Source organism: Lepisosteus oculatus, chromosome 6, assembly GCF_040954835.1.
Source record: "Lepisosteus oculatus isolate fLepOcu1 chromosome 6, fLepOcu1.hap2, whole genome shotgun sequence".
NCBI lineage: Eukaryota > Metazoa > Chordata > Actinopteri > Semionotiformes > Lepisosteidae > Lepisosteus > Lepisosteus oculatus.
In genome coordinates this window covers 14,869,508-15,013,686 of record NC_090701.1, presented here as the reverse complement: position 1 = coordinate 15,013,686, position 144,179 = coordinate 14,869,508, and the positions used below count along the sequence as shown (strand labels likewise).

General features: G+C 34.0%; 1 protein-coding gene across 3 annotated transcripts; it reads left to right on the top strand.

Moving 5' to 3' along the window:
• Positions 1–56,674: 56,674 nt before the first annotated feature.
• LOC102696194 (cadherin-7-like) lies at positions 56,675–114,757 on the top strand. Of its 3 annotated transcripts, XM_069191009.1 has the most exons (14): positions 56,675–56,853; positions 71,679–71,749; positions 81,778–81,926; positions 83,175–83,541; positions 84,685–84,979; positions 85,855–85,974; positions 92,722–92,889; positions 93,957–94,144; positions 100,660–100,913; positions 105,902–106,038; positions 106,629–106,750; positions 107,942–108,059; positions 108,881–109,132; positions 114,174–114,757. In XM_069191009.1, exons 4-14 carry the CDS (start codon positions 83,335–83,337, stop codon positions 114,662–114,664), a joined length of 2,352 nt encoding a protein of 783 aa, XP_069047110.1. In that variant the 5' UTR covers positions 56,675–56,853; positions 71,679–71,749; positions 81,778–81,926; positions 83,175–83,334; the 3' UTR covers positions 114,665–114,757. The 3 variants fall into 3 exon arrangements, with proteins under 3 accessions (XP_069047110.1, XP_069047109.1, XP_069047111.1); XM_069191008.1 differs by lacking the exon at positions 81,778–81,926; XM_069191010.1 differs by lacking the exons at positions 71,679–71,749; positions 81,778–81,926.
• Positions 114,758–144,179: the final 29,422 nt, after the last annotated feature.

Sequence of the window (144,179 nt, the reverse complement as noted above, 5' to 3'; positions counted from 1 at the left end):
AAATTGTCTTTGAATTCAGCTTCTGAACAGTTTTAAATTTCAGCATGCAATTTTATAAATCTGAAACAGGTGAATGGGGGACCTCATAAGGAAGGAAAAGAAAAGGAGACTGTGGATTTCCTATTAATTGTGGTAAACGTGGCATGTATCTCTTACAATTGTGCCTACAGTATTTGTTTCCAGACTTATCTTGCAGGTTGCAGGGTCATCTTAGTTGATTTTAACACACAAAAGCAGATATATTTTATCTTCTATAGTTTAAATGATTAGGCTCTAGTTGAAATAGTTCCAGTTTTTTTCTATTGACAACATCTTTATCATAAATTAACCCATAACATTCAAGAAAGATGTGGTTAAGTAAAAAGACTTTGAAACATGTAGACAATAGTAATTACAATGCAAGAAATGAGGATAGGTTGTATGCATGGCAATCATCTCAGCTGTTTTGTACCTTTCAAACTTTTCTTTCTACTCTATCCCTACGTGGGCTTCAGACTATTTTTTTTCAAAGTCAATAGGATTAATGCATATTGTTTTTCACTCTACATTGCTGCATTTTATGATGTAAGGTGTGATTAATGCAATGCCTTTCCCCGTGAACCTGGATTGTTCATTCCTGGGTTTTTTGATGTATTGCTTTTGTGATATATTCCACTGGCATCTTTCAGAAGAGGCTGCAGTGAAGAGAAAAGCAACAATTTCTTTTTCTCAGTTGTCATTTGTTAAGACTCTTATTGTGTATCTGAGATCCTTTTTTGACAGTTCTTGCAGATTCAATTCAAGTAAGAAAAGAAAGGCAAATCATTTTCCATTTGAAAGGGAAAAATTGAGATTTGAAAACTATAGGATGGCAAGAAAAAATTAAATAAAAATAACTGAAATAAGTCTTGTTCAGTTTCCAATGGTGACTTCCTATGTCAACAATGAAAATTACAGTGGTCAATTCAGAGTTCCATATTTCCTTAAGTATGTCATTGCAATCGTTTGCTTCTGTGAGTATGTTCCGTATTACCTATAACATTTTTCTAGGAATACTCTCAATATTTCTGGATAATGTTTCTGCACATATATACTGTATAGAATAGAACATTGAAAAGGGTCTTCATCATGATAAAATACATCGCCTCATAAATCTAGTGAAATCATATTTGTCTAATAAGCTCAAGGTTGATTTACCACCAGATATTTTCATCATGTTGTAGTTTTTATACCGAGACCTACTTTTTCACCACTACTTCACGTCCTCCACTGTTATAAAGCTAAAGCAAATAATATACATATGTAAGCCTTAGATGTAGATGTAGGCCAGGGTTTTATACATTTCATTCTATAATGTGATGGTTCTCAAATGTTTCAGTCAGTGTATTATGTCAAAGGAAATAAAAAATAAGGGAAGCTTTACAATTATTTCCTTGTCTATTTTTCTATTAATTCTGAACTGCTGGACTACCTAATAAAATTTTAATTTTTCATTATCATCAAGTAATGTACAGTATGGCAGTTTAGTGTTGTAAAATGGTAAATAAGCCATATTTAAAACAATAAATGTATCAGACTACTGAACAACTTTAGAATAATAGCAAACATCTTTTAATAATGACAATAACACTAACCTTAGCCAAAATATGATAAAAGGAGACACCCCCTCACATTGTAATATGCAGAACTCATATCATATTAAAGAGACAATGAAAAATATGTCTGTGCTGTTACAATGCATGGCTATTTTTGTTTTAATGGATTGATTATCTATTTGGGAAATGTATGCAGGATTTTAAAGTCATATTTGATTGGTGTTTTCTGAATTATAAAAAGGAGTGTCTCTCCTTATACATTTTGAAGTTGTTAGATTTTTTTAAGTAATGTCTATGATTGTCAGTTTGAAATATCTATAATAATCTGCTTCCTTTCATGTAATGTCTTCTTATTAGTATGTTGTAGGAGATTTGATTGCTCTTTTTGTATATAGCTGATAGATTAAATTAAATTAACATGCTTAAGGAATATTAATTAGTGGTTAATTATCAACATGTTTGCTAGTGGGTAAAGGTAAATAGAATATGTGAAAATTGAATGTTCTGCTAAAGGCCCCTTAAATGAAACATCATCTTTGTAGAATGGGAGTTTTGCATTTTGCATTCTCTGTTTTCATGTTTTTGGTTGATGCCAGTTCCCATATATCTCTGTTTTCTTTGCCTTCAGCTCCCATGGACACAGCTCAAAATCAGACTTATTGAATAGATCCTTACTGAATAGTACCTGTATCTAAAAAATGTGCACTTGACTTTCATGCAGCAGTGATGGTGCCTCTTAAAACTGCTGCAGGGATGCAGAATGCATACGCTATCTGCATTTATTATGTTTGACGAATTGCTGATCTTCCAATCACTATTGCTGAGGAGCTCTTAAAGGGTATGTTTGTAGTCTTATGACTGGCCAAAAAATCACCTTCAAGGAAGACAGAGCTGGAAACAAATATATTAAAACTGCCAAGAGTGAGACAGAAAATATTAAAGCAGAGACAAGAAAATAATGTAAAGCATTTGTCATTACTACAAGAGTAAAAGAACTGTAAAAGCTAAAGTAAATAGTTTGTGAGATAACACGGGATGAGACTGGACTGTGTCCAGGGAATGGCTCTTCAGCCTGGCACAGGGACATATAATAATAAAAAAAGTTTTTTGCTTCATTTTGAGAAAAAAAAGTTCACATTTGTTATTTACGTTTCAGCACAAAAAGCACAGACTCCAGTAACAGGTTCAACTTCTCAATACCCAATACCACTCTCTTCTTTAATTCCCATAGTAAAAGTCTATTTTAAGGCCTCTTTCTCCACAGTGGCATAGTGGTACTCCCTAGGCAACAGGATGTATTTCAGAAATAAAATAGGGTGTTACTCACCATTCTTTCACTGTGAAATAGTTGCCCTTAAGCTCTGTTCCAAAGCATCCATCTACAAGAGGAATGGCTTGTTAAAATCAGTATTGATTAGAACAGGACCAGTACATATAGCTGGAAGGAGGATCCTTTCTCAGTTCAGTCTGTCTGATTTCTATTGTCCTGTCTGTCTATGTTGTATTGTTTTTCATAAGGTCAAAAAGAGGAAAATTCAATCAGTAGAATTTCTTATAAAGTGACAATAATAGTTCATCAACCCCCAAACAAAGCACAATGTGTTTTGTTAGCTGTACTTTGGGTTGCTTGTACAGCTACTCATTGGTTTAATAACACCATTGTCCACAGTAAAACCAAGGTAATTAATTTTCTAGTTAACATTTCTTAGGTTTGCTGTAAGAATCACACTCCTAATAGCATTTATTCCGTCTTGTAGATGGTACATACAGTATCTGGATTCCAAGTGGGATTGTAAACCAAACACACATAAGCTACAAAAAAGCATGAGGAAGCAGCTTATCTCTTAGTTCAAGTTCGAGTTCAAGTTTGTCAATCCAGCCATATACAAGTATAAGGAGGAGCAAGATATCGGCCTCCAGGTCTACGGTGCGAATACAGACAAGACACTGACAAGACAATACTATAGACAATGTAGACATAGACATTTCTGACAGGGTACAGGGTATATAAAGTGCAATGTGCATAGTGCAATTTACTTTACAGGATTGTGCAAAGAATTATGCATAGAATGCATCAGACAGTATGCCTGACATTATGCAAAAAAGAACTAGGTTTCCAGATTTGGAGTAGGTGCAGTAGGTACCAGGGTGTTAAGGAGCCTGACACTGTATTGACGATTTGTTGCAGGGTCTTGCGATCTGAGACCTTACAATTCCCAAACCAAACAATGATATAGTTTGTTAAGATGCTCTCGATGGTACAGTACCTCTACATAATATAGAATGTGGATAGTATGGGGGGGGGTTTGCCCTTCTCAATCTCCGTAGGAAGTGGTGATGTTGTTGTGGTTTTTAGCTAGGAGGTTGTGTTGATGGTCCAAGTGAGGTCATCTGTGATATGCACACCAAGAAACTTAGTACTTCTACAGTAGCTGTCTCCACAAGGGAGCCGTTGATGTGCATTGGGGAGTGATTGGCACTGGCCCTCCTGAAGTCAATTATCATCTCTTCTGTCTTATCGACATTCAGAGACAGATTGTTGTTTAAGCGCCAGTCCACTAGTTGCTCTACCTTCTCTCTGTATGGTGCCTCATCATTGTTACTGAGGAGGTCCACCATTGTCGTGTCATCAGCAAACTTGACGTAATTTGCACTGTGCTTAGCAGTGCAGTCATGAGTCATTTTAGGTAACCGAAGGCAGTCAGTGAGCTATTCAAACTAAAAAGCAAAACCTCTGATACTGGCAACCAAGAGATGAAAAATACTGTTTTTTGTAGCATAGAGTCAAGGGGAACCTGCACATGCCCCTTAATGAGATCTAATATTTAGAGGAACTAGGATTTTCTTAACGTCTGAATTTGATCTACATGAGGCATCCAAATTCACCAATGTTCTTGGAATTTGTAAGAATATTTTATTAAAATATTCCACTAGCCCATCAGTTTGGAGATGTGAATTGATAACTAAAAGTGATTTACTTTGAGAAACTGGTATACAGTATATTCATTATATTTCAGTAAGGGGGCTGTCTTGATCACATTTGCAACGCTAAGCAGAAGATAGACTTCTGCCAAGGTTTTTAATGCTTTTGGTTTTGCTGTCCCATAATGTGTTGTTTCAAAAATATTTCTTGTTGTACTTACTGCTTCAAATCCAGAGCCAAAAAGGTGCAATGTCTTTTGCCTTTGCATTTCCTATATCAGGGAAATAATAATAGTAACTGCTAAATAAATACACATAATACAAATATTAAAGTGCTATTTCATACAGGATTTTACAATAGATGTTTCACAATAAAATGCTGTATTTTGTGGTCCATTGCTCTTCCTAACTCATCAATCATTTAGTCTACCAAAGTCAATTAAATTTGCAGATGATAAAAATAGGGAGTGCAAGCTTAGAATAAGCAGCAAGGCATGCACTATATAAGTACATAAATAAAATTAAGTGATTCACACATAACAAAAGAACATGCAACGTACATTCCACAGGGGTGAAGTTGTGAATGAAAGAGATCTCAGTGTTCATGTATATTTGGTATGGCCTCATCAAGACAATACTTAAAAAAGTAAACTAAATGTTGAGACACATACAGTGCCTTGCGAAAGTATTCGGCCCCCTTGAACTTTTCAACCTTTTGCCACATTTCAGGCTTCAAACATAAAGATATAAATTTTTTATTTTATGTGAAGAATCACCAACAAGTGGGACACAATTGTGAAGTGGAACGAAATCTATTGGATTTTTGAAACTTTTTTAACTAATAAAAAAATGAAAAGTGGGGCGTGCAAAATTATTCGGCCCCCTTGCGTTAATACTTTGTAGAGCCACCTTTTGCTGCGATTACAGCTGCAAGTCGCTTGGGGTATGTCTCTATCAGTTTTGCACATCGAGAGACTGAAATTCTTGCCCATTCTTCCTTGCAAAACAGCTCGAGCTCAGTGAGGTTGGATGGAGAGCGTTTGTGAACAGCAGTTTTCAGCTCTTTCCACAGATTCTCGATTGGATTCAGGTCTGGACTTTGACTTGGCCATTCAAACACCTGGATACGTTTATTTGTGAACCATTCCTTTGTAGATTTTGCTGTATGTTTGGGATCATTGTCTTGTTGGAAGATAAATCTCCATCCCAGTTCCAGGTCTTTTGCAGACTCCAACAGGTTTTCATCCAGAATGGTCCTGTATTTGGCTGCATCCATCTTCCCCTCAATTTTAACCATCTTCCCTGTTTAGAGGGACGGCCAGGTCTTGGTAGATTTGCAGTGGTCTGATACTCCTTCCATTTCAAGATGATCGCTTGCACAGTGCTCCTTGGGATGTTTGAAGCTTGGGAAATCTTTTTGTATCCAAATCCGGCTTTAAACTTCTCCACATCAGTATTACGGACCTGCCTGGTGTGTTCCTTGGTCTTCATGATGCTCTCTGCGCTTTCAACAGAACCTTGAGACTATCACAGAGCAGGTGCATTTATACAGAGACTTGATTACACACAGGTGGATTCTATTTATCACCATCAGTCATTTAGGACAACATTGGATCATTCAGAGATCCTCGCTGAACTTCTGGAGTGAGTTTGCTGCACTGAAAGTAAAGGGGCCGAATAATTTTGCACGCCCCACTTTTCATTTTTTTATTAGTTAAAAAAGTTTCAAAAATCCAATAGATTTCGTTCCACTTCACAATTGTGTCCCACTTGTTGGTGATTCTTCACATAAAATAAAAAATTTATATCTTTATGTTTGAAGCCTGAAATGTGGCAAAAGGTTGAAAAGTTCAAGGGGGCCGAATACTTTCGCAAGGCACTGTAGCTAAAATGTGGAATTCAAATTAAAGAAAGTTTTGTTTAAGGTTTACAATGCACTAGTAAGACATCATATATTATTTAATTGAGCTTGAGTCATCCTATCAGAAAATGGATAGTTTAGCCTTAAAGAAAGTTAAAAGAAGAGTAATGAGAATGATCATTGGTTTCAGGTATCATGTACAGACAGATTCAAGGGGCTGTTTTTTTCTCTATCTCATTTGATTTGGACAAAAAAGACATGATCTTCTAAACAATCCTAAGGAGTTGTACAGTATTTAGGGCCAATCAAGGTGAATATTTCAGACTCAACAATAAAAAGCCATTACTAGAGAGTAGAAATTCATTTAGAATAGAAAACATTTATATACATAAAGTATGGTAGATGTTTGGAACAGCCTTCCCAGCCAATGGACAAGACCTAAATTATGGGCTCCTTGGAAATGGCTGGAAGAAATGATAGATTTCCAAATAACTAATAGAGCCAGATGGTATGATTGTCCTTCTCTAACATGCAATGTTTTGTGTTTATTCTAATTTTATAACTTTGATTTACCAGTTAATGGGAAATTTCAATCCTACAATGGAGTTCCATTAACTGATATTATAAGTTTCAAATCTAAGGAAAACATCACTATGCATCAAGTCTTTAAATATATATTCACCACATTGTTATCAAGTACCAATAATCATTTAGTCAAAATATCAATATACGTTTAAGCAGAACTTAAAGGAATAATCATTATATTGTATGTGCATGGATACCTCAGCTGTAAGGCGTTAAAGATTAAAACATATAAGAAACTGGAAATACCATTATCTATGTCTTTTACTAGATGTTAATTGAATGTGTACTTATGGAGCTAAAGCACAATCTACAATTTCTAAGGAAAACATCACTATGCATCAAGTCTTTAAATATATATTCACCACATTGTTATCAAGCACCAATAATCATTTAGTCAAAATATCAATATACGTTTAAGCAGAACATGAAATAACCAAAAATGAGTGTCTCGGTAAGATACAAAAAAAAACATTTTAAGAAAAGTATTCCTGTTATAGCTTATTTTATATATTTTGAGTGATAGTGTAGATAGTGTAGTGTAGATAGACCTCTAGATGTATTTTTGATAGACCTCTAGATGATTATTTATTTAAATAAATAATGATCATATGTATATACAGTATAGTATGAGAAGCTGAGTTCAGGGACATTTAAAGAGAGAATATCCTATTAGAAGCAATAGAAATGAGTACTAAATAAAACAAGTTTTGTGTGATTTCCCTCCCATTTTTTTCTGTTATGTGGAAATTACCAGCAAGAAATATTTCTTAAACTCAACTTTGCATATTTTTTCTTTTATATTTTTATGGTTGAATTGTCTGCTGATTATGTCAATTTTTAAATCACAAAAATCCCAGGTTAAGCAGCATTTTACTAGCTAGTACATAAATTAGACTGATAAACTTTCTAAAAATCATTTAATTTTCATTTCTTAACTTTCATTTGATATCATACTTAGTAAGATTTTAATTATTTTATAAATGGTATTTAATTTGTATCTCTTAATTAACAAAAAAACTCCTAATTCCAAATAGTCACAAGTAATTATAAAACTAATCTGACAGTACTGCTTTGCAGAACCAGGGCTTTATCTGAGAGGAAAGCAGTCATCAAGGGTTAAGTCTTTTAAAGTTTCAATTTAATCTTGACCTCAGTGAAGTTATTTATATTTTTTTAGTTTTGTGAAGATCAAACAATATTTACATTAGAAAAATAAACCTATTGTCAGTCTGTGTTGATTGTACGTGTTTAAGTTGTTTGTTTTTAGAGTAGGTTAAGCATCACATGTCCCCGTCTGCTGATGGATGAAGATTTTTTTAATTCTGGTGTACTTCAACCATTTCTTCAGGCGCTAACACCTTTTGACAAGTTTGGCACACAAAATAACTTCCTGCTGACTTTCAATACTTTCCAATCAGGCAGCTTCAGTCTATCAGAGCATGGCTCTGTGGTGAAGCAGACATCCTGTACTTGCTATTCTATTGTTAATGGACATTGATATTATGTTGAGTAGAGGAAGCAACTTTTGGCTGTGATGTTACCTGCTGAACAAAACACGGCAAAACATGGATCAGCTGTCCTAAAGATACCAGTCATGATGACATAATTAATAATAAATGTTTTTAGCAAGCTTCACTTGGCCTCTCACCTCTTAGTATTTGAAGTCTTGCCTTATTGATTAGCAAACTACTAATAGATGAAAGGGTTTTGCCTGTAGAAAGCAATATTGATCAAATTTGGCAAAATAACTGATATTCAATTAAAAGTGGCTTAGTGTTTAATCACCTTAAAATAAATTAACCTTGATCCAAGATGAAATATCAAAGTCTCTGCATTTAATCTGCCATAATACACAAATGATAACACTAAATCATTAAGAGGGACCTATTTAGTAAACAAAAGCACAACTAGTTATAATACTTGTAACCTATGCAAAAATGTAATCGGTTAAGAGCTACCCAAGTTATGAAATGAGTGAAGTCCAACTTCATTAAAAATGTCTTTGTGAATCTGTTTATTTTTCTGAAACAGAAAAAAGAAAAAGAGAATTGCCTGTAAGGCGTTAAAGATTAAAACATATAAGAAACTGGAAATACCATTATCTATGTCTTTTACTAGATGTTAATTGAATGTGTACTTATGGAGCTAAAGCACAATCTACAATTTCTAAGGACAACATCACTATGCATCAAGTCTTTAAATATATATTCACCACATTGTTATCAAGTAGATGTCAAACAAAGGAGTAAAAATAATATTTAATGATTGGCAGAGTAAGGCTACCTATACAATGGAAAAAATATGTTGTTGCATTCCTTTCTAGTAACTTAGAAACAGGGGAGAAGAAGAAATCATAAAAGTAAGAAAAAAATAAGACTTAATATAGAGAGGTATACTTAAAGACAATTTGGAAAATGTCTATCATTTCATGTAAATGTGTAGGTGTTTAAAAATGTTAGTAACAAATGTTTACTGTGATAGCATATCAAGGACAATTGATCTCAATACCAAGATATGTGTCAAGTGTTTGATCACGGTTTCTGAAGTAACCAGCACGATTGATTGTAGAATGGCTTTCTTCAATGTAAAATATAACATCAGCAATGCAGATTTGGACAAATTGATTTTATATTCAGATAAATTCACAGAAATCAGTTAGCAGATGAGACGGGAATTGGAAGACTGTCAAAATATATCATCCAAGAATGGGTATGTTGAGTATCATTTATGGAAATATTGATAAAAACAGTAGATGAGACAACTTTAGCTAGTTGTTCCAAAGACAAAGACATACAAAAGAAGTACAAGTACACACCTCTGATGAGTAACCCTAAAAACAGCAAAACTAAGAATAAAACCTGTTATAATCTAGAATGGACCATAGAAATTCCCACTCAAATTGTTAAAATGGTGAGAGAGAGAAAATGTTCCTCACTCTTAATATTATCAGGAAGCATACCAGCTTCTCAAAACGTACTTGATTCCTGGTCTCTCAGTCAGTCTCTTCCTCCAAATTTCTTTCCTGGGTGAGTTTGCACCACTTAGCGTCTGCCCTTTTTCTCCTAATTTTACACTTGAAACACATTAAATGTAGTAAAGTATTTATGCAACATGGTATTTCGGCATTCATTCAAAAAGGTGATAGCTTATCTTATACAGATTTCTGCTCTCTATTTCTACATATTGCATGATGCAGTGAAAGGTATATGCAAAAGGCCAGCAGAATGCATTAAAAGTTAAAACCTGCAATGCCATACAAAAACAACAGAAATGTATTACAGAATATAAACAAGGTTATTTAATCAGTAGAACATAGTGAAGCCGGAAAAGTTCTCAAAGCAGCTGAAAACAAGCAAGAATAAAAAAGATTGATGATCATTCAGCTCTGTGCACCCATTCCACACATGCATCAGAAGAATACCAAACAACTTAATTTTAAAATCTATAGTGAAAAGTGAAAAGATTCTTCAAAGCACATTCTTCAAGCCCTATCAAGTTTCTGATTCCCCAGTGTCTGCCTGAGGCATGTCTATATGCATGCTTCAGGGACAGCACAACAAATGTTCCTTTCTAACCTGGCCTTTGTTTGCAGGATGTCATTGAAAGTTTTTTTACATTCAGATGTAAAACATCTTACAGATGAACATTCCACTGGTATTGCATCTGACCTGAAAGGTGGTTTTCCATTCTGGACAAAACAAGTAAAAGTGTTCACCTAAAATGTAGTGCTGTCAGCAAGATCACAACAATTGATATGCACAATTTTATGAATTAATAAATGTATTTAATGTATTTGAACCATGTGTGTGTGCTGCTGATTGTTCTGATGATTGATTCCTAATAGCCATAAAGAACCACCTCATAATTTACTGTTACAATTAATAAATTGTCCCAGTAAATTCACAAAACTCCTACAACTGCTTAACTAAATTATTTCAAACATACTTGAACATTCTTGTCTTTAATTTAGAAGCAGTGTACATGTAAAATATGATACAAATAGTACAAATAGTACACTGTTAATCAATAATGTTTTAATAAAGACATTTCATCAGCATTACTTGCCAGTGCACACACTTATGATGAAAAGTGATCATTCAAAGTTCACAAACATTATAGAGTTAATACAAGAAATTTAACTAAACTTTTCAGGGTATAATATATAGATGTACAAAATAAATTCAAAACCAAGATTTAGTCAAACATTGAACAAGTATCATATTCACAGAAAATGTCACTCCAACTACAGATTAATGAATCATTATCATTTTCAGTATAAAAAGTGACATACAGTACTCTCTCATTTATAGTATTGCAATTTATCTGCAATTTCCCTCGCAGGATCAATAAAGTATATATCTATTGAGAATAAGCTCCATAAGGACTAACACACTCCTAGTAGCACTGCTTCACAGATAGTTAGACTGCTGAGGATGTTCCATCACTCATTGGTAGATTTTTTTCCAAAGGTGTTTTAGAAAATGTTCTTTTGTAATCATAGTACTGTGTAGTTTTTCATTGTCCTGCCAAAAAATCAAACAATTTAGCAGCATCAGACAAACTGTTGGTTCAAGGATGCTCTTACATATTGCCGAGCTGCCTTTTTGCCCTAATATGCACCAAAACATTTGGGTGTTAAAAGGGATTCCTCCCACATTGTTACACTTATGCTGTCCCATTTGTTGACTTTAACAGATAATGTTCACTACTACTGTTGGATTTGCAAGGGCAAAACAACATTCATCAGTGAAAAAGCACTCTATCACACACTCTGCTACAACCATCCCTGGCTCAGGAATGATGGCAATTGAATGTCTCAGCTGTCAATGTTACCCCATAATGGCTTCCAAGCATGCAGATGATTTTCATGCAGATGGTATGCTATCCTCATGATGCTGAGACTTGGGTTATTTCTCCCTAGAGTTTCTCAAGCTACAGACTTTGCACTTTGAAAATGATTAAGCAGATGGGTCAGATGGATGTGCTGGTACAGGACTGGTTTGGTAACCCTCTACCCTCCAGAATGTAGTCTGTCTCTCACAGAATCAGCTTTCTGACTTATTTAGACTTGTCATTGTTAAAAAAAACGTCTTCCAGTGGGCAACTTTTCTCAGTCAGACTGCTTTCAATCATGCAGACAGCAAGCAAGTGATCTTCATTAATCAAGCAGGGCATACTGTAGTTGCATATTTTGCTGCTCTTGGTTAATTCAAACTTCTCAATCAATTTGCCAATTTTAACTAAATTCAAATATAAAATGCTGAAAACCTGTAAATGTAGTTAAATCACTGGGTTGTGCTCATTTTCCCATTATTCTAAGGAACACTATCACTTAAACAATCATCAAAGCTATCTGATCACTCTTGCAAATAAAACAATCTTTAAAACCTAAAAATGAAAATAAATGAAAATTCCAAATCAGCTATTGATGTAAAACTGCTGCATTTTAATCTGTCTAAAGTTCTGAATTGTACTGTATATTGTATACCATTATAATTATTTTATATATACTATAATAGGGCCTTTCAGATGAAGCATGTAGTTTAAGGACCTGCTCATGAGATGCTGGAATGCCAGTCTTACTAACAACTGAGGCAGGATCTATCCTGTGTTTTCCCTTTCCTCCATTAGAGATCATAACCTGAAGTCATGATGCTACACCATGTAGCTTTGGTAGCAACCTGTGCTCAACCTTAAGAGTTAGACTCATATAATCTGTGATTTTAAAAGTAAATAAAAAGTTTGGAATTTAGCCACAGGTTGGTTGGGACCTTATAACAGTCTATAAGGATTTTCTTCAAAAATCACATACTCTAATCAAGGACTTTAGCTACTCAGTTTCCTATAACAAAATTATCAATGTCATCTTCCTAAGACTTGTATTGCAGTTGCAACATTACCAGTCTTCTACCTAAGGTCATTGACAAAGCTGGTCTGGTCTTCACATTGTTTACTGTACAGGTACGTGCAGTTATGGGAGATTTAGTTTTTCGCCAGAGTTAGTGATATTCCTGATTCCTCGTTTGAATGTTGACAAAGCTCCTTAATTGACTGTAATGATGCTGTTCACAGCTCTCTGTTCAAATAATTTTCATCCCCTAAGCTTCTTTTGCTACTGTATGTCACATTACTGAGAGACATTCAAAGTATATATCAAAGCATAAAAATTAACATTAGAATGAATTATCCATGCCAGTCCATTTTTTATACCAAACATCAGGTACTATCTAGTTGTTATTGACCCTAAAACACACAGAATTCTTGTTAATGCCTCTTGTTTACAGCTAGTTACAGCAGTTCCTTGAGAAGAGTATACTGTATTTAAATTCCAATAGGTTCATTTTCTGATCAGCTTTTGTTCAATATCAATTGCAATTCAGAAAGTTAAAATATAAAACATTTGGGAAACAATATGTAATATTTCATTTAAGGTATATACCAAATGCAGTATGTTCAATATTAAAATACATTTATGTAAACATATTAATAAAATTGGTAAAGATTTATTCCATGCTGAAAGGAAAAGAGACACAATGTTTCAGCTGTGGAGAAGAAAAAAAAGAAAAGAGACAATGTTTCGGCTGTGGAGCCTTCTATTGGTGTCATATTAATAAAATATGTACAAAACAACTTGAATGAAATATCAGTTGTTAAATGCTGTATTGTTCTCTATTATTTGATATTTAATTTTCAATGTGTATGTTAGTTCTAAACAAGACTGTGTAACAAGACGGACAAATGAGGACCCCCTGGGTTTGCTCACTACTATGGCAACCTGGACTCAGGCTTCACAATTTGTCCAGGTAGGATTATACGGCTGTGCAAGATCTCTTTTGAAAAGTACAATGACATCATCTTCAGTCAACTCTCGACCAATCAGAACTCAGCTTCTTCAGTATGTAACTTGGAGGTTTTCAGAATGAAGGGGCCTATCGTTTGACTTTGGTTCTGTTCGGCTCAGCTTCTCTTCGTTTCCATTCGTTTCGCTTCGTGTGTGTTTCCATATACAGTAGCTTCGGATTTGTTGGTTTGTGTTCGTCCCTTGTACTTTCATTTGTTTGTATTATCCTGTAATTCACCATTACCTTGCCCATACATGTTATATCAACCTCTGTGTTCTTTTGTACCCTATTCCTTGACTACTCTCATTTACCCTTGTGTTACGTCCCAGTGTGTGTTTTTTCTGTTATATCCACACTGCTGACCCTTGATTGTTCTCCCTTCCCCATTGGCCAACCATCACACCACTGTTTCAATATGATGTCATCATCAATCAGCCGTCAGCCAATCAGAACACATGTTATTCACTATATAACATGGAGGCTTTCAGAAAGAAGAGGCCTTTCGTTTGACTTCGGTCTTGTTCGGTTTTGGTTTTCGCTTCGCTTCGGTGACTATTCATTGTTATTAAAATGACTTAAATTCGATCATGTTGTGATATTTAGAAATATACATTTGTTTAGTGCGAGTGAAGTTTTATTTAATCTCTGGGCCATACTGATTCTTGAGCCAGTTTCTGCCAGGGAGTGAAAAAAAAAAAACACACTATGATATTCTCTCCGATGCAGTGCAGTTAAAAACATATTTCTGATGCTGTTCCTAAATTAATATCATTTATGACCATCAGACACTTTATGCTCCTTTTCTTTTTTCCAGTGGATTGAACAGGGAGAGGCATTTCATGATGTACTTTTCACTGATGAAACAACAGTGGCTCTGGAACAGTTTTCAACCATGTCGTTTTATAGGGAAGTTATGTGAACAAGCAAAACCCAAAACAAACATGTATGCCATACGGCGTACGCGTTACTGAAGCTAAAAGTTTAGACTTTGTCACTAATGTAACCACTAAATAAAGACATATAGAAATCCATATGTTACAGACTGTATATGGCTGGTATTGGTAGTTTAAAGAAAAAATACACACCAGTATTCCACTTTCTTCCTAAACATTTTAAGCATCAGAATCTTACATGTGGTTATTTCAGAAACCTTTGTACGTGCTCTTTCTGACTGTATTACTGTTTACTGTTACTGTTTCCTGTCCTTGGTGGGTGGACCGTCTTTCATTAGAAGGTTAGTCTGTTCTACTCTGAGAATGTAGAGGGGGTGGAAAGTGCCCGCGGTCATTTAATTAGTATTAAAATTCGCACTGATTCCCTTGCGAAGATACAGACATAGGAATATTCATGCGTGGTAAAAAAAATGGAATAAAAACGACAAAGTGAAGGCTGTGAAAACATTCACAATGTAGTTTATACACAAAGCAAGTGTTCTCACAACTCTAGGAGGTTTCGTGAAAATGCTACAGGCGTGCCAAAATCGATTTTTTTTAATTCTAGGCAACTTTACCACGGTTTTCATTTTCAGATTGTGAATCAAAAAAGGCATTTAATTAAACACGTGATTGCGATTTTAATCAATTACTGTATTGATTGAAACACACATTCTGTACAGATACAGTACAGTCACATTCTCCTGTCATCCAGTGGTGTAAAATGAATTAGCAGGTGATTGAGATAACAATGCACCGCCCACTGAGTGGAATGTTCTCATTTGTTCTCAAGTGTAAAAAGAGGTGATAATTCTTAATAATTCCGTGTCGCATTAACTAACCTCTTAAGTTTATTCCGCCAGACAGTACATTAATATAATTATATCGTTATTAATTTGTTTAGATACGCAATTTCATATTATATTCCCTGTTAATCAAATTCTAAAAGTATGCATTTGTTAGATAACAAGCGAATTCACAGAAAAGGTTAAAAGACTTTTTTTTTTCCACAAAGTATATAATCCTAATATGGTCAGAAGGAGCACGTAAAAATGTTTCCCAAATAGCAACATGTAAGACTTTGATGCTTCAAATGTTTAGGGAGAAATGGAATACTGGTGTGTATTTCTTCTTTAAACTACCAAAACCAGCAAAATGCAGTACAGTTTACATACAGTAATATGTTTATGTTCCTAAATTAATATTGTTTATGAGCATGTGAAAGGCATGGTTAATCGAAGATTCTCAAGAATTACTTTGTATGATTGGAAACGAATGCGTGATCGGATCAACTAAATGCTGTGTTGTTACTTTTTGTCAATGAAAAAATAAACTCTTTTCGTTTACAAAGACGGTTACAAAGAATGTGGACCAGGGTAATACTTTGAGCTTACAGCTTGTCCAAGGTCATTCATTATTAATACTATTAGTAATATCTTCGTTAAAGACTTTGATGCATAAAATATTCCTGCATAATTAAAATATTTATGATAAAGGTGGTAGGTTGTGTACTTTTGTCCAACAGAACAATCTTGCTTTTATAAAATATACCGCCTTTTTAATGTTTAATGATTAACATGCTGTAATACACTGTTTAAATTTAAAAGTCTAAAGAGTGTACAACTTAAATTCTTAATTGAATAAAGATTGTCCCTCAGCAGTGATCGGGATTCGAAACCGACGTTTTCTGGTGACAGCTCAAATGCTGTACAGGAGAGGTTAACCTTTATTAGCTCCACCTGGCTGTTTTACAAGGTGATTCCGGATACTATTAACATAATCTAATTTGCATACGGTATGATGCGGTATACTGCAACACACCCACCGTGTTATACTGCAGCATGCCCCGCTTGTTTTGAATGGCTGCATCTGTAGTGTTTCAGGTTTTGTTTTGGTAGTTAGGTCAGCTTTCCCTCACTTTATTAGCCAGATGCATTTTGTCAGTTTATTTTTTTTCCGTTGGCACCTCTCAGGTTCCCTTTCCCTGTGTGTTATTGTGTCCTGTATTTGTACCAGTCACTTTTAAAATAAATCACTTTTGCACCAAACATGTTGTTGCATCCAAAACCATCCTAAATGTTACCCCCCTTTACCCCTAGACACTTGAGGTCGCAACTGTCTTGTTTCTCGTACATGTATAGTGTAGAAATTAACAACACAGGACGATGATGTGACACTCGAACAAACTCTTTATTTCATCTGTAACTCCGAAACCCGTTAGCTCCTACATTCACTATAACCTGTGACCCTGAGTAACTGTTATTCCCGCTCAGCCCTCCACCAATCAACATGCAGTTTCACTGCTGACGCACACAAATATTACAGTAACAATGTTTTTAAAATCAAAATCAACACACAACACCACAGACTATAGATCATAAGACACAATGTTTCATAACCAGATACAAAAGCATAAAGCAAATAAATGTTTTCATAGGTATACAGTATTGATCTAGCATTTTAGTTTAAAGGTGTTCCAAAGTCCATCAGTAATTTAACTATTCTCAAGCAAGATAAATCACAAAAGTAAAAATTCACCAAAATACAAAAAAAATTGTCCACTAACTTGAAAAAAGTGAATTTCTATAGTACAACTAATTCCATGTGCTAAGGAAACCACCATTTCCACCCACACGAAGTCTGATGGTGCATGGATGTACTGCTGGAGGATTCTTGCCTGTATCACATACTGTATAGTGTGCTTTTAAATGTTGATGTTACTATCTTTGCTCTGCTTTGTTTCTTCACCCCTGTTAACTTGTGAAACACCCAGACAATGTAGTCAGGGGGATTTGTCAAGTGCTTTGTATTATGCCTTCAGCTTTTCCTATATGAAGGGTTTTATGCAAAGCAATGAAACACGATGGCTTCATCACTACATAATCCAACAGAGACTAAATGTTTATGGTGGAAAATGGTAAAGCACAGCAGTGCCACGAACATAAAATGTGCTGAAATAATAGTTTCTGAAAAAGTACTGTTGCAGCAAAGCCTAATCTGTTATTTTTGCTTTGCAGTTACAGTACTTTAGGTTTGTCGATGCAAATTGTATACAGATTATATATATACTGTATGCATATGATCATATAGGAGCAAAAACATACTTTGTGTTTGTCAGTGATTTTAAATGATCATATGTATTGGAACACATTCAGTTTAATCACATTTCAGAGTGTAAAAATCAATGTTTTGTTGCATATCCTTTTAGGCCATAGCTGCATGAAGTCTGTGACCCACTGTGCTAACCAAACTCAGTATAATCATTTGCGATTACTTGCTGCAGCCACTTTGAGTTCTTACCTTTTCTTAGGGTATTTGACCTCATTTGTTCTCTCTTAGTATTCAAAATGCATGTTCAATTGGATCTGTAAATTAACTGGGCCAGTATAAGACTTTCACTTATTTTCTGCTGATGACTACCTACTGTAGGTTGCATCGGCCTTATATTTTGGGTCATTGTCATGCTACATACTGTAGCATTGTCTCCTGACCAGAATAGCCTGACAGTAAAGACAATAATAACAGTAATAATAAATATTTATATATGATGTTATAAATACAAATTTTAATGCAGTAAAATTTCTGGAGCCCAACATCTAGCAATTATTCAAGGTACCATAAAATAAGAATAATGAAACAACTTGATTTTGGAACAGGATTTCTACTGCGATTTCGTATAGAGTTTTAAATATCTACACAGATTTTGTGTCTTGCAAAGAGGTTCTCTGAATCTCAATTCACACAATTTTTACTTGTGGAGACTCTTGAAAGATTTCTGGTATACCCACACCGTTTTGATGACTTAAAGCTAGTAATTGAACAAAATTATTCTGCCCTAACATTCTTTAGAATACATTGCAGAACCTGAATGTCTGATTGCAGAATGTTAATAAATATGTGTAAGATAAATGAGAGGAAAATTAGTAATGTTTGAAAATTGCATGCAATGTTTATTTTAAAAACATTAAAATGACCAGCAGAATAGAAATCAGCCAGGATTACTGTTTACCTTTCTTAAATTTATATTTTCAAAACAGAACACATTGATATCAAAACTTTTTTAAAAAAATCTTCAAATACATTATTATTTTTCTCATTTGAAAATTACCTTTTCTTTTAAATATGATTGACTTGTTTAATGTGTTCTGTACTTAGAGTGTTTGTAGTTCTTTGTAAAATGTACAGTATCTGGTTAAATGACAATTCACACATGTGTTACATTTAATTAACATTCTTTAAATCTTATTCTGATTTTAAGCACACTATATTGTAAAGGAACAAGTAAAGGTTTATTCCATGCTGAAAAGAGAAGAAAGGAAGCACAATGTTTTGGCTGTGGAGCCTTTAACTTTTATTAAATCAGATCACATTAGCATTTCTTTTGAGAGTTTACTTGTCTCTGCTTGCTTACATGCTTTTCTTACTAAATAATTCTCCAAGAAACAGTACAATCTGCATAGTTATACGTTCTATTTGGTCACAAAATAAGCTTACCTAACAACTTGGCCTTTAATGTTTTTTTTCTTCTGTTTGCTGTTGCCAGCTCTACTCACTATGGGAAAGCCTACTCAGAGGATAACTGCAGTATCATCTCTGACAGGCTGACATGGAATTGGTCTGTCAGTGTTTGGTTCTTAACTGTACTACTCCTGCTGAATTTGGGTTTGTTTAGATGAGAATGCTTGGTTATTTGTGCAGCTTTTCTAATTTTTGCAAATTTACTAAACTCAGATGCTGGTGTTGTAGACTGTATATGGTGTTGTTCTTTACCCCTGGAAGTGATCTTACTGTTTTTTTAGTTCTTTGTTTTTGGGGCAATTAATTAAAGTTTTGTATCATTGCTTAAAATATTTTCTGGTGGTAGAACTGTGTTATTTTTTATATATTATTGCTAAACAGTTCTAGCATATTTTTGAAGATGCTGTATCCTTATTGAAAAACACCCGCTGTACTTTGTAGAACAGTTATACTGTACCTGCAATTCTGTAACCGTGTTCTATGCATTCAAGCACCTATTGTCTCTATGAGTATTTCTGAAGTTCACTCTTTTAAACTGGTTTAGTTTAAATTATGGAATTGATTTAATATATGGAAAAACCTTAGTTTAGTTTGATGCTGCATTTAGTCTGCAAAACAAAAACATTCTTAGAAACTCAGAACTACAGTATCTTATATTATTTCTGTGAGTTCTCAATCACTTTTAATTTTAGAAGTGCATTTAATTCTTGATTTACAATACAGGCAAAATAATTTGAACAGGTAACAGTTAAGGATAGAAACAGAATTATTACAAATTACAGTTAAGGAACTTCCCAAATTGTGCTCTTATTTATTTGGAAACCTAACGTCAGATCAATGTTATTAACTTAAAATACTGTACATTTCTGTTAGAAATACAAAGTATTGGAAAAGTTGTAAAGCCGGTAATTGTGATTGGATTTACAATTAAAAACACTAAAACAACTAATCAATTGTAATTAACTGGGACATTTCAGTGTAGTTAGAAGACCACTATTTAATGTCTTTATCTTTTCATCTTAAAGGAATATCACATACAATACCTTACAAAATACCTTACACATACACTACCTCAAAATAGTGGAATCCTTCTAGGCTGTTCTGAAATAAACCCCTTATCCATCCTATAGAATTTTTTGTAGATGTCCCTCAGCCAATATATTTTTCTCCGTGATCGTCATAAGCTATTTTTATTTTGGTATCTCTTTTGGCACAACAGCAGACATTTGCATGCTTTCTGTGCCCTTCTTAACTTCAGCGGTCATCCAAAAATGTCAAGCTTATACAGCCTTTGACAGAATGTCTGGATGTTATCCTTAGCTATAGACTTGAATTTAATGCAGTGTGGCTGCTGAGCTTGCAACAACGTTAATTACACACTTCTCTAAGCATCTAATTTCCACCCGCACTGCCCTTTTAAAACCTGCCTCCTCTAACCTAACCATTGCTTCACCTATTCAAGATGGCTGCTAAATTTAGTCTTCCTCATCACTGCCACTTCAAGGGTATGTTGGTGTGTCTTTTCATGCTCATCTTCCACATTTAGTAGCTATTGATGAAAGCAAATCACAGCACTTTTATGTTATGCATGCTTGAGGACAAGAGTTTAAACATCCTTGTATCTTTTCATCACAGCATGCCTTGAAATGAAGGACCAGGCTAATGGCCTTGAAATTCTTGATTAGCTAAGCTTTATTCCCTACTATGTCAACAACAATACATTTTTGTCAGTAAACATTTCTGTTTAACCTATTTAAATGCATGACCAAACAACTACAGTACATTTGATTAACATTTTAGATAATAACCAAACATATACTAAAATATATAATTATGAAATTAAGATATGGAAGAAAAACAATGCTCTGGCTTTGAAAGCTTTGTGGAAAAGATGGATAATGGATAAAACATGGTATTTTTTTCTGTTGTTTCCAGTTATTCTTGGAGCTTTTGTGTGAAATTACTATATATGAATTTAACTAGAAAAAAAGGAAAAAATAAAATCTCTTTCCTCTTAGTTCATAGACTCATTTTTAATAAAGGGTTTATAATTCTGTAAAGAAATTAAGAAGACAATAGAGAATAATTTGTTCAAATACTTGTTAATATATACAGTATATATGACATTTCATTTTATCATTTTAATTGAAATGTTTAACACAATAATTATCTCGACTTAAAATGAAGTTTCATGAACTATAGCGCATATGTTCTCCAAAATGTAGTAGTACCAACACAAATTAAATTACTTTTGAAGCACTGTATTGTATGTGAACATGCTTATGATTGTTGATTAAGATTTAGAGCTTGAATTTAAATGATACTATACAAATGAAAAAGATGGACTTCACAACATGGTTTATGAGACAAGACTCAGCTATACCTTTAAAGTTTAATTAGTTCGATACACAGAAATGTTTTTTTTTAGCTTTTTTGTCTTTTTTTGCTGTACAGAAGCTATCAGGCCTTTATTAAATAGTGAGTCCATTTAAAGATCAGTTTAGCCATTTTTCAAGATAAAATGTGATAAAGGTTTATTATGTGAGCTAGTGTAACAGTACATCTTTATTTGTTAGTAAATTGCATTCAATTATTTATAATTTTCAATAGAATGAAAAGCCTAAGGACTGTGATTTAAACAAAACCATGAATCTAACATTTACATGTACCTGTCTGTCTGCTTGAGAGTATAACATAAACAACAAACTTTCAGGCTTTTAGTCACACTTTACGTTACATGGATAGAGACAAGCTCTCTATTCCCCCTCCATGGATTTCCAATGTGTGAATTACCTAACTTATCACCTAACTTACCTAAATCCCATTCATGCTCATGGGATCCTTGTTCCAGAATGCATAAATGTTTCTGCCAGTACAAAATCACCTTCTTCCTTGTGAATTTAAATAAAACCAAACCAGAAGTGAGAGTGCTGGGGCTAGGCACCACTCCAAAGTCTGGAGAGGACAAGAGAGTGACATAGGAAAGTGCCGTGAACCATCCTGGTAGACGTCCACAGACAAAAGCTACAGGAGATGAGCTTCAGGAGGGCTAGTCATACTCTGTGTAGCAAAGTACCTGTGATGCTGCTGAACATAAGACCAAGAATCTGTCAGGGGAGGAATGCACCCATCAAAAAACATTCCCGCATGTACAACAAGTTCATGCTGGTCCTGGACACACATAGCACAGAAAGCTTTTCCTATTCAGATGAGGGTCCAGAATAAGCACACAAAAGGCCCAATGGAAGTTAAAGAATATGTTTTCCAGTAAAAATAACACAATACACGTGTAGTTAATATGCTCCAAGTGTAAATACAGACTTCATGTCAACACCTTGTGAAATCTAAATAGTGTAAAACACTGCTGCAAAAAAAGACCAGTTTTTTTGGTGTGATGGACTTGTCCTCTAAGATGAGGAGCTGTTTATGCTCATATCCTCTGAGTAACTGGAATCAAAACCCAAAGAAGAAGAGCGCTGTACTTGTCCCAGTGGTGCCATGACTCAGATTTTTCAGACCAATGTTTATTAGTCATTGAGGTTGCTGCAGGAGAAGGGGGAATTTAGAAGGCAGAGTGTAACAGAGCACAGTACACGTCGTGCATTAGAGAGGTGACATCACCCCCTCTGAAATTTGGTGTAAAACTGTTCTGCAATAGAGAAGCTTTTTCATTTGTAATGATGGAGTTATTTACTGTCGAGGAAGTAATGCTGTACATGTTTATGCTCAGAGCCCACAAGAGACCAGAAACAAAATCCAGAAGGGACAGGGAGAACAGCACTTGTCACACACATACACAGAATTTCAAGCTTTCTTGAGGTAACATGGACCTTCTCCATGCTTTCTCTGGATTACAGGGAACACGGTAAAAATAGAAGAAAATTTAACTATTTTATTCTTCTTGTTAATTATGTCACTGTTGCTAAGTAACCCTTACGTGAATGCAGTTACAGAACGTTCTGTCTTCTCCAAAGAGCCAATAAAATATAATAGCAGGCTCATACCAACTTCAATGTCAAGCTATTTCTCAACCTTACATTCCTAAAATAATAGGCTTATGTTTTGTGAGCTGCAATATGCCTAGAGCATGTCTGTTCACATGAACATTACTTTTAAACACAATAATGTAAAACAACACTTTTAGTACCAATAGTAATGATTAATGCGACAGTGTCACATAGACAGTGTTGTATCCACCTTATTGAACTGCAGACCTAAGAACATTATAGTTCTTTATTCCCAGTTGATAACCAGGGCTGGATAGATTCCCTAACAGCTCCAGGAGAGAAGAGTCCTGACTGGAACTTGGGGCCTGAGAAGAAGGCAGTTATCCATGCATACACCTCAGAGGTTTCACATCCACACATTTTTAATAATCCATGGATATTATATACAGTTTGAAGGGAAGCTGAATTAAAAAACTGCCCATCAAGTGTGAAGTGTGAAGTGAACTCCATCTCAAAACTGATAGCCACAATCACATGGCAGATGGAAAGCTTGTAGAACATGAGGGCCATCAGATATACAGTAAGATCAGAAACCATATTGAATAGTAGTTCATTTTCCAGTTGTGGGGCAGCAGGAGTCAAGTAGGTCCTGTGAAAGTTGTTGAGGATGGCTGAGAGGAGGAGCCCTAGTCCATTTCTACCATCCTGCAGAATCCAGGCTCTGGCAAATAAATTGGAAAGCCATATGGGAGCAAGCTATGATGTGGTTATAGCAGAGCAAGCAGTTCTAAATGCTACCGTAAAAGTCCTTGCTCAAAGTCACAATTAGAACACACCTGACCCGATGGGGGAAATGGAGGGACAAAGAGTGGCTCATTTGCTCCTGTCCATCAGTTGCTTGTAAAGCAGACATCTAGTTACACAGAAGGAGAAATCAAAAAGGTAGCAAATATCTCTTGTTTATGCATGGGATACTCAGGGCGATACAGAACTTAGAAAACACTTACAAGTCAAGGTCATAATAAGGACTTTTTACATTGTGCTACTGAAGTGCAGCTTCAAGGCAAGGACCATGGTATGCTAATAACACTGGGAGTTTCTTTGAGCTGAGAGAGACAGCAGCAGAAATTGAATACCATTACAGAAGGAAAAGGTTGAAAAGATACTGGAAGAGAGAGATCCGTACAGGATCCATAACCAGAGGAATTTGCTATACTGACTTAAGTGTTGATACATTAGTTTTGGGTCACTTTAAATACCCTCAGAAATTTCAGGGAGATATCATGATGGTTGCTGAGTGAATTCTGTCCTCACAATAGAACAAACATTACTTTATTAAAATATGTAGAGTTATTTTTTATGTGATCAATTGTAATGTTGAATCTTTCTGTTGAAAAGGTAATGCAGATATTGTATTAATCACATAAAAAGAATTTAATCCACATGTAAATTTCATCTGAGTTTGCTAAACAAATATTCAGTAATTATTAAGCAGAGACAGGTGTGTCTCATTTTTATTTCATGGTGAAAACAAGATTTTTTTATTCTGTAAGCAAACGACTGCTTAGGCTAAACTGCCCTGTTTCTAGCCTTTAGATACGCACTCCTTATCTCAATTCTTTTTTATTCTAATGATTTATTAATTTGAAACCTTGCCTGTGGCAGGGCCAAAAAAATGTTTTATATATAGTGAAGGTGCATGTGTATCTAGTTTATAAAATAGCTACACTAATGTACATTATATTTACAAGAGACTGGTTAAAGAGAGAAAAATGAAAATGAAGAAGAGATAGAAAAGGTACCTTTGGGACTAAAGACTGTAGCTCACAAACAGCATTATGTGAGAATCATCTATCTCTTCCTAACCTCATGTAATTTGTACTATCATAATGGTAAATCTTGAATTTCTATACTTGTGGGAATTTACTGCACAGATAACAGGCTATTTTAAATATACATTAAAAAGTATTTGTTCTATTTATCCAAATTCTTCATTAGAGCAAGACAATTTAAATCTGAATTTTTCTATTTTAGCCTTTCCGTTGCACATTTTCTACTGCATCACTTTGATATTGACAAGTATACCATAACAAAATTCCAACACTGACTTTTCTTGTTGACTGATAAGAAACATAGCAACATAAGAAAGGTTATAAATAAAAAAGGCCTTTCGAGCAGTATACAGTAGCTTGTTTGGTAGTAACTAATTGATCCAGGGATCTCAACTTGCTGTTTGTTGAAAGAAGCCAAGGTATCAGCTTCAATAACATAGCTGGGAAGCTTGTTCCATACTCCCACAATCCTGACATGTGACATTTAAGCTAAGATATTTGTGAGGATAAAAGTTTTGCATTAAAAAATAATGTTCTCTGTTTTGCCTGTTTAAATAATTATGAATATGATCAAATTGTATTTAATTAAACACCTTCATTTTATTTTTGTGCTGAGTTATTCCAGCATTTTTCATTACTTTAAGCTCTCATAAATGTTATTTGATACACTTTAGACCTCTTGCTACATTACTGCTTTAGTTGAAACTGTACATTGTCACATGGGTTTACATTAAAAATATCATGACTACAGTCAATTTTTTGTCAGTTGGTTTTGTCTTAAGAGTAGTAGGTCCACTGATGTTTAAAAGAGCTACATATGTTGACCTATTTATGGTTTTGCTGTAACATAATTAATATTAATTTTAAACGTAAATAAAAGCTTCCTTAATTGAACAGTGATTCACCTTTACTGTACGTTTTAACTACTTTATGTTGTTGTGAATGCCAGTTGGATACTATGTTCAAACAAGGAGCAGGTATATATAAAAAACAAAAGGAGATGTTCCACACATTGAAATGAAAGTCATTTAGGTGTAAGTATCATGGTTACAAGAGAACAAGGATAATTTAATTCCATGCTGAAAAGATAAAACATAATGTTTCAGCTGTTGAGCCTTCTTATGCCACCCTTGAAGATCACACACAGAAATTGGCTCAAACGTTTGTTCTACTTCCTACATTAAATATGAATATTTTAGAGAAGATATGAATCCTTAGTAATCCTTTCATGGACACCAGAAGAAGCCGGATTTTTAATTAATTTATTAGCAGTTACTCTTTTGATAAGCAAACATTGATCCATTCATTTTCTAAACTCTATCCAATACAGGGTTGTGAGAAAGACAGAAGCAAAGTATGCAAGGAGGGATCCACCCTGGACAGATACTAACATGCACACACTCACACTGGGGGCCAATTTTCCTAGAAGCCAGTTAACCTATCAGTAGGTCTGATCAGTATATTTGAACTGTGGGAGGAAACTAGAGCACCCAGCGAAAACACACATGAACACAGGGAGAACATACAAACTCCACACAGATAGGACACAAGGTACAGAATTGAACCCAGGGCTCCAGTGCTTCGAGGCAGCAATCTTAACCACTGCACCACCATTCTGCCCAATAAGCAAACAAATAAAGAAAATATAATTTGTGTTAGAGGTATGTGAAAGTGGCATCCTTTACTTTCCTTGATGACACTGACACAAATTCAAAGTGATTGTGATTGTAAGGGCTGTATTCTTAAAACATATCTTATGTTTACCTGCTTTTAACAAAGAAAAACTGAAAATTAATCAATCATCAAAATATGTATAAACTACATAAAATAGAAAGTAATCCAGGATATCAGCTTCAGCAGTGTGTCTGAGTATCTTAATACAGACACTCACAGCCCTTTGTGTAAACAAGTGACTCTTAAATGCACTTTCCTTCATTTCCATTTGTGTCCTCTGGATTACAGTATGTTTCACAGTTCCTCTTGAAGGAGTTAATTAATTTATTTTCCATAATGAATTAATGCTGACTCTGTCAATACCTTTGAGGATTTTGAATATTTGAATCAGGTCTCCCTTGTGATCCTCTTGGTTCATGACTCAATTGAATCAGTTCATTCACCCTTTTCTTCAAATGTTTCTAAAATATTTGGAATCAAACCTGCCACTCTTTAGCAGCGTAAATGTCCTTTTTGAAATGTGATGACTGCTATTGTATGCAGTAATTTATGAGATAAGTATTAGGTCTTACCAATACATTATGTGATATTACCATACTGTAACTTTTCACGTAGTATCCTAGCATTTTGATGGCCTTTTAATAGTTTGACCACATTGCCTTGAAGAGGTCAATGCACATTTTATATAAGCGATGTATATTCTTGCTATATATATGCAATATTTTGCACTTGTCTACCTTGAATTTCATTTGCAAGGTATTTGCCCAGAAATAGATAGTATCTAATTATTCTTGTAATGTCTTTGCTGCTTCTCAAGTGTTTGATGCCAGCTTGTTCTGTGTCACCTACAAAGTTGGCAAGTTTGCTATCTATATTACACTATAAATAATGGCAACATTTGATCTTCAACTAGAAACTCTATTTAGAAACCAAGTAAAAAGAATATAAGAAATAGCCAAGTGAAAAAGAAAATACAGACTAGTGAAAATCAGTCAAATCAGTGGCTACATGTATTAAAGGTCGTTTTAAGTATATCCCTTCATTCTAGAGGGCATTGATAAACGAAAATACAGTAAAATAATAAGGGGTACATATGGTATCAATCTATGACTAATTTATACTTGGTTAGGAAAAAAATGATACAACATGAACTTTATTTAGGACAAAGAGCAGATAACAATTCTTTACACAAAGAGATCTGAGCATCTGGAAGACTATTCCCAGGTTGAAGCCAGTTGAGGATTACACCCTCCCCTTTACATTCACTTATCTACTAATCTACCTAAAAGCACGATTTAAGTAGCCCCACTCTTGTTTTTTATTTTATTATCTGCTAATTATTAGGAAAATGATTTTCTAGAGTAGCAGTATCTCCCTAGTGGTGGCCATCTGCAGTCTTCAAGTGCCATGGAGTTTTGTTTTCATTTATTTTCTTGAGGATAATTACATAAAAATATTTAGGACTATAAAAAGGATATTTATAGAATTTAAAATATTAGAATTATAAAATGATCTGAGGATTCATAACAGATATTAGTTCATACACTTTATTAGGAAAATGCCATTTCAGATTTTTTATGTTAATGTAGTGGCAAGGCTTATTAATACAGGATTAAGTTTGCTGCTCCTTTGCCAATCTCTCTCCCTCATCTCAGTGGTGCTGGACACACAGAGGCCATTCCATTTGGTTCAGATTTAAGGTGTTTTTCTATCGGATAGAATTTCCTGATAAGGAACAACTCCCAAGGCTGAGATTCTCCAGCCACCGTAATAAATGGTCATCTCTGGCGCCTTGCTGTCTGGGAGATTCCAAGGGAGAGTCTCATCCCAGGTTGTTTACGACCCAAATGTCAAAGAGCATTGTTACTCATCCTCCACCTCGATCAACTAATTCAGGAACTGGTAGGGCAGGGCAACCCCATGTGGGTCTCGAAGGCCCGCGAAACTTTCAACCAATGAATGACCGTAGTTCCACCAAATAAAAGAGGCAGTACAAGGCCCAGAAGGTGCCCCTCCAGGACATTTCTGAGACTCAGCTCGGACAATCATGTGACGGCCAGTGAGTCCGAGTGCCAGGACTTTACTTTGTTCTAAGAGTAGGGACCGGAGGTTGCCCGCGCTTAACCAAAGGATCGGCCCGAGGTTAGCCCAGCAGCAAGCCTCGTGAACCACCGGTTCCCCACCGCGAACGCTTGCCTGATCAACGAGTGAACTACGGTCAGAACTGTCGACAGCTGAATCTCAATATTCAGGACTAGCGTTACATCAGGAACGAACCGGTCTTCTTGTGACTTGCTCGGACTCGCAGTCACTATTCATTTGCACAAACTCTTGCTAGTTCACCCAAGACTAACTAGCCGGTCCTCAGAGAGCCCACTGTCAGTGCACCACAGCAGAAATCTCTCCCTCCTTCTCCCACACCTCCAGCAGCTCCGGGACAGGCTGGCACTGGGCCAGAGGATGCCGATTGCCTATCGCTGTTCCCTTGTGACCGCGGGAGATCTGAATCGACATAGATTGGATGAGTATTCAACATTCTGCATTATAGCTCGAGAATTCAATTGTTACCTCAACCCCAGTTGATATCAATTTAATTCCTACGAGTGATGTACTTGCTTTGGAGTATCTAGTGTAGAAGTTGTAATCAAAGCTCATTAATGAAACAGTATAAATGAATGGTATTCTGAATGTGTATCTCTCTTGGTTTGTAACTCTTCATGATTGAATATATACCTTTTGCATTCTACTACCCCTCACTGTAAGATCTGTTATGTTTATATGCAAATATTATGTATTAATAAATGTATTGTCTTGTATTAGTATCCGTGTGTGCGTTGCTGAGTTATTCTGCAAGGTCAGTTTTCTAATAGCCATCAAAGAATCTTTTTGTGACTTACTGCTACAATTAAAAATTGTCTGGTACGCTCTGTAATTTCTGGCAATTTCCGTCAGCGGATTTATTTTTTTTAATTTAACAAACATTTTCTACTGTTTACATTCATAAAATCAAATTTGTTTCAAAGAACAAACTGACTGCAATAAAAATGTCAATAACTTTGAAAGGGTGATAAAAAGTCATACTAAAGGTATTTCCCACATATCATTGGCTAGTATGTTTAGAAATACAGTATGACGTGATTTCGGAAATCACATGGAAATAAACGCAGCTGATTGGTTCAGAAATGCCTTGACTTTCATTGATACGGGCATTTCAAATGACCTTCTGAACATATGCTATTTTTTCTAGTTTTTCTGATTATACTGTAACTCTAGTCAGGAAGAAAGTCTAGTCTTGACCATGTTTTTAATTCGATTGAAATGCTATCATTAGAAATGCTTTTATTTTTTTATTTTTTGCAAGTAAGATTGTCTTAAGCTGTTTAAGTCAATATAGAATGTCTTGTCTCAACAATGTTATAAACAAGTATTGAGGATTTTTTGAAGTTTTAGATGAAATACTCAAGGGCAATTGACCATGCTAAACATGTTTAATAAGGTTATGAATGTCAATTTCACTCATTGTAAAGAAGAAATGTTACAATTTACAAGCACCTGTCATATTTTGAATTTTACATTGTTATCTTGCTAAGCAAAATTAACCTCCAATGAAACCTCCTTGTGAAAAAATATTGAATCATTGAATGATTGACAGAAATCTGCATTTTGTTAAATTGCTCTGTTACACAGTTCAGTGTTATTTCTAGTTATTTTCTATACAACTCAATATAAAATATGAGATTGCATATGTGTCATTGCAAACGTATGACAATATCCACAAGCACTTGAGGAAAATGACACTTTTTTCAGAAATGTAGAAATTCAGCAATAACAAATATGAAATCAAACTATGAGAGAGTCTCCATATATAAACATGCAAAACATGCCATCAATTTCCCTACAGGATTAATAAAGTATTATCTATCTATCTAAAACAGTTTGCGGTATACCAGGGTACATGCATGTGTACCGTGGTATGTTTTCCAGAGGTGGTACCCAACCCTAGGTACTATCCATATTTATTTTTTTATTCATTTTGTTTTATATTGGCTGTCTTCCATCCATGCAATATTTTAACCTGTAAGGATGCAATGCAGTGGGATGTATTAAATATCTTTCTCAATATACACTAACTATACTGTATATAGTTGTATTAAGAAAGGTGTTCATCAAAATAAAAATCTCCCATGTGTAGAGAAGTTGGCTATGATGCAATATAATCTCTCTACTGTGCATGTTTAAATCTGCTTAATATGGAATATTAATATGGAATTCTACAACTAAAGGGACATTTTGGTAGGTGAGCATAAATATAACAGTAGCATAACATCTCTGAATGTCATATAGTCATAAATTATATTAATTTAGGAATATAAATATATTATACATACTGTATGACTGGTAGTATTCCACTTTTTTTCATGAACATTTTATGCAAAGTCTTTAACTCAGTCACTTACTGTAGTTATTTTGGAAAGGTTTTCACCTGTTCATTCTGAATATATTGAGTTTATATATATTTTGTAAAAAGCTATAATGTTTTAACCTTTTTCTGTGAATACTTGCTGTCGTTATTTCAGTTAAAAAACATACTTTTTAGAATCTTAATAGGGAATATAATATGGAATTGCATAACTAAACACATTAATAATGATATTAATTTAAGGATCTAGATATATTTATATAGCCTGTAGTATAACTATAGTCCACTTTCTTTGTAAACATGTTTTATTTTTCTTTGACTCATTCACTTTTGAAACATTTTAAGCTGTTTGCTTCATCTGTATTTCCAAGCTGCACCTTACTGCAGTGGTTCATGGATGGGTCTCCATCTGAGTTCAATTCCCACTTAGGGCACAAGTTTATCTCCTAACAAACAAAGAATCCTTTTAAAAAAATAACATAGTAAATATTATGTACCCTATATTAACAATTATTTATTTGTTTTTTTATATCACAATGTATTCAATGTTACATTCTATTAATAATGAAATAAAAATGTGAATGAGCAATGTGAATACTATCAACATTGGGAGTAAAAACCAGTTCAACTGGTTTAATTCAATTCAATTCAATATACTTTATTCAGCGATTTGTGAAAATTTTCACAGGTTTTAGTTAAACTATATGTGGTACCTGGTTGCATTTGGGATCCCAGGTATAAGTAAGTTCATAAAACAAGAATGCATAATGCTATTATGCAAAATAATAGCTTCTCAAAAATGTTAAAAAATTACATATTTTATGGCACGACAGGCAACTGATTGCTTTCATTTTTATTGAAAATAAAAAATATGACAATAACGTGTCCCTGTCTAAATTAGACATTGCATGGCTTTTATGAACAAAAAACAGGTGATTTTTCTTCCTCGTGGTCAGCTTAGAATCTTTGTGTGAACTGTAAGTTTTTTGTTTTCTTTTAAATAAAAACTTTAACTTTGTAAATGCAACATGCGTTTGATACACAAAAAATCACATTCTCCCCTACCCCTGTGGTGTGAAACAGAGCAGCAGGTCTTTTGGTAATAACGGGAATTAATGAATCTATAGACCATCTCCAGGATACTCGGAAAGGGGGAAGTGTTTCATGCTAGCCAACCAGTGCATTATCACCTTGCAGTAGGGGGAAAGGAAGTGGGCTGTAATTTCACTCTCCATTAATTCACATTCCCAATAGTCACTGATGCAGCTTTAGCCAAGTAATTCCTGGTTTAAATTCCTGGCTTAAGAGAATAATGTGATTTTTTGTGTATATGTTTCATGTTGCATTTTAAATAATTAAAAATTATTTTAATAACGCGTTCACAAAGATTCTAAGATGATCATGAGGAAGAAAAATCACTCACTTTTCATGCATATTACAATATGTTGTGTTTATAACTATCTAAAGACGGTTTTTATAACTTTTGAAGTCATACAATGTATAAATTAGTCATTGTTTCTTATTTTTGATTTTCTATAAAAAAAATTTAATCGTGCAAACTCATCAAAGATTTATTTTTTATAATTTCAAAACTTGGACGATATGCCTCAGGGACTCATTCATAGTATAATGAACGTGTCTTCTCTATAACTCTTCAGTTTACAGCTTGTCCATGGTCATTCATATTAATATTATTCATATTATATTAGGTAGTAATACATTTAAACTGGAACATTTTTACAAATATAGAAAGAGGCAATACACAATGTGTCTCCTCTATAACGTCAGTTTACAGAATAAATCCCGCAGAGCCACAACATGGTAAACAACAGTCACTACAGTAGCTCACTTAAAGATGTAACATGTCTGTCTTCACTGTCATGGTACAGTATGTTTTCAACATTAATTAGCTGTTAATTAGCTCTGGCTACTGGCAATTGTAAAAATCACCCTTCTTCCCTCCTTTGTTTAACTTAAAAAATTCAATGAATAAATCCTTAATTACGAAACCATCACTTATAATTCATCCAGATACACACACTCAAGCCGGGGCTAACAACCTCCCAGTAAGACTTTGGACTGTGCAGTACTGTACTGTACTAGGGGTAGATTGTCGACTGTGACACCATTACTACTATAAGGACAATAAAAGTTAAAAAAAAATAAAAATGTTTTCAAAACATCCACTTGTGTTGTTTAGCTGCTTGGTTACACGATTCCAATGTTAATATTACTATCAAGTGGTGTTAAATCAGCACAACGTTTTTTTTTACAATAAACGTTACTGCGTATTTTTAGAAAAGGATAAAACATTATAACTTTTCATGAAGTACAGTATATAAACTTTATAATATTAGAACAAGCATGTTAAAACCATAACCCATGTAAGTCACCAAGTTAAAAACTTTCATACATGTAATATTTATGAAGAAGGTGGAATACTGTTGTGTACTTTTTTATATTTAGCTACCACTATCACCTACTGTGTAGATATTAGGTACGGTATGTATTACATTATAATACTGTTTTTATTATTTACCCTTGGATGGGTACATACCTATGTGGATGTAAACTTCACATTCACAAGCTACAGTATAATAATAAACTCTGATTTATATATCCAACTGAGCATTCTTGCTTTAATAAAATATACCTACTTTTTATTTAGTTCAATATTTAACGTGCTGCAATACACAGTTTAAAATGAATTAAAGTCTAACAGTATACAAATTAAATTCTATAACTGGAAAAGGATTGACCCTCAACATTGACCAGGATTCGAAACCAGGCATTTTCAGGCGACAACCAAAACTGCTCCACATGCCACGTTAAATTTTCACTACTCTACCTAGTGGTTTTACAAAGAAGTGCAACCCCACAACTGAGTATTTTAAAATACCTACGGCTACTGAAGCCGCTGAACTGCAAACTACTGAGGTATTCCCCGTGCATTCTGAATGGCTGGATCTGTATGTATTCACAGAATCTCAGATATAGTGCCCTCCAAATGGATTAGAAAACTGAAATCAAAACCTGGATTTTCACTATGAACTCTAACAATAACTATTTTTTAATTAAAAAAAACATGACAAATAAGTACAACTCTAAAACAGTTTTATTTAAATCATAAATAAAAAAAATATGTTATTTGTATTAAAGGCATATCAGGTTTATCCTCAGGGGTCAATTGAACAAACGGATAATCCTGATAATAATTCTTTCTGAAGTAGTTTCATTTTGTTGTTTGCTAAAATTAACAATGTCATCCATTAGCCAGCTACTCACGACTCCAGAGTTTGTTGCCTCAACACAATTTCATTAGGACAGTGTTGATGTTGTGAGATAAGAATATGGGCATCCGCATATAGATAATGAATCTAATAAACATTATATAACACATGTGGTAGCATTTAAAAACCATATAAAGTATCTACATTATAATAATAATAATAATAATAATAATAATAATAAACTTTCTTTTATATAGCGTCTTTAAAGCTGGCTCCTCAAAGCTCTTTACAGAATGAGAACAACAATAAATAAAAAGAAAACACAAGATACAACATAATTACAATATAGAGAGGAGACCATGGATGGTGGTACTAGGAAAAGCAGAGGGGTGAAGAATGGAACCAGTTAAGTAAAGGCTCTTCTAAATAAGAAGGTTTTGAGTCTGGATTTGAAGGAGTTTAAAGAAGGTGACTCTCTGATATCCTTGGGCAGAGAGTTCCAGAGCTTGGAGACATAACAAGAGAAGGCCCTGTCACCCATACAATGTAGACTTGCTTGGGGGACAGTAAGGAGACCAGAATTAGAAGAGCGAAGGTTGTGAGGTGGGGAGTAAGGCAATAATAGTTCAGGCAGGTACTGAGGTGCCAATCCATGCAGAGCCTTGAGCATAGGTGAGCATGAGGATTTTAAAGTCCACACGGAACTTGACAGAAAGCCAGTGCAAGGACTCCAGGACAGGAGTAATGTGATCATTTGCACTAGACCTGGTCAGGATCCTTGCTGCTGAATTTTGGACATTATGGCTTTATGAAGTTGAGAATGATCTGAGAAAAGTGGATAAGAAATGTGGTTATTCAGCTGGAAGAGTCCCTCAGCCTCTGTCTTGGTGGGATAGAGAACACTGTTTACCTGTATTGGCTCAATAGGCTCACAGATGTGTCTCAACATCTCACCACTGAGTACCTTTCCAAATTGATCACAAATTGATCCACTTGTGATGTACACTGGTCATCAGTAAAATTGAGTCAGAGATAACCCAGATCAAAGTGACGACATCACTCAATGAATGCACATGCAATTACTGAATCTCTTCAATTATTCTCCATAAAAGTTGTGGTTATATGTTTGCATTCATTCATCTGCTGCTTCTAGTCATCTCTGTTAATTGTTCACAACAAATATGATTTTAATTTTTCAGGTTATGTTGGGTTTCTAAGTGTTATATTGTAATGGGTGGTCTATGCATTCTTTCATAATGATCTGTACATTTTGATCACACATGTACATTTTGTTTAAATAAAATAATGTATCCTATAGTTTTTGATGTATTATTGAAACTGACATACTGCCTCCTGACATATAAGTCTTCTCAATGGATTATCTCACAGTAATATCAAGTATGATTATATTTGATTGTTGTTATTATCATATTACAGAGCTCATTAATTCAGAGTGATATTAATTCATGGTACCGACATCAAAACAGGTAAATTGTGAAATATTTACTACTATAATGCAGTCATATATGGCACCCCCTCTGACATGTCTACTGCTAGCAGCAGGTTTATTTTAGTTTAAGTTTATAATTGATGTATAATGTGAAGCATCATGTTTGAGAACTATTACTGTACTCATTTCATTCTACTGTCTCTTCTCCATATAACATTCAATATGTACAGGAATACTGTACAATGTACAAAATGCAAGAAATCTATTACATACTGTACCTTCAGAGAACTGTATTGTAGTGTCTCATCAGAGCAACCAACCCACCTGAAATACACTATCGACTTGCCAAATGCCAAATGACACTACAAACTGAGGTGATGGCTCTGTTATTCCTTTGTTCCGCAGAAGTAATGGAACGTGCTAGATTTTCAAACTACACCCTGCTTAGATTTGTCAGCCATGACTTTGCAAGGCTGAGCAAGTCATGAGTTTAATCAGGATAATTTTAATTATCCATGTGTGATAATCACAGATAGCTTGCACATTACACAACGGGCACCTCTATGGTTTATGTAGAGATGAATAATCTACATTAGTGATCATAACTGCATGTGTTTGTAATCAATAACTTCATTGCTGCTGTAGACAGTTCCAAAGACTGATGAAATACAGTATTATGGATGACTGTGCATGTTTCACAAATATAGCTGAATATATCAGGTAACCACAAACTGTCTGATACCTGCAGCATAACCTACAGTTTTTTGAAGAATCAACTGGCATAAAAGGTAAATCTGCTAGCATTAGCCACCAGAGGCTGACTAAAGTGTCTCGAACATTAGTTCATCTGTAGTAAATAACAGTTATATTATCTTTTGATTATGTAACCTTAGCTGCATCTGGCACTGTTTCTCTTTTGTCCTCAATTGCATCTGCAACAAACTACTTATATTTATTGACTGTAAATTTGTAAGTTTCTTACCCTTTGTATTTTGTTCCTTTTTTAGTTATTAGTCTTTTGCTTCTTTAAATTCCCAATATTTCAAATACTTGTTTTCCTAAACCCTGATTAGCACTAATCTTAGACTAATTTACTCTCCAATTAATGTAGTTTACGATTAGAGTTAATTAGGGTTTGTGAAACTGGCAAATGGTGTTTTCCATTATGTAACGTGTTATTTACTGAAGATCCCATTTGCACTACTAGATAAAACTGGTTTAAATAGGTCTAAGCAAAGGTCTCAAATTTATTTTCAGGATTCCATTGACGTGTGACCAAAATCACCCTTGAGAAGGTCAATAATTCTATTTCCTGAAAGCTATCCTGATCAGAGGCAATGCAAGACAAGTCTTTAAAATAACATTTATGACTGCAGTAGATTTATTAATGACTGCACGGTGGATAATCATGTTCATGCTCACACTCATATTTGGTCAAAACAGAGCCTTTAGATTTCTGAAATGAGTCAAGATTATTGCCTCTTTACATTTCAATTGTAATAGGCTGTCTAAAGAGAAGAAGCTGCTCTAACTAAAAATTCAAGACACCACTCTTGGAAAACCAGATAAAGCAGAAGTAATGTCCAATGCTAAAGACTGTTACTTACATTTTTTTATATTGACTGTTTAATAGTAGTACTTTAGATGGATATCATAGGATGACAACAAAATTACCCCTGAAGGCAAGGTAAATATTGTATTATTATTAGGGTACACAGAAGAGAGTAGGGGACCTTGAGTGGCTCAGTCAGTAGAGGCAGTTGCTTGGAAAGGAGGTTGAGCTTTGTGTTGCTAGCCTTGATCATTACACTAAGATGACTGTCATTTAGATTCCACAAGAGATGAAGCTCAATTAGCATTGTGAAGCTCAGAGTCAGCTGCCCCAGCAACTTGAGTGCTGTCAGGGTTGAGTTGGGATTAGTCGGCCAGAGATCTCTAGGCCTTCCCTCAAGCAGACTCCTGAGTCTTTGTGGGCATCTGCAGGCTGGCTCAGTCACATCACTGATCACTATTTCATTTTGTGGTGACTGTGGAGTTTTCAGCATGACACATAACAAATGGCTTAGAGGGTGGACGCATCACAGGAGCATGACTGTGTGTCTCACTCTTTCCCCAAAGGAAAATCAACTCTTAAAATAATTGGTTGTTTAAAAGAAAGTATATATATAATATTCCTTCAAACAGTTGTCAGTTCAATACTTCTTATAGTTTCAACATTAAACATAAACATTAAACTTGATTTATCGAGCTCTAAAATATGTACTTATAAATACAGTACATGGTATACTGTATGCATATAGAACACTTTCTTTGCAATATCAACATAAGTTCGGGGTTGAAGTCAACAAACAAAATGACAGTTTAATATTGACAGAATAATTGTGTAATTGATAAATACATTATATCCACTTTATATATTATCCTTGATCAAGTGTTCACTCTTATCAATATTATCCACAATTGTACAGTGTAATTTGTATTTGAGCACCCCAAACAACCAAAAAGACAAAAAAAAGCAAACACAGGTACAGTATGTTATCAACCAAGGTACACATAAAAATATATTTACAGTACATTATTAAAAAGAATCAGGTACTACAAGCTTGTATTGCTACAAAAAAATAATATACACATTTTTTAATGTACAGTAATTACTTTAAAGCAAATATTTTTATTTTAACCATCACAACTTGAATGTTGAACCTAACGTGTGCATTAAAAACATTGTGTCAGCAAAACTATAAATAGTCAAAACCTAAAACATATGATATCCCAAAAAAAGTTCGATTTCAGATATTTGAGTTTTGATTTCAAGTTCAATTTAAAAATGTGTTTTATTCCATTTGTAATTGAAACAAATAGGACATCACTGGACGAGGATGATTTTGGAAGACACTCTGTTTTTTTTCCATCCACGTACAGAGTGGAACCTATCCTGACAAGCAACAGGTGCAAGAAAGTATGCATCATGGATGAGACAGACACTAACGTATACTGTACACACTCAAAGCCAGGGCCTATTTTCTTAGAAACTAGTTAACCAGCCAGCATGTCTTTGCACTGTGGGAGAAAAACAAAGCACCTGTTGGAACCCCCCACAGACACAGGGAGAACACATAAATAGGTCCAGTGCTGTAAGAAAGTATGCCTAACCAATGCTCCACTATTCCATCACATGTATAGTTTTATATAGTGTAAAGTGTATATAATGCAGTCCATGTCAACTCGGATTTGTTACTTATGTGAAGAAACTTTACAAATAGAAAGACTCTGGCTTTTAAACCATACAGTACAGTTAATTTATAAATTAAATCTATTTTAAGCTCTGTTATAGCCTGTAAAGTGAAAAGGTTTTCATTGAAAAAGGAAGGTTGGTTAGCTTCAGAGAAATCTGCTGTTCTCCTGTTCGTGGATTTAAGTGTTTTCACTTTGCTCTTGTAATCACTGGCAGATGCTCGGGCGAACATGAAGTTTGACCCCCCAACAAACAAATCATTATTCTAACCTTCTATTGACTAAGCAAGTTCAGACCTTTTTTATTCATTGGCGCAAAAAGGCTTTCACACACAGACTGCTTGAAGCAGAAAAACACATTGTATTCCTGGAGGCAGGCTTTTGAAAAGAAACAGTGACAGAGGGAAACAGCAGCCTTTTTAAAAATGTTTCTGTCAAGTGACATCTGCTGTTTTTTTGCTGAAGACTGCTTTAATGTCACTAACCTTGTTTCTATTTCTATGAAGGTTTTTAATTTTGCAGAGAAAGGCTATATTGGAAGGCCTTTGGAATCCTTCATAAGAAAAAAATAATTTCTTATTATCTTCAGAGTTTATTGTGTCAGCAGCAAATCACTCCTGTCTTATGGTTTTAAAATAATATAGTGATTAAATATTGTATTTACTGTAGCTGTACATTTAAATGTATTAAAATGTATGATAATGTTGCAATTATTATCCATTATCTTGGCCTAAAACCCATCAAAGTCACATAATTATTGGAAAAGTGGAATGTTCAAACAAAAAGAAGTGGACTAATTGTTTATAGTAAGAAGAACAGGACCATAATTGTAAAAATAAATAACATCCTATTTATATGCATACAAACTACATTGCTGTGCAAAAGTGTTAACATAACATAACCTCACTTTATTAGTCCTATACAATTTCTTGCATTAGGAATTCATCTTTTTGCATACCCCAGCTTCCTCTTCATGAGACACACACATACACAGACAGAAAGAGAGCCTGGGATCTGAGTGCAGGATCAGCCATTGTACAGCAGCCCTGAAGCAGTTGGGGTTAAGGGCCTTGCTCAGAAGCCCAACAGAGTAGGATTCCTCTGCCAGCCACGGGATTTGAATTGGCAACCTTCCAGCCACAGCCACAGATCCTTAGCCACAGAGCCATCGCTTCGCTCCAAATGTTAGATCATTTATATGGTTGTACTATTGAACCATAGTACAATGATTGTGATGAGTGATTTTCTACTGAGCATTTATTAGTTCTGATTTATAATATAGACCTATATGCTATGGGTGATCCTGATAGATCAGAATTTTTTGGCATAAAAGTTGCTATTTCACCTCACAGATACGTCAAAAGAAAGGAATTACCTTAATAATGAGGAACATCTAACAATGAGAACATCAGATTCAAGTAGTTAATTTTTTGAAGAATTCAATCATTATGAATTAGAGAAAGCTAAATGACAAGCTTGTTTTCTTCTCTTTCAAGATGTATCAATTTACCATCCATTTTCAGTCTTCTTTTCCTGGCGATGGTCACGGCTAATAACAGTCAAACCTGAACAAGAGCAGAGACATTGAGCGAAATGTTGATGCTCACAACATACATTTATTGCAAATCATTTTGTGTATAAGGTTATCTAAATCTTTTACTTAACAGTATACATATCTAATCAATCTGCATTTTTGTTGCATAAAATTTAGATTAATCTGCTTATACTTTATTTGGGTGTGGAGTGGAAATATTTGTTAAATCTTGCATTAAAACTACTAAACTTTTGAGAAAGCATGGCTGCCTGCATTTCTGTATAAATCCTTAAATTAGATTTTGAAAGCATCCAGCCTTCCAAAGGACAGAGAGGGCAAATGGCACTATGCAGTCTGTCACAGATAACCTGAATTATAGGAGAGGGTGGAGACCTAAGAAGAAAGAAACTGAAAAGGTCATTCTCCTTGTTGGCATACTAATAAATGCTTAATGCAGTCTCCTGATACTAACCAATGGCAAACAAGTGCTCAAGCCTGTTCTGTAGAAGACTGGAAAAAGGAAATGAAGTGATGGGTTTATGACCTTGGGACAATTTATTGCCTGCATTTTTTTTCTAATGTCTGACATTAGAGAGATAGATCCATTTTAAGGTTCCTATTTATTCATTAATTTGGTAATGAGGACATCTTTCATTTGCTCATTTGCAGACTTGACTATTTGTTTAATTAAAATAATGTAATAAAACACTGCATGAAAGATTAAAAAAAAACATGTTGTGGTAAATACAGTATCTTGTATAATATGTAACCTCTATGAAAATCCTTATGATATACTGTATTATGTTTAATAATATAACAATAATATTTTAAACAGTAGTATCTACCATCTAAAACATATCTAAAATACTATTAGGCACAATAAATATATTTATTGCAAATAAAAGGATTATAAGAAGTTCTGGAATTTTTATTTTTTGGTTACCAAATTATTTAACTTTAACATTTCTTGAAGTTGAAATCATCTTTATATTAATATAATCTACCAACCTTAATTTGAATTTGGTTAAACCTGAAATGAGTTAATGGGCCAATGGTTTCCTTTCATTTTTACCTATCCTTACTTTCTTATGTAGAAGCGCATTTTAAATTGCACAGTTAAAGACAATACACTGATTTCCTTCAAGAAAGGTTTGGATGAGAAATTTCTGTTTGCTTACTTACTATCAATCATATTGGCTGAATGTCTTTCTCTAATTTTTAACCTTTCTTATGCTTACATGTATTTATACAGAAGAAAGACATTACAGGCTGTACACACCAACATAAACATACACATAAACAGCAACATAAAGATACACATGTAGGTTTCTTTTAGCAAAGTGTGACTGAATCACACTGAAACATTGACACAAGTCAGGGAACAAATGCTGGGATTAACAATGCAATGTAACTGTGACAATTCAATGATGCTTTGATCCAGATTTCTCAAGTAGAGTTGAGTTTATTTTCAACATAATGACAGGTGGATGCTCTCAGTTGAAATTAGCTTTCACAAGTGCTAATTGATTTATAGACTTTTAAGGTAAATTAGGAGGTACAGTACTTGCCATGTCTAACATGGTTAGAATAGAACAGTCATTCATCCATCCATTTTTAGTCAATTTATCCTGATATGAATTTGAGTCTTAGATGTGTTATTCCATTTTATTAAAAACCAGTTTGTATAAAAACTCTCAATAAACCAGCCAGAACAAGCTGATTCAAGAGTTATTTTGTTATAACATACAGTAACAGCATTTGAGAGAAAGTCATTCAGCCCATCTAGCTGGTTTGCTTGCTAGTTGCTCATAAATATCATCCAACCACTTCTCCTTAATTTCTATTTGCATCCTCTGGATTATGCTTCAATTCAATTAATTTATTGGATTGGACAGGACTTCTCTTCAAATTCATTGGATTGATGCTTTCAATGACTTTGAAATCTTGAATCAGGTCCTGTCATAATCTTACCAGTTCAAGGCTATAAAGATTCAGTTCTTTAAGTATCTCAATGTAAGGCAATTACTTTATTGAAACAATTAGAAACATTTGAAAAATAAAATGTGTGAGTGATTTGGCAACTGGTAGGAATTAAAAATGTTAATTAATAATAATCATGAGATAATCGTGAGCCATTGTTCTTAGGGTCTATAAGATTCCAAACAAAACAGATAGATTGGTAAACCCAGTATCTTCAACATACAGTACTTTGCACTAAGGTTTAATAAAGTGAAGAAATTTAACAGAAATTAAGTCAAAACATTATAATAGAACCAACTTTTACATTTTCTATTACCATAAAGAAAATGAAGCAAAAAGCATAAAAAACAAGACAGAGGCATACAACAAAAGAATTAGACCCAACACATAATTCCCCAATAGGTTTGACACTATGCTAATCAAAGGAGCACACATCAACACATGCTGTGCTCTAGTTCTTTAAAGTGCATTCCCAACTTCAGTTTGACTTCTCCAGAAAATTTTCACCTAATAGCTTCCCTTGTGACCTTAAGAAAAATCTCAAGTTTATGTCTTAACTGCTGAATTGTGTTTCATCTTTACTTTCTCCAGCAGATTCTTCCAGATCTGATTGTACTTCAGTTGTGGTGATCATACTCAATCCACAACATTTGATTAAAGGTAACTGGCATACTGCTATGGTTCTTGTACAAGAAAATGAGGGGTAATGACAATATGTACTAAAAAACTTTTATATAATGCAGGTTGTACAGTACTTACAAAGCCTATGTGGTACTTACTGATTATGCCGATTTGATTTTCACTTGGCAAGCTGAGGGTACCATAGGCAACAGAAACCCCAGCAATCCCATTAGTGCTTGACCAGTTGTGAGCCACTTAATTGGATATCACAATTACAGTAAGCAACAAATATGACAGTCTTGAATCTTTATACAACTGAGATTAACTTCTGCCCAGAAAAAAGTAAGTTCTTTCTTTTCAAACATGTTCAAAGAGCAGTGGTTCTCAAAACAGGATCAAGTTTTAAGAGACAGTTTGTTGGAATGAAATATTAAAATTACTGTGTGAACTTTTTATGCAGTTAATAACATTTTTCCTCAGACTAAGTTAAAGTTGTAATTTAATATTCTTTACTAATATTATACTTCTGGTCTTACTGGAGGCATATCAAATTTAAGTTAATAAAGTTGCATAGGTACAGTATATACAGTTAACTATAAAAAAATCGACCGTCTTATATTTTAAGAGAACATACTGTATACTCAAAAAATACTTGTAATAAAAATCACTTTTATTTCAGACTTAATCCAGGTCTTGCTTCTTGATGTTAAATTGAAATTGATATATACATATATTACAATTTTTACATGTACATACACTGTATATTGCTTGATATGAGATAAACAAATATTACAAACATTAGGAACACAATTTTAGGCATTGGTGATTCATACAGTCCTACATAATTTATAATTGGGGTTCAGTATTTAAAATAGGATCTAAAATACTCTCCAATTTGTCTCAATCATTTGAAAATGCTGATTTGTTTGAAACAATTTGACTGTACCCAATTTAATTTAAAGTAATATTAAACAATGTAAGAAACAATGAAGAAACCTACTAATATAATCCATATAGTTATAATGCCAGTCTACATTACTGAGTTGATAATCAGGTAGTAAAAATAATTTCCAAATTTAACCTTTAATTGCACTTTATTAGCATGAAGTAAATGATTATTGTATTGATTTCAATACGTTAAAACTTTAAAACTGGACATTTTTCAATAAAAGGTGGTACAGAAGATTTTTTAGAAAGAAATGTTTCTAAGTCATGTTATTTATTCTAAGAGGTACACTTCATTTGTTAAACAGGACTTACTGTATGCTCTCAAAAATCAAGCTTGTAATAATGACTTTGCAAGAAATTGTATAGACAGTCTCATTTCGTCCATGTGCTTGTCCATTTTCATTTCAAAATAATTGTGAAGTCTGCGTCTCTCTCAATTGAATATAATTATGCACAAAATTCTGCACCAAACAGCCCAGTCAGTTTGATGATAATTTCTGTTGATGCAGATAAACAGTCATCTGCATGTGGCTGTTTGATTACTGACTGATGGACCCATTTAGCTGTCTTCTCGACATTGTTCAGCTTTATTAAATATGATGTATACTGAGTCCTTCAGGGATGAGGATTTCAGAGGTAATCTTTTTATAGCACGAATCTTCAGAAGGTATTCGTCTGTTAAAATGGTAACTTTTGCTTTATAGAAAAGAGTCTTAATTTCTTCACACTAGAGGGGGTTAAAATGTATCTATATACTTTCCTTTTCTTCTCAGTAACATATTTAGGTTTATTGTATACCTGTATTTAGTCAATACATACTGTAATGTTAAAAATACAGGGAGTAAATAAATTAATTTTCTTTAAAATATTTCAAGAATTAATAATACAGAGCAGGATTACAAATAATTAAAATAAACAATCATAACTCCCAAATCTTAAAGATATATGAAGAATATATCCAAGTGGTTGGTATAGTTAGATGCATCTGAATGCACAGCTCTGGTGAAACAGTAATAAAGCAGAGGTAGACTGAGATAAACAAATATTTATTAACAATAACACAAAAAAAACAACACACTACACAACATACAACTTAAGGTATTTTAAAACAAGGCCTACATCCTAACCAACCAGAAAAACAGTATTGGGTTGTGAGACATCTAAATAGGTGGGTGTTACACTTCAGAGGAGGATGAATATTATGTTTTGTTTTATGTTTTTTTCCTGAACGTTAACACATTTTAGATCTTTCCTAATCTAAGACCAATGAAAACTGAAAATGTAATCATTAAGGTACATTGCAGACATTTTGACTACCAAATGATTAAAATGGCAAATCAATGATGCAAAATAGTTGAACATTTACCAGTCACATTGTTGTATCAATGTTATGCAAACAATGCATTGATATCTTTCAGCCTTACAAAATATCAAATCAATAGCAGCATGCAAAAATGATTAATATATTTAAATACCGTACTTAAAAATACAGCATATGTCAATAAAGTGTAAGTTTCAGTTTTACTTAATTCAATTAGTAATACAGTGTGATGATGTAAACACAAAAATATAGTTTAAAGATTATAAGGAGGTTTTATAATTTGTCTTTTGTGCAATTCTAAAAACATTTGCATTGTCTGTCTGATAGAAAGGATACAAATAATTGTTATACTGAACAAGACCAACACTCATCCCCTTCCAGTTTGTACACCTTATGTACCTTATGTACAAACTGTGTATACAGTATGTAGACACCTACTGTACCTACTGTATAGTTCTGTGTCTTAAAACACAGAAGTGACTTTGAGCCTTAAACTGTGCCTACAGAAGTTGAAAATAATTAATTTTAGAATTTGTTTTCTTGTATTTTGTCAATTTGATCATGCAGATACATTCACATTAGTTGAGAAACATTAGCACACTCGGTGAATAACTTATTAGTATGATTGTCTGTCTGAGACCAAAATGTCTATGTGAACACGGCCATTATTACTAATAGAAAATTATCAGTCAATATGAAATACAGAAAGTTGCACTAACAATGAGCTGTGAAATTGTGAAATTACTGTAAACTGTTTATAGATTTTTTTTTAATTCAGCAAAAATATCAAATATTTTTTCAGTGCCTTGTGGATGTGTTATTTCCTTTCAGTTAAGCTTATGTTTCAAGACCTTAAAGTCTCCTTAATATGACAACATATAGTTTTTTACTTTACTTTTTATTCTAAAGTAGTTTATGGTAATGGCCGTATATCAAAAAAAGACATTCCGGAGGCCATCCTGGTTTATTCAAGACCCCTATGTCACCAAATTGTAATTCCGCTGTCACTGAGACAGTGTCCACCATTGTTGGAGTTAAGCAGCATTTCACCAACAAGGTGATGATTTCACATGGTTCTATAAATTGTATTACTGCCACATTTGTGGTACAAATTTGAAGTAGATTTTAGTATGATCAAACATGCAAAGTGTCAGGTTAGTGCAGGGATTTCTAAGATGTCTGAGAATAAAATGGCAGTCAGACAGCCATTAAACAGGCTGTTTTAAAGTCTGGTGACCATCAAGAAAAACATATAAACCACTAAGCCCCCCACTTAGCAAGCATTTTGGGTTCAGCGACAAGTGAACAGGCATATACTGTACCTATTGAGGCTGTATGAGAAGAATGGGATAGAAACTCACAAGCATGTGTTGTAAGGTACCACAGTTTAAGATGGTGTAAAACAGTAATCCAAGCATCATAAATGAACCCAGGTGTAGGGCCAGACAGGCAAAACAGGGAAATAGCAGGCAGTGAGATGGGTGAGGAAGCAGGTAGTCAAACACGGTCCAGATCTGTGATCCTGGCAAGCAGGGTCTCAATTTATATGACACAAAGTAAAAGCTCAAAGGGAAATACACAGGCCCAGGTCGGCATGAAATAGAAAGGTTTATAACACAAGTAATGTATAAACCACAGCTCAAAGTGCCAAGGGAAAGTACAAAAGGCAAAGTCAAAACACAGCAAGGCCAAGAATCCAAACAGAGTGCAAGACAGGGAACTAGGAATACATAACTAAGGACTTTAGAGTCTCAGCATTAACTTTTATAACGGAAACATCAAATAGCTTGCTTCACCAGGAGACAGGAGAGGAGAGGTGCGTACCCACAAGTGAAGCAAGCTTTTTGTCTGACTGCTTTTCCTCAGCAACTGGGCTGACAGGCAGGACAGGTGTGGCTAGCAGCTGTGGTAGAACTAGCCTATTCCCCAGCACTTCCACAAGGATGGGCATGACATCTGCAACCTGCTTCAAAGCTTGTGTCGCTCACATACAGCTTGTGTTGCTTCACACAGTAGACTCACTGTACTGTATATCAACCCTGCTGGGGACAAATGTTACACACAATTATTAATTAACTTTACCATTCAGCTGAATAAAATGATTAAATAATAATTAACTGTTTTCCAGAAAATACAGTCACCCCACTATGTATCCTTTTATGTATTCCTTTATTTTTCTGTATCTAACAAAAACAAATCTACTGTTAACTCTGCTTTTTTAGAAATGCAATGAAAGCCTCCAAAGATTTCCTGTTTTCCTGGTGTTAAAAAGGATGTAATATACAGAAGATATTCTGCAGTAGCATGCATCATCATGGTTATTGTCAGAGAGCTCTTGAAAACTACAATAATATGGTCATTGACCTTCACAAGTTGAGGGAAATCTACAATATAAATCACAAATGTTACCACTATGAACTGAAGTTTCCACTATTAAGGAATGTAAAGTGGTAATCTCGTCCTGCCCCTAGGACTTCTTCATTTTATTAGTCTGGGGATTCCCAAAAGCACAGGGATTCAATTTGGATGAACTACATAGTCAATGACTGAAGAGAAACACTCAAACTCATACAATTCATTTTCAACAGAAAAGTGCATACTAAGAATTGTGTTTAAAAAAATAAAACCATTCAATGTCACCTGGATGGATGTAAAATTCATGTCTGGGTTGTAAGAAAGAATGCTCTTCAGAGGGTGATCCACATAAAGAGGCATCTTGAATTAACAACAATTGGAACCATTAAGTTTTTACTTGGTCATCGGTGTCCTGTCCTGTCCTGTCCTGTCCTGAAAAAGGTGAAGCTTATTTTGTGAAAACACTATTTTCCTCTATGAAAGGTCTGTGGTGTTTTAAGGGAATTTTGTATAGTTTCTGGAGTACTTTTTAAAATATGGTGAATTAGGAACTCCAATTTTCCAATCTGTAACTGTTTTTATATTTTGTAAGTTATGAATATGAATAAAACCTGAGGGCATGGTATATGAAATGATAATAATATCCAATTGATTTATTTCAGTAGCTGTTCTCTTTTAAAATTATTCAATTTTCTACAATGAAACCCCAAGAATGAATTAATGAATGTTTAACAATCCTAGTGACAATATACTGAAGCAGGATGTTACTGCTTATACTTTAATACTTTAATAAGAAAATAATTTCTTATTAAAACATCAAAATATTTTTCGAATTTTTGCTCCAAGTCAAATGAATTCAAACTAAATGTAGGAGAAATTACATTTTAAAAATTTAAGTTTTGAAGTATTATGTAGAATATACTGATTTGTATCACAGAATATACTATTCTTTTGATGCTGGTTTCTTATCTGTTCCAACCTTTGAAATGACAATGCTTTTCTGTACTAATTTATCCAGAATTTTACCTTCTGAAATCTATTAGAGATTCCAAGTATGTACATACTTTCAAATCTCATCTATAAACTTCACTTTCATTAAGCTTGCACTTATAATTAGTTTTCTCTTACAATTAAAATTAATTCTCATAATGAAATTTCTAGTTCATATTTTGTTTCCTTTATTTTGTTTTTAAACTCTTGAGATATTTAGTGACAATACTGTAGGTGCTTTATATGGATAGTGCAGTTGTATAGTTGTTAATATTCCTGCCTCACAGCACTGGGGACCTGGGTTTAATTCCTGGGGTACTATCAATGTGGAGTCAGTAGTTCTCCCGAGTGGTAGAGTGAAAATTTAAAAAAATCGGAATTCCCATATAGAATTTTCTCTTCTCTAACCACCCTTTGCAAAAAATATACTAGCAATCAAACATCACTGGTGTTTTCCTTATTATTCATAAATTTGGCCTTGACATCAGAACATCTGCTAAAGGTGTGGGGAAATGCACAATCGGTGATATTTATTTAATCTCCACTGTCTTCACCCAATGCATTCCAACAGAGAAATACAGTACACTTGCTCAGCAAGGTTTCTCATCAATCTTTTTAAATGTATAAATGTTAGTTCTTGCCTGGTGCTAACTCAAATTAACGTCTTTGCATTTTCTCAACATCTCAGGTCCTGCTCACTTTAACTGGAATTAAAATGTACTATGGCCTAGCACAATAAAAATACAATTCTTAGTACATCTTATTTTCTAAGAAATGAGCTCCTCTTATTTGGATCCCAGGAAGAAGCATGCTTAAAGTTTCTACATTCTCTTTGTAATCAAGAAAATGTAATAGGTTAGTGACTCATTTTAACAGGACCTCAAGAGGATATATTATAGACTTAAGCCTGTTTACCTGAGGCTCCACAGATATCAATACACATCACTTTTTCAGGGCCATAAACTAAGTTCTGTATTGTGCTGCTGTAATAACATTGACTACGTTGAATTTAACACATAGAGTCAGATCTCCATTTATGAAGACATCAAATAATAATTACAGTCTGGTTTAATGAAGATTTTAATCCATACATGATCTTAAAGTCATTTATTGCTTGTAAGGATTTTTTGTCTGCCCCATTTTTTCAATGTCCATTAAAAATCAATAGATTCTCATTGTTACTCTTGCATTGCATTTACAACTAAAGAAATATTAATATAGTTATGTATTGTATGGTTCTAATAGTAAAATAGGTTTCGTTAACTATTTTATACTGCATGACATCCTAATTTTCATCTGAAGGTCAGTTTTAATTAAACAAATTTCCTTTCTTATATTCATATGGCATTGTCTAATTGCTTATAAGTTAAAAAAGGTATAATTACAGGAGGACCTGTCACAGAAATATCCAGTGTTGTAAAATTATGGTCCCACTTTGAAAAGACCACCTGTGTTAATCAACAAGTTAATGAGAGCTCGTTAATATGCCTCTTAATATTGGTTGAACTGTAATTCTTATGATCTATTTCACTGTCATTTTAAAACATTTAGTATGTGAATGCCATTATCAAGTTCAATTGCAGCATTCAGACTAAAAATACTTGGAATGGCCAGTCTGTCCGAAAGAGTTTGCCCACACAATGAATGACAACTGCATATAATATGACCCAGTCCATGTCATGATTGTCTTTTTTTTAATGAAATTCAGCGCACTCCTGGAATTTTGATTGTTTCAGAATGTGCAAGGTGAATCAAATAAGCAAATAGACTAATAAATCCTATTACTTATGTCTAAGAATAGTTTTTTTTCTTTCATAATCTTTGTCAATTGGTTTACAGTTTGTAGAGTACAATTGTGAATAACAATTCAAATGTGTTTTCATCATATTACTTTGAGCAAACCTAGTGAAGAAGAGAAAAACATAGTATTCCATTCATACTGTATTTGTAGTATTACTTTCACCACTGGATGTCTTGTTAGTAGTTATGATGACTACTGTTAGTATAAGAGGGATATGGAAATGACAGAATACTAATACAAGAGCTTTAGAACACTCAGAATTAACTCAAACAGTTGGCTGAATTACAGAAACTAGTTCAGAACTACATTTTAACATTCTTTTCCCTGTTGTAGAGAGAAAGAAAATGATAAAGTAATTAAATGCCAAATATTACACAACAACAGAAACTGACTTATTATAGACTATTGCTGTTCATGTGCATAGGTATTGCTTACTTTTTTTAGTCTATATACAGTAAAATACTAAGTGCACTGTTTTGTTTATAATTTTGTTTTTAAAGTTTTTTTTTAATTATATTAATCAAATAATTATTATCTATAAATGTAGGCTACTACTTTATTTTTTTTAATACACAACCACACAATGAGCAAACTCATCTCATGTGTCTCACCTGGCTAAACTAGGAGCCTGAGGCAGGAGATTATTGTAGTGACTGAATGCTCCTTTCTCCAACCAGATGCAGGTAACTCCTTGCATCACTGTCAAATCCCTGCCTACCTATTTTTGGCACATTCTTATTAGATTGTATTGCCCTCTCTTTAAAGTTTGCACGTCCATGCTTTTTAGAATGCACATTGATGTTTTCTAGTTTACATGATCATGCTATTTAATATGTACGTCCTTATTTTGTAAGATAATACATCTTCACTTTTTATTTATTTTCTCTTCCATGCTTTTTTATTTGCAAAACAGTTTTTATTTGCTTGTCCTTTGCACTTCAGGGCCACCATACATTTTTTTAAAATTTAAAATCATCCTAATCTTGTCAAGAAATTCAGGGATTATTTTAATGTTTTTTTTGTAACATTCCACACAACAAATGTGATCAATTCCACACTAGGCAGTGAGATTATTAACAGAATAATTGTCCTGTAACAAATGTAGTTTTCACCAAATCAAACACATTTCTTTATTTACACAGAACTCAGAGAACCTTTTAGTATTCTTCCTGTATGAATGTGTTCTACATATTTAAAATTCGGAAGGTACAATCCTAGTCTGTCCCACATCAACTCTGCTAAATACAGTATACAGTATATGTTACCTTCCTGAACTTTCTCTTGTACATCTCTCTCATACTGTATGTCTCAGTCTGCATTATCAAAGAAGCCCTGTTGACCTTGAAGTCCTCTTTCTTGTTCTTTCCATTTATGGAAATATATTTTGGAGGACCCTGAAAACAAGTTCTTCCAGAAAATAGATTCCAATGCCCAACATGATGAAATCTCCATACAAGCTCCACAGACCCAGACATTTTCAATCATACCAGATTCTGCATTGGGCTTCTTTTCTCTCTTATAACATCTCTTATCATGCCAGGACTATGGATGTAAAGAAGTGCAGTTTAGGCCCTGTGCAGATGGTATAACCCGGAAGTGACTGGAAAAGGGCTACGGGGAAAACACAGTTAGGAAAGGGAGGAATGGCAAACAGGGGGCGGTGCCGACAGTGGTCAGGTGCAAGGGAAGAGCACAGGCAAACAAGTCCAGGTGAGTCCAATCGGAAAATCCGGGCACAGTCCAAAATCTAAACCTGGGTGATTCATCCAAGACAAGATGAACAACGTTAAAATCTGGAGCGGAATCCGGAACAGGACAGGAGGTTAAAACAGACTGATGAGTCCAGGCGCTCCAAGCCCCAGACTCAGCTCGGTCAGGATGCCGATCGGAAGCCTAAGCCCTCAAGCTGCGGATGTAGGGCGACTTGATGCTAGACGGGCCTCCAGACGCCCGTCTTCCAATTCTGAGCCCCGAGGTTCCGGAGCACCAGGTTTAAATAAAGAATGGAACAAGGGGGCAGGTGAACGTGATAATGAACTTAGCACAAAAGGGTCGGAGTCCCCTTTAGAGGAGGGATGATGATCATGACAATGGATTGCAGCAGATCAATATTTCACCAAATCCTTTAGATCATCACTCAAACCTGACCCTTCCTGTACTAGCTAGATTTCTCCATACATTGGGATAGCTTCACAAATTAAAGTCAAAGCAAATAAAATCACTGTCTCTGGCATCTACAGCATTGAGAAATTGTGTATCTTATCTGGGTGTGGTAAATACTGTAAATGATTTATGCTAAAATACTACCAACTGAATGCCACTATTAGATTACCATGGTAATTTCTACAGATTTTTACTAACTAATAAATCTTCATTTACTCCCTGCTGGCATGTAAGGTCAGGAATTTTGACAGTTTTTGCATTTGGAGCTCATGTTTGTAGTGTTATGAAAGTATTTTTTTCTTTCATTTTTGCAACATTGCTTGTATTTCCTCAATTTTGTACCAAGCTGATATGAAAAGGCTAAAGTGCACTTTTGTCTTTTCCAGGCTTTCTTCTTGTAGTGCAGTACTCTTTGGTGCATCTAAACATGTTATTTAACAACTTAAAGGCATGTTCAAAACTCAGCCAATCAGATTCTAAACGAAAGTGCATGGAAATATATTATGTTGTGCAGGTTCCTTCCACTTCCTTTGGATTTTCTTAAAATACTGCTGCCTAACCTGTAGTGATTATAAGGTTTGGCTCTTGACTCACCCAGTTAACTCTCTTGGCAACTGCATGCCATCTCTAGATTCTTTCAGTTTCTAACGTTTTTTTGCCTTTTTTTGTTGTGTTGCTCTGAGACAACAGAATGATCTCCCAGCCCATATCAAATCGTTCAAGTCTGTCAACACTTTTAAATACTGTCTCAAAACTCACCTTTTACTCTAGCTTTTAATTATTGTCAAAGTTGTTGTAATGAAAACATTTCTTGACCTAACCATGACTTTTTATCATACTAACTTTTTATATCAAAATCAAAATCTTCAATAAATTACAAAATCAACTGTTTTTGCTTTGTAACTGAATAAATCTTATTTTAGTAGAATTACTGGAGTGGAAACAAAATTGCCTTTTCTAGAGCATGTTCATCATTTGCATTGCATCTAAGCATGTCTTAAGGCCACCACACTGGAAATTCTAACCTTATATAAAACTAAATGTGCTGCTTAAACATCATATGAATGTATTATAAGCAGATCTAGTATATCTAGTCAAAAGTATTATTATAATGGTGGTTGACTCTTCATTGACTGCTATTAACTTTCTCATCAGTCCACCCATCCATTTTCTAACTGCTTTATCTAATACACGGTCACGAAGAGAGCCAGAGCCAATCAACCCTAGAAATGGGCACAGTGGATGATATGCCCTGACAGATTCCACTATGACATGACATGTTGTGGCTCAAGAAGAGACAAATTTGGCTTAACATAATGTTTAATATTGCTTTGTACATTTTTATTTGATAGTGTTTCAATTTTACCTAAAAGATTCCACTATGACATGACATGTTGTGATTCTCTAGCACACTGTTCTGCTAATTTAAAACCCCAAAAGTAGGATATTTTTCTCACTTTTGATCTTAGCATTGTAATATCTCTACTCAATCTCTTAGATGAGTAATTCACTCAATTAATCTATTATTAGCAGGCCAAGCTAATAATAATGGGAGCAAACATAGGTAGTAAATTACACATGAATTACAACAATCTTTATTTGTGTTTTGATGTCTTTATTTGCACTTGTTCAATTCAGCTGACCTTAATATGAAGTGAGTAAAATAATGGGGAATCAAACTGTTTTTAGAAATACACCCTGGTCCAACTTTCTTTTGTCTTAATCATGCAAGTATTTCCTTCAAAAATATGTAGATTAATTGTAAATGTTGATCGTGAAATGTATGAGATCTCAGTTCAGCGATGGTAGATTTCCTTTGGGATAAGAACTTGAATATGAATTAGCACCTCAACAATTGGCAAGTCATGGTACTTTTTCAGAGCAACACTTCTATTAATCAGATTTTGCAGTTGACAGGATTTTGTCATAGTGAGTATGCTCTCCTGAAACAGCAAGATTATATGTAATATACAGTAAATAAACGTATGTCTTTATTGCTATTAGTATTCAAACGTATACTATAAGTTATAGACACTAAATATTTTATAAAGAGTTTGGTTTATTTTCTTAATTTTTTTTTCTTATTATGTAATTGGCAATGACAGTAAACTCCCACCTTTTTAAAAAATACGTACACAATCATCTTGGACATCATCATCCATCTTGTATGTATTTATTAAAACGAACCCAACAAATGCCTTGTAAAACATTGATATCACCAACAGTACTATGCATACAATTTGTTGATTCAAATGGAGCTTTTCAAATCAATCCTCTCATGAAAAGATTTACATGCTAATACTCTTACTATACTGTGAGAAAACTGCAGTTTAAATAATTTTATGTTTCATGTTTTAGGAAGACTAAAGCAAGCTTCTAGCTCTAATTGTAGATATATTTAAATATCTCAAAGAGAAAATAGAGAATCAGAAACAGGAAAACAGGTGCTTGACCAGAGATGAACAGTTATGAGTCACACTAGCCATACTTCTGTTTCGACAATGAGGTGGGGCACCCTTTTATACACTCCTATGAGACAACAGCAAAAGGTGACAGGAGGGAGATGAATGCCAAAACTCTTGCCAGTTGAAACAAAGCTTTTAATTTAGCAAATACGTGTTCCTAGCAGCACCTTGTACACATTATCACACACACAACCCTCCCAATCGCAGATTCCCAAAAATCCTAACTGCTATTATGCTATCAGCTGTTCACATTCAAATTAAACAGTTGGCTTGAGTCAAGTTATCATAGCAACTGTACTGTATCAGAACAGAAACAGATGTTAAATATCATTTAATATTTAGTACTACATATTTCATTTTTTTCATTAAAATTATACTTTACTTTGTTTCTGGTCATTAAAAAAGAGCAGTACAATTTTGTTTAAATATTTTGGATACTCAAAATATCCAAAATATCTATATTTTATTCTCCAGAGAGTTTCCATAAATACTGTGGTAAACAGTAATAGTTGCTCAATAGATGTTTTAAATCATATAGAAAGTTTGAAAATTTCATGTAATATCGCAAAAATGTTTTAAAATATACTAATCACAAAACTAAAGCCAACAGAATACATTTTAAAGCTGCTGTTGAATGCATTTTTCTGAAAAACATTTTTATACTGAAACAGGTGTTTATTCATACTAAGATAAAATGGAAAGTTGATTTAATAACATTTCATAATGTACAGTAATATTATTTGAATGAACAGCTCATGAAGTACTATACCATCAACACCTTGGGGTACACTGCACTAATTTGTGGCTTTAGCATGCTATAGAGACTCTTTCTAGTCGTACTGTGCATTGTCATACTTAAAGTACATAGAGCTTCATGATGATGACACAGTGCTTCATTTGAACAAAACAGGTGTAATCACAAAATGTAATTTCTTTCATATTTCACTCATACATAGATTTTACATGTCATAAAAACAAGTCGCAATTATTATGAAAACAATTGTGTTAAAGGATAATAATTCTCCTACTAAAGTCATAAACATGCACATCTGTCATGGAGTTCTCTGTTGTTTGAATGTACAGTATTTCCTGTTAAAATTAATTTGATAAAGTCAAATCTGTAGGTCACGGAGGACACATAATTTTCATGTAACTTAAGAAGCAACTCGTTTGTCCCATATGACCAATGTCAAAACAGAAACTATGCCCTTTTACTTACAAAATACTTGCAAAAGACAGATTGCCATCTTTGCCACACCAGCTATATTCCTAATAAGTACTTTATTGTTCTTGAAGGAAAAAAAATCCATTTGTACTTCCATGCCTCGACTGTCTGCATTATAATGAAGGCTGTGAATGTCCAGCAGGATTGTGATGTGCTCCTGGACAAAAGTGCCTGTGTTTGATTTGCCTCCTTGGAGTTCAAGAAAAAAAAGAAAAGAGTTTGGGGTGGTTGGGGGAGAGCTATGCATTAGCATTGTGGAAGAAAATAGTCAGTTTTCTCACAGCACATTTCTAGCTTCATTGCCTAGCACTGGTGATTACCCCTCAGTCTGAGAACTTATATGAAGATTGCTGTACTGAAAATAAAGTATGCTTTTTGCAGTAGTGATAATGGGCCACTTGCCTTTTAACGAATTGCAAAAGCGCCAAGGTAAGTTGTTCATTTCAACTGAGGATTGAATATACTGTACTCATTTGCCTATTGTTTAAATGCAAGGATTAAAATACATGCTTTTAACAAACAAGGTTTAATGAAAGAAGATAAATGTGTGAGTAAATCTAAGCAGTACAGACGTGTGGGTATTAATATTTCTAGTAAAAACCTTGGAACAGGTTATTGTCTAATGAAGAAATAACAATCTAGATGGGCTATATTGCCTCCCCTTGTTTGTTCTTATGTGTGTGGTGAAATATTGTGTAGCAATTTGTTGTTTTGGCACCTGTTTCAAGCAGGCCTTTTCAAGAAATCATGTTAACAATCTTTAGGAGATGTCACTTAGCCTTAGTAATCTTAATTTAGGAAAGTTTTTTATTTTTTTACATTTTTAAGTTTTAAATTAAATATGAATTAAATATGAACTAAGCTTCTCCTTAGATCTTATTGTAGAAAATAATGCATTGGCTTTTGAAAAACAAGTCTCCATGAAAATGTCTGCTTGTCTGTAAAGGCCTGCTTAGCTTATTACTGAAGATGATTTTTAGTATAAATATAAAAATAACTTAACGGATTTCCTGCTTTTACTTATATATTTAGGGGTTTTATGTTCTTATTGTATCCTACAAAAGCACAATGTAAAATGCAGCTTCTTTACAAGGCTTCATCTCTTTGATTCTTGCCCAGTACAATCAAAATTAAAAGCTTAACAAGAATACTGTACATTGAAGATGTCTCAGTGAAAGCTGAACAGTTATACAGTATGACGGTGTAATTAAATATATATATTTGCCACAAGATACTAAAGCATAGCTCCTGTTGAAGTTCAGTCCCTGTAAGAATGAGCATGCCGAAACCTCTAGTTTAAAATTACAATGTACAGAAGTTCTTAATAAGTTCTTCATAAGGAAAGGTGGAAGGTTACAGAATGAGTTATTGTTTCTTGTCCTGATATTTATGTGTCAGAGATCAGAAGCTTATTGCACACATATGGTCGGATTCCTTGGTATGCTTGGTCAGTTGTCGATAAAATAATTTTCTGTTAGAAATGTTGCATCACTGTTGATTTCTCAGAATTAATATTGTGTTTTTTAAAATATAAAAGCATAATGACAATATGGTTTCTCTTAAACTGGAAATCACAGTGATAAGAGCCACATGGGGATAGACTTCAATTCTGGATTGGGAGTACTGTCTGCATGACGTTTGTACTGTATGTTTTGCCTGTGTTTTCATGGGTTTTCTCCCAAAAACTGCTAGGATAATTGACATTTTGGAAAATTTACCCTGGTGTGAGTGTGTGCATGCCTGTGTTTACTGTATGTGTGTGTGTCCTACGATGGACTGGCATCCCATCCAGGATTGCACCCCAATTTTTTGCTGCTTGGATAAGCTCTGGTTCTCCCACAACCATGAATGGGATGAAGCAGTTAAAAAATGGATGAATTTAAAGTCTTGCAATGACTGCTTCAAATTATGCTGAAAACATTTCAGTTTTTGAGCTTTCTTCAGGTATGAAGAAGGCTTCACAGCCAAAATATTTTTATAGGGTAGAATTAACATCTGATTTTTCCTTTGGTGTTTTACATCTGATACAGTTCTCCATTTGTACTTAAAACTATATGCATTTAATCTCCAATTTCTTTTTATAGAAAGTCCCACACCATCTCCAGTATGAGTGAAGTCATGTCTTCAGTTGTACTTATTAAATGCCCTAACCTTTCAGAGTCTTGACAGAATGCAATGAAGAGCCTTTAACATATGTACTATAAACTAATATTTCAGGTAGTTATATTAGCTTTACATAAAAAAAATAATATACATTCTCTACAAAATCTAAACCTAATTTCAAGAGGGACAACAATATGCAAGAATTAGATGCTTGTGAATGTTTGGGTTTTTTGCTGCAATGGATGTGGCTTAACCTGTTTGATTAATGCATAGCCTCCTAGCCATAGGATAAGGAGGCTTGAACCTCAGAGATGCGTTAACCAAGAGGTACAGTAGCAAGGTGGAGGAGGAGTGCTTGAGATGAATGCAAAGAGAGATGTCTGTGTTTGATATATTTAGCTAATTTCCTTACTGATTGTGATTAAGCACAGCTGTGTGAGATTAACGTGTTGTTGTTATCTCTCTTGAACTTCAATTAATAACTTTTATTTATTATCCATCCATTTTTAATAACCACAAAGTCTAACACATTGTCAGAGTAAACCAGACCTTAAACTGGTTTACTGTGACACTCTGGATGGGAAGACAGCCTGTAACAAGGCAAACATGCACTCACATTCACGTGTGGGGGACAGTTTAGAAATGTTCAAATGGGAAGCTGCAAAGGAACAAGCAGAGATTGATTACTGTACATGCTGAAAAGTAGAAAGAAAAGAAAAAAAGCTGCTGAGCTTTCTGTCAACTTGAAGAAGAGTTATTTGTTTCTTTCTACTTTTCAGTGAGAAATTAACCTCTATGCCTACAATTTAGAGATAGCAATTAACCTAAACGTCATGGGTTTGGACTGTGGGAGCATATGGAAAAAAACAACGTGCTGTCATGAAGACTCGCAAACTCCATGCAGAAACAAATTCTCAGACCAGAATCACACCTACAGTAGGAGCTGTGAGGCAGAAGTGCTAACTGCTATGCCTCTGTGCAACCCAAATGATTGATGTTATTTATTTAGGTTTTGTGAGCAATAAAATCTTAAGACTTCAATAATACAGATGAGTCTTAAGTGAACTAGTGAATTAATATTTATTATTTGTTTCTTATCTCATGTTTTCTTCCATTATAGTGTAGCTGAGGAGAATTTCTCCAGTATGAAATAGGTAAAGTTTAATTCTACTTATTTATTTTAAATTTGGACAGACCACATTTGTGTGGATATACAGTATTTGAATGAATCTGATTTTACTTGATCAAAAGCTTTCAAATAATTAAACATGGAACCTTCTCCTGTGTAAAGAAACCAAACCTGTCTATGTGACTTGAAGGTGATATGATGTTTAGTGAAGACAGGATAATGGTCTGACTCAGAGAAGTGGGTGTCACTGTTTCATGAAGCAGAACTGTAAAACCTGTTCCCTTCACAGCTTCCCCAACGACCAATTAAAATGGTCCTAATGTGTCCTAAACAATGGCTTGTCTGATTGTGTAGCAGAAAAAGCTTTAGGCTGTTTTCATTGTAACTGTTACTAACACTCTTAAATCTGCAGACCCCAGAGGGGTCTATTGAAGGCACATTTTTTCACTCAGTAAGGTAGACATTATTTTGCTGTAAGCACGTTAATCTTGTGCTTATAAATGACAGCCTTGGGGTCAAAAGCAAGTCTATTTGTCCTTGTTATCTAAACATTTGTGAAGAAAAAGTTAAATGGAGTAATTTTACTTCTAATTCTTGCAACCTTAACATATAACATAGCAATAAAACATTTTTCTGAAACATTTGTATGGAAGTCTAATCAATATATTGTGCTATCCTGTTTTAATTGGAAGAACTTAACTGCATGAAACTTGATCATTTTTGTAATGTAAAGTTCTCATATGTGTATAAAAGCATACTGTAAAGGATTTACAACCACTTTTTGAAAAAAAAAACATTATACATTTTCAATGGCATTTCAAGCATTTTATTTGATTTAACTGTCTGTACTTTGTATTTTTTGTTAATCTGAAATATTTGAAAAACAATTCAAAATTAATAAAATGAGCTTACTCTGTATGTTTTGGCTATAACTGAAATATTTTTAAATGTACCCCATAAAAGCACTCAAAAGTCATTACAGTGCTTACAAGTCAGGAACTGTACCTCTACATAGAGTATCTCTACCAGGTTTGTCTACCAGTACTTTAAAAAGCATAACAATATTGTTGTAAATCCTCCACTTTAAGGAAAACTTTCTTTTAACAATACAATTGAAACAGTACCATAAAAGGTACAGTAGGATTTCACAGAGAAAATTAATTTCCTCAATTTAATTTGTAAAGGAACGGATCAGAAAGAAGCTCTATTTTGTAGTGATTGTTTCGGATATATGCACCTACATCGCTCTTTTAAAAATGCAAATTTACAGGTGTATATTTCTTGCCACAACAGCTTATTGTGATGTTATGGTATAGTTATGGTAAGCTATACACTTACCATTACATAAGTAGCATGAGCAGAAGTGAAAGTACTGTTTCACTTTTAAATTCAATAAGTGTTATTAATTAACTGGAGGTAAATACTCTTTAAAACGTTTTTTAAAAATGTGAATATTTGATTTTTGGTACTTTCAGCTTGTTCTGAAAATGTAGTACTCATTAGATTTTATATTATCTTTTTCATTTAATTTAATAGTTGTATTCATAAACTATGGCTGAATATGCAGTATACAATATATAGTATAAATTTTGTATCACTTATTACAATTATGGCCTTAAGCAACTTGACCATAAGACAAAATTAATAAATATAACAATTTACAAATTTAACTAAAACCATTAATAATGATGCCATTAAAGCTGGTCCAGTTAAGCCACTCACACAGATTTATTTGTTTATTTAAATTTAAAATGTTTATTTAGTCTGTAGAGCTTTTCTGTTTTGGTGTTGCACAGTGACAGTTTTTTAATATTTTTCCCCATTGTTCAGATGAAAATACAGAAAAATCAAGGTAGCGTAACACTTTAACAAAGTGCAACTTTAGTTAGTCAGAGAATCCATGCTACTCATAATGATAACTCAAAGAGGTAATAATGGTTTGAGCTCTAATTTCCAAACTGAGACAGCGCTATTAAAAAAGAAGGATAGTTCTCAGAATACAGCACAAGCTTGCCAGGATGTAATGATCTCCATTGACATCAAGGAGTACAGGAATCAGCCATATGAGAGCTAATCTGGGCCCTGACAAGCAGCATGTGTTGTAAATGATGGGGTTGTCTTGCACCCAAAAAAACAAGCTTTTTCCCTTAAAGCAAACTGGTATAAGACTAGTTTTGTGAGTTTTAATGCACTATCTTTAGATTTCAATTGATGCAGCTGGCAGCTTCGTGACAGGCCTTCATTAGCACACGATTCATTGAGCACTAATTGAAATGTCAGTCCCCAAGGCAGACAGATATGAATATGTCCAGTTTACTAAAAAAAATGTTTTAAAAACTACACCAAAAAGAAACCACTGTGTACCATCAAGGGATTTGATGTTTAAAAACTTAGATGCATGACTTTAAAATATGCATACTCATACCCCAGGGAAATTAAAACAATGTTTTTCTTTGGAATTGAGATTATTAGAAACATTATTTACAGGGCATGAATAAATCTGGGAATTCAAAGAGGAGAACACTGAACTAAATTGAAATGCAGAGGGAGTGTGAAGTTGGTGATTACTACTGAATAAAGTTGCAGATTGTTTCACTGATTGAAGGGTGCCATTCTTGAGGCTCATTAACTTTTGAATTCTTACAATGTTTCTAACAGACATTTATGTATGCGTTTTTAAAGGTATGTGAAGCATTTTTATAAAATATGGGAGTGGACATTTCATACTTTTGGAGTCTCTGAATTGACTACAGCAAAAATAGCAAAAACAATTTTAGAAGGTTACAAGCTGATGGAATGATGACTGTCTCTGTGGTTCATCTGACCTTCCATCTTTTGTGCCATGCAGTGTGTAAACACTAACCTAATACTAAGCTGTGAAGGAGAATAAAACATTATTTAATATTAACACTCAATGCCCTCTGACTTTTAGGAGCGATGTCTTTATTATTTTCTGGTATAGCAAGTCAGTTTAACAAAATGTACCCATCAAAACTATATACAGTACAGCACTACTTGCTGTTCTCTATGAATGCTCCATTTCTATACATTATTTGCTACAATTAAGTATGTTTTAAATACTTACTGTATGTTTCACATACAACAAAAGTGTGTCTCTTGTGATCCTACCTTGTTAGTAAATGTTAGTATTTTTATCACTGAATATAAATCTTATTTATGACATAATGTCAGAAGATCATGTTAACAGTGCTTCAAGAGTTAAAAAAGCTAAGAAAAATAAGGAAAGTATTTCTAGTATTTTCTAAGACTTGAAGTGATAGAAAGGTGTAAAAAGGGTGAGAGAGGCATTTGCAATACCTTAATTGCACAGTTAAATGAGCTAATAATCACAATGAGGTATTTATGAGGTAGTAACAGTGAGTAATAGTAATTGTGTAATAGTATAAATGGATAGGCAGCATTCTAGACCTCAGGAACAAGTCTTTAGCTTTTATATGTAAAATAATAGGAATTTTATTTTTTGTCAAATTTTAAACAGTCAGAACATACAGTACTTTCGGAAATCAAGGGGTGGGTAAGAACTGGAAGAATTGAGATGCAAGTTATACAGGCTTCAGAATTAGTCATCAGCCTCACCTTTAAATGCCGTTTTATCATCTGAGGGATTGATTACACTAACACTCAGTGGCTGCAATGTGAAGTGAAAAGGATTTCTCCTAGTTGCATACATACTGTAGCAGAGTTTTGCCATTTTGATCTGGGAAAGAGAACAGGCAATATGCAAGGTTAAAGGGATGTTGTGTGACAAAGACACTGACTGTGTTGCTCTATCACATTTAGTCTAGTTCCTACCAATTAAAATGTTTGATTTATTGCACTTACATATTTCTATTTAGACCAATTTCCTGCAAAGCTTATAGCTTCAGATAAGAAAGATCTTATTTATTTTTGTGTGTTCTTTGATTAATCATTCATCACCCAATAGTTTCATTCTGGCATCTTGTAAACTACAGCAATTTCCCCTATCATAAAAAAAATATTTATATCCTAATAAAATTATAGCACATAAAGTGGAGACCAAGCTAGTGAACCACTTAAACACTTGTGATCACTTACAATAATTCTATTCAGGTTTCAGGCACAAACACAGTAAAGAGACTGCACTGTGGCCTTACATGATTCTGGTTTCTCTTTAGACTCAATACATCTTTGCAATTGCATTCAACACCAGTTTCAAGTAGGATCAAATCATTGGTCTTCTCAGGATTATTATCTACACTATATGCAAAGATGAACAAAACTAAATATTAACCTTCCTATACATGTCTTTGAGAACATGGTGTGCTGATGATTTCTTCAGCTTCCTTAGCCATTGGAAATCTCTCAGTGATAAAAGCTACACTACAGACATGATGCAGTTTGTCTGAATGAGAAGGGGATCAGCAAAGGTAAGCATCATAAACATAAACATGCATTAATTTATATTAAAAAAGAAGGGAGGTTTACAAAACAACTTGCATCATCCCATTATGAGGGAAAATGAGTGAAATGAAGAAAAAATATAAAGGTTAATTTTGAGATAACAAAAGAACTGTAAATGATGAAGTGAAGTGTTTTAGAGACTATGAAACATCATACATCCATGAATGAAAGATTTAGACGAGGTTTCTCTCTGAGGTTTCCACAGGAGTTCACCATTTTAGCTCTTATGTGGGCTAAAGGTAGTCACTGAGCCAAAATGGCTGCCAGCAGTGAAGTAATTGAGCCCAGGTGTGTACAGGTACAATCAAGGTTAAGCTGGGGTACTTAAACCCTGCAGTAAAGGATGGGAAATGTGAGGGAGAATGTGGGGAGTTCTGATGCCCAACAAAAAAAAACAACAATCTGCAGTTGAGCTCTGTGGTTTGTGGGTTTTAATTTAACTTACGCTGTAGCATACCAACCTAAAGTATAGGCAAGACTCTAAGCTAGATAGGATTTGTTTCAATACTGTAGCCTTATAGAAATAAAAGTAGATAAGATTCTGAGGATTTGTAATGTTGAGAAAGACAAAGACCCTCCCATATGATATCGATTTTAAAATGTTGTTACTTTAGTAATCACAAGGTCTTGTGTTATTTCTCAGTTTAGATTCCCAGACTAGACTTGTTGCTATTGACTACTCAAATTTAATTGCCTTGCTTCCATACAGTATGTGCTTGCTTTTGCCATAACAACCAGACCCTGTCACCTGAAGCTGCTTAACATTTAACTGTAAATACTTCAGCATGTAAGAGGATTCATTTAACATCATTAAAACAACACCACATAAAATGTTGTTTTACTTTCCCTCAGAATCTATGCAATGGCTTCTAAGCATCATTTGCGCTCTATTAATTACTCCCACAGTGTGACTGGAGCAACATGAACTTTTTTAGTCTGTAATGTGTGCCATCAGTCTTACCACAAAGAACTTTCATATTGCTTTGGGATTTACAAAACTGAAAGTGGGCCTCTTTGAACCACCTTCACCTTGCTGAGGGAAACAAAACATAAAAGGTCTTCAAGGAACACTCCTAACATATAAAAAAAGGGACAAGGGGAGGTTTCTGGAAAGAAACAGAGAAAAATAAGAGACAAAGTCAAGGTGAAATAATGCAAAAACAAAGTTTGGAAAGGCAACAGGATAAAACTGTGTAAGAGTGGCAGATGGAAAAAATAGATGACCACATTTTCTAGAGTGTTATTAAAGTTATAAGGACACACCAACAAGGTTAAAATGAGCAGTGCAAAGAAAATATTTGATAACAACATGACATTTCACCTAAGACATGATTGAGACATAAAGAATATTAATTGAAACTTCAAAAAATACATTATAAATAAAAATCTATTGAAACGTAGTCTGGTGTTATTCCTGATGTCAGTGGACAGTGAGTTCCAGATTTCAGAAGTGTATACAATTTAAGCAATTTCCCAAATAATTTATGTGTAGTTTGATGTGACAGCAAGTAAACACTAGCGGTCCTGAGAAAATGAGAAACAGCTTAAGGGACCAAAATCTCCACCCAATTAGAATGAGGTTATTTTTAAAGGTATTTATACATTATGGGTAAAGTTTTCAAATTGTATCTGAATGTAGATTGGATGTCAATAATAAGGAGAAAAAGAAGGGAAGTGATATGGTCCTGCCATTTAGAACAATGAGAAATTTAGCTGAAGCATTCTGAATTTGTTTTAGCTTTAAGAGTTGGCTAAGGGTAAGATGTTTTGCTTTTAACTGTCTGTGTTAATGAAAGATATTTATGCAGTGATATATTTTGGTAACAAGGTCACCAGAATTGTATACAATATTCTAAATTCAGTTTCACCAGTATATTGCACAATTTGAACATAACAGGAATGTTTACCCCTATTTTTGTGCAAACGTGTGTAAACAAATTGTGCCAAATTATGCATTTGGATTCTTATCAATTTAACAGATATTGGAAATCCACAATCAGTGAGTTTCAGAGGCCTACTTATTTTAGACTTATTTTTAGACCTAGACCTAGGCCTACTTTGATTTTTGCTAGGAAGTTATTAGGATTCCTTTTGATCTTATTGTGTCTTCCTCCATGTTTGCTTGCCTCTTAGCACAAGGACAGACAGCTACTGTATGTAAATATAGCAAAACAATATCCATTCGTCCAAAATTTCTGAGTAAGGCAATCAAGCTGAGCAGTGAAAATGTTAAATGAAACTCATTTGCCCCTCCCCAGTTGCAATGATGTTATTTAATTACATACAAAATGAGCAGAAGAGGTTTTATCCTTGTTTCTTTATTAATAATAAAGGCTGATGCCAGCATGCTAACATGCTAAGAAATTACTAACCTGAAATGAGCTGGTAGAAGAAATGCATTAGTTCTATAGCTTCACATATTCTAAACAGCATTATATAATGACTTAGTTTCTGTAATGTAATGATTTTTATAATTGATTAAAATTAATGCATTATAAAACCATCCCAATATGTTTTCCCCCTTCAGGTTTGAATAGTGTTACCAGAAACAATGAGATTGATTCTGTCTCTGTGGTAATGTAATACAGGATATTAATTCAGAGTTATAGTTTCCATGCCCTTCATGGGATGGTTCTTTGTCTATGTCATTGTTTTTTTTCCCCTTGCTTTCAAATTACAATGCTTAGTAATCTGGAAGTAATGTAAAGGAAATGCTAAATTACAAGGTGATCTACAAAAGGGGGAACAGTATATTAAAATGCATTAAAGATGAAAAGAAGCAGCTGTTCTCATTACATAAACATAGCTATTCAAACCTACCCAGAACTATAGTTTAATATTGGTATAAGGTAATAAAATTTAGTGAGCAGTAAATCGTAGATGACAACCTTTGCTGTTTTCCTTCCTTAATGCCTTGTTTTCCATATATCAAAGACATCCAGCTAAACATAATGCTTTCCGTTTGGTTTGTCCCTATAGTCACTGTATCATTTTCATGGACTTTATGTACATGCATGAAAGTGATGTCATACAACAGCACAATCCATCTATCTCTAGACTGTTATGGTTGTAGCTAAAATGCATTTCAGGCATATAAGGAAGATCAAAAATAACAAAGGCCTAAGAAAAAAAAATAGTACCGATCTCCTGAGTGTCTGATGTATTAAGGGTTTCTGTTTGGGTCCAAATGCAGATAGATTAAGCTCTGTAACCTAGAGACTGCTGGTATGAATCTGGTCCTTTGTGATCAGGAACCATGAAGAAATGTACAAAGCTTGAGTATCACCATACTGAGGAAGGGTTATGGTCCATCAGGGCTTCCTCAGCTTGAAACACAAAAGAGACCTTTGCTGATTGCCAGGCATCTGTGATTTTGCGGTGTTATCAATGTCAAATACATCTGCACTCCTTCCATTTGAGCTGTCTTGTTAACACCATTGGTTTGCAGTGAGAAAAGAAGTAAAAGACTTGATTCACTGTGTGGTGGTTTGTGGCACTTACAGTATGTTCTGCTACTGTACAAGCCAATATCCAATCATAAACAATAAAAGCTAAGCAAAAGCTATGTTAAAAAATCCACAGTCTATGGTGATAAAAATAATAGAAATCTGTTTCACAATAACACCATAACATAAAAAAAAACAATTGAACAAGCAATAACAGTAACTGGCAAGAAAACTAAACATGTTATATTAAGATATTGAGAAGGAGCTTCATGAATTCTCTACATACAGATGGCAGGTATTCAAGGTAATTAGTGTGTTTGGACATAGAACTAGTTAAAGGGTAAAATAGACAGAAAGCACATAATGGGTGAATATTACAATAGGTATGAAGAAATTAGCTAAGAATCACAAATATCTGTTTTAGGACCACTGCTTTTTGTGATCTTTATCAGTGATTTACTGCAGATTCTGATATAGTTAGTTAACTAGTCATGTTAACAAATGCCATTGCAAATGCAAATAAACTCTAAAAAATACACAATACTCACAATGAGGCAAACATCTAACAGGGGACTTTTAATGGAAACAAGTATAGAATGTTACACACAGGCTTCAAAAACATAACCTACAAATATATCATTAAGTTAAAAAAAACTTAAAGGCTTCCTGTGGAATTTTTTTGATGAAAAAGGGGTCTTTCCCTTATATGTCCAAGCTTTTGATAAAATGCAACCTTAGTCACAGTATTCCATCCTCAAATATTGATTTCTTCTTTGTTTTCTCAAGAACACTTATACTTATATTTCTTCAGTGAAACAATTTAAGAGTGTCAAATTAACAGATGTGCAGTGTATTGTCAATTGCATGCTCATGTATTTTGAATTTTAAATTCAAAGATCACCATTAGCACAATCTTAAGCTAACATGCTTAAAGATTGATCAATTCCAAATTGCCATTTTTGAAGCAATTCAATTGTAACATGAATGCATGTTGTGATTTCACAGCAATAAATGAATTCCAAAAATGACAGAATGGAAAATTTGGAATGATTTCTTTTTTTAGCATTTCAGTAGGACAGACTGCAATTGAATTAAATATCACATTGCTCACTCTGACTATTAGTGTAATGACAGAGGAATGCTGATTGCAACATATTTCCTTAGACACTACAATAAAGTGTTTTGTCAAAATGTCTTTGCTATATTTAAACATTGAGGACACAGACCTTGAGGGAAAAATACTAAATGACTTGGAGGCTAACAAATACAATTCCAATTAGTTTCAACTTATTGTGATGTTTCAGATTTAGTTTTCTGTTATGGTCATATTTATAGATTTAGTACTGAGTCGTTTTTTATAAAATAGAGACTTTTGTAATTGTGTGTTTCAGAGAATCTGTATTATTTGTTTATATAGAGTTCTTTTGAGTTTTTCAGTTTCTGGTGATTACGTGAAGTTAATGACAATACTTTGAGAACATGTCAGAGATATGCAAACAGAAGACCAGAACAATATTAAGGCTTCCAAACAAAGTTCACACTGTCTCTAACTGATGACCAGGTAACTGGTCAACTCTATATGTACAGTATCAAGTGCAATGGGACAGATGAGGCAAGTATGTAGCACAAAGCACAACTCAATCAAGATCTTGATCTATGTAGCAGGACACAGTGAAGCCAAGCCTATAAGGGTGAAATACACTTTCAAATTCCTGAGAAGGAATGTATAGCTTGATGTAGACTTCAGGGTTTATGATTCTATGAACAGCCAATGGTACAGTACCTGAGAGGTTGCTGTGAAAATATTGTTTGTCCACAATAGGCCATCATTGTCCATTATCATCGTGTTTATACAACCCATACTGTAAATTGCTGCTACTCAAAAATAGTTTGGTCAATTAACTATCAGCTTGGTTTATATCTTTCCTGTTATGATACAATTAAAACAGTTAAATGTGATACCTGCAAGAGCTAAGATAGCCAACTGACCATTATTTCATGATTCCCGGGAAGTACTGTAAAAAATAAATGAAGCTTGGCAGATTTCAAACCATTTTCATTTTTAGACCTCCCAGGTTAATGTGATTATTTTCCACCCACATTTTGTTCTCATTCAATAGAATTTCAATAGAAAGTTTTGAAAATAAAACTGGGAGATTACACCCAGATTTAGTAAATCCAATTCTAGTAGCATAGTAAATTCAAAGCCTCTGTCTTGGGAACTACTGTACCGATTCAATTTGAACTTAGTGCCGTACAGAAAATCAATATCAAAATCGGCTATCGATTTGCACACCAATTTGCTAAATCCATGTGGAGTCATTAACCTTGTGGCGAAATATACTGTATTGTACTGAAAACTGCCCCTCTTCAAAAACTGTTTAGCTTATTGTGTCAGTATTTTCCACTATATTGTAGTGACAAAGCAATTATAATATGGTAAAGTGAGCTTCCTGTGCATACAAGACAACTGTCTTCAGCCATTTTGTTTTGTTTTTTAATTTTGCTTCTATCTTGAGTATTGGTGCACCAGCTGAAACTTCAAGGCTGAAACCTGTTTCTGATCTGAGCTAAACCTCAAAAGCTATGACAATTCTTTTATACTCACACCATGTCATCACCTGCTCTGGCTCCTGTTACAACATGTTGTACATAAAGCCTGTTTTGCTGACTAGCTCAAACCTGTTATCATTCTAGTGTCAAATGCAATATGTTGATATGGAGGTTTTGGAGTAAATAAAGATGACCACTTGATTACCTCTTAGTTACCTTCTCAATCGGCAGCCTGTACCACAATCTGCTCACATTCAAAAACTGTTTGGTTAATTAACTTTAGATTCCTTAGATTGCACTATAGTGACAATATTATTGTATTATATGTATCAAGGAAATATTCAAAATGTCTTTGCTAAAAACAAAGCATCATTTTCATATTTCCTGTGCTTTTTCTTTCTTCCTATGAATTTTCATCCACAATTCTTCCAAAGAAAATCTATAGTAGTTCTGTTCATGTAAAAAATGTATTTTTTTCTGTTATTATTTACAGAATATAAAGGCTACTACATAATTTGAGAGCTGAGCACATTGAAAAAAATGAGTTAATCTGGTAATGTCACAGAGTTTATATTTTGCATCTGTTTTTTTACAAAAAGGCCTATTTGAACAAAATTACATTACAGATTAGTGGTCCAGATTGGGTAAATGATACCAAATGTATTTATTATGAATAGTATTTTAAAGAACACCGAGAAAGACATACAGTAAAGCAGTGTTCATTATTAGATACACAATTTCATGCTGTCTCTAAAATTGTAAGCCAATCTGATAGAATGTTGTAGCATTTCAATTACCTTGACTTTGCAAATTATTTCTTTAAAGAAAGGTTTACATACAGTAGTTACTAAAAACGTTTTGACAAAACATTTATTTTTTTGTTGCTGTTAATGTTATAAACAGGTCTGTTTTCACAAACAAGCTTTCAACTAATTTCAAAGCACACACCCTTTAAAGATATAACTCTTAAGCTATTTAGTACCTTCACACAGTGTACTTTTTTCAATTACATTTGGAAACTGAATATTCTGAGTAGTTGTACATCAGAGCATGAAAGAAGATGTGATATCTGATTTTAAAAATGAGTTACACCATGATAAAAAATGTAGACTGATGACTGGCTGTGTCTGAAAACCAATGTCCAGATGCACTTAGCTGACAGACATGAACACAATGAAGGACTTCAGAAAACAATTACTGCTCTGCTTAAACGTTTTGTGTGCCTTGAATAAGATGTCAAAATTAATGGAAAATATTGTCCCTTTCATTAAAATAAGAAAATAAATGCTAGAAGATAAAGAGTGCTGAAGTCACATACAAATGCACATGCAGACCTGAGTAGGCACACACACCCCCATGAGTGTACCCCTGCAGAGACAGACCCAATATGCACTGTGTCAGTCTGACAATCTGCTAATGTTAATAACACAGAAGACATTCACAACAAAAAGATAAGAGCATGTGAATTCAGTGAAAGCAGTGGCTCACAAAAGGATAATTTGTGCCATCAGTTAAATTGACAGTTTAAATCTGGGCCTTTCAGCCTATATTTTTCCTTGTCTTTTTCCATAAAAAATCAGAAGGCTAAGGACACAGTATCAGATGAGTCTGCTAAACCCTGTTGACTAGGAAACAGCACAAAGCAACTATTGTAAGTATTTATTTCCTTTACTGTTTTGTACCTGGCCTTTTACACCAGTTATTACCCAGCTGGAAAGGGGAGAAAGACACAAGAGAAAATGAATTAACTATTAAGTCGTAAAATCATTCACTGGGACCACTGATAATTCCCTTGTCCTTCAGTCATTTTATTTGTTCAGCCTGGAATAAAACAAACCAGACAAACTACAGGCTTTAATGTACTCAGACTGTTGTTGTCTCCTTATTGTGAACGGATTAATCTGATTTGCTTTTTTTCAACCCAGGATGGAAACAAAAGCAAAAAAACAATCATCAGTAATGGCAACATATGTTACAACCATTACTTTTTGTGTTTCTTTGTTCACTTTTTAGATGTTTTTAATGCATATAGAAAAAATGTTAACCAATTGACAAACATACAAAATGTGTTTGCCAATGGATAAATTTATTCTTAATTACTCAGGGAAATAAAGTTTGTCCATGTTAAAAAATGGTTTTCATTTGCTAAGTTTATTATTACTTTGATTAAAAGTGCAAAAGATTTAGTTCATCTTTCTATGCAGTTCAGTATTCAATGTAAAATACAGACTAAAAAAACACAGCCAGCAGCCATATCACCCTGCAACTCACAACTGGTAACCCACTGAAGCTAAGCAGGTGTGAGCCTGGTCAGTACCTGGATGGGAAAAACTAAGGTTGCTGCTGGAAAGAGGTGTTAGTGGGGCCAGCAGAGGGTGCTCATCCTGCGGTCCATGTGAGTCCTAATGCCCCAGTATAGTGACGGGGACACTATACTGTAAACACGCGCCGTCCTTCGGATGAGACGTAAAACTGAGGTCCTGACTCACTGTGGTCATTAAAAATCCCAGGGCGTTTCTCGAAAAGAGTAGGGGTGTAACCCCGGTGTCCTGGCCAAATTTCCCATTGGCCCTTACCAATCATGGCCTCCTAATAATCCCCATCTATGAATTGGCTCCATTACTCTGCTTTCCTCCCCACTGTGTGGTGAGCGTTCTGGCGCACTATGGCTGCCGTCGCATCATCCAGGTGGATGCTGCACATTGGTGGTGGTGGAGGGGAGTCCCCATTACCTGTAAAGTGCTTTGAGTGGAGTGTCCAGAAAAGCGCTATATAAGTGTAAGCAATTATTATTATTATTATTATTATTATTATTATTATTATTATTATCACCAATCTAAACTGAGAACATTTTAGTTCTTGTGGTTTTCAATGTTTTTTTTGTTACATCTATCTCTTACATTACAGTACATAAAATAAAAAGTGCAGAAGTAACTGATGAAATAATTCTGGGCTTTGGAGGGTTTTTTCACACAGTTAATTGTATAGTGAAATGTAAACAGCTCAAACCTTGGAGTATCTTACTGCATTTTATTTGTATAATGCACTTACATCAGGTTTTTTTCTAGCATCTTCACATCTTATTATTGAGCTAGATCCTATCATGTTATCTGAATTGTTGACTTTTATTGGATAATTTTCTTTACAAAGTGATTTTAATTATGTTTATGTATTTATATAATTTAGAAATAAATAATTGAAATGACATAAATACACAGTATATTAAGCAAGAAGTGAGAAGGTTTGTATAAACTCCTGGCAATTTGTGAACTTAAAACCTTTCTAGTTTTATCTGATTATCTGTATTCTCTGCAGTTTGTCCGCACCAACTCAGTTGTAAAGTTATTAGTAGCATTAGGGTTTTAGGTTTATTGTTAGGACATAAATGCAAGTGATTCTAAAAAAATATATTTTAGTTCCATTTTAAAATTCAGAATATTATACAATCTTAGTGTCAGGAGTATTAAGGTATGTTTCTCTTTGGCTGGTTATTATTTATTTTTTATTTGCACAATCACCTACTATATCCAGCAATATTTTGCAAGTTGTTTCTCTGAAGGTACAGTGTAACTTAACTACTGTATCTATGTTACAGCAAAACAGGGTTGTTGTATAACAAGGGTATAGATTTATAATAGTAACAGGATGACACTATTCACAGGCATTAAGTAACAGTAAACTGCTAATTTATACATTACAAGTTATAAAAAAACATATATTCTAAAAACTGAAAAGAAAAAAATCAATTAAATATTGGATTTGTAACACATTAAAGATCAATTTAGCCATTTAAACAAAAATATAACACTAGATGTTTAACAGTGAGAGATTGCTGGTGGACTGGCTATAAATACGTTTTAATTTAATAATTGAAATTATTAACCTTACACCTTTTTTACATATACAAAAAAATAATTATTCTTAATTACAAAAGAATGCACTTATCATAGTCAGATTCTAATACACTTTTTTAATGAAGGATATAGACACCGGCACCTGGATTATGGGGATTGTATTCCGTCATGTTCAGCAATATTTATTTAATAAAATGGCTAATATCACTGATTCATTTTGCATACAGTATATGTTTATATGTGTAAAGCCAATATTCAAACACTGATCATTTCTTTTTAAATGAACCCAATAATTCATTACATTCTATACAAAACTGGATTTTGAACTCACACATACATCCCGTTGGATATTTAAATGTTCTACCCTGCAAATGCTAATTTAGCATATTGCTGATAGCATATACTGTAGCTGCTAACATAAGATGCCATGTAGATATAGTAGCTGTTTCCAAAGTGATTTTATAATATGCATACTTGATTTTCAATTGGGAGAGACAGATTCCATCACTAAGTGACAGTATTTGCCAAAAGGCAAGTTTGAAAGCCAAAGAGACTACACTGCTTCATTTTGGCAGTGTTTCCTTATATCGATGTTTTGAAACAAGCAATTTGTGTAAAATGAATATGTTGTTAGTTTAAACATTGAGGCAGGCTACCATTGTTTCTCACTGGACTGTACATGATATAGAATTGGGTAGGATATTCCAGGAATGAAGCATATTGCTGAAGACATTAGTATGGGTAAAAAGAGAATCCGATTTTTTTTTAGTAATATTCATAATACAGTAAACTAAGAAATGATGCACAGCCCGAATATTTACAGACAAATTATTATTTTTTTCATTTTTTTCCAGTTGAATAGGGATGCAATGATTTACAGCTTTACGTCTGAGATGGAAAACAAATGTCAGTTTTGTGCACCAACTCAGTGTAAGTGTAAGTGAAAAGTGTAATGATTCTTGTTTAAAGATGAAGAAGTTTTTTCCCAGTTTGTAATTCACAAAATTCAATTTAGGCCACAGTCACCTTTTAAAAGAAATTCTGTGGGGGTTCACATTACATATTTTAAGAAAATAAACAAATGAACAATAAATTTTCCGAAAATACGAAGTGCAAGAAAAATATACACTGGACAATTTAAAAAACAAGTAATACAAAAACTATTTAATAATAATAATAATAATAATAATAATAATAATAATAATAATAATAATAATAATTGCTTACACTTATATAGCGCTTTTCTGGACACTCCACTCAAAGCGCTTTACAGGTAATCGGGACTCCCCTCCACCACCACCAATGTGCAGCATCCACCTGGATGATGCGACGGCAGCCATAGTGCGCCAGAACGTTCACCACACATCAGCTATCAGTAGGGAGGAGAGCAGAGTAATGTAGCGAATTTATAGATGATGAAAGGAGGGGGGTGACATATGTTTTCAGGTGTCACAATGCTTGTGCTAATAAAAATAAACATGTTCCAGAAATGTAGAGGGAAATGTGTAGAGGGTGTCAAGAAACTTAAATGATTCTTAAACCTGGCAAAGAATTATCAAGACTGACAGAGAAACTATGCATTAAGCATGGAAACATAATGATGGGTATTCTGTACCATATCATACTAATCTTGTTTCAGCTACATCCTGAACTAGTTTGTTTTCCTTTGACCTTAGCAGGAATGACTTGTCTAGTCCTTGAATGGTCATTTTGGTTCTCTCTCTACTCTTTCAGGTGCTTTTGTTGCACATTGTTAAATATATGCATTGTCTGTGGTGGCATTTGCAGCCTATACCTATTTCTCTTTCGATGTCACCTTCAAACAGCCTCTGCTCTTTTCATTTTGCACTTTGGAAGAAGGCTGATGCTTCTGAAAAAAGATTTCTGAAATCTGTATATGCCTCTTTAATCAGACTAAAAAAAAGATGTTTTATTTATCTTACAAGAATAAAAACTTGCTAATAACTTCTTAAATGCAAAAAAAATGGCTGCTTTTCATTTGGTTATGTTGCTTTCAATTCACACACTGTTTTCAATTATATAGTCAGTTTTAAAACTAAACTGGTTATAGCCAGAGTCAAATGATACTGTAGATCTGTTTGCCTACATATCTGTCTGCATAAACTCTATAGCTTGCTCTGTTAACAATGATCATGGGGTTGTTGTACTCCATGTAACTGTTTGGAGTTCTGTGAAGATGTAAGAGATCCAACAACACTAGAATCTAGCATTCCTACCTTGAACAAGGCAGAATATGCAAACTCTGTACAGATGGCTCTTTAGTACAATATCAAACTACTATAAAATCTATTTTATACTGCAGCAGAATAGTACCTAAAAATATGTGCAACTGCAAATCCAATCTACATTGAATCTTTACACATTTGCAAGTGGTTACAAACTGAAATGATTAGTTAAATCCCTGAATCCCTGGTTTGCTATAATAATTTAGCCTCATCTACTTCACCTTATGTATTCTAAATAAATGGCACCATAATCATTAATTAGCATCAGAGAAAGTGAAATACACAGAAATGTTCCATATTATAGATCACCAGAAGTTGCTCTTCCCATCATGAATGAGTAACAGAACACAAACCTTAGATTGCAAATGAAGTGGAAAACATTTGGAATGTCATTGTGCAATTAATGAGTTTTTTACAGGTTTTTTTTTAGTGTTAATTGATTCCCGGCTGCTGAAATGTGTTTTCAAAGTGACAAATAATCAAGACTCCTTTAAAATAACATTAGCCCCATTCCACAAGCTGCCACTGGCTCTTTTATCACATTGAAGCAAAATGATAAATTATTCTGAAAACAATTATTCATAATTTAAATGCAACAAATGAGTGTAGCATCCAATTGTGCTAAACATGAAGCATTAGATGTTTCTAAACAAAAACAAAATACAGATGGATTTATATCTTTGACAGAAAAAGTGGGGTTATTTAAAATTATTATATAATCAAAGGAGGATGAATGCCAACAAGGTCCCCTTTTTCAATAATTGAGTTCAATATCTCATTTGTCCTCTATTTGCTGATATCAATATTTGTACCTGATGTGGCACCTACAGTTTAAGATTTTTTTTTTCCCTGGGAAATCATATTCTTCTCAGCCAGGAGTACTCCATGCAGCTCAGCAAGTGTACATATCTATGGAGGAAAAACTAAAGGTCAAATCCTTACTGAAAATTTGAAACAAAGGAATATGAAACAAAGGGGCAGGTAAAGACAGAAAGGTCCTTGTAATCATGGCTGGGTGATGTAAAATGAGGAACTGTCAGTCTGGCGATAACTTTGATCTTCACTGCTCTGACGCGTCCCCTAAGTAGTTGTCTTTCTGTTTTGACAATGTACTGTAGATAGCAGGGCATTTTCTACAAGAAAGGCAATACAATAAATACGATTAAGGGACAAACATGATGCCCTCTGGGTGATCTTGAAATGGGCAGAGAGGTCATGTTAGCTACTTGATATGTATTTGCACGTGGTACATCATCTGGCATGGATGACTGCTGTGGACAGTCAAGGGTACTAGGGACAAGGAGCCTGCATAGATAAAGTTGTCAGCATTGTGTGGTTTGGAAAAAAAAAAGTTTCCAGTTGAGTGGTCATTCTGTGAATTCTGGATGATATAAAGCAGTTCTGGATACAGGATGTCTTTGTAGGATTGATATTCTGAGTGCAGATTTTGGCTTGCGTGAGGGCCCTGTCAATGCAATGTAAAGAATGTCCTCTATAAAACAGAGCACACTTTAAGTGTTTTGTCTGACCTGGTGGAAAGAAAGGTTACTGAAGGAAATTCTATTCAGGATGAGAACCACTCCAGCTTGTTGCATAAGGCTGTAGCTTGAGGAATCCAGCATTACATGCTTGTTAACTGTGTGTGAGCTGTGAATCTGTCATCATGAGAAATGACAGAGAAGTGTATAGGGATGTGATGCCCATGGTGAAGATGAAACATTCTGGATTTTGAAATGGAAGCTGTCAAACAGCAGGAAAACAAAGAATCCTTGATGTACAAAGGAATATCTTCACCAAGTAGTCTCATTAAGCTATTAAGGAAAGCTTTGATGTGAGTAGTAGGGCAGTTGATTTCCGATATAATCGGACATCCTCTGGTTTTTAGTTTGTGGATGTTAGAAAGAAGATAAAATTGAGAGGCCTGGAATAAATTGAACTCTGACTTGTCGAAGAAAAAAACATGGCACCACTTTGTGTTTGGAAAGTTAGAATGTCTCCCAACCACAACAAGTTGTTCTCTGTTGGTTTCTCAGAACCAAACTCGCATGTGTATAGTACTATCTAATGCCTTCAGCCTGGAACTTCTGTCTCACTATGTAGCAGCATACTGTATTTGTAGAGCACAATGTCTTTCTTAGAGATACCTCAATCAAATATACAAATCTTGTTAAGAGGAGGTAACGTGTAGTAGCCTTGCCCACTATCAGTCATGAGTTGAACATTTGAACCTGTCCAAATGTAATGAAACTGCAAATGTGATTGTCAAACGGTGCTTATCAGTGCCTAAAAAAATGGGCATTGACATTGACAGTCCTGCCCTCAGCTTCCCAGTGGCCACTTATCTCCTACGTTGTGACAGTCGTGGCATTTTGATAATTAGTGCATATTTGTCCCAACTTTCAATAATTATGGGTACAGGTTTAGTAACATGAATATCACAATCACATCCACAATTGTATTAAAATGACTAAATGAGCTTTTATGATTGGTACATTGATTGGTTGTTAATTAAGTACAGTAAGTGAAATTATTTTTACTGATCATTTGTGAACATTTATAGAGTAAAATGTTGAATGCTTAAAAGTATGAGAGATGCAAGACTTTTGAATTTAAGCAGAAACATCTCTTAGAAATAATGCATGATTTGATATTTTTTGTTTATCTTTGTAGTCAATAGTAAATTGCTTTTGTTAGTAAAGTATGTATATGTATGTATGTCAAACAAAAAGGATGCTCATATAGGTGTGAAGGGTCTGTAGAGGTTGATGTTATTAAGCATGATACAGATAGTGTATATCAGATAAGTAATGACTCCATGCTAGAATTAAAATATAAAGAAACCATATCCCACCAAGTGACACTTATAGTTACAGTCTTATGGGTACTCATGTTTTGTAATGAGAAGTCAAAAGCAGGTGTTAAGTAGATTGGAAACCAAAAATGCAGAACAATATGAAAGAAAGAAATTTAAAAATAATAAACAGAGTTGAATAATATTCAGTGAGAGTTAACCATATAATGAGAAAAGGATATCTGTGACTGCAAAAGATTTGTGAAAAACACTCAGGATGTCATACTTTTGAAGAATGCCCTGAGGTAAATATTAATGCAGTAATTGAGTGTTTGTAATGATAGGTTGAATGAACTGAAAAAGTGGTTAGAGATAGTTTAAAGTTTTTGATCAAAGAGGAGAGACAAACTTTGCCTGCATGTAGATTGATGCAATAGATTCATATCACTGTCAATGACAGTGCACAAGGCCATATAACATTCTAGTAAGCTAAGGTATGCTTTGTAGCAAGTGACTGATGAACAAATTGCCTCATGACTTAAGTCACAGTTTTCCATATTGCAAGTATCTGCATTTGACTCAAAGGTAGAAATTAATGTTCCAAGAATCCACCTTTATCTTTCCCTGTGTCTCCTTTAAGCCACAATGTTCTTGACAGTCAAAGACTGCAGTGGCTCATCAGGGCTTATCGGGGCTTATCAGGGCTCATCAGGCAACAGAACAGGCAATAGCTCATTAGGAAGCAGGAGTCCTGGCAATGGTTGTAACTCTGTGAAGGTAGGCTGGACCTGAATGAGAAATGGGGACAGCCTAAGAACAATTACTACTCCCCGTCGGAGACAAATGAGATGTGGTTTGCTGTAGGTCACCAAGGAAGTCAGGCAATGATTCCAAAGTCTGCACTTCTGTCTCCAAGTGCTTAGATGCTGAATGTAGTGCAGTATGACCATTATGCCACACTCCAACTGCTGTGGAAGTGTTACCCAGTAGTGCAGCACAAGGTAAAGCCTGCCCTGACGTTCCTGTACTATTTCTTCATTTTCCAGGAATCTTGACAGTTTGAACACCTTATTCTTTTCACTCATCTGCCAGCAGCAGAATTAGCAGACATTCAAATAGGGCTTATGGTCCTCAGTGGTTTCTATAACTCTCAGAGTATCATTAATACAAAGAACTTTTTGCTTTTGGCCAGCACCTCAGCTGCACACAAACAGTGTTCCCATTGAGCAGAGGCGAGTGGAGGTTGTGCATTGGAACCAACCCTCACTGTATGTCTTCAAAGTGAAAGGCACTGCACTGGGGAGCAAGACCAAAGTAACAGCCTATTCTTTTACAAAGTCCATAAAGAGAGCCTATGGAGAAATGTATTATTTATGGAGCTGGGATTGTACAATTTTTGGTTTGAACTCAGTGTAAGAGTATGAAAATAAAAGAAAACTAAAAACAACGTCAGTTTAAGATTTTCAGAATGAGTGTGGAATGTTCACAGCTGAAGTTTCTCATTTAACATCACAACAGAAAAGTATCTAATTATATTATACAACTCTGAACTTTTTAGAAGGTTTGGAAATTTGCTCTTATCACTAAATAACTGACTATCTGAATAACTATCACGGAATAATTTTATATTATGACTAGTGTTTTATTTGTAAAAGTATCCAGTTGTCTTATCTCAGATATTAAAAACCATCCAAGATAAATGTTTGATTCTTGGCATAGATTGTTAACCAACATATACATTTTGAAAAAAGACACTTCAAGGGTAATAATGGCAAGAAATCTGTAGTTTCATGGCCTATGAATGATACATTTGTTGAAGATATTTTCATAATTCAGTTAAAGCAAAAGCTGTTGAATTTTCTTTTGTTAAAATCTATCTAATTTAGGTCAGGTTAGGTATATATTGCATGTGTTTATAATTTATTTGGCTTTTGTCTTAAAAGGGGATGTTGCTATGGAACCAGTGATATTTAAATATTTTAAGGAAACAACCAAATGTTTTGACACACTTATTTCTGGAACTGGGAGCAAGCACAAGTGATCAGTACTTTATTTTGGAGGAGAGAAAAGAAAAAGAATAGAAAAGAAATGACAAAAGTTGGGGTTTTCTGCATCAAATGATACTTTCCATCTCTTGTACTCATTGATAAACAGAAACTCATTAAGTAATGTTGGGTATTTTCTTTTTGTAGAAGGTCTTAATTTCCATTCTAAATCCACCAAGATACTTTTGTATTAGAATTCATTTTTGCTTAGGGACCATAGATCATCTCATTTTATCATGAATTTAGAGTTTAAATGTTAGCTGTGAGAATATTTTTTTACCAGTTGGAAAGAGAGAAAATCCAAACATCACAAAATGCCTTTGAAGGCATGGTGATGTTTAGACAACATCACTTCTGGCAATGTCTATGCTTTTTGCATCTGGATAAGTTACAGGTTTTGACACAGACGGATAATAAAGGAGCATTTTGTGAAAAAAATGAAGAGTATAAAGGAAGCTGTGTTACAGGCACTGAAGGAGAAAAAAATGGAAATTTAAAGGAAACAAGAACTGTCAGTACAAAAGAGCAGCTTATAAATGAATCACATGTGGTGGTCTCTATGTAATGTCGAGGAAACGGATGAGCAGCTAAACAGTTTAGATGCAAATATTTAAAGTGTTGCAGCAACAGTTCAACACTAATTTTTGTAGAAATAAAAAACAACAGGATTTTTAATTTTTCTGAGATGAATGAATCTTCATTTGGCCTACCCTTTTTCTCCCTTTAATCTATCTGGTATGGAGGTAAAAGGGGAAATAAAGAAACATTGAATGCCTTGGAAAACACTGGGGAAATGGAAAAGATGAATGTTTATGAACAACTGAAAGACAACAGTATAAGTTAAAGGCTTTGGCATGAAAAAATTGGCTTCAGCAGGTGAAGAGTGCCACAGGTAAGAAGTCCTGAGCAATGCTAATCACTGTGCAACAGTGCCGCCCTAAGGCAAAACATTTAATATTAAATTGACAGGTGTACTGTATTGTGACATGCAGGTGGCATGGTGGAGCAGAGTTTAGCATTGCTTCCTCACAGCACTGGGGCCTTGGGGTAAGTTCCAGGGTGATTTCTGCATAGAATTTGTAATTTCTCCTCTTGTTCTTGCGAGTTTCCTCTGGGTGCTCCAGTTTTCTCCCACAGTCAAAAGACACATTGGTAGGTTAATCAGTTTCTGGGAAAATTTGTCCAGTGTGAGTGTGTGCATGTTTATATCTGTGTGTGCCCTCTGATGTATGGATGTATCCAGTTGTGGATGTATCCTGACTTGCACCCATTGCTTGCCAGGATAGGCTCCAGCTCCCCTGTAACCCTGTATTGTTCCATACTCCCACAACCCTTTTGGTAAATAAGAGCTTCCTGTTCTCAGCTTTAAATGCAGTTTCATGTATTTTCTACTTTTGACCTCTGGTTTATGTTTCATTCTGAAGAAGTCCCCTGGGTTGACTTTGCCATTGCCTTTGAGAATTATGAATACCCTTATCACGTCCCCTCATAATCTTCTCTGTTCAAGACTAAAAAGTTCTGTTCCTTCAGCCTGTAAATTTAATTTAGGGCATTCCCTTAAGCTGTGGAATGTATTTGGTTGCTTATCTCTGGACAGATTCCAGAGTAGAAATATATTTTTCTATAATGTGGTGACAAAATTCATTATAAATGAATGTCACATCCTTGAGTAATATGACAGACAAATGACTTCTGTTAAAGAGATATCGGCTTATGCATAATAGAGTGACGTATTGCTGGCTATGCACACAAAAAAATACAACTGCAGTAAACACAGAAACATCTTGTTTTGATTGCCTCCTCCCTGCAAACAAACATAGTTAATCTAAAAGTATCTTCATGTGTTAACACTACCAAAAAATATTTGAAAGTATCATTTAAAAACTGATGATAATGCTGTATACAATCTAATGAATGTGCTTTTGAAGGCTCTTCATACAAGCTCTAAACTTTATCTCTAATGATCACAAAAAAATTAAGAAATAATTGAGATGCACTCTTCGATATTACTGATTTTGTAATTTACCACTTTAACCATATTATTTTAATAGACAGATTTAGAGTATTTTCATGTTCATGCTTATGTTTTGAATTTAAAAAAAAAACTTTTCAGGTGATTTTTATATATTTATTTTCACAGGCATGCAGAAAGCTAGAGAAATGGAAAAGCCTGATTGCTAAAATCGGGGAAAGATTAATACATTATCAATTTACATTCTCCGAAACATAAAAACGTTTTAATAAAGCAGTGACATTTGTGTTGTTTGTACTATACTGGAACAAGATAATAAAAAAGAACAATGAACTGTTCTGCTTGGTTGCCCATGCTAATTGCATTTTCTATGATGGGCTGCTGTGTAACAAATGAAACAAGAACAAAGCTCTGCTTAAAAACCCCAAGTCTCAACAAAGAACAATATATTTCTCATCGTCGCCTACGTCGTGGCTGGATATGGAAACAATTCTTTGTTCCTGAAGAAGACCCAGCTCCACGTACTATTGGGCAGGTACTGTAACTGTAACTAAAACATTTACTGTTTTAGAACATTTTAATAAATACCCTGTAAACAGTCAGCTTTTTGAATATGTCAGCAGCTGGCTGTATATAAACATCAGGAAAGTTCTAGTTTTACCTATTATTTTGGTAAATAACAAATATTTGAACTTTACGTGCTAGAAAAACTTAAGATGTTAATGAATGATCATTTTATTTGAAGTCTCAATAGATTTATGAAAAACATAGCCAGAATATGTAAAATCTGCAGGATGATGTGGATCCAGCTACAAATGTAGTGATATGTTTGGAGAATATTAATGAATTTAGGAATCATCATTCAGACATTTTTTTTAATCAATTAGGACATACCTTCTTTGTCTGCTATAAGACAGACTATGAAAACCAAAAATAACAATGTTTTATTCTATATTTTTAGTTTAAAAAAAAAATTTAATGCCAGGCATAAATTACTCATTCCTGTTTACTGTCCAGAGAGGAAGGTGGGGATCTACCTTGGAAATTTTGCATGTACATGTAGATCATTTCAGAATTGCTTCAATGTTTTCTAGGTCATGATATATTTCTTGGAATGAGAAGCCCCCTTTCTCACTTTTACTTGGACACATGAGTTAAAAACAGAACTGTTGGATGTGTAATGGTACAGTACTACTGCAAAAGTAGTGATACCTCATAAGCAAATAGAGGGTACTTGGTAATTTAACATAAAGCCCTATATTCAGAACTCTTGGGGCCTGATTTTGATAAATCGAGTGCAAGAGCAACACATAATGTCATTGGTACAGCACTGGACATAGTGATTTTCCCAAAGAGAATTATTTTGACCAAATGTACAGTAGTACCCAAGGGTTCATCCGTGTTAGTGCTTCGTGCAGTGAAAAAATCTAACATGTTTATCTTTGAAACGCGCTTCGTAAATTGTGGAACAAAACTGTATAATTTTTAACTTTATGTTATATACACATACTATAGCTTAGGAAATATAATTTTGGCATGTATTTTTAGGGTAAAATAAAAGTTATTTAAAGAGCAAAACATCACAAAATAACAGAAAAAGGACTAAAAGAGAAACTGTATATCCTAGCAAATTTTGTAATATGTTACCTTCCTTTTCTTTTATTTTACTGTATTACAGCTAAAATCAGATTATGACAAAGTTAACTTTTCTATAAAGTACATTCTTTCTGGAGAAGGTGCTGGAGATGTCTTTAGAATTGATGAAGATACTGGTGAAATTTACACAATGAAGAAGCTAGACCGAGAGAAGAAATCCTCCTACATATTGCGAGCACAAGCCATTGATAGGTTATCAATGCAGCCTGTAGAACCAGAGTCTGAATTCATTATCAAAGTTCAAGACATCAATGACAATGTGCCAGAGTTCCAAAATGAACCCTATGTTGCTACAATTGCTGAAATGTGTCCAACTGGTAAGTTCTCTTTTTCTCAGATTTCATAGAACATCAAGCTGAATTAAAAAAAAAGTTCTTTAGCCTAGTCTAATACTGTACAAATTGATTTCCTAATTTGTATAACAAAGAAATTTGAAATACATTTGACTACACATTCTTTACTCAGCTAGTATAACAGAATTGATGAAAGAAACTAATTACAATTAAACTATCATATATATACCTATTACGTACTATTAAGAATGTGTTCTTAATTACAATAATGATTTAATTCAACAATATCTACACTCCATTTGTGTTATTAATAAGCAGTATATTCTTAAGCGTGAAATAAAATATTTTCATAAATAATAGTGCTAACATGAACAAAATATAAACAATATATTTTATAATATCTTTAAATTGGTATTTTTATGATGCAAACACATAACAATTAATTTGGTACTTGCTATATTGAACACATACTGTTTATTAAAAGATAAATCACAAAAAAGTGGAATCAAAACACGTCTTACATTTTACTAACAAAACAGTTATTTCTAATTTATAATTATAACCAGAACATTTCCACATAATGTATCCTTTGTATATTATGAATCATTTTTGCTTGTTAATTATGAAGTCATAGGTCCAGGTTTCATTGGTTATAAATTTCCATTAGCTCAGTGATCTGTGAGACATCAAGTAGTGTGAAGAGAGAGGACGGTCTCCGCAGGAATAATAACTGTCATGCACACCTGTACCTCCCAGATCTGTGTGCAGCAGTGTGCTGAAAGCACAGGCCGCAACCAGCCACTGCATAACACGCCCTTTGCATAATTATTCATTTAGTAAATGTTAACACATGATTAAGCTAATGTTGCTTTTGTTTCTCTCCTTTATTTTTCACCCAGGGACCACAGTCATACAAGTGACAGCCACAGATGCTGATGATCCTTCTTATGGGAACAATGCCAGATTAATCTATAGCATCCTGCAGGGACAGCCCTACTTCTCTGTGGAACCAACAACAGGTAGCTAAATAAACAGAAAAAACAGCTTCCAATTGGAATTTCCAGAAACCTTTCTTATCTTATTATTACATTTGATACCTGTTATTTCAATTGTATGCTCTTGTACTGTAGCATTACATAGTGCTACCGTGCATAGTGCTATAGTCCTGAAAATATAAATGATGGCAGACAGAATTATTGCACGTTCCTCATTTAATGTGTTAGATAGATCAACAATATGAGTTGAGTGGACTAGGGTTGATTAAGGCGCCCTAAAAAAGATCATAAGGAGTAAATTAAATTTGGTCACCAAAGATACAGTAGCATATTCGTAGATTCCCATCATCACCAACGTGTAAAGTTAAGAAATATACACTGTTAAGTTTGAGCCCAATATTGAGCTTCACTAATAATATCACTAATTAATCTGGTGAGTGTTTTTTTTTTTTAAGGGGAAATTTACATGACCTTCAACACTTCTTTGGTGAGGTTTTAACAGGATCTGTCCATGTTCAATTTTAAAGTGTGATTTCCAAGTTGGGTTGTAATGCCTGAGATTATGTGGTGATTCATTTTAGAACATGTGGCTCATTTTCACATACGCAGGAGAGGGAATGGAAAAATAAAGACATCAAGGAACATACAATATTTTAATTTTAGCGTATGATTGTGACCTAAGAATGATAGAACGTCAGAGAAAAAAAGCATCACCATAATAAGGCAAGTTAACAAAATGACTTATAGGTGTATAACCTATATAATCTAATAGTATGCATACTGTAATTTTTAGAGTAATACCAGTAATATAAGACAACCTTTTGCTTAAAACCCATAAGTGGTATCTACATGTTTAAAAAAATGTATTCTTGTTATTTATGATTATGTGTATAAAATGTCAGTGCAACATGTTAAAGTAATCATTTTAAATTAAAATTTAAAATCATTTTTAATTGATTATAATATGCTTTTCTTTTTTTTCCACATAATGTATTCAGAAAACATTTTATAGCAGAAAACAAATATATGGTTAATATATTTTCCTATATTTTAACAGTTTTGTTAAGAATGACCTGCAATTCTGCTGTGTTATTTTATGTGGGACATGGTCCTTGAAAACTATAATCATCTATAATTAAACATTATTATTTCTTAAAATACCACAATCTTTATTTTACAATATGACGCTACTTTTGATTCAGTTCTGTAACTCTTAATTAAGTGAATAGGACATTAGAAACTGAAAATAATAACACAATGTGATAAAGATTTACCAGGTACTGTAACAGAATATCCAAAATGTTAACATTTAGTCAATCTAATAAATCACCTCTGACCTTGTGGACCTCAAGAAGTAGGGTTAAACATTTTTTTCCTCAGGAAAGGTTTTTTTCTAAGGAAGGTTAGTTCATTATGTTTTTGTAATATAAAAGAAAACTCTTGGATGATAATTCTGGAACTGTTTAATGCCAGGTTAAAGAGACTTACCATTTTTACAGTCCTTCATACTGCTTTCAGAATATCATATAAAACTATACCCCACAGCCAATGGGTTCATAAAATGTCAAATTTTCAATTACCAGACATGTTTCTTTGCTCATGAAATACAATTATCTGCCAATTCCCTTTTAAACGTACTGTTTCATTTTATTTAAAAAAAAACATTAGGTTTCAAATAGTGAAAAAGAACACCTGGAAACAGTTACAGAGAGACAGGGAAGTTATGATTTATAGAAAGTCTCCATTTCAGGATGACACTTTTGTCTTCATAGTTTATATACACTAAAATGTTTCTGAAATAAATATTCTTAACACAAAAATTTGACATAGATACTGATTTAAACAAAGCATAACCATGCTGGACTTCAATTTTTGGAAACTGCTGTACTTCAAAGATCTTTTTTTTTCCAAATAATGATGTACAAAAGAATAGAAAAAATTAAGAAAAAATATGCAACAGTTTGGTGATTCTCTTAGAAATTGTTAGAAATGTGAGGATATGAAAATGGTGAAAATCAGGATTTGACTGAGCGGCTTTATCAATAATTGAAATAGTTATTCATTATTCACAAATTGTGAATGATTTCTTTAGGATATATTTGAGTGGCTGGTATAATTAGAGGCACATTAATTCTTTGTTCTTTGGCATAGCTATGGTAGGGGACCAATAATACAGGCACACTTGGTTAAACAATTATTTATTACAATGACAAGACACAGACTACACTACAAACAACACATATGACACAGAAGTGACTCTATGTATAGTATTAACAAACAAGGTGATTCAGAGGCCTAATATTCTGGTCACCCAGAAAATCTCAAAGTGCTACTAAGCATTGAACTCTTAATGTCTACAGAAGCCACATAAGAGATAATGTCATGCCCAGTACACCTAGAGGGTGCTCTACTTTCCTCCTGTTCCTAGTTCCCTGTGATTATTCTTGTCTTTCTGGTGTGTCTTGTTGTGTAGCCTGTTTATTTCCTGCTTCTGCTCTGCTACTCGCTCAGCATTGACATTTGGATGTCCTGAGACCCGCCTAGCACCAGGTCACCCCACGTCTGCTGCCTGAGGGCATAGGTTTCTATACGGCATTTCCTGAACAGCTGAGTCCGGGCTAACCCCCGTCTCACCCCTACCCATAGGGTCTTTTCGCTCTCCTGCCATTCCACGGTTTGTCCTTTCCGACATCAGTGACAGATAAGCTGCCTTCTAACTAAATACAATGCAACCTTCAGTTAAATCTCTCTCTCTGCACCCCAGATGCCACAAAATAAATGGGAGCCTATATCACTATCCATAACAATGCACCCTAAGCAGGAAAGATGTTTCTAACTGAGGTATCTTTTACCCAGGAAGCCCATGTTTCCTTAAAAACACAGAGTAACATGCTCTCTAGCAAGGTTCAAATACTTATCTCCAGCCAGGTATGGTTTGGATGATCATGAAGTAGGGGCTCTCGCCTGGCGCAAGCTTCACATCTCAACTCCTCTGGACTCCTCTCTCTTCTCCTTGTTCCCTGCTTCTTGTTTCTTCATTCTTCTCCCCTGTGCAATATCTTGTATTTTTCCTTGACAGTCATTAACCCACAACTTACCATACCTAGGTATACTTAGGTAAAGTTAAAGTAAAGTTAGAAGTGTTTACTCTTTCAGGTGTCACAAACATTATCTAAAATCTAAAAGACACTTTTCATCTCAGAGTTTTCTGTTCTCGGGCACAGCTTTGGTGAAAAGAATAATAAATCAGGCACACTGGGTTAAACAAAAAATATTAATAATTGCACAAGACAAACTAAACAACAATCAACATAAACATACAAGTTACACTATTTACAAACTAGGTGTCTTGAAAGGCCTAAGTATTGCCCAACCAGGAGACCCCAGACTGCTACCAAGTATTTGAATCCTATGCCTAACAGTCCCAAAAATATAGATAAACCCACCTTCTGCACCAAACAGAATACAACCTAGAGTCAAACCTCTCTCTTGATAAACTCAGATGCTACAAAAGGAATTGGAAGTGTAATTTCCTATTCCAAAAATGTATCCATTAACCAGGAGAGAGCATTTTTAACTTAGGGATTTCTATGCAAGAAATCTGAGTTAAATCTGAGTTACCTGAAATCAACCGAACAGCAAATTGTCTTAACAAGGTTCAAATACTTAATTTTAATCTGGTCTTAAAGGCCGTTTAGAAAAAGGACCTCCCTCTCCAATGTCTCTTCTCCTCTCTCATGAACTCTCTCTGTCTATCTTGCTCTCCTCCATCTCTTTCTCTCCTTTATCCTTCTTAATTATCATACCTGCCTGATTCTATTCTGTTTTTCAACTGTTGATGAGTCTTTTTACCCAGAACCTTAATTAATCAAGGTAAACCAGACTATTCCTTTGATCAGTGTCTGTCAGACCATCTTCCATTCAGTAAACGCCTCTGTTTTTTTATTGCTTTGAACCTCCTGAAAACTACAAATGTTGACATGAGCTAGATGTTTGACTTTTGTCCCTATATTCTTGAAACACCTCAATAGTCACTTCCAAATACCATAACATAAATATAAGTATATAAAATAACCATTATTTACAGATTTATTTTCTCCAAAATAAAAAAATATTGGACGATTTTCACTAGATGGCACAGGGCAGGAGTTTTGCAGTAGGTAGTATTGAGGAGAACTAACAGTCAGCTTGTGTGAGGACATCTCAAAGTGCTCAAAATAGATGTAACAAAATACAAAAGAAAACATTGGAAATTATACCATATCATAAATACAGACTTCAGTAATACTTTAAATATTTTTATGTGTTGACAAATAATTATTGTGTTTAAAAAATATAATATTTAATCTACTTATAAGTATACTACTTATACTTTAAGATACTTCCCTTTAAAATTGGAACCGGTTATCACATGAAATGGAAAGAACTTAATTAAGTTTGTAATTTAATAGAAATGTCTTTATGTTTCATAATTATGGAGAGCTGTAAGCAAAGACAAATTTTGATATTAAAAATAATATGCTATCACCAAGAAATAACACAAGCACATTTCATAAAGGCACGCAGTTTTCATCATTCGGTTTGAATGTTTATACTGATATATAATATGTAGCCCTGTCATATTTAAAAGCGGCCTTAATGTAACTTTTGTTGATTGTGAATTGATGGATGAATTTACCACCTCAATTAGAAATTGTTATGGTAAATTGTGAAAGCCCTTTAGGGCTATTAGGAATCAATTGGACAAAATAAAAAAAAGCAATATTTGAACATAGATTCAAACCTAATGTGTACAATTTAGAATAAAATTGAAAAAAAAAATACATTATAATAAATCACCAAGGGTAATAATATAAATGTAAATTGATCTGTTGTGATACAAATGGCTGGGAATACAAAGAAATGAATAAAATCTGAATTACATACATTGTCTGCTTCTCATAAAATTACTTCATTTCACCATACTGTCATAGTCTGTCATAGTCTCAGAGACAAGTAAAAGGAGTATACTTTTATCTCCAGATGGTCTGTCTTAGATTAATGAACTAAGAGATCTTGATGTTGGATATTTATCTCTATAGATACCAAAATGGACCTCCTTTTCAATGTCGTTGTCTGTGCCACAGACTCGGGATATGCTGCTTATCAGTGACCATTTCCATCTTCATTCCTAATGTTTTATACATAGACATGAGTTGCGAAGCTTATTGTCTGGTCACAGTAACGGAAAGATTATTAGAAGTCAATAACGACATAATTGTAGTATTATGCACTTAATGCTTAACAATATTATATTATATTATATTATATTATATTATATTATATTATATTATATTATATTATATTATATTATATTATATTATGGATACCACAAAACAGAAAGGGGAAAAAACACTACAATACCTGCTAGTAGGTGCACTGTGGGATAACATTTTAATATGTTGGGGTTCGTATTTTCACAAGATTACCCAGTGGATTGTGGACATTCTTGCAGAAAGTTAAAAACATAATTATGCTAAGTAAGTGAGCTGTTCTATTAAAGGTTTTAGCAATATGCTTAGGCTCTTTGTGGATCTTAAGAGCAGATCCTCCTTTGAAGAAGGGCTATCTACAAGCAAGTGGTTAATTTTGGATTTGCCAATGATTTCATTGAGACCATTAAGAGATACAACTAAGATAAATTAGTTCTAAGCTCCAGGTCTCTATCTACTTAACCAATACTAAATGTATTCTTCACATTAAACTGCTTGTGATGCAAGATGAAGAAGCCATTGATACTCCACTGTGTATTTTGTAAAAGGAGGTTTTTATGGTAAAGAAGTGCCTGACCGAAGAGAAGCATCACTGCTACACACTAAGCTGTGTATCCGATGTCAAGGTATATGTGATAACACCAGACAACCTTCTATCTATATTCCGATTGTCACAAGGAGACAACATTTCCAAGTAAAATATTTGGTCATAATAATATATCTTGGAGCCAAAAAAAAAAACTAGCCATTAAATAAAGTAGACCTCAGGTATAAGGGGATGATCAGAGCCAAGAATGTCAAGTAGATTTCTATTACAACTACAGTGTATTTATGTAATATATTGCTATATACCTGGTTTAGAAGTTCTAACATAGAAGTTCTAAAAGCAGAATTATCCATACTCTGTAAAGTGCTGTTTTTCTTCTGGGTATGCTAAGTAAACATATTTGTTGTTGTTGTTTTTTTTGTTGAGAGCTGTACTAGTGCTCTAGTAATAGTAAGAATGTACAAAAACATGGGTAAATACTGAATAAGTACTTTACATTTTGAGCATTTGCACACAATAAAAAAGCTAATTTAAAAGATTAATTGAACCCAAAAAGTGTTTAAATTAAATTGGGAAATATTTTTTTTTAAAAATAGTTATTCTAGTACCTAAACTAAAGTAACAAAGGTTTTAGTTAAATTAAGTTTTTGGTGAACAAAAGAAAGCAGGGGTTGCTCCATTTTTAACTAGTGGTGAGTTAAAGGGTGAGCACATGACAAATATAAAAGAGCTCTACCACCAACTTCAATTTTAGACAAAGGATTCACAGTACGGTGTTTTGTGTAAGCTGTCTTTTAGTTTGCATGAAAAATGTTAAAAGCCATGATAAATAAACTCACACCATCAGTGCTTTTCCGTGTAATTCACCCTTGTTAAAGAATAAGCATCATTGAAAATGTTAATTCTTTAATAATGCACTGCACATTATTCACATTCATTATTGCGTTATTGCCACTTGCATGTGTTTCATAGGTACAATTGTTACTTCTTGGCCTGATATGGACAGAGAAGCCAAAGAGCAGCATTTGGTGATTGTACAAGTGAAAGACATGATGGGCCTGAGAGGAGGATTTTCTGCAACAACCACAGTAACCATTAATTTGTCTGATGTAAATGACAATGGGCCTAAATTTCAGCACAGTAAGTATAAGTAAAACTATAGTTTTACTCCCCTATTTTTATTCTAATATTTCCATCTTTATACTCACATCCAGCATGATCACATCCTGTCCTATATGAGGACAATTTTGGACGTGTTATTTTGGCTTTATAGTATTATAATAGATTATTAATTCCGTCTTAAAAATATTTCCTTTCTGGAACAAAGTACTGCTTAGTCCATTGTGTATTGCTATCCAAGTTCTTTATAAAGCGAAGGAAATATTTAACCCTAAAATAAAGTAAACATTATTTTTCATGATCTTTAGAACAAATAGAAGAAAACAGAATCAATCCTGGTGAAATTAAAGCACTTTGTATCCTGTATACAGATGTCATCCCTTACATGTAACATGGGAGAACTGACCATTAAGAGTTGAGATTTAAGTCTATCTGTTTTTTTCTATAGATTTTTTTTTGTCCTGATTGTAACATTCTATGTGTAATTATACATAGCTGCAAGGCCTTAATTAACTTTATTTGTAAACTGATATTGTTGTCTTTAACATTATTTTTCTTTCTACAGATAAACACCTTCACGTGCAAATCACACTCATCTAATCACCTTAAATGGTGCAAAAAGGGTGTTCTGGACTACATTTGAATTTACTCCAAAAAAGATCACAGTACATAAAGCCTCTGTATACCTATGTATACTGCTCCAAGCTTTCTATTACACAGAAAACTCACATTAATCAGACTATATACCTAAACATTTAAATATTTAATTTTTTGTCTACATAACTTTTAGGAATATTGTCTAATACAGACAAACACAAATACTTTACCGTAACCAAAATAATGACCAGCTGCTATAAACATAGAAGTCTTGCTGAAGTCTGGTATTGCATTAAGTTTAGCTTTTTATATTTTTCTTTCACTTAGTTTTTTAAGAACTACTTGGTATTTAACATCATAAACAGAATCTACTAATTTAATAGGAAAATGTGTGTGTCCAATAATATCAAGAAAATAATTAAATGAATATATATATAAATCATACAAATATGCTATTTCTACATTGAATATCTCACCTCTAACCAATATAGAGTTCTACTCCTTTCCCATACCTGAGTCAGCACCAGTGGGAACCATAATTGGTAGAATCATGGCTGAAGACAGGGATGTGGGCCTAAATGGCATGATGAACTACACAATCGAGGAGACAGATAGCACAGGTGTGTTTGAGATTCTGACTGACCCCAACACTCAAGAGGGAGTGATTATACTTCAAAAGGTGAGTCACATCAAAACACCTGTATGCACAGATGCTAAAATCAATAAAGTCTAAGGGCCATAGTAGAAGAATTCACCATATTTATATTTAGTGTGAGGGGCCAGTAGATTTTAAAAGTGGTTCTTCTTAATTTATAAAAAGTCATTTTTTTAAAGTAATGTCTTAAAATTTCATTATTTTATACAGTCAGAAAATGCCTTAGTAATTCTGAAAGATATTTAACATGTTAGAATTATTACTCCCACTCAAAAGAGATATTAGTATTTCAGGTGTTTTGTGTAATTCAATGCAATTGTGAAACACCAGTGGGTAATCTCAGTGGTTTCATTGCAAATGAAAACCTCTCAAAAAACAATGTTTTACAGACATGTCAGATCCATTGAAATAATGTTTCAATAATTATTTGTACACTAAAAACCTAATGGTGGTTGTCTTCTTAGTTAGGAGATTATTTTTAAGAACTGCATTTGTCAGTACAGTACAAGAGCTTTAAATGAAAACAATCAGGAGAGTCAATATCAGATATTCAAATAACTGACGTCAGGAATTCTTCCACATCTTTTTACAAATCAACATAATAAAAATCCTGAAAATGTAATATTTGTGAAGAATGACTTATTTGTTTAGTATGTGTTCTAAATACAGAATATTATATTATTATACGTTGTTGGGCCTACTCCTTGTTCTTCAAGGTACCACTACCCTCTTAGCAACCCTTTGAAACTAAGATTCACTGACCTACAGCAATCACTGGGCACAGGGGCAGTGCTGTACACTCCTGGAAATGCTTGCCCTCGCATTTATTAGACAGAGACAAGAATGCAAGTGCAGGCTCGAGAGAATGGAGAAGAAAATGGAGTAAATTCAAATGTAGAGCAAGACTTATCGTTAGAGTCATCTTTGAAAATTTCTTCCTGGCTGTCCATTGGATGAGTTTATTAATGATGAAATGAATGTTAATTACTCACCTACTGTATATGTCAAAAAAGAAAGTGTTTTAGCATTTTTCAAACAATGGGAAATTTAAATCCTGAGTCATTATTTTAAAATTATGAAGTTAAAGACATCATTTAACTTGATTTTTAAGACATAATGTTGTGTTTTTGGTAGGGTGCAATGCTTTACATGGACCATTGTTTTCAGTTTTAGGTGCATGTGGGCATACAGTACATGCCACTGTACAGCCCTCTAGAATATATAAGGTGCAGTTGGTATACCAGGTTGGCATCCAGGTTTTCCAGACAGCAACACATCCTGAAATTTGCCTGCACAAATCTGATGCAGGCCTACACTTCTCTGTAAACCTTTCAGATGTAGAAGTGAATCCTTAAAGTATTGTAGCTGCATGTGGTTGTCATACAATTAATACTATGTTAAAATCTAACTAATCTTGTAACTATGTTACAAATCAGATATTGTGTTAAATCGAATGAAATTCTGGTGAATCGGATTCAATTATTCAGACCAATTAAACAATTTAATAGAAATGGTGATTTCATTCATTTATAAATGCAACATTTTTTAATTATATTAATATTAATTTAATATTTAACATACTGTAATATGTGGACTGCACAGACATCTTCATTAAAGCTCTTACAGAGCCAAATAAATCAGTTCACAACATCAATGTTTAAAAAAAAAAAATTAGCCTAAAAATATGAATATTGATTACACAAAGACAATAACAACTATCAATGATTTCCATCAAAAAAACGTAAACTTATTTTTAAACTGACTATTGTTTTTAATGTGAACTTTGCAAGTGGTCATGCGAAATGTAGTTAGATGAGCACATCGAAACTTAACAGAAATAACAATAATTGACCGAGTTAAAAATTTGAAATAAAATATATTATAAATTATTATTATTAAAAATGTTCAAAAACCTTTTCCATTTAATTACATGATTCCTCATTAATATTCTATATTAAGCGAATCTAAAAAAGTAGTACAAAAGATTAAATGAAGTCTAGATTTCCCTAACATTTAATACACCACAAATACAATCTATTTTTGGTAGCAAAATGCTAAATTTAGCATTCTGAAGCACACTGCACTATACTTCCCCACAGCTTACCGCCAATGCAAGTTTTGATGCACTTTATAGATGGCTGCACCTGTATGCAATCATCCTTGTACTATTGCCTTCACTTTTGTTAAAATGGCTTAACAATATGTTTGTGTATTTATCAGAGTAAAGATTAATGTTTAAGTTTCACTTGTTATAAGTGCAGTCATTACTGTTTATTACTGTTTATGGAAAAAGGAATCATTTTTTAAGAGGCTGATGTTTAAACATGTAGAAGAAGGAATATATAATTCTACAGTATTTCAGTATATGAAGTAAATAGTATGAACTAGAACTAGGACTGATATTCCTTGTCTTGGAATCTATTAAATGTGATTAAATGTGAATTCTACACATACCTGCATAAAGAACTAATCAACCATTCAATATTAATATTGTGAAATAATTTAAGCTAAGTTGAAACTCCAGATGCACTTACAGTATGTTAAGGTGGCGCAACAGTATTTCATTTAATTCCTCGTTCAATTTAATTTGGACACAGCATTAAATCAGATGCAGCTAAAATGTATGCATCTTGCCTCAGGAATCTGTAAATCTGGTAATTCTCTGATATTGTCTAACTCTTTTGAAAGCCAGTGAATATTACTAATGCTCACCATCTGAAGCAGATGAGAAATCATCATCACCATCTCTTTCCATTAAGAGGTAAATATGCTGAGTAAAGTCAAATTGACTACCAAATTAAGCTCTAAGGCTAGAGCTCAAAATAAGTCAAGTAATATATCACTAGAGCTTACTGTACATCTATACTTTACATATCAATAGACAAACCAAATGAGTCACTATGTGATTTGGCAAGCCTGTCTCAACACAAACAAATTCCCACCTTTCGCTCAATTCTGTCGACAAATGTTTCTACAGTACGCTTTACCAGATAACATTCCTTTCAAATAATTTAATGACAAAATATTAGCTGTCTTAATTGCAGTATAAATTGAAAAACAAACAGCAAGTGGAAACATCTGAAATAAATCAGAGTGTTATTTTATGAAAGAACAGCCAAAACATTATGTTTTTTTTTCTTCTCTTTTCAGCTAGGAATAAACCTACTACTACTTGTTACTTTGTTGTTGTTACTGCTGTTCTTTGTTTAGCTTTTGGTCTTTGTATCATTCGTTTGTGTATATCACAAATAAACTGAACTGAACTTTTAAGAAATTAAGTGCTTTAATTCAACTACTATAAAAACTGTAGTTTTCAATTAATTTACTCTGTCCAGTAAATTATACCCCTGAATTATATTCATGGGGAGAAACATAGCATAAATTACATCTAAGAAAACTTTAGAATGTTATTTGTCTAACTCAGATTAGGCAGACTGTGCTGAATTGGAAATCAGGAGATATAATGTACTATTCTAAATATTATGTAAACTATGACTAAACATTAAATTGGAACAATAAAAAAACACTGTCCCCTGTAAAATGAGGAGTCTCCTGTAATTTGATTACACATTTAAACAATTTATCAATTATGCAATAGAATCCAAACTAGAGTCAGTATGTAGAATATGTACAAATTGGCAACAGTATTCTAGAGTAGTGGCTAAGCATCTAGACTCAGTACTGAAAGGTTGGGTGTTAAAATCTCAGATAGCCAAAAATATGAAATGCTAAGATGTATAAGTAGTTACAAATAGACTTTTGTGCATTTGTATAGTCACAGTCTAATCACTGATTGAGAGAAACTACCTGTTGGTCCCTAAGATCATGATACCTGACAGCTGGAATCCTCCCTATTTAAATGTGTGCTGTCTCAGAGAGTGAAAGAGAATCAGAGTGGAATGGGCCACTGGAGAATTGTTGGCTTTTTTCCTTTCAACAAAAAAAAATAAAATTGAGCAGAAAGTTAGCAAGTTATCCAACAAAAAAGGCCATTTAATCACTTTTTTCAGATATGAATAGGCAGAGTTGTGTGAATGATGCCCTAATATAGAGACAGAATCACCAACCAAGAGATGAATGGCTGGATCAAGAAACAGTATATAAGAGCAGGTTCAGTAATCTATCTACCACAGTATAACCCAGATATAGTAGGGCACAGTATAGAGGCCCGCTGTGAGGGGGTGTCATCTTTCACAGGCTACACTGTGATTTCTTACAGGTCAGACTTCTTGAAGCACAGAAAGTATTTAGGATCTGAATAGACTGAATTTAAATTTAGAATGAGGTGCTTTATTTTGCATTCTTTATGTTTGTGGAAATATGTATTCCCATTTTTGTGGTATTCACTGGAGAAAGAGAACTTATTTCTGGTTACAGAGTATTTTACTTTGTAAGAATGGTTTTACTTTCCATTTACTGAACTGTGTCACATTAGGAACATGTTAGGATCTGTCTGCTCTCACTGAAACACCTGGGTGACTAAGGCTTGGTTCTGTAAACCAGCATACACAGGGCAGGTACTGTCATGTATTTACTGATAATAGTCAATGTATGTTTAGTAGTTTTGTAAATAGTAAGCAGAAACATCTACGCTATTGCCAGTTCATTTACTCTGAAACCATGCAGTCCCAGTATTAAAGAATACATAAACTATACTTGGCATTTCCTGACTATCAAGGAAAGATGTTTCTATATTGTATATACTTGCTGCAACACAAGCAGGCATCAGGAATAACCTCTTTGCCTAATTTTATTTAATTTATTCACAACCATCCCCCTGTGTATTACTGTATACATAGTGGGTTTCCTCTTCATTTTTTCTTCCACTGTGCAAAGATGTACTCGTAGGTTAATTGGCTTCTAAGAAAGTTGGCCATGGTGTGAGTGTGTGAATTTGTGTCTGGTTTGTGCCCTGCGATGGACTGGCATCTTGTTCAGGCTGTATCCTTGCCCCCTTTGCTTACTGGGTTAGACCCAGGCTCCCCCTGACCCTATACTGCATAAAGTGGTTTAGAAAATGGATGAACGGCTGGATATTAAATTTACTGACTGACACTTTTATCCAAGCTGACTTACTTTGATGAGAAATTCTTTAATTGTAGATGGCGTTTAAACAGGACAAAGTTATTGATCACACATGTAAAAAATAAAGGGAAGAAAATGAATATTTTCATAGATGTGAATGAATCCCCACTATCTCAACTAAGTAAATAAAAAAGTATTATTTATATTGTGTTAAAGTGAAATAGAAATGAAGAAAATAACACTGCTACTGTACAAGGGTGCAAAGGACACAGCTTAAAATGTTTCAATCACTAATGATCACAGATTTATTTCTCATCATTTGCCCTGAGATAAAAAAGTAAGCATACATTTAAAATTCTGCACTGTTATTGTTATCATATGAAATGTTGAGTTTTTAGTACAATCTATGACTATAATTGAATAAATACTAAAATAATAAGCTTTATGTCAAAAATAAAGACTTAAATTCGTCTAGACACTTTTTTTTCTAAAAATTAGATTAAAAAAACATTTGGAAAACAAGTTATTGTATTTGTGAGAGTGTGAAAATGTAAAATAATTACATTTTGGAACAAATATGTATATATATATATTGATGATGCTCAATCAAGACTTATTTAACAATTGTTTTAACAAGAAAGCAATCAATAATAATAACAATAACTTTGTTTACTTCGATGTTGGAGGTTAGTATGGTAGCACAAACAGTTGTGTAACTATAAAGATCTAAAAGCAGTTTCATTTCCTCTCCCAGGATTTTTCATCTGAATTCCTGGTGTACCCATGAATACTTTTAATGTATGAGTACACCATGAACATCAAAAAACTAATTTTGCTTGTGATTTTCTGCTATTAATTTGAAAAGTGTAAACTTAGAAATTTCGAGAAATCCAATAGAGATATTAAATATGATTTATTAAATATGATATTAAATATGGTTTATTTTCTGAAAAATACACTTTTAGAAATCATGGGGTTCAAATGCTTTTTAGAAAAACAAACATACTGTATCTCACACCACATTAATAAGTTCTAAGTACAACAGAGTGGACTATTCCAGAAAAAAACATGGAATCTATTAAATTAAATGTGGTGATTAAAGAACTAAAAAATAATTTCCAGTCCTTTTATTTTGTGCTCAAGAAGTCAAAATGTTGTACTGCCTCAAGGCTGTAATTCTTAACATCTCACAAAATAAAAATAAAATAAAATAAAATGTACTAAAAATGTTCTACAATTCATTTGTGGAGCATATTTTAGTGAACAGATAAGGAACTGCAGTCCTTGAGGTACAAATTAAAACCATAAAAAATGCTTTCCAACTGAAGTAATTAGTTCACTTATAACATCTAGAGCACCCAGGCCATATCCTGACACTGGAGGTGCCCATTTCTGCAACTATGGAATTAATGATTTATATGCTTTCTACTGTAAGTGTCCTTGTCTTTAATAAATAAACAAAATAGTCATAAAAGTATATATATATATGTTGTTGTTGTTTTTTTTTGTTTTAGGCCTTAGATTATGAAAATAGAAGACGGTTCACCATATCTGTGGAGGCAATCAATGCCTACATCGATATTCGGTTTCTCACCTTCAACCAATTCAGAGACAAAACCACTGTGAAGGTAACTGTTGAAAATGTGGATGAGCCTCCTCTATTTTTTCCTCATGAGTATTATTGGGAAATCCTGGAAAATACAGCTGTTGGAACAGCCATTGGCAGAGTGAATGCATACGACAGAGATGCAGCCAATAATCCTGTTAGGTAGGCTAACTTTAACTTGACTTTCAATAAACACAAAACCTTACCCTGGTGACATGTTTAGAAGTGTGTTCTCTATAAATAACATCATATCAGCACTCAGTATAAAATAATTCAGGTTATATTATGAAACAGTAACCACAGGGGAATGAAAATGATTTATTTTAAATTGTGTCAGCAGCTTTATGCATTCTGTTACCTTTCAACTTTCCCAGTGCCCAGTACTTCGTTACATTTATCTTATATTACTTCACCGTGAAATGAAACCTACTGAATAAAACATACATGATTTGTATTTATTGCTTTTTCCATCTAGTGTATGAGTCTTATCACAAAACACTGTTCATGGGGTAAAAAGTGCATAAATAAAATTAAATAACGAATGAAGATGGAAATAATGTGTGGGTCTGCCTGTATCCACCTTTGCATATTATTTTATTTTCTAGCAGGTGTATGTAGTACACAGTGCAAAGGGAAACATTTAACTAGGTGGTGACAAGAGCCATCTATTTTTTCTTCTCAATGCATATGAAGTATGAATCACGCTTGGTAATATTTTAATTTGCATTCCCTTACAAAATTGAAATGTCTCATAAAACTAAACCCCAACGTGTCTTAATAACAGCTTTTATAGTTGAACCGCAAGAACAGAAACAAATTGGCAATCTAGATGAGGCTATAAGGCCCATTTTGCTCTTTTGGTAGTTTAAATCTAAATAAATGTTAACTTTTATCCAGCTGTTTCTTAAAGGAGTGTGGGCTTCAACCACCTCGCTGGGAGCCTATTCGAGACACAAGTATTTGGGAAAAAATAATTTCCTATTTTAATGTCTGAATTATTTTTTCTCATTTGTGTCCCCATATTGTCAAGGCCCTTTTATTGCTACTTCAGTTTACTGAGTTGACCTACTGTAAACAGTATATACAATACACCACGTAGGATTTTATATTCCGTATTTAATCCAAATTGTTTCTCAGTCTACTTTGTTAATCATTAATATAAATCAGGAAGAGCAACAGGTCTTATCTGAACCCCTGTGGTCCGCCACTGCTTACATTTGTTTATTAAGAGGTTGTACTCTTTCAAATGAAAATGTTTTTGTTCCTTGTGCCTAAATTTTTTTGGAGTCCTATTGCTTTCAATTTCCTCATATGGGAGGAACACATGCCTGATGTTCCCCATTTTCCTTTCTGTTCCTTACATTTTGAGTATGATTGAGCTATAATAATTTAAGTCTGAATATGATTTATTTTTAAGTTTTTCTTTCTTAGTATTGACCTGTGCTCTTCCTATCCCTCTAGAACAGTCTTTTTCTGAGCTTTTGTATCCCCCCATGTGCTTGTATAGTGCTTTCTTTTGCTTCCTGAGTGGATCACAATGTTCATTATATTTGTCATGTATCTTGACCTTTTTTAAGTCCATAAAGAAGAGTAACAATAATGAATAATAATAATAATAATAATAATAATAATAATAATAATATTAAATAATTGCATACACTTACAGATGCAGCCATTCAAAATGCACGGGCGATACCGCATTATTTTCCGGTGCGCTGTACGCAGTCTACCACGAGTTACCGGTAAATACCGCTAGTTACTGTAAATTCTCCTATAATACCGCAGGCAAAATAATAGTATCTGGAATTTCCGCAAGGTGGAGCTAATAAAGCTCAACCTCTCATGTTTGAGCTGTCGCCATCAAAGTCTTTAACGAAGATATTACTATTAGTATTAATAATGAATGACCTTGGACAAGCTGTAAACTCAAAGTATTGCCCTGGTCCACATTCTATTTTTCATTGACTGTCTTTGTAAAAGTAACACCACAGCATTTCGCAATCACGCATTTGTTTCCAATCATGCAAAGTACAGTCATTTTTTAGAATCGATTCACCATGCCTTTCACATGCTCATAAAAGAGATTGATTTAGGACCATAAACATAATATCGTATGCAAACTGTACTGTATACAGTATGTATATGTATATTTAATGTCTTAACTGTGCCTGTTTAAGTATTGAATATTTAAATGGAATTTTACCACTGAAGGGAAATCTTAGTGCCTGAGCATAAAAAGAATAGGAGTATACTGTAACGCGTGTGAAGGCCATAAACAATATTAATTATGGAACTTAAACATACAGTACATGGCTGGTCTCGGTACTTTAAAGAAAACATACACACCAGAATTCCAATTCTCCCTAAACATTTTAAGCATCAAAGTCTTTAACTAACGTGATACCGGAGTCAACAAGCATACTTTTAGAATTTGATTAAAAGGGAATCTAAAGAAATGAATAACGATATAATTATATTCATGTTGCAAAAAAACTGTAACGGACATAAAAACTCCCTTGCTTTTAACGGAGCGTTTAATAATTTCCAACTAAGAAATTTATTCAAACTGCAACACTTATCATTCAATCAGAACTCGAAATATCACAAGGATCCTCTAGTGCACAGCAAAGACTGTATTAAAAGTATACTAGTGACAAACTAGTATACTTTAGATATTTTTTTCTGAACCGGGGAAAATCTGATCATGTTTCTCTATAACAATAATAAAAACATTATTTTACATATCACCTTTATGTGATATCACCTTAAGGACAGCACATACAAGGGTTAATTGCACAATGGACCGCGCAAAGAACTTTAATATAGTCTTCTTTAGGTGTGAGGGCAGGAGTGGATCGCAGAAGGCATAATCAGCAAATTAGGAAAACAAAGAACAGGACAGGTGAGACGTTTATCCAGAGAGCGAGTGATCAGAAAAAGGAACAGCTATAACGCCCAGGTTTTACGCTCTCTCTGCTGAATGAATAAAAGCATTTTATTAAAAATGCGTTTGCATTTGTCTGGGTATTTACTGTGTAATCTGTGGTTTACATCTACTGTATTGCTTTGAGATGCCACTTTTAAAGGTGATATGTAAAATAAAGTTTTTTATTATTGTTATAGAGAAACATGATCAGATTTTCCCTGGTTCAGAAAAAAGATGATTAAAATCTGTAATCTTTCCACTCGTATGTCATCGGAAAATACAAGAAGTTTCTGCTTTGTGTAAGGATGGTATCAAAAAGTAATCTAAGTGGTGAGAAAGCTGTGCTCCTCAAAGCGCTTTACAGGATAAAAACAACAGCAATAGTGTTAAGCTGGGCAAACTATTTTTTTATAGAAATACAAAATGAGATATAATGATGTGTTCCGGCTAAGACATTAACGAGTACAACCCCCTCTCTGCGGGAGTGCTGACTGTGACGAATTAAACCTGTTTCACAGGTATTTTCAAAGTAGAAATGGGTGAGATTTCCAGCGAAAGACACCTCCCCATCCAAAGGCAAGGAAGTTCAGTACTTACTAGTTAAGAAAGCTAGGCTCCTCAATGAAATCGCTTTAACATGCTAATGCATTGGTGTAACAGTCCAGGCGTGGCAAGCTTCTAATGTCAACTCGACTCAATTGGAAGACAATGAACATATTCTAGCCCTAAATGAATTAATAGCAAACATGGTTTACATAAAAGACATTTTTCCAAGAAATAGAAATAGAAAGAAATCATCTTCCTGGTACAGTATGTATAGCAAACCATGAATATAATTATATCATTATTAATTTCTTTAGATACGGGATTCCATATTATATTCCCTTTTAATCAAATTCTAAAAGTATGCTTGTTGACTCCGGTATCTCGTTAGTTAAAGACTTCGATGCTTAAAATGTTTAGGGAGAAATGGAATACTGGTGTGTATGTTTTCTTTAAAGTACCGAGACCAGCCATATACCGTATGTTTAAGTTCCAAAATTAATATCGTTTATGGCCTTCACACGCGTTTCAGTATGCTCCTATTCTTTTTATGCTACTAAGATTTCCCTTCAGTGGTAAAATTCCATATAAATATTCAATACTACAACGGGCACAGTAAAGACGTTTACTGTAAATCTTTCTACGACAGACCAACAGACCATGAGTGCCCCTCTCGGTCAACCAATCACGTACCGTGCGTTACAATGCGCGACACCGTAGCCAATTACCTCTGGTACGTGTCTGTACCGCGCACTTTGAATGGCTGCATCTGTATATAGCACTTTTCTGGACACTCCACTCAAAGCGCTTTACAGGTAATGGGGACTCCCCTTCACCACCTTCACCACCACCAATGTGCAGCATCCACCATAGTGCACCAGAACGCTCACCACACATCAGCTATTAGTGGGGAGGAGAGCAGAGTAACGAAGCCTATTTCCCAATGGGAAATTTGGCCAGGATGCCGGGGTTACACCCCTACTCTTTTCGAGAAACACCCTGGGATTTTTAATGACCACAGAGAGTCAGGACCTTGGTTTTACGCCTCATCCGAGGGACGGCACCAGTTTACAGTATAGTGTCCCCGTCACTATACTGGGGCATTAGGACCCACATAGACTGCAGGGTGAGCGCCCCCTGCTGGCCCCACTAACACCTCTTCCAGCAGCAACCTTAGTTTTTCCCAGGAGGTCTTCCATCCAGGTACTGACCAGGCTCACACCTGCTTAGCTTCAGTGGGCTGCCAGTTGTAAGTTGCAGGGTGATATGGCTCCTGGCTTATTAATTATGTCTTGAGGAGAATGTTATATGAACAGTACATGTGTTAAAGGGACTAAATATCTTCAGTCAAGATAAAAGGAAACTGGGAGGAACTTTGAGATGAGTATGAAAAGGAGTATGGACCGGGGGACAGAAAAATATTGGAACAATCTTTTGTCCTTTTTTAGAGAACGTACTTTGTCTGCACAAGCCTTGAAAAGTACAAACTAAAAAAACTACAGTGTAAAGGACAATAGTAACCTGCCGGTTACATAAAATATATTTTAGACTGTTCGCAGTTTTCTTTTACTTCTAAAGCTCTGTGACCACTATGCATTTAATGGGATAACATAAAAAATATGATTGTATGGTCCTGAATAGCTTTTCAAGTATTCAGTGGCTTCATGTTGTCATTTTTAAGGTATTACTTTGATGAAAGAACAAACATGAACAAAATGTTCAGTATTGATCAATATAATGGAACCATTACCATTGCAAAACCCTTGGATCGGGAGACAGCTCATTGGCACAATTTAACTGTTTCTGCCAGAGAGACACGTAAGTGTACAGTCTAATAACAAAAACTTTGGTATTTAAATAAATATATTGTGTTTAGTATATCTGCATATGCGCTTACTGTGATATTAGCATGTGATATAAAATACAAATTGTTCTTCTTTTAACAAAACAACTAAAGAGAAAACTTTAAATGCAGATCAGCAAGCTACATATTTAGTTTGAGATTAATAAAAGTATATGAAATGGCATTTAAATAAAAAAGCAATAAACACTACTACAGCAGTTATCTGCCCTTAAGTATCTCACATACAGCATTTTACTAAATTGTACATTCAGTACAGCTTCTGCCTTCCTTAGTCATATTCAGACAAGCAATGATTTCATAAGAATTAATCTTTCATGTTCAATTGAGCAAGAGTTTAAGTAACTGAAAATACTAAATCATATGCTGTAATTCACAGTATTTTGACATTTCCATTGGTTTAAAGAAAGATGTACTGTCGCTTCATCTGAAAAGTTAAAAAGCTCTGAGAGCTAAGCTGTCAGACATTCATTTATACTAAACCAATGGAATCCTTGACTATGATTTCAAATATCACATTACTAATTTTGATGTCTCTCTTTTCCAGGAGAAAATTATTTATTTTCTAAAGCACAGATAACCATACAGGTTATGGATGTTAATGATAATGCCCCACAATTCTCCAAACAGTATACACCTTATGTATGTGAAGGAACACAATCGGGAGAGGTAAGCATTTTTCATTCGCATACGTTTAAGATGATGCAAAGTATCCAGAGGAAGATTTCTTCCTATTTTCTGCTGTTACATTGTATGTCTAGTACAATTTTTATTGAAACTTTTTAGTTTTACAAGGTGCAAAGAACAAAAAACAATGGCAATGTTCAAATCATTATTTCATTGTGCAATATAATGTATTTCTTTTTGACTAAGGTATTCATGTGGCTTGAATGGAATGTTTGAATTGTACAGTATAAGCCAACTACTGTATAAGCAAAACCAGGGGGATTAATGGAAGTTTTAGTAATTCACGGTAGTGTATTATATAATAGCTATCTACATTGGGGAAACCAGAAGGAGACTAGGAGACCGCTTCAGAGAACATGTTAGGGCTGTATAGATTAAAGATTTCTCCAAGCCCATAGTTTATCATTTCACCTCTGATGGCCATGATCACACTGATCTCTCTGTCTCTGTTCTCAAGGAAGGGTTTCTCTTGGTTCACACCTTCCCCCTTCTCTCAATGACAGACTTATTTTCATGTAATCTTCTCTATTCGCATGCAGGTTTCGACTTCACACCTTTCTTCACCCCTCTCCACTTTGCACCACCTGAGTGGCCTCTCTGCCTCTCCCCTGCTACTGCCTCCTCCACTCTCCCAGCTTTTGTACTATTTAATCTTTGCTGTCTGCCCTGTCTTTTTCACACCCAAAGAAGGCTCCACAGATGAAACATTGTGTTTTCTTTATTCTCTTTTCAGCATGGAATAATCCTATTACTTGTTCCTTTGCAGCCTATGCATGCTGATGCTGCTACCCACCTGAACTACTTATATAATGTTTATATTATAAAAAGTCTTATAGAATGTATGATATTTTATAATGTATGAGTAATGTATGTAGTAGTTTATAATTATGTAGTAATTTATAATGTATGTAGTGTATTTTAGAGGTCTGAGAAAGTATGTGTTTAAGTACAGTGGTTTAATTAAACACAATATTATATTAACTTACTATTTTATTTATCAAAAACATACAAAAATAAAATCAGGTTGAAAAGGGGCTGTGATTATTTCAAAGGAACAATGTTGAAGACAAATGAGAAAATAACTGCTTTATAAGTAGTAAGGTTTCATATTGGTTTGGATTTTTATATAGATATTATTTATTAAATTAATACTTACTTCTGCTCCTTTCAAAGATGATACAACGAATAAGTGCAGTGGATAAAGATGATCCAGAAGAAGGTCACCATTTCTATTTTTCTTTGGTTTCCGAAAAACACATCAACCCCAATTTCACATTAAGGGATAATCAAGGTAGAGTACAGTAAAATGTATTCAATATTCATTGAACTTTTTACCATTTTAAAAAGAACCTAAAAAAGCACTAAATATACTGCATATTATCTGAAGACGATTAACACATGAATTCAAGAGAACGTTAACAGTACTGTGGAAAAAATGGGATAGATAAAGATAAGCACAGGCCACACATTCTTCAATGCCCCAAAGATTGGAATACATATAGGAACTACACAGAAATACAAATATACAGTATTTTATGCTGTAATTTTAACCATGTTCACTGTATACTAATTGTCTATTTTAAAATTTCTGTATAAAGGCCACTGACCATCTACCAAATATACAATACAATGTCTACAGAAAGTTTACAAATCCTTTCCAAAGTAACACATAACAGCCTGAAATCACACATTAAATCAGAATTTATTTACCTTTATATACATTGTAACATACAACCTCCAAATGAAAAAGAAATGCTCAGACATTTTTAAAAATAATTACTAATATTTAATATGTAAAACCACATCATCAATATATTTAACATAGTTTCAATATTTTTAATTTTCAGTTTTCACATGGAGTTTGTTCAGTTTAGATGGAAATTGAAAAAAATAAAAATGTGTAAAATTATTTACTAAATAATTGACATGTTCCTGTTTACTTTATTCTCCTATGGTTAACTACTTTGAACAAGTAGTGTCTTGGATAGATATCATGCATTACCCTCTATCTTTAATGGACTCTTACCAAATATGTTTTTTTGGTTCTTATTTTTTTTCCTGCACCTGCATAAGCGGAAGTCTTATGTGATCACTTCCTGTTGATTGTTTCAGATAACACTGCTGGGGTTCTAACGAGAAGAAGCAGTTTTAGCAGAAAGGACAGGGCATATTATTACCTGCCTATCGTTATTGTTGACAATGGCACCCCAGCACTCACTAGCACCACAACCCTCACAATCGAAGTATGCAGCTGCTACCCAGATGGCAATTGCCGATCTAATGGTGTGGAGGCTTTTGCCCTGTCCATTGGCCTTAGCATTGAGACCCTAATTGCAATTTCATCATGTCTGCTGATTATAGTAGGTAAGTTGATAACTCCTTCTTTAATTTGTGCCCAGAATTTTATAACATTAGTTCATTTTTACAGAGTGAAAGGTTTGTGCAAAATTTGGAATCATGGCAAAATGGTTTTGTGCAAAATTTTGAAAACAAGATTTGATTCCATGTCAGGAAAAATACAAGAATGAATTCTATCATTATCTAACAAAAAATCTAACCTGAGGCTTGTAATATTGTTTATTCTAACAGACATGAGGAAGTTTAACAAAAGGTTTGAAAGCAAGGCTATAGCTGAGGTAAAATACAACAGTCAGATGTATGAGAAGGATAAGCAAAATATGGTTGTCTCTCTCCTAGGATTTACTGTACATCCTATGAAACAATAGTGGTTTGTTTAAAACATTAGAGCAGGAAATTGTCAAAGAATGAAAAGCATGTGTAAAATGATTTGAACTGTGCTTGGAACTCTATCTGTCCAGATTACCATGCCAAACATACAGTATGGCTAAAATACTTACTGTAGGATTTGCAATGAATGAAGTGCTTTTTAATGAATAACATGCATGGACTGACAGTTTGTGGACTGACAGTTTTTTTGCTTTAAAATTGTATGTACAGTATTTTCCATTCTCTTTATATAATTAAAAATAAATTGTGTTATTCAGGTTAATAACTCTCCTACTGGAGTCTTATGCAGGTGTTCTGAAGCTTCCATTTCATTGTACACACTATAAATAAACTTTGTTTCCACATAAACTCAAAGATAATTGTCTAAAGATCAAAAAATGCAATTAAGAAGATATGTTTTACAGGACAAAACAGTTATGCATAACATACAACAATATGTAAAAAATATAAAAAATAGCATTGAGATTTCTTCATATTTTAAAAAACAAATGCCATTTGTACAATTATTATGACACTTATAGAATATTTAGAACTGATAACCAAGTGATCAAAAGTAAAATGGAAATGTGTAATTTAAACACTTACTATAAATAAACAAAGTACTGCAGTCAAATGCCCAATTCAATAATGAGAAACTCCTGGAGACATAGCAGACAAATACCAAAAATCACAGTGTAGGGTAACATTAGAAAATAGCTAAACTTCTGCAGCTAAACCCAGCTGTTGAAGACCAAGCAAGATCTCAGTATGGCAACTGAGTTATTCAATGTTCAATTAGCCTGTTACAGTTCTCATATTAGATAAATGTCCCTGGTCAAATCCCAAGATGCAAATATACATATTAAGAATAATAAGCAGAATAATGTTATTTTACCATTTTGCCAAACCACTAATAAAAGTGTGTAGGTTTCCAAAGTTCTATGAGGGCATTGATGAATGTTGATAATTTTTTTCACATTTAAAGTTCAGACACATATAAACTCCAAGAGATGATCCATACACTTGTACAAACAGGGTAGAATACGAAGAAAAGTTCCTCATACTTGGTGTTACAATTTTTAAGCAGATGGAATTTGTGTAATGTACAGTAAAGTTTGCTTTTCATCCTCAGCCAACAGCAACTTTCATTATAAAAACATAAAAACAGGCTTAAAAATATCAAGATGTTCATGCTTAGCCAATGCTAGAATGCTCATCATGTCTCTGAACATTTTGTGAACTCTATGAAAGAGTTTATGTAAATAAAGGAGATAAATAATAGCCATCCAAATTCTCAGGTCTAACTCCCAAGCTGTGAGTTGAATTGGTACTTTTTTGCTAAAGCAAATAGCAGAACTAAAAACAGTTTATTGAACAAGGAAGCAACACTTTACATGTAATTTGTCAGAAACAGCTTTTCAGAATTTAGTTTACTTTGCTAATTTTAATTTTCACACCCATTTTCATATATCCCATCAAAGCTTTTTAGATATATTCATAGTATTTACTAGACACATTTTAAAACTACAAATATATAAATATATATTATAATATTGTCACCATTGCTCAGAAGTGTTTTCATCATAAATACAAAACCCTGATTCATACATACTGTAATTGATCAATTGTGATTGATGAGTAGGACAACATACTATTGTCCTTGTCAATTTCTTGTGCTGTAATCAAGCTTTTTCACTTAAGGGACTAGCAGAAGTCTGTCATCATTTTGACATCCCACCTTCTTTATTTCATAATCTTGATATCCTGTTCAAACATTTCTGTTATGACCATCTTTATAGCCCTATAGGGTGCTCTACCTTTCTGTCTTGTTCCTTGGTTCCCTGTGCCTGTTCATGTGCTTCCGGTGCGTCTGGTGGAGGTGTGCTATTTATTTCCGGTCTGTCCTATCCTCCTCACTCGGCATTGGGATCGGTTGTCCAGAGGCTCACCTCACCAGGTCGCCCCACATCCGCTACCTGAGGGCTTGTCCCCGCCTCTGCCCGAGACCTTGAGCCTGGTGTGAACCCCCTGCTTCTTCGCATTGGGTCTTTTAGTCTTGCCAGTCTCACTCCACGGCTAGCCTCCGGCTTCTGTGACAGAATGCCAAGCCTGCACTGGACCCTGTGAGCGAGTCTGGCCTCCCTGGCTTCTGGTTTCCTGCCTTCCCTAGCCTCTGTTTCCCTTTCTCCCTGGTCTTTTTTTTCTGGTTTCCTGGCCTCTCTGGCTTCTGATTCCCTGGCCTACCCAGCTTCTGGTTCCCTGGCCTACATGGCTTCTGGTTCCCTGTCTCCCTGGTCTTTTTATGTATTGTTTGTCCCCATGGATTCCGCGGTTTTATCGGTCGTGCGTTATTTTTTCCGTTTGTTCGGTCAGGGTTTATTTCTGTTGTACGTTATTTTTTACATGTTTTATCTGTTTTTTGTCTTTGTCCTCATGAGCCCCGCCCAGCTTCCCCTCCCTCTTCTAATAAAGGTTTACGCTGGATGAGGGGATTAGCTCTCAGCCATGGACTCACAGAGGTTTCCTTTTTCCTCCCCCCAGTGCTGTGCAGCTTATTATTTTTTGGGCATCCGGAGCCACCCTTGAAGGTGTGTGTGGGAGAGTACTGTCACAGGTCTCTTCCTACCCCTAGAGGATGCTCCACCTTTTTGTCCTGTTCCTTGCTTCCCTGTGCCTGTTAATGTGCTTGGGGTGCACCTGGTGGAGGTTTGTTATTTATTTCCGGTCTGTCCTTTCCTCCTCACTCAATTGGGATTGGTTGTCGAGAGGCTTGCATTACCAGGTTGCCCCACGTCCTCTACCTGAGGCTTATGTCTGATAAGTTGAGCCCGGAGCGAACACTGGGATTCCTGGCGCTTCGCATAGGGTCTTCTCGTCTCACTGGTCTCTCTCCACGAGTAGCCTCTGGCTTCCGTGACAATTTCTCTTTGTTCCTCACTCACACTACCAAGATGTTCTGGAAAATTGTACACATCTGTGTAAAATAACTTTTTAAGCTGTTGTGGCAAGTGAAAAGAAAGATCTGTGCCTTAGAGTATACTGTAGGTCTCATTGTAGATTAAAGGTAGGGATAGGACAAAAAGTTAGGGAGAAGAATAGTATTTTTTATCTTTACGCCACAGGTGTTTAAACCTTGTGTGGAGCTCAAAATATGCATGATATACTTTCTTTAACATTTCCTTAATATTTGTATTAAACTAAATCTGGGACCTGCAGGGTTCTGTAGGTACAGCAAGACTCATGGGGTCAGAAATCTGGTTTGAAAAAATGTGATTGATTAACTCTGTGCCAAGATCAACTTTATTATTTATACTGTATATAATAAAATACAGACTTTCATGCAGACAGGGTGAATTGATTCTATGGAGTTACTGTACAATTCTATTTAATTTCCAGTTCAACTATTGCATTACTCTTACTGGGCTTCCCAAGTGGTTTAACCAGTAAAGGCAATTGCCCAAAGCACAGGGTGAGCTCTATGATGCATTTGTACAAATACATTTACTGTGTATCTGTATAGGGATATAAGAATATAACATCTGAACATATATGTATGTAATAAACCATTATTTGTTTATATTGCACACATATATTGCGTAATTGTGTGTGAAGGAACAAGTAATAGATTTATTCCATGTTGAAATGAGAAGAAAGAAAACACAATGTTTCAGCTGTGAAGCCTTCTTCGGGTGTCAATTGACAAGGAAAATATTATGGTGTCCTACTCATCAATGACAATTGATCAATTACGTATGTTTTTTTAAATTTATTATGAAAACATTTCTGAGCAGTTGTGATAAAACTATACTATATATTTATATATTTGTAGTAATTTCTCTAGTAAGTACTATGAATATATCTAAAAAACCCTGATGGGATATATTAAAATGGTTGTGAAGATTAAAATTACCAAAGTAAACTAAATTCTGAAAAGCTGTTTCTGACAAATTGCATGTAGAGTGTTGCTTCCTTCTTCAATAAACTGTTTTTAGTTCTGCTATTTCTGCTATTTGCTTTAGCAAAGAAGTACCGATTCAACTCATAACTTGGGAATTAGACTGAGGATTTAGATGGCTACTATTTATCTCCTTTATTTACAGAAACCCCATTGTAGACTTCACAAAATGCTTAGAGACATGATGAGCTTTCTAGCACTGGCTAAGCATGAACTTCTTGATATTTTTCAGCCTGTTTTGATCTTTCTATAATTGTGTGTATGTCTATATATAGTACCACCCATACAATATGGGTGACATGCATTCGCCAGGAAATTGTATGTGATGAAAAAACAAAATGGATGTCACTTTTGGATTCAACTCCCTGAATTGACAGAAAACAGCTATGTACATTTGAAACAATTATGTAGACCATGCTTTATTATGTTTTGTTATGAATTCGTACCAATAATAATTGCTAAATGCAGTGCTGCCCTCTGTATTGCTGAAATACTACCTGTGTATTGCTTAAACAGTTGTTATATCCCATGCTGATGTGCTTTAGTTTTTTTTTTTTATTAAACTGTTGTCATGAGTATAATATAGTTATGTTTCTGTCTACTGCTGCAGGATGCTGTGATAAATGACATGATATATGTTATTTAGTCCATTGGCTTGCTTATACAATTTCTAACCATTAGTTTAATCATATCAGTTACTCCCCTAACAATTTTGTGTTGCAGTCCTTTCACTACTAATACTGGCAGTGAAGAGACATAAGAAGAAGCAGCTTGGTGACGAGAAATGGGAGGAAGTGGCAGAGAATGTTGTATGTTACAATGAGAAGGGATATGGGGAAGAGGATACCCATGCCATTGTCCCAGTCATTCTGAGATCCAACCCAAAGCAGAGGAATCGGAGAACTCATAAAGAAGAAGTGGCTGCAAGCATCCGTATGTCTCTGAGGCAGTCCTTTCTAATTGGACCTGAGGATGAAGTCTTCAGGCAGTTTATTTTGGAGAGGCTGTTTGAGGCTGACACTGATCCTTACGCTCCTCCTTTTGATTACTTGCACACATTTGCCTATGAAGGGACAGGCTCAGCAGCTGGGTCACTAAGTTCTCTTGGTTCATGGCCTTCTGAACAGAATTATGATTACATCTGTGACTCTGGACCATGTTTCAAAAGACTTGCTTATTTGTATGTTGGTGGTCATGAGGAAACAGACCTGTAGGCCAAAATAATACCTAAGGTCAATTCATATATAAAGAATATGGACATTTCCTTCTTATTGGTGACATTTAGAATCATTTTGAAAGAATAGATGCACATACATGTACAGTTTTATAATGGAATTGTTGCTCTTTACTTTTAGGCATGCAGTGCCTTATTGCCTTGTAAAACTAAATGTAAATGTAAAACTAACAATGCAGCTTTTCTAATACTGTATCACATATGCTGTTATGCTGTTGCATTGCAACATTAACATAAATGTAAAAATCTCAAAACATTTAATCTTGAAAACATTAAACTGACCAAACAAAATCCATGCTAAAGAAATCGCATATTTATAAAATACATTTAATCTTTAAGTGACATTCCTGAAGACAATTAAATACAGTAGATCCCTTTTCCAAGTACTTTTCATGTGCTCACATTTACAACAGTCCAGGAGGTTTAAAATAATTGTGAAATAAAATAGTCAAATTTGAGACTCACAGTAAGAAAACCAAAGAAAAATAAAGGTAAGGTAATTTAGCACCCATCTTAATTTCCTTATTTATTTCCCTGCATGATATGATGTTGTCTTGCATTAAAGATGACTGAGTATTGATTTATTTTTATTACTGATGTTTCAGATACAGTACATTCATTATCTAGCTTTGGTAAGTTCACTCCAAGATAAATTAGTTACCTGTTTGGGTTTGATGTAAACACTTTCATGACATGGACATTAAGCAGACACAGTAAACATGGTGTAAATTAGAGCACAAAAAGAAAGAAACAACAATTAAAAAATGATGCTCACATTAACACAGATATATAGACCATGGGTGTCACAGACAGATCTCTGATTCGCAAATCCCCAAGTCAAAAGACTTGTCTTTTGCTGGGAAGATTTCCAATTTTCCTGAGAGACCCAGGAAGCAATGTCACAATTACCATCTTATTCTACACCATCTGCCTTGAAAAATAAAAATAAGTTTCAAATGCTTCTGTTTTTCTATTCTTTGTAAAAATCTTTTTTTTTTCCCCAAATGATAATGTCTTCATTAAAATGTTTGCATTTTAGGAAACTTTGTAAAGTGTCCATTTTTGGTGATTAAAAGTGGGGTCCGTTATTTATATATTAAAAGGGCTATACTGCTTCTTTCAATTGTGTTCCAGAACAAAAATAAAATGTTCTGATATTATGAAAAAACTTTAAGTTGTTCATCTTTTTAATTTTTTCCCCTGTTTCCAGTGTAGCTGGGTCTTGGTTTATTTTTTTGATAGAAGGCATCAAACCATACTTATTATGGTAGAATTGTATGATTTTTTCTTTGCAAAAGTATGTTTCGATTTGCATTATGTTGTTTTATTTAGTTAAAAATCAAATTAAAAACCCAATTCAAAATATTGAATTATATAACTTATGACATAAATACTTCAAATAAAAGAGATGAAAGGGTAAGTACTGTTTATTACAATTTATGTATGTGTGACATGAAAAGTAAATGTTTATTACCCTATGAAAAAATTAACTGTATGTTATCATTAAACTATGAAAGCTGTATATATTATTAGTTTTATAACAAACATCAACTGAAATTTTCAGTTAGTGTATACATTTCCATTGTGATGAATGTTTGAGCAGTTTAACTTAGTCATTTACTGAATGTATTCTTTTAGGTAATGTGTATGACTGAATGGCAGTATAAATGGCATAATTTGAAGTGTCTAAATGCATCCCTATTTTTATAACTAAAATAAAATAATTTAAACACTTGTGTAGTAATCAGCAAAAAATGAGTAAAATTAGTAAAAATCACTGCACCTCTAAACTCCATACTGCATTTTCATGCCTGAGACACAATGCATGTTTAAATTTTCACTTGTCAAAATAGAGCTAATCTTCTTTGCAAAATCATATTGTCCTAATCCAATACTTTACAGATTAATTAAACAATTTTTGTATGGATCAATCACTGCTGCCACTAATTACTGCAAATTCAAAAGTGAAAATAAAGCCCCAGGATGAAAAGGAATGTGGGATTATCACAGAAATCAAAACTTAACACATCCGAGAGTTCAGCCAAGGTGCAAGAGCTATTAGTAGAAATTCTTTGGTCTCCTACAGTTGGTTATGTACTTGTGAATAGGATTAGTTTTTTGCCAAACTGGCATTACTTGACATTTTCTGTAAATAATTCAGAGTTTAATGGCAGAAATACCACAGGGAACAAATTAGGCACAGGGAAGAAAAAATATTGATTTATATTTAGTTATAAAATAGCTTTTGAAAATTAAAATTGAATGTAAGCAACAAATGTATTTCTAATCAGATAATAAAATATTTACTCTCATTTTTAATCTTGTAAAAATTGTACTCTGGGGTATTGCGTGATAATATACTCCCCAAACACATACAGTAAGAAATCAAAAGAGAATATGTTATACATGTATGATTACTGGGAAATGTGACTATTATGCACCAGGACAGCCAATCATTAAATGTAAAATTGCTGTCTCGAGCAGTGAACAGTTTTTATCAATATACGTTCAACTTTTACAGGTTTTTTATAATTATTTTGTTGTGCAGTTCAATTGGTTGTCTCCCATAAGTTAATGATGAAGTAATTTAAAAATGAATGACTGTTGCTCTGTATGCCACTGATATTTTATGGTTAGCTTAGCCACCAGTCTTTAACTGTAAAATTAATGCCTAACTATAAATTTGTTTACAGCATTTTTCTGTAAGTATATACTGTATTTTATATTTACATTTTAAGGGATTTACAATACATGAAATACTGTTTGAAATCTTTTAACTTCATTATGCTGTCATATTTACTATATTTTCCATATGTTTTACATTTATATATATTTTGTTGGTGTCCTGTCCAGAGTGTACCCTGCCTTGCACCCGTTGCTTGCTGGGATAGGCTCTTGCTCTCCTGTGACTCTGACTTGCAAGAAGCAGTTTGAAAATTGATTAATTGGATAAACATTTTGCCATATGCTTCCATTTTAGATTAATTTAAGATAATTAAGACCTTGCTCTCTGCCCACTCCACTAATTACACATATCACTTGAGAACAGCATTTTCTCTCGATTTCTATAAATCAAGGTGGTATCTCTTGGGTTGACTGTGTACTGCTTCTCTGACTGTGTCATTTAACCTTCGTGCCTCTGTCTGGATTTAATTTTGCAAGGTGCCTGAAACAACAGCATTATTAACTGCCATTCAAGATTTGTTAGCTGTTAAGTTTTGACATCTATTTGTTAGAATACTTGAACAATCCACTGCAGACACTGAACAGTTTGGTATTGTATAAATGTATGTACAGTCACAGACAAAAGACTCTAAAAAGAGCTTTACCAAACAACAAATTATCCAAATGTTTCTACAGTATATACAACAGCAACACTATCTTGGATAAAAAACGGGGAAAAGTGTTTTTGTGCTCCACGTCTCCTATCAGACATGTTTAGAAAATGTAATTCTTCCACCATTTAACTCCTGCATAAATGCATGAGCTGAAGTATCCTTCAAATGTTAGTAATCAAACATACACTACATACAGTGTTCTAAGTATTATGTACAATGTGGCTAATAACTTCACATAAACAGAATTTCAAGTATTTTAATTTTTAGTGAAATTTAAGAAATTCATTTTTTCTGCAGTTCTCTCTTCCACAACATACTAAATGATTAGTCGAAGATACAGTACGTGTCTCAGGGTGGACCTATTACTGCTCTCAGTAATCACATTCAAAACATAGTTTTAATTATTATTGTGGCTGTAAGTGGTGTGGGTGGATCAATAGAAGGCACTTTTAATGCCTGTGGCAAAGATCGTAAGAACAGTACTTGAACCCTGTTGTCAGTGTTGAACCCTGTATTCTTTGCTAAATTCCAGTTTAGGCTTGCACAATCTGACCGTAAATCGTAACTCTTGCTTTACTTATTGAAGTAATTTTTATTCACCTACCATAATCTGCTATGCAGTGGGCTTGTAGACATAAATGCTACATTTCACCAGGTAGGTGCACCACTGCAGCAGTGAATGAAGTGGGATCCCCACTATATCTAAAGCTCTTTGGGATGTTAGAAGCTTGAAAAATTCTATAAACCACTGTGATGAGGAAGATAATCAAGAAACCACTGTATGTCATTTGGAATATTTGTGCTTACCTGTGCTGCAGTTGCAAACAAATTGCTTGATTCGATAAATGTTTGAAAAAAAAAAGTGTTTTCTGTTAAGAGTTACAGCTGACTTCTTCTTTAACAAGTTGACATTAGCTAAATTGTTTAATAAGACAAGGGCCTCAGCAAATATTTCACCAGGGAAGTAATTTGTTGTTTACGACATTTCAGATTAGTGAAGCAGTAATCCCCCTATGGGATCCTGTACAGGAGTGATTTTTTCCCTTCTTCTTGTATATTTAACTCACTTTTATATTTCTCTATCCTAAAATACTTTCTCAGAGAAGGGCATAGTAGACCAAGCCTGAAGTCATCAAACAATTGATAGCAGAGTATAGATCTCTTAGATGATCCTTACATACAAAGCTCAGATTCATTTTTGTGATTACAGATTACAATGCAATGTGGCATCATGTAATATTGCACTATCAAACTTATTTAAAAAAATAAGCCAATATAATTTTTTTGCTCTCATTTGCCTTAATTCCTTAATTTATATCAAAAGGTAGAAGTACTGTATGAATGTTTTACAAGGAAAATGTATTTAATCACCTTTATTTTTATTTAAAAAAAACATTATTATTATTGTTGTTGGTGTCATATCAATTTTGTATAGTTGGATTATACCAGATTTTTTATTTTTGTCTATAGTCATTCCAAAAGTAACTAACCTTTATTAAAATCTATTTTTAAAGTATTTTGTATTGTGCACTGCATTAGAAAAACTTTATTACAGTTTATTTTTAGAAACTTCCATACAAAATATCTATAAAATATAAAATTATTTTTTTCTGAAAAGCGTTTTGATATACTTTTATATACTTGATATACAGTACTATTGATATATTTTGTAATTTTGTAAACTTAGACCATGAGTGCATGTATACTGAGACCAATAATTTCTAGTAACATGAGCAAACTTCAATGTACTATGAATTTGAAATTCCATTAAAAGAAGTAATAGTATTGGCCACTTTTCTTTGATATGTATAGCATTTTGTTATTATTTTAGAGTATATTATTATTCAGCATTGTTCAGCATTATTCAGCATTGTGGTATGGTGTAGTAGCTAGTGTTGGTGTCTCACAGCTCTAGGATCCTGGTTCAATTAAGACTTTCCATGCCTTTTTTTTTTTGGAGGGGTGTTCCTGTTTTCTCACAGAAGTAAACAGGATGTCCTTAATTGGCTACTTTAAACTACCCATCACAGGGCTTGATCCCTGTGAAGGAAGCAGAACACTCCACTCAATCCATGGAATCAAGTTTGAGTCACATCTTTTCACTGTGTAAATGAGGTCATTGTTAACATGAGTCAAAATAACACTTACATCTTTTTTGAAGATGCCTTTTCAAATTGATTCCCGCTAATCTGTTATTAATATTTTTCACATTCCTCTTTTTCCCATGTAATACTTGCTCTTATCTGCATAAAATATATCAAGTGGCATCTTGTTTAGTAAAAGAAAAATATGCACTGTGAAAGCAAAACCTCCACAAGCTATATTTCTGCCACACTACCAGCAATATGAATAAGTCCTTTTATCTTCCTTTCTTGCAGGAGCATTAAGGACTTGTGTAACAGCAGGGCATGGTTTGATATCTTTGAATTCTGAAAGTCATAGTATTAAAGTTGCTTATGGCTAGACTAGAATTATTCATTTTTATTTACTTTGATAAAGCCTGCACTCTGCATTTTAGAACATAAACTAGCCCTATGCTTTATTGTATAAAAATGAGACGCTTAATTTATTTTTTAATAAATCACTTGAGATTGAACTGCTATACAAATGGGTATTCTGTGTTGGAACAGAGTTTCCCATTTATCACATTTGTTTTCATACTCTTGTTTTAAATATGAGAATAAAGTTAACCTATAATGAAAAAACATATCTTAAAAAACAGTTAACTTTATTATTTTAGCCGTTATCCATGATATGTAAAAAATAAAACATCTCAAAATAGAAGCATCTATGTAGAATCTGTGTACATACAGATCCAGCCATTCAGAATGCATGCTGGATAATGCTGCATTGTGGTGCACGTGCTGTGGGGCACTGCGTGTTTTTAAAAATATTCAGCTGTTGGAGTGCACTCTTTGTAAAACCACCAGGTTGAGCAGTAAAAGTTTAGTGTGGCGTGTGGAAACAATTGGGCTGTCACCATAAAATGCCCTGTTTCAAATCCCCAATAAATGCTGAGAGACAATATTTTTACGATTATAGAATTTAAGTTGTATACTGTTTAGACTTTTATTAATTTTAAACTGTGTATTGCAGTACCTTAAATATTAAATTAGTTTTAAAAAGAAAGTTGGGCTATTCGACAAAAACAACATTAGTCAGTTCGATATATTGAAAATAGTTTATTATTCTACTGTGGCTTGTTGTGAACTGATGTGCTTCTTTCAAGCTTACATTCGCATTGAGATAATTTCTAATGTTCCTTAATGCAATTTTTAGCAATGAGTAATCAGGATAATTTAACTTATGTTACAGTACATACTGTACTGTAGTGGTTTTAAAGCCATACAGTCTCATACATAATATACAGTGCCTTGCGAAAGTATTCGGCCCCCTTGAACTTTTAAACCTTTTGCCACATTTCAGGCTTCAAACATAAAGATATAAATTTTTTATTTTATGTGAAGAATCACCAACAAGTGGGACACAATTGTGAAGTGGAACGAAATCTATTGGATTTTTGAAACTTTTTTAACTAATAAAAAAATGAAAAGTGGGGCGTGCAAAATTATTCGGCCCCTTTACTTTCAGTGCCGCAAACTCACTCCAGAAGTTCAGCGAGGATCTCTGAATGATCCAATGTTGTCCTAAATGACTGATGGTGATAAATAGAATCCACCTGTGTGTAATCAAGTCTCTGTATAAATGCACCTGCTCTGTGATAGTCTCAAGGTTCTGTTGAAAGCGCAGAGAGCATCATGAAGACCAAGGAACACACCAGGCAGGTCCGTAATACTGTTGTGGAGAAGTTTAAAGCTGGATTTGGATACAAAAAGATTTCCCAAGCTTCAAACATCCCAAGGAGCACTGTGCAAGCGATCATCTTGAAATGGAAGGAGTATCAGACCACTGCAAATCTACCAAGACCTGGCCGTCCCTCTAAACTTTCAGCTCAGACAAGGAGAAGACTGATCAGAGATGCAGCCAAGAGGCCCATGATCACTCTGGATGAACTGCAGAGAACTACAGCTGAGGTGGGAGAGTCTGTCCATAGGACAACAATCAGTCTTACACTGCACAAATCTGGCCTTTATGGAAGAGTGGCAAGAAGAAAGCCATTTCTCAAAGATATCCATAAAAAGTCTCGTCTAAAGTTTGCCACAAGCCACCTGGGAGACACCCCAAACATGTGGAAGAAGGTGCTCTGGTCAGATGAAACCAAAATCGAACTTTTTGGCCACAATGCAAAACGATATGTTTGGCGTAAAAGCAACACAGCTCATCACCCTCAACACACCATCCCCACTGTCAAACATGGTGGTGGCAGCATCATGGTTTGGGCCTGCTTTTCTTCAGCAGGGACAGGGAAGATGGTTAAAATTGAGGGGAAGATGGATGCAGCCAAATACAGGACCATTCTGGATGAAAACCTGTTGGAGTCTGCAAAAGACCTGAAACTGGGACGGAGATTTATCTTCCAACAAGACAATGATCCCAAACATACAGCAAAATCTACAAAGGAATGGTTCACAAATAAACGTATCCAGGTGTTTGAATGGCCAAGTCAAAGTCCAGACCTGAATCCAATCGAGAATCTGTGGAAAGAGCTGAAAACTGCTGTTCACAAACGCTCTCCATCCAACCTCACTGAGCTCGAGCTGTTTTGCAAGGAAGAATGGGCAAGAATTTCAGTCTCTCGATGTGCAAAACTGATAGAGACATACCCCAAGCGACTTGCAGCTGTAATCGCAGCAAAAGGTGGCTCTACAAAGTATTAACGCAAGGGGGCCGAATAATTTTGCACGCCCCACTTTTCATTTTTTTATTAGTTAAAAAAGTTTCAAAAATCCAATAGATTTCGTTCCACTTCACAATTGTGTCCCACTTGTTGGTGATTCTTCACATAAAATAAAAAATGTATATCTTTATGTTTGAAGCCTGAAATATGGCAAAAGGTTGAAAAGTTCAAGGGGGCCGAATACTTTCGCAAGGCACTGTATGTACATACAGTAGATGGTAGTGGTAGGTAAATATATCAATACAAAGTACACACAGTATTCCACTGTCTTCATAAATATCAGTATTAACATTAAAAATGTACATAGACTAATATAAAGTTTCTGGAAACTTCACAATTAAAGAGCTCTGTAGAAGTAACAAAAGATAGAGAAAACGTTAGCTTTTTTAAGGCTGAAGCTATAATCCAGTCCAAATAATTAAGACAATTGAAAATTTACAACATTTTGGACATTAAAGTGTTAGAGATGTACTGTAAATAAATGGTTTCGATGTAAAACCACAAACAGTTTATAGAAATTATTTACACTGTACATTGCTTGCTCTCTCTTGATGCCACCTCTTCTCTGATGGAGCTCATTGGGCAGTGTGCTATTTCCTCAGAGAATATGATTTAATCTACCAAACACATTGTGTTTACAAAAATAAAGTGTTTTAAACATTTAATTAAAAAGTAAAAAAACTTACAGCATACACAAAGATTCTAAGCTGATCAAGAGGAAGAACAATCACCTGTTTTATGCAGATAAAAAGTTTTTTAACTATTTTAAGTCATTTTAAGTCATGATTTTAAGTCACATGCAATGTATAAGTTAGGTAGGAACACGTCATTGTTTCTTATAAAATAAAAGAATCAGTTGCCCTTCTTGCCGTACAGTATTATGTTACGTTTCTTACATTTTGAGAGACTTCAGAATGCCTCAACTGATGCATAAAAAATGTAGCATAACACATGGTATGGTGAAAAAGCTATTAAAAATGGAACATCTTTCCTCCTGTCAAAAGAATTTCATATCTAGTTTCACATAGTTTCAGAATTAAAGAGAAGTTGGACCCAATGAGTTTGTGTTATTCTGCTTTATATGGTCAGGTGTTTTACATACATACAGTAACATTTAAATAATAATTATTGCATTATGAAGTCACTTACTCCTTTAATAAGGCTTCTAAAAATGCAACCAAGTACTAGGTGGTGTTTAAATAAAAACTTAACATTTAAATTTTCTAACTTTTTTAGTTTTAAAAAGGAGTCTTTTTTGTGCCCTGAGACTCTTGAAAAACATATGCCCTGAGGGGGTATCAAACGCAGACCTTTGGAGCAAGAGGCACCAAACCCACTGTACCAATGCACTGCTCAGAAACATAGCTGAAACAGACAGGTCTAAATGTTATTTTTAAAAAGTAATCACAAGTGATTGAGTCAAAGCACTTGATACAGATATTTACAAAGAAAGGGAAATAAGGTTATACTACCAACCATACAAATATATTTAGATCCTTAAATTAATATGGTTATTAATTTATTTAGTTATGCAATTCCATATTGTACTGTATATTATACTGTAAATTATATACTGTATTCCCTATTATGTGGATTCTAAAAAGTATTTTTTTAGTGAAATAATAACAGCATGTATTCATTAAGTTAAAACATTATAGATTTTTAATAAGTATATAAACTTAATATAGTCAGAATGAACGTCAAAACTTTTCCAAAATAACCACATTAAGTGATTGAGTTAAAGACTTTGATACATAAAATTTTTATGCAGAAAATGTAATATTGTTATGTATTTTTTATATTAGCTCCAATGCCAGCCATATACAGTATGTATAACATATTTATATTCTTAAATTAATATAATTTATGATGTTTAGAAATGTTATGCTCCTGTTATTTCTATGCCCAGCTACCAACATTTTCCTTTAGTTGTACAATTCCATGTTAATATTCCATATTAGGCAGATTTAAACACGCACAGTAGAGAAATTAAATTAAGAAATGATTTCACTTAATCTAATGCACCACAAGTGCCACCTACAGATTATCTTTTGCCAGTGTATTACATACCACAACGCACTGCACAACTTTTACCGTATTCAGAAGAAATATGACGATTTCTGATTGGCTACATCTGTAAGTACAATTAACCATATATTTCTATTTCAAATTACAGGGTATTAAGAGAAAGACAACGTGCCTCTGGTGTTACATATTGAGACCCAAGAGAAACAAGCAAATAAAGGCAGAGCCTGAATATACTCAAGCACTGGAAGATTGTGGACATTGGTTGATGGATGTCTGAGCTCTGAAAAAAAAAGAATTGCCCATAAAAAAGATATCTGCAAACATGGGAATCTGGTACAGTAAGAAGCATTGATGAACATTACAAATGATCTTTTAATAATTTTATGAAGATGGATTCCAGTACCAGCAAAAACACACAGGTTTTCTGTCAAACACTGGGTGACGAAAAACATTTTAATTGTATACACAGACTTTTGGATTAGTATTGAGTTTGAATTGGTAAATTATTTATTTGTATAGTCCTATGCTCCTGAAACAACAGCAATTGCACACAAACACATACTGTAGTTTATAATATGGTACACAGATGAAATTATTACCCCTGAAAATAATAGAACTGCCTCTTACCCATACTTACCTTCTTATAATCATAAAGTGATTAGTAAGCCATACACAATTGGTGCCTGGAATATTTCTGTCTTAAGCAGAGGTGGTATACTAGAGTAAGTTGTTTTGAATATGAACAGAAAGAGTCTTTGCATGAGTTCTTGGCCATTCAAGTGGATGTGTGTTTGAAATCACTCTGCTCAACCCTGGATAACCATCAAACATTAATCCAAATGTGGCTACGGTAGGTAGTTCAAAAACACCAGCTTTTGTCTGTTCTTGTCAGAGCCAGAACATGCAGAGATGGGATAGAAAGTAGTTTGCTCTAACCTTCCCAAGCTTAGCAACCAGAAGTTTGTAGCAGAAACACTTATTTTTAGTTTAGAATCACCAAATATTTTTTTTTATTCCAAACTTGATAGTTACAGGTACTTAAAGAACAGCTTAACTTTACATTATACATACAGTATATAGGATTTTCCTAAGGTCTTTTACTGTTTATTAAACAAGATATTTGCTTCATTTAAGGAATAGTTATCCATTAATAACCTCAGAGCCCAGTTAGAAGTTTTACAAATAGTCAGCTAATCATTAGACCAACTGAGAATATTGGTGAAACAAAACCAGAAGGAACTATTGTAGGTCCTCCAGGAATTTAGTTTGAGTTACCTGATCTAGACAGATAGCTAAGGATAACACACCATGTACCCCCTAATTCCAATAAAGAACACACTCTTGCACATATTGTAGAAACTGGACCAAAGTGTTATTTAAAAATGAACCAAATAAAATCCAAATATTATTCAATGCATGATGTAATACTGCATATAAGAATTAGGAGATCTAAATCTAACTTGTATTTATTTTCCTTGAAATAAACAGTTCTGTCAATATATTTCATGGGTGCTCATGATATTCATTTTATACAGTATGTTGTATATGAAAAATGTGTTTCTGAAAAAATAGGACACTTCATTAGAAGCTAATAAAAAAATAAGGATTTTAAAAATAAATATGGATATTTTCATCCACTGTCAAAATCGGAGATGGTACTAGTAACGATATTTTCTTCCTGTAGTTTTTGACATGAAACCTTGCTTCGTATTATAAGTATGTTTACAGTGTAAATTAAGTCTATCCATATGAGTTTTAAGTAATGGTGTTATTTTTTCTGATGTGTTGATGTTTTAAAATGAGACCACATCACACTTCATGGAAATTCTGAAAAATAAAAAAGAAGAAGTGTCATCAGCAGCTTGACACCTGTGCAGAGAGTTAAATTGGTCCAATGAAGCCTTATTTAAAATAATTTCTTCCTCTTCTTAAGTCTTGTGCTGTTGATGAATTATGCAGACCTACAAAACATGCTAGACTTTTGCCCTCATAGATTAATCTTGGAGAGCCCTAAACTATCCACAAGTTAACAAAGACAAGCACACAGATATTTCAGACTGTATATGGGTCAAAATAGCTAAGGCAGGTCAAAACCTTATTTAAATATAAAGGAAACACAAAGATGATTTGGACTGCGGGGTCTAATTGACTCTGTTACTCTAGTTGTGTTAGATACTCTCACAACTGTACATTAGTTTCAAAGAGAAGATTAAAGAAAAGCAATACTGTATTTGAACTTACAAATTCCTTCAGAAGGGTTGCAGTTTTCTAGCATTGCTATTGCTTGAGGTGATCATAGAACACTTTCTAAAAGTATTCAGACCCTTCCTATGGTTTCTAATTTTGTGAAGTTACTTTACATTTTAGACTTAATTAAAAAGCTGAAAGTTCTAACTGAAGACTGAGGGTAAGATAAGTTTAAAGTAAATGTCAAAGTTTAAAGTAAATGTCGGCAAACATTAAGAACATTAGAATTAGACTTCTGAACTTATCAAGGCTTTTTGGATCTCTCTGGCTGGGGGGTATTTTTTATACATTCTTGGCAAATTTGTCCGAACACTCTTAATTTGCCCGGGATTTGCCCGCTGATAGACAGCAGTTTTAAAGTGTTTTCACAGAGTCTCAATAGGATTCCAATCAAGGACATTCACTTTCTAATTTTTAAACCACCCCAGTGTAGATTTGGCCTTGTGCCATCTATCACTGTCAAGGATCATTTTCCTGCTGAAAGGTGAATTTTTGTCCCAGTTTTTGGAAGTAGTTTTCCTCTAAGTTCTGCCAGTCCTTTGCTCTACCTACTGTATGTTCCCATCAGTCTTCACAAGATTGCCAGTCCCTGGATGAGACACAGAACTACAAAATAATTCTCCGACCACCACGTCTGATAATATAGATAGACTTGAGTGGGTGCACTTCTGGCTTTTCATCAGACATAATGCTTTTAGATAAAAAAGTTCCAATTTTGACTGACCTCAAATCTACATGCCAGATGTTTACAATGTATTACAGTTGTAAGTATGTGGGAACTGAGTTTTTTTTGTAGTTACAAAGCCCCTTTCTGAAGTAACTGGGCTATTGAGCTTTGAACATTTGCTCCTACAGTATCTAAGCCACAACAAATGGTTTTAATACTATTTTTTTCATATTAATTATGTTTAATTATTTATTTTTTGCTTTCAATGTGTGGAGTAGGTTGTGTATACTGTATAACAAATATTGATTGTAACTTAAAAGTGTCTTGACTGCAAGATTTAAAGCAACAAATCTTAAAACTGTCCAAGGGTGAATACTTTTATGTAGTATGAACAGAATTTCCATAATTGGTGTTAGCTATCTGTATTCAAGGGAGTTATTGTGAATTATTTCTTATTTGTACTGTTTATAGCAGACATTTAACACATACTGTAGTTTGGACATTATTTCACTTAAAATTAAAAAAATTCTTTACTGATGTAGCCATTTGATTTATTTTTTAATATCTTAGAATACTGTTTTCAGCTATGCAGATGATCTGTCAATTATGCGGATGCAAGATTAGATTACAGAATACTTTTCACATTACTGAATCCTAGAAGCTCATTAGCTACATGCAGTCCACCAAAGAGCAAAAAGAGCTTTGAACCTAAATATTTATATCAAAGCTTAAATATTTAGCACTGAGATTTAAATATTTAATTCAGAAATCAATATTCAGCCATATATCAATGAGATACAACTTACAAAAGTGTTCTGATATTAAAAATCTAATGTAAATTCATCAATTTCCCCTTCAGGATCAATAAAGTCTTATCTAATCTAATAAAAAATACTGAAATATACAGACATATTAGGTCTATAGATTGGTATGCAAAATAATAACAGATAACATGCAAATAATAGCAAAGTAGCAAAATAAAGATAATGTAAAGATTGAGTTTAGTTTCTGAATTTTGATTATATTACTTTTAGTCTCAGGGCAACTTAAAAATTAATTTATTGCTGGAAAAAGTCAATTTCATCTAGAACTGTATGGCCATCTTAGCTCCATGGGAGGTAGCATAATTCCTTTTTATAATTTGCATTATTTTTCATGTAATTCATATGCACTGGAGACAAGGTCAGTAGGATTTTTAGGTCACTTTTATATCATATAGTACTAAAGATAATACTACATACTGTACATTGCATAACATGATTGTGATCACTTAGAATGAGAGCATGAGTATACTACAGCCAAGTGGATTTACTAGTCATTATAAATTGGTAATTATAGATGGCCTTAAAAAACTGCTGGGTTATAGCTCTCCAGGGTTACAACTTGCCACCCCTCATGTAGGAAATATGATGAATTGCTTATGCCAGCTCATGGAACTTGAAGCATATAATTATCTGACTGTGTAAAGACATATTTTACTAAAGCAAAAACATTCATTACTAAATTATGTTTGGGTTCAGCTATTTAAATGTGTCAGAAAAGGTATATGCTGTTATGCATGTTTATAATTTAATGTTAAGTTATTACTGAATAATATTAATACCAGATGTTTTAGAGATGTAAGATTAAGTATTAGCATGCACTGTTATATCATGCAAGTAATATCATGCACATCATGCACTGGGTGACATCCTGGCATTAAACCTGTAAATAAAATAATATTTCTACACTTAGTCTTGGAATATTACACTAGCACAACATTTTTCAAATAATCCTTTTTTAGAGCATATCAGTACATGGTATATCTAAAACCATCATAAAGGCTATATAATTTAATAAAAGAACATTCATAGTCATTTTTAACCACTTTTTCATATTATACAACATAATACAACACTTATATAACATATTCTTTTTTCATTAATGAACAATAAATTGATCGATTAATGCATTATATCAATTTGAAAAACACATACAATACAAATTTTGAATCAGTCACTGTGTCACATGACATACAAAATCATATATTTTCTGTGATGCAACTCACAACTGGCAACCCACTGAAGCTAAACAGGTGTGTGCCTGGTCAGTACCTGGATGGACCTGGGAAAAACCAAGGCTGCTGCTGGAAGAGGAGTTAGTGGGGCCAGAAGGGGTTGCTCACCCTCGGTCCTAATACCCCAGAATAGTAATGGTGACACTATGATGTAAAAAGGCACCATCCTTCTAATGAGACATAAAACCGAGGTCCTGACTCTCTTTGGTCATTAAAGGGCATTTCTTGAAAAGATTAGGGGTATTACCCCAGTGTCTTGGCCACTTTACCCATTGGCCTTTACCAATCATGGCCTCCTAATAATCCCCATCTATGAATTGGCTTCATCACTCTGTTCTCCTCCCACTGATAGCTGGTGTGTGGTGAATGTACTATGTGCACTATGACTGCCATTGTATCATCCAGGTGGATGCTGCACATTTGTGGTGATGGAGAGGACTCCCTATTACCTGTAAAGCTATATTATATAAGGAATTATTATTATTTATTATTAGGTATAACAATTACTTTGATTTTTAGTAATGTAATACCATAGCATGTAGCCTTGGTAAGGATTCTTTACTTAGTAGTTTTCATCTTTCTTTCATCAATCTTTGTAAGAACTGGATTGTTATAATTTTGTTATTTATAACAAAAATTAAATTGTTTTAATTTAATTTTACGATTTATCATGTGCCATAAACATATTTATAAGTTCTCTTTATGTTACATGTGTTTAATCTGTTAACATAAATGCTTTAATAGCTAAGTAGGCTTGATAAGTCCTTTGATTTATTACTTAGAAATGTTGAGTTTTTTTAACTTAAGATTATGAAATTATCATTTAAATACAATACTGATTTCTTAGAAAAGCATCGGAGGAATGAAAAAATGAAGTATGTGGTTCTGTTATAATTCACAGCACCATTCCTAATTTAATTTAACATTGTACTTTCCTTTGGTCCAAACTGTGTTCTGAATGCCATTATAGAATATCAGGGCTTTTGCCTCAGACTTGAAAAGTTTCATTAATAAAGAGCAGATTAATTTCAGTTGCTGTCAGAGTGCAGACTCTGTTAAAAGGATTGATATGCTTGCATTAATTCAGCTTTTTGAAAACCATGCCTGCAAAGTATTACCAGTACTATAAATCTGCATTTAAAAAAATAGGTTGCTAAATGACTCAGATCTTTATAATTAAATTGATAAAATAGTATGTATTTAAGCAATAGACAGCAATAAACAATTAATTTGGGTTTACAAGTACACATACATGTCATATAGTGTATCTCGTGTGATGTATTACCTAAGAAAATGAAGTTCTGTCTTGTAAAGACTTAAGAAATAAATGTATATCTATTTGATTAAATATAAAATGCATGTCCATGTTTCTTACCAATTTCACATAAAACATTTATTTAATCTATTTACCTAATAACACCTAATAACATAATAACTATAAAATGGGTTTCAACAGTATTTGCCCAAAATGGCCTTTACAAATGCATCAGAACTGAGGTTAATGTGCATCAAAATGCATCCTTGATCTTCCTCAGTTCTCCAATAGACAGAAAGATGGATTCATCCCACCTTAACCAATCAAGAGTACCTTGTAACACTTGGGTTTTTAACAACATTACACAATGTTTAAATCCAGTGGCATTTTATTGTGATTTCAAATCAATAATATACAAGGACCTGCAAAAGTCCTAATAAATACTATATTAAAGCCATTGCTCCTCCTAATTTACAGTATATGAATGCCCTGGGTGTTTGACTACTTACAGTAACAAGCAAGTTACTGTATATTCACTGATTGTACCATACTAGGTGTTTAATAGGAAACTCCAGAAGTTGCAAAAGTCTCAAAGAGACTTTAAACAAATTCAGGAATAAGCAATTACCTGACAGATGATATGTAGTATATAAACTAAATACTAAATGTAGGGTTTTGCAGGCAGATAGCAAAAAACATAATCTACTGTACATGCAGTGCTTTGCAAAAGAATTCAGACCCTTACAAAGTTTACTTCTTCTTCTTCTTCTTCTTCTTCTTCTTCTTCCTCTTTCACAGCCTTAGTTCCAGACTGTCCTGGGGTCAGCTGCTTTGGTTGCTCTTCTCCACTTGTCTCTGTCGAGCACATCTTCCTCACTCACTACACATACCTCCATATCTTTTCTCACACAATCTATCCATCTCTTTCTTGGCCTGCCTCTTCCCCTGTTACCTTCTATCTCAAATTCCATTACCCTCTTTGTAACTTCCTCAACGTCCCTCCTCATGATATGCCCATACCACCGTAACCTCGCCTTTCGCATCTTCTCAACTACATCCACCACCCTACATCGTCTACGGATTTCTTCATTTCTGATTTTATCCTTCATTGAAATCTACAGAATCCATCTCAACATCCTCATTTCAGTTCTTCTCAACCCTCTTCCCTCTTTCCAACTGCCAAGCATTCAGCTCCATATAGTAGTACAGGTCTAATCACAGTCTTGTACATTTTGCACTTTAACTTTCTGTCACAGATTATTCCAGTTATTTCTCTCCACTTGTTCCATCCAGCTTTCACTCTTTGTTTTACTGCCAGTGTTTCTCCTCCCTTTACCAGTTTTGATCCAAGGTATTTAAAGCCATCAACCTGTTTCAGTTTTCCTCCATTTGTCCCCTCAACATTGGTCATAGTATCTCCTCTTCTCTCCATTACCATTATTTCATATTTTTCTGCATTCATTTTCAGTCCACCGTTTTCCAGACTCCTCTGCCATTTGAACACATTCTCCTGTAGTTCTACTTCTGAATCTGCCATCAGTGCCACATCATCAGCAAAGATGAGTCCCCAAGGCACTTCTGTTCTTACCTCCTCTGTCAGTGTGTCAATAATTTTTTTTAAAATGAAAGGACTTAGTGCTGATCCTTGGTGTACTACAACTGTGATTTCAAACTCTTTTGTCTCTCCCCGTTGTGTGACCACCTTCATAGTTGCATCTGTATAGGTTGCTTGAACTAACCTCACCATGCTTTCTGGTACAACCCTTACAAAGTTTACACTAACACAAATTAGATATCACTAGTGGAAATTCCAGGGGGATGCTTTTAAAACATATTTAACATACAGTACTGAAAAAGCACTTATTTATACAAGAGGTGAATATGGAACATTAGGAGAAACTGTTTTGAAGAGACAGGAAAGATACGAGGGCAAACCCACTGAAGCTAAGCAGGTGTGAGCCCGGTCAGTACCTGGATGAGAGACCTCCTGGGAAAAACTAAGGTTGCTGCTGGAAGAGGTGTTAGTGAGGCCAGCAGGGGGCGCTCACCCTGCGGTCCATGTGGGTCCTAATGCCCAAGTATAGTGACGGGGACACTATACTGTAACACAAGCGCCGTCTTTCGGATGAGACGTAAAACCGAGCTCCTGACTCTCTGTGGTCATTAAAAATCCCAGGGTGTTTCTCGAAAAGAGTAGGGGTGTAACCCTGGCATCCTGGCCAAATTTTCTATGCCTCCTAATAATCCCCCTCTATGAACTGGCTACATTACTTTGTTCTCCTCCCCCGACGGCAGACAGAGAGACGCGCCGGTTGGAGTATTCTCTGTCGCATTTAATGGCAACGTCAGCTCAAAGATTCGGTTCAAGCCCCCAAATGGAGACGGGTGTGCGGACAAGCAGACCCTGCTGATGCGGGATTTACGCTAGGATGAGAGAGGAAAGATATGAAGACCATATGTAATATATCAAAAAGAGTATTCAGGTTCAGGTAATGATGTTAGATGTATCAAGAGTCTTTGTAGCTATGTAGGTCATACTAATTAAAATATCTACAATGTAGAACACCAAATACAGATGTTGATTATAATCCAATACTGTATAATGAAATCATGAAATATAGTCTCCCTAATATTTATAATGAAAATTGTACGTGCAAAATAAGAAGTAGTTGTTTATGACCTTCCCAACTTTCCGAAAATAGACTGGTTAACACCTGTAGGAATATCTTCCGCATAAACTGAAACAGTAGACTGGTTTTTGTTTACAATTTTCAGAAAGCAGACTTGGAACAAATGAGACATTGCATAAGAGAATCAGATAAAATCAGATAAGAGATAGGAAATCTTTATAAAATTGAATGGTTTAAACAGATTCTAAATGTAGCACAGAATAAATTGATCCCAAAAGTGAGTAAATCAAAATCTAAAAAAATATCCCAAATTGTTGAACAAATCAATCAGCTTAAATAAAAGTACTTTATAAAATGATTAAAAGAAGGATCAAATTAAAGAGAAATACATAATGAAGTGCAAGCATTGCTAAAAAATAATGGTATAAGAAAGGCAAAGAGTGTTGTCATGTATTTATTATCCATAAGAATGGTGACAAAACTGAAGTAAATAATTATTGACAGGAAAGTCTGACTTCTATCACTTGTCAGGTAAAGGAAACACTTATAAAATCTAAACTAGATTTGCATTAAACAAGTAAAGACAGTAATAGATACACATTGGGCATATAGCAGGATAGAAGTTTTTTTTCATAAACTTCCTCTTTAACAATTTTCAAATTGTAAGCAGTAGGCATTCAAGGAAATGTAAGTGTCTGGTTTGAAAATTTGTTACTAGATAACAGGTGAATATTCAAATAGGGTGTGGGGTACCACAGAGATCTGTACTAGATATTAATATTCTAGATTCGAGAACAGTTAAACAACTAAAATTTGCAAATTATACCAAATTAGGAGGATTAGCAAACACTGTAGAAACAATAAATGCAATTCAAGAAGTTTCAGGTAAAATTAATGACTGCACACATGGCAGATAACATTTAATATAGATACTGTAGATGAGTGTAACACATGCAGGTAGTACAATATAAGTTTTAAATGCAAAATGAGAAACAGTGAGCTAGGAAAGACGACTTAATGTACGATAGAGACTTACTGTAGGTTGCTTGAGACAAAAAAATGCTAGGATTTATACAGAAGCAGCCATTCAAAATGCATGGTAAAACCCCGTACTGTGCGAAATTATCTGCAGAATAGCGCAGAATACTGCAGTACATGATTGGCTGGCCAAAATGACCGACAGGTGGCACTTGTGGTGCGTTGGTTGTTAGTGAAACAATTGCTTTATTTAATCTCTTTACTGTGCATGTTTAAATCTGCTTAATATTGAATATTAATATGGAATTTTACAACTAAAGGAAAAGTTTAGTAACTGCGCATAAAAAGTAGAGGAGCATAACATGTCCGAAGGTCATACACTTTATTAAATTAGGAATATAAACATATTATATGAGCCAAATATGGCTGGTATTTGTAGTTTAAATAAAAAATACACACCAGTATTCCACTTTCTTCATAAACATTTTAAGCATCAAGGTCTTTCATTTAGTTGCATACTGTGGTTATTTTGGAAAAGTTGTTACGTGCTCCTTCTGACTATATTAAGTTTATATACTTTATAAAAAGTTATAATGTTTTAACCTGTTCTATGAATATGTGCACTCATTATAGCAGTAAAAAAACTCATAGAGTCTGCTAAATAGGAAATATAATATGGAATCGCTTATCTAAGGAAATTAATAATGATATTATTTTAGGATCTAAATATGTGTATTTAAATAGCTGGTAGAATTAACATAATCCACTTTGTTTGTAAACATGTTTTATTTTTAACTTTCATTCACGCATGATTACTTTCATTTTTAAGCTGTTCGTCTCAGCTGTGTTTCCGAGCAGCCTATTGGTACAGCAGGTTTGTCAACAGGGGTTCTGTCTAGGCAATCCGAGTTCAATACACACTTAGGGAACAAGTTTTTCTTCTAACAAAGACTTTAAAAAAATAAAATAGTAAAAATTAGGTACACTACATTAACATTATTTTTTAATATATTATAAAAATATATAACGTGTCTAACGTGTGTCCACCTAATGTGTCTGCCTAAAATAGACATTACATTACGGTCTTCAAACAAAATTAGCTGTTTGTTAAAATCGACTACTTTGCAAGCAGTACTGTACATGACTTCTCAAAAGGTACCTTTTGTCTCTTGTGCAAACTCAACAAAGGTTTATTTTTTATAACTGCATTTATTGGTCAAAGATGATCCTTTAAGGAAACCAATATTTTTTTCTTTCTGGGTGCTCCTGGGATGTACTCACAAGGTCCACACCAGCCGTGACTTACAGTAGATGTCCATACACCTAGTAGGAATCTACATTGTTGATTACTTATAATTGCATTTTTTAATACTAATGACATTTAATTCTGTTTTCTATGGCTTGTTGGGGTCTTGTTTTGTTCAAAAAGCAAATTTACATTAAGGAGAATATTGTTACCCTAATTTATATTAAATAATACGCATTAATGTATTCAGTGCATTATAGAACATGATAATAAAATGTAATTAGTGGGATTTTCAACCATGTATTTCTCAGTATTCCATCCATAAAAGGACTGTTTGGGGAATTCATTACTTTATATTAAAAAGCGAAGGGTATTATATCTTGTCAATTGAGAACAGGGGCTAAGAAAAAAAAGCAAATGTGCAGATGAGATCTCTTGAGGAAATATTAATTTGCTGTTGCTTATTGTTTTCATGCTAATGAATGCTATATGGCATATCGTGCCAATTCAGAATCAGTTTTATATCACAAAAATAGATCCTTCTATTAGGACTTAATTTTCCTTATGTGTACCTGTATTTAAGTAATTGCAGAATTGTACATGGATAAACATGGATTATCCAAGACAACAATTTGAATTCAGTTGCTCCTCATAGAACATAAGCCTGTGCATACCCATTCCAGATGTTGTTCTTTCACAGTTTTAACATGTGCCACTGTTTTGTCAAGGTAAAAGATGGCTGTTCTTTTGATCACCACACATTAGGGGTTCTAACAAGAGAATTGCCTGAAAATAAACTGAAGTGAATTAAAATACAAAAGGCAAAATGGCATCTGTTTGTAAATAATTGTAATAGCAGGATGTTGCACACTTGTAAAAGCTTTATGTGCTATGTTATTTGTTACAAAGAATCCTGATTAAGGCATCCATCCATTTTCTAACTGCTTTGGTCCAATGCAAGGTCAAGGGCAGACTTATTCTGGCAAGCAACAGAAACAAGGTGGGCACACCCTGCATGGGACACCAGTCATTTGCTGTGGTAAAAGCAAATGTTGTACTGAAATGTTGACCTTTTAACTCAGTAAAAAAAAAAACTTTTTATTAAATAGTGAAAATAAAATTTCTTGTTGTGGAGTCTTCCAAGCATGCAGCTTTCAGTTCTACGGTAGATTTAATGTGATGATAAAATGTCATTTCAGTTATTTAATTTACAAAATTGTCTTTCTGTGTATACATTTACAATGAGAATGAAGTTTCTGAACTTGACAGATAGATTTGATTTGATGTCCTTACGAACTTATTTTTTTTAAAAAACATGTCTGGTATAAGTTAAAATGAGCATGAAGTATTACATCATATGAGGTATGGTTTATGGTACTGTATAATTCAACTGGTGAAACAATATAATTGAGCTTCTGATGCGTAATGGCCAGGTGCTTGCTATATTTCAATGATGTACATTGTTCCACACTACTTTGGGAACCTTTGCAAAAATGCAAAAACATATTATTCTGTTGTTGATATTGTTTATGCATTGTTTTAGTTTAGTTTCTACATTGTTTTTTAGTTTCTACATTGTTTTCCTTTCAAGATTCCAGTTTCAGATCCATGAAATTTGAAAAACTCCATTTATTGGTCAAAGATGATCCTTTAAGGAAACCAATATTTTTTCCTATCAGAATTATAATTAATCTGTCAAACCACTCCAAACATTTTTTCTGCTCTACTAAGCTTTCAGTCACGAGTAATAGCATATACTGTACATTTTTAACATTAATTGTCAATTTTTCTTTTAAAATCATTAAAAAAATAATGCAAGTAAAAGACAAAACAATTAAGAATGGAAAAGGTATCAATATATACATTATACTATATAAATGTTAATGTTCTTGTATTATCAATGTCTTTTATTTTGAGACTCAACAAAAACATCTTTAATTATCTTTTCATTTTTTAAAATCTCAATCTTCCTCTAAAAACCTTTTAATTTATAAGAAAAGAAGATATTGGCATTTTCCCCCACCAGATACAGTAGCTAGAAGACAAAAAAGTCCAAATGTCATTGCTAAATTAACAAAACAAAGTTAATGTTGCCTGATACCGTTAACATTCAATTCATATTGCAGACATTTAATCCAAATTTTTGGTGACATGACAGCAGGTGCAGTATTGTGGAAAAGAATGTGAATTCACAATTCACTTTAATCACATTTGGCTTTATCCGTATAAATATCTGGAAAATAAACAGTCATTAATGGGCTTAGGGTTAGGGTAAGTAATGGTCAGTAATGATCTCAGAATGTGATAATAGTTCAGTGACACTCAAGCTATCTAGAAATGCAGCAAAACAATATGTAAATACAATATGCTTATTCACATTTTTTCTTGCTATTTCCAACAGTGTAAGAGATGAACATTTAATATGTATGGACAGGAGGCAACCCTTACTACCAAATGTGCTTTGTTAAGCAGAATTAGCTAGAATTGAATGGCACTAATCCAGGATCTTCTTGTTACATATTATATGTAAGATGAAATGAAACATTTATGTTTAAGTATATTGCAAATAACTTTCTGGGCAGGAAGACTACTACAGATACATTTATCTGTGCAAGCATTGTATGTTGTAAGCAAATATTAATTTAAAAGTACTTTTCTTATTGCAGCTGTTTTGTATTTATATCTGTCACATACAGTACTAATGTATGTACAGTATTTCAGGAAAAAACAAAATGTATATTATACTGGAAAACACTACTTAGCTTTTTGGTCATGTTATGTGATATTACATTATTTTTAAGATATGACTCAGCAGCCTCCACTAGAAAAATAACATAGTTATGTTATGATTTATCAGGTGCTGTTATAGAAGAAAAGCAGAGATTTGTGCTCATAAAATAAACCCAAGGCAGGTAGGTAAACAGCTGCATGAACAAACAGCAGCTCAGTGGTACATACAAACATTGTTTGGAGTAAGCAACAGAGACAGGCTGGGAAGCACAGGCAAGTGGTACAGTACATACACACACAGTCCAAAACAGGTGAGGTTCAAAGCTGGTTAAACACAGAAGCAAATCACACAAAGGGAAATCCAGACTTAGAGATGAGGGGAACAAGCAGAGTCTGTAACCTGATAGATACAACAAAAGCACAAGAGGGAGATGCAGAGAACAAAAACGGGTAGCAGCAAAGGTGTGGAATTCAGGAAAAGAACTCTGGACCTCGGAGAGAAGCTCAAAAGGTAGTAAACTCTATGACGGAGATCCCAAACAGCCAGATCACGGCTCAGGTGAGTATGGTGTATTACTCCCTCCTGGTGATACAAAATTTCTATCAAATTAATTGCCAAAGTAACCAGCACTAATGCACAGGTGATTTTAGGTGTGACTCGCTATTGTGTTAATTCTACTGTAGCTTGCTATTTCACTCATCTGCTGTGATGATAATGCCATATGAATGGTCTCTTTACAGGTAGTTTTTCTTCCTTTTTTTGCATTTCCTAATAGGAATTACTGTATTACAATGTTTTCTAAATACTGTATTTCCTTTTCTCTCCCCCCTTTTTGTGAAAAAGTATATAACTGTAAACAAGTTAATAATTTTCTGAATATGAATTAAGAATTCATTTATAACTAAATTCAAGTTAGAGACTAGCTACAACAGGTATGTTAATGCTGACACTATCAAGTGTCTGTTTTTATTCCAGACAGATCATTGTTAAGTACAGTAATCATCTACACTGTACAATATCTTATCTCTAGAAAGAAAATTAATGAGGTGCTAAACTCACATAAAGTATATTGTTTAATTCCATGCTACATACGACTGTTACAATTATAATGAGATTTGACATCAGCTTTTCCCAAACATGTTTAATTCAAAATGGCACAATGAAGTTTAATTAATTAGAATCTGACTGATATTAAATTGAAATGAACTCAAAATGACAATATTCTATTCACATCTTTGATAGAATGTCACAAATTCAATACTGTAGTAATTCCTGTATCAGATATACTGTACACCTGCTAAACACAGATTATAAATCCAGTACAATATGGCGGCTCTTGTTTACAAGAGACAGCTTCTACCAAACAGAAACCTGAACCCGAGTTTTTTGTACAATTGGCATGAGGGTGAAGGTTTTTTTTTAATTTAATTCAGAACTCCAAAATTTTTTAATGACTTCACACTTACAGTATGTTAAAACATTTTCTTATATTGGAAGTAGCTGTGGACACTTCTTCAGGTGCCTCACTCCACACATGAACATTCCATGTTACAGAATGATAACATGTAATAATGATATGTATTTGTAATGAGTGCACTCAATTAAGTAATGGTAATAATGATTTGATTTTTGTTTTCTAATCTAATGCTGTACCTAATATTAACACAGCATTCAAAGTGAGTACAGCAAACACAATTAAAAATAAAATGCATATTCCTGTATGTTTAGAATATGTTGTTTAGAACATGTTGTTCTAAGCAATCTATGTCAAGGTTGTGAAACCATAATAAAAGTTGAATGAATGTTTGTTTCTATGTGTGACTAAAGTCCATCCATTAATTTTCTAATATTCTCAACAATTCACAGTTGTTGGGCAACAAGCGTTTGTCTCAGCAAGCAACAAGTGCAAGGCAGGATACACCATGGAAGGGATACCAGTCCATTGCAAGACAGAAGGGCAGACAAGTGCACATTTATACCTAGGGCTAAATTTTCCAGAAGCCAATTAACCTACAGTACAAGTATATTTTTGGACTGTGAGAGGAAACTAGAGCACATGAAGGAAACCCATGCAAACACAGTGAGAACATATGTAACCTAGCTTTTTGAGGCAGCAATGCCAACCACTATGCCACTGTGCTACCTAAGTATAAACTTTAGATTGAATTAATTTATTTTTAAAAACAATTACTGTAATATATTTTTAGCAAACAATCCACATTGTCTGCATGAACACTGCTTTAATAAAATAATTTCTATTTGATATCTCAAAGATTGTTTTAAACAGTATTTTGTCCTTAAATGTCCATTTTGTTGTCAACCACTTGGATGCTTTTAAGGGCAGGGCAATTGTTTAATATTATGTAGTACAATTATATTATAATATGATATACTAGTATGTAGTAAATACAAATAATATTGAATGATGTAAAGTAAGTTACAATTAATTGTAGAGTAAGACGTTACATCTGCAAAAGAAGTGGATTTAATGAATTTGGGATTGCAAATTGGTACAATATCTGTGTAGGTTTCCATTTTAAATGGTCATTTTAAACAACTATTAAAAAGCATGATTTTGTCTTATACATACATTCAAACAGAAGTTGTATGAAGTGCATTTAAATTTTTGTTGATTGAATTTTGGAAACTCTATTCACCTTTCTAAAACAAAATCCCAGATTCAGATAAAAAATACAGACATTTCTCTTATGATTACCATTCTGTATGCACATATTATGAAGGATGCACATTCATGAAAAATAAAATGTCATCAATTCAGCTAGTCGGAGTAGTACATCATTAATAACAGAGAGACCTTTGAAGATCCTGCATTAATGTCTAATTAGGTTTGGTAACCTTTAGGTAACTGAAGTGTATGAATACTAAACAGATCAAGGGATCTTGTATTGCATGTGAACTATCTACTCAGTATGTTTGAGGGTGCTCTGACATTACAAAGTATCGTCCCTATTTGTAAAAAGGGCATAGTATTAAAATTGCAAAAGCACAACCATCATGGTGATATAAGCCATTTTTCACATAATACTCTCCACAAACTATAACACTTAGCTTTCTTCACTTTGACAGAAAACCAAAAAGATATTGTGATAAGGGAGTTTCACAATGCTTTCACGGGTATATGGTGACACAAGGGAATTTTTAAGGGAATTTCTCAGATTTATTATATCCTATAGTAACATATCCCTTCTGGTTTTCTTTTCTTTGTTTCTCTGCGGGCTGTATTCAACGTTCTGCATGGATTCTGCAGACCAGCACAGATGTAATGTTAGACATGTTCTTGATATTTAGTAGTGATACATTTGACCTTAGAAAAAGTGTATACCTGGAGATCTTTAAAAATGTAAAGTTTTTTAAGAAACTCCAGGACGATTCTCCATTATGTTTCATCCCACAAATTCTATAAAGATCAAAACACCCCTTGTTTTTTCACATTCATTTGTCCTTGACATTCCTTTTCCAACCTCCTTCACCCACCCCATTCTATCTACTCCTTAGCAGTTACCCCTTGGTTAATTCTTCACTCTGCATGGGGTTCTCTTTTCCTCATCCTATGTCTTTAACCAAGTGGATTAATGCAAACATCTTTATTCCTAACCTACCTTTTTTTTATTCCTTGTGAATATTATTTGACAAATCACTTGCAAAAGTGACATTGGACTGTGGATGAAACGAACAGAAACAGACATAAACATTACTAACATTTTAACATTTTGTACCCTTTTTTAAATTTCAGTTAACCAAATCATTAACTGAAATGTCTCTTAATGATAAAAAAAAACATATATTACTGTACATTTCAATTTTCTAAAAAAATAGAATTGTTTCTGTTTTCTAAAAAACAATACAATTTTTTTTCAGGAATTAAGGTGCTACAATTCATTGTCATTTAACATAAAACAATATATTAGGCCTTATCTGATGTTGCTGATCTTTGTGTGTTCTGTGTTATCTGTAATGCAGTGCATTGCATTATGTAATTCACTGGCCAAAGATGATCAATAGGTGGCACTTGTGGTGGATTAGATCAGTAGTTCTCAAACAGAGCGCCCCTAGGCAGTACTCCAGATGACTCTGGACTTTTTTTGTGTATGCTGAAAAATTGGAAATTAAATATTATGTAAATTTTTCATCTGTAATTTACTTAATCAGTTTCAGAAAGGTTGAGACAGGTTTTCATATTTTCTATTTTAATAAAATTAGTTTATGTGTCAAATACGCAGCATCGTGCTTAGCTACGCCAATACTGTACACGCTAATGCTAGAGTGTTCATACTCCTCTTGAGCTTTTAGAGACACAGCTTAGATTCACCAACAAAAGGAGTGATCGAAAATAAATACATTGCAAAAATCAAGTATTATGTCATGGCTGAAAGGAATAGACACCAAGGGTACTGATGCCAGTTCCAATAGATCAGGTTGAGAACGAGGAGAATTATACATTGGCCACTAGGGTTACCATATTTAAACATAAAAAAAGAAGACACCCTGAGGAACTTTCCTATTGCCTTATCTGGGAAGAGGGTCGGGATGGAAAGGGTTTTCAAAATATCAAACGTTATATGTTCATTGGTAAAGTAACTGTGTTGATGTGTAACTCTATGGTGGCCACCAACACTAGCTCTGCTGGTGAACCTGTTACAAACAGCACTGCTAGTGTTGTTAGCAAGCATAGGAACATGGCTACAATTATCTAAGTGCTCAGTGCTATTTTTATTATATGTGTGTGCACGCGCGCGCTCATGTTGGTCATTGATATTTTCTGTAGTTCCTATGATACAATGACTTGTAGGTGGTACTTGGATGCATTGGTTTGATCAGAGGATGTACTTGGTCCAAAACATTTGAGATCCACTGCGTTAAATGTTAGTAAAACAATTACTTAATTTAATCTGTTTCCATACTGTGCATGTTTAAATTAGCTCAATATAGGATATTAATATAGAGTTTTACAATAAAAGGGAAATGTTGGTAGCTGAAAATAAAAATAAAAGTATAACGTAATATGTAATGTCCTTACATGTAATACATTAATGTCCTTTCAACAAGTAATCAGGCAACAATTTAACTTTTAACATTGATTAAGAAAAATATATTTCACACATACTCTGCTTTAGTGGCTTTAAAGTCATTCAGTCCCATATGTAATATATACCTAATGTACATATAGTAGATGGTAATAGTAGCTAAATATAACAAATAAAGCACACTCAAAGAACACTGTACTTGCTGTTGATATTGTTGTAAAAAAAGTTGCAGTACTGATTTAATAGCACTTAATAGGGAATATTAATATGGAGTCATGTAACTAAAGACATTTTGGCAGCTAAAAATATCAATGGTAGATTTTTGGGAAACATTTTGACATGTTCATTTTACTGTCCTTATCGTTGTACAGTACAGTACAATGGAATTCTAGACTGTAATGTAGTACATTGTACCCAAAAGGCAGTGTATTACAGCGGTTTATACACTTACCTGCTTCTCAGAAGATGAAGGCTTT

Bases quoted from the DNA above. Each gene is read 5' to 3' on its own strand.
- LOC102696194 (XM_069191010.1), top strand. From the start codon at position 83,335: ATGAACTGTTCTGCTTGGTTGCCCATGCTAATTGCATTTTCTATGATG. The intron at 106,751-107,941 runs GTAAGCATTTTT...CTCCTTTCAAAG, and splicing joins AAGGAACACAATCGGGAGAG to ATGATACAACGAATAAGTGC. The intron at 109,133-114,173 runs GTAAGTTGATAA...TTTGTGTTGCAG, and splicing joins ATGTCTGCTGATTATAGTAG to TCCTTTCACTACTAATACTG.